At 39.0% G+C, this 121,896-nt stretch overlaps 2 protein-coding genes across 4 annotated transcripts; one reads left to right on the plus strand and one right to left on the minus strand.

Annotated features, from left to right (window-relative positions):
- Nucleotides 1–52,983: 52,983 nt before the first annotated feature.
- On the minus strand, nucleotides 52,984–93,249 carry RFX6 (regulatory factor X6; the record flags this gene model as incomplete). Its single annotated transcript, XM_084891313.1, has 18 exons — nucleotides 52,984–53,159; nucleotides 56,110–56,322; nucleotides 57,161–57,673; nucleotides 59,077–59,283; nucleotides 60,215–60,337; nucleotides 61,945–62,062; nucleotides 63,633–63,742; nucleotides 65,095–65,239; nucleotides 66,175–66,334; nucleotides 67,545–67,594; nucleotides 68,685–68,798; nucleotides 68,912–68,989; nucleotides 70,916–71,023; nucleotides 77,768–77,795; nucleotides 78,909–78,986; nucleotides 88,406–88,467; nucleotides 90,231–90,354; nucleotides 93,095–93,249. 18 exons carry the CDS (start codon nucleotides 93,247–93,249, stop codon nucleotides 52,984–52,986), a joined length of 2,562 nt encoding a protein of 853 aa, XP_084747439.1.
- Nucleotides 93,250–109,343: 16,094 nt separating this feature from the next.
- On the plus strand, nucleotides 109,344–121,185 carry GPRC6A (G protein-coupled receptor class C group 6 member A; the record flags this gene model as incomplete). Of its 3 annotated transcripts, none has more annotated exons than XM_084889979.1 (6): nucleotides 109,344–109,537; nucleotides 112,762–113,065; nucleotides 114,071–114,907; nucleotides 115,205–115,417; nucleotides 116,469–116,592; nucleotides 119,865–121,185. In XM_084889979.1, the coding sequence occupies 6 exons, from the start codon at nucleotides 109,344–109,346 to the stop codon at nucleotides 120,977–120,979; spliced, it is 2,787 nt and encodes a 928-aa protein (XP_084746105.1). In that variant the 3' UTR covers nucleotides 120,980–121,185. The 3 variants fall into 3 exon arrangements, with proteins under 3 accessions (XP_084746105.1, XP_084746107.1, XP_084746106.1); XM_084889981.1 differs by having other exon boundaries at nucleotides 114,071–114,382; XM_084889980.1 differs by lacking the exon at nucleotides 115,205–115,417.
- Nucleotides 121,186–121,896: the final 711 nt, after the last annotated feature.

Consider the following 121,896-nt stretch of genomic DNA (forward strand, 5'->3'; position numbering starts at 1 on the left):
CGAATCCTGACACTTATTTATTTGTTCTTTCAAGTTATTGACTATTGCTTTCTTGCTACTTCCTTGTTAGTAACAGTGGCTTACTCATAGATCTGTAATGAGAAACCAAAGAGAGTCCATGTGCGTACGTCCATATACAGCACGTTCTCACTATCTAGGAACTATCACAATGAAGGCCAAAGCCATGCCCAGGCTGTTCTAGCCGACACAGACTAAAGTGATTGAGTAAAAGGAAAAGAATAGTGAATCCCATCAACAGTATCTTAGTCCATCCGGCATCTCATTCTTTTCAATTATTTCCCCCCCCCCCACTACTATTTACCTACCATCAACATTCATAACTTTCAACTCTTTTTACAAATGCATTTCATTTCCCCATCTGAAATACTTGAGATTCTTGGTGCCTTCTCCTGATGGTTCACGCTGTCTGCATGTTACAGGGAAAGGAGCTCTGCCAGGGAGGAGAGCAAGCTCCCATCCTGGCTCTGGCCACCGCCAGCTGGGTGAGGAACCCTGGCCTCATGCTCCTCATGATTGAAATAAAGGGCACAGCGTCAGCTTGACTTGGTTTCTCTCTCTCTTCACACATTTTCTCTCTCTCTTCATACGTAAGCCCACACGTTCACATTCATCTTGAAGAAAACCTCACGGTCCCCAGACTGAGGAGACCCGCTCTCAGAGCTGGATGCTGGCCGGGTTGACACTGCAGACCCTGAGCCTCAGCACCGCCTTTAACTTTGAACTCTACTCCCCTAACCCCAGCTCCAGCTTTGACTGGCAGGGCACTTTCCTTCCCCGGGACAAAGAGGGATTTCCCTTTGTTTCCAACATGTTTCCAGTGCTTTTCAGCATTTGCTGGGCATTTTGGCCGCAGGAGTAAGATGAGACAACGTCTGTGAACTGTGGTTTTCAAAACGGGATTCCTTCCCCGGTCAGGGACTCTCATGATTCTTACTGTGATTCTTTTTTTTTTATTAGCCACATAGACATTTACTTGACTCTTTGCTGCCACCTAACACATCCATGTTAGAATCCTTGGAGTCTGTTCCATTGACCAGGCATTTCAATATCTGCAGGTAAACTGTTAATAAGAACTAACACTAACAGCCACTTTTTGTGTGCTGGTCAGAGTGCTAAATACTTGACTTGGGTTATTTTATTTCAGCAACCCTCTGATGGAGGTACTAATGATCCCACTTGCCACACAGGAAAGTTCGTCTTAGAGAAGTTGATTTGCCCAGGATGACAAATCAATAAGTGATTACGTTGGGATTCGAACCTGGGTTAGATGACCCTATGTTTCTGAGTTATTCAACGAGAGGTTTCATTGGTGAACCAGGAAGTCTAGTCTAGCAACTTATTTTCAGGGTCTCTGTCTTCAATACAAGTTCGGGGAAGACCAATCACCCATAGATTTGCCTGGGATCTCAAACCCCTCTCTAGCCTCGCTCTTTGGGGGCGCTTTGCAGAGTTTCCTGGCGATCAATGCGACCCCCTCCCCAGCCCGTTCCTTGTTCCGCTTTACCTTTCCGCAGGGGAACCCCTGTGGGGCTCTCAGCCCTGTCTTTCACTCCGAGAGCCTTGTGCAACAGCCCAGGACCCCTCCTGACCCGCTGCATCCAGCTCCACAGCCCAAACAGCAGCGCCGAAAGGTTGGCGAGGGCCCGAGGTGCCACCCACGCCTGTTCCTTCTCTGCCTGCCCTCCAGGTTCCTGGAAGGGTCTCCATAGAGCACTGATGGTCCAAAGGCCAGCAAGCCCATGGTGGACCGTGAGCGGCTCTAGGGGAGAACACGGTGGGGAAACTGACTTGGACCAGCCGGAACCTCCCCTGCAGGCAGTCTTTCCGGTGCGCCTTCCTGGAGGCTGGGGAGGGAGGCGCCCCCGCAGCCACTCAGCAGGTGGGACTCGCCCACAGACCTCCAACACCGGGTCTGTACCAAGACCAGCAAACCCAGAGCTAAGACCTTCATAGATTCTAGCCACTGCTTTGGATGCACTGAGGTTTCGTTTCTGCATCTTGGATACAGGCATTCTGGAATGTTCCTGACCTGGCTTCTTGGCTATGTCTATCTTACCTCTTGTGTTCTTCATGTTCGTTTGTAGCATTAAAATAATCATTGGTCTAATAAAGTGGGATTGATTTGGCAAACCTTAAAAAACAAACAAACAAAAAAAGCTTGGGGAAAACCCCAATATGTAAACCAAATAAATGAAGATGCCTTTATTTCGAAATTTCTGGAGGTTTGGAGCAGATGGGAGGTAAACTTTAGAGTAAGATCCAGTTAAATCTTCTCCACCAATTTTCCCAAGTTATGGGTTGAATCGTGTCCTCCTCCCTCACTGGAAAATATATCTTGAGGTCTTCACTCCTAGTCCTTGAGAATGTGATCAAAATTAGAAGTTCATTGTGTATGCAGTTAGAATGGAATCATATTGGAGTATGGTGGGCCCCCAATCAAATATCTCTATATATAAAAAGCCAGCAACCAAAATGACCAAAATGACCAGCTGCTATGATGCCCACTGTGGCCAGCAGAACCAGCCTGATCAGGGATGGTGCCAGCTGTTCAACCTCCCGCAGCCCCTCCCTCCAGCTGACCCTGCCCCTGATGGGCCCCCACCACCCTAACCAGGGGCAGGGTGGGCCAACCACCCATGGCCCCTCCCTTAGGCCGCTGGCCCCTGATCAGCCCCCTTCACCATTTAGGGGTGGAGCTGGCTAGCCCACCATCCATAGCGTCTCCTCTCAGCCCTCCTGCTTGGGGCTAGCTGGCCGGCCAACCTCCCACTGTCTCCTCCTCCCAACAGGCCCATCCGGATCCGTCCTGATTGGGGCCAGACTGGCCAGACCCCACCCGTGCACCAATTCTTGCACTGGGCCTCTAGTGTTCTTATAAGTCAAGGCAGAGTGAGGTGACAAGGAAGGCAAAGGTTGGAGTTCCATAGCTAAAGCCAAGGAATGCCAATGACTGATGGCAAGCCAAGACTAGAAGAGGGCAGAGAAGAAAGGATTCCTTCAGTTTTCAGAGGGAACATGGCTCTGCTGATGCCTTGATTTTTTATTTCTAACCCCGGTGGCTCTAAGAAGATAACTGTTATTCTAAGCTGCCTGGTTTTTGGTACTTTGATATGGCATCCCTAGGAAACAAACACACCTACTCATGAGGACTTTGAAGGGACAAGATGCCATTCAAAAAGTATGCACAGCGGAAACCGGTTTGGCTCAGTGGATAGAGCGTCGGCCTACGGACTAAAAGATCCCGGGTTCGATTCCGGTCAAGGGCATGTACATTGGTTGTGGGCACATCCCCAGTAAGGGGTGTGCAAGAGGCAGCTGATCAATGTTTCTCTCTCATCGATGTTTCTAACCCTCTATCCCTCTCTTCCTCTCTGTAAAAAATCAATAAAATGTATTTTTTTAAGAAAAAGTATGCACATTTTGGGCCATTGCTGACAATAGGATAGAAGTGAACAATGCGCATAAAAGTTTGATTTTCAAGGAAGAAAAGTGGTTGCATTTTTTTCAGAGTGTGTTAGTATATGTTGGTCACAGTGTAGCACCCTATAATTCTAATCTGGTCAGCATGCACTGTCCAGTGATTTTAAAAGATTTTTAATTCAGATATCAAGAAGTTTTACATAAACCCATGGATTTCCATTGTGCCTGGAAACCAAAAAGATATGTAAAATGGGCCGATGTTCTTAAATACTACACACATGCTATTGGAGGCCTGAGCAGCAGTTCCCTATAGATGGATATGACCTTACTAGTACACGTGTGCCTCAGTGTTCATACCCCACTTTGACATTCTAGTTGGTTGTCTTTGCTGCGTGGCCTCATAACCATTGAATTTTGTAACCCTTGTACAATGTTTCAGAACAGAATGCAAATGTAGATTTTCCCTGTCATACTCAAAGTAAACATTTTTTCTCTGAAATATATACTACACATTTTATCTTCCCTTTTACAAACGTAATGGCTGTCAACAGGCTTCATGGCTATGGAATATTTTCAGAATGCATTAAAGGTTGATCTGACTTGAAAACAACTCCTTTATAGGCATCTTTAAGAAAATTCAAATATTGCATAAAGCAAGGCATATTTGCTAGAGGAAAATTTACTTGATTTCCAGAATTTAGCCCTCCTGTGTTTGTGGCTAACCACTGGGTGTTGATTGAAGACCTTCTTTTGCCTGACAATTTATCTGGAAGGTAATATTGCTATCCTTATATAAATAAATATTGTTCATTCTTGTAAAATGAGGGCAGTGATTCATATTGGCTCGGGTGAATAGTGTATTTGCAAGACACTTTGAGTTTCTCTTATCAAAGGGGCTATTCAAATTCTCTGAAAGGAGTAAGGAGATAATTGTGATCTACGATCATAGAAATTCATATCTCACATGAGGAAGCAAGACAAGTATCTGTAACCAAAGCATTCACAAGGATTCGAGTAATTCAGAATCAAGGTAAAAGGGTCTCCTGTCAGAAATAGCACTATTACAAGCCAGATCATTGTAGGGGCTGTTTAATTAAGTCTTTCCTATGAGGAGAAATGCCATTGACACTTCATTATTTGGATACTGAAACCACAATTGGGGGCTTTCAAAATGTGGACATGAGACCACAAATAGATCCCTCAGTTCTTTGTGGAGGGAGCTTCCATTTCTCTATTCAAAAGCACTCTCCGCTGGAAATGGCCTTGTAATTCTTTCCTAATATATTTTCACACTGCCCCTGGGGGTCTATGTTTATGTGAATTGTTAATTTCCCTTTTCATAATTTAAGAAATTATATCCTAAGAACTGGATGGGAAGTGTTCTGAAAAATAGATTACCAGTAATTTATTAGAATCATTTCATTCAAAGCAGATGGCATTCCTTATTGGAGAAAGGAGTCTTCATATAAATAAACTGCTACTTTATAGAAGGCAGACAAGCCCAAATCCAAGGATTCTTCATATTTTGAAAGAGTTATTTTATTGTACATAGAGCAATGTGAACGTTATTTTGTGGAGACTTGAATTCTGTTGCATTTTACCGTCAAGAGTGTTTTATAAAACAATTAATTTGATTGGACTCAAACATCCCATTGTACCTTTTGAATGACAGTTCAAATTTCAGATCAGTTTTTCTTTTTATCTGGAGTCTGTCCATGCATGTATGTTTCATGCATCAGCTAGAGTCTTGGGCAGAGTTTATAGACAGAATTGGGGGCTTCCCCTCTGTGGACCTCTCCTTTATGGGATTTCCATCTCATTTTCCAGGGGCTTATTATCTTTGTCCTGTGATTCTCTAAACCTAGAAAGACTATGGGTTTTCTCTCAGAATTTTAGCTGCTCAGAGAACATCAAATTTGGCCTACCTGCAAAATACATTCTTTTCTGCATTTTTAATCTCTTAGGGATCATTTACCTTTATTTGAACAGCTCTTTTTAGTATTCTTTTAGAGAGAATCTATTGGTGATAAATTCTCTCAGCTTTTGTTCGTCTGAAATGTTTTTAATTTCACTTTCATTTTTAAAAGACAAATTTGCTTTATGATGGCAGGTTTCTTTGTTTTAATTTATTGTTTATTAAAAAAAAACAAACCTTTATTGTTGAAAGTATTACATATGTCTTCCTCACCACTACCCCCAACCCCACCCCATTGACTCCTTCTAGCTGGCAGGTTGGGTTTTTTTGTACAATAAATTCAGACATTATTCCTTTTGTTCTGACTTTTATTGCTTGAAGCAAAAAACAAGAATTGTTAATGGCTTTCTTTTCTTTTGTGGGGGAGAAAATGAGTAATTTTTTTTCTATTCTTCAGGATTTTTCATCTTCTCATTTCAAAAGTTCTGTCCTCATTTGAAAACATGTACTGTACAGTATATAAATATAAGGTGCTAATCTAAAACTGAATGATAGAGAATAAGATACCCCATAAAGAGAAATTGGTTAATGGCGTTTAAATGGGATTTGTAAAATGGAAAGAGTTTTACCTCTGCTTGATGCCTTAGTTGCGGTTCTGTTTGAAATTTGAGATGCATTAGAGTTGAGTTGAGCACTCTTTAGCATTAACATTTTATTACTTTACAAATCCCTGTTTTGGATAAGTAGTTTCATATATAAAACATTGATGGATCCTTAATCAGAATCTCAGCAGATGAGTCCTTTGTGATGCTTAGTTCCTTGCATCCATCAATAGTGTCTGCATGCCACTGGCAGGTTGAGATGTTTAAGTGCTTGCAAGAAAGGTGTTCTGCTATTCACTGAACAGATATACCTACAGCTTTTATATTCCAGACAGATAAGAGAAAAAGTTGAAATTTTGTTGTGAAAATAAACTAGTTTGATTTATATCTTTGCTACAGAAGCAATTGCAGAATGGATCAAAAATCTTCTAAAGAATATTGTGTAGGGATCTCCTCCAATGTTTCATCCAATATGCTATTGAAATCCCAAATTTATACACCAGAAATCAAAGAGCAGTTGACCTTGGCCTGGAAAACTTTGATGACTGGAGTAAGCAATCAACTAACTTCAGTATAAAGGCTTCGAGAAGATTCCTGTAAACAGCTCAATATTTTTAAACAGGAATGTGATTAAAGGATGAAATCGCACGTTCCATAAAGTTGTTTGAGATTGTCTGTAAAAATCCTAAATGTTATCCTTTTCGTTCATGTCTGTGCAAATGGCAAGTTCCTGCTATTTTAGGAGGTCTACCCAGGAATATCCTCAAACACGTATCAGCTGATGACATACAGATCTGGGAAGAGCTTTTTCTCTCCTTTGTGACCAGTGGCTGTTATTGCCCAACCAGAACCTGTGAAAGCATCCACCTGTTGCTGTGCACTCTCCATGCCTGCAAACGCAAACAGACAGATTAGGGAAATGGGCAGCGGGGCTTGTAAGTCCCACACAAACTGCACCTCAAATGCCTGCAGGTGTGGAAAGAACGGCTTCTCCCTTTGTGCGACCGTGAGGCCAAGAATCAGTTGCAAGCTAAAGAGGGCTAACCAGACTTCCTCTCCGATCAGCGGGGAGATAACAGTGAAACTCTAGCTGGCTGGAGCTTGTCCACGACCGAATGACAATTTTAATGGCCTAGGGTGAGCTCATTTACCTTCGAGGTGAAGGAAAACCCTTCACAATAAAACATTCCTAAGGACCAGCGCATTTAAAGCGCATATCAGAACACATATTTATCGCACTTGTTGAATGAAAGGGAAATGGGTAGATGAGGAGCGAGGAGCCAGCACTGGTATACAAAACAAAAAGGAATAATGTGTGGGGGCTTTTCCTGTGCTTTGGGACACAGAAGCAGGGGAAAGACCGGGTCTGGAGTCGTGGCTAAAAAGGGTGCCTTGGAAAAGGAGTGAGGAGGATGTACACAGATGGCAACTGCTGATTTCATTCACTGGAGCGTGTCCAGTGGCAACATTTGAAACTCACGTGGGGAGAGAGGCTGTCTTGAAGCGGATGTCCGATGCCTAAAAGAAGGCTCCAATGGCCGTCATCCGGCTTGGACCAGGGGTGCCGTGGTGAAGCGCTATGTCACCAGAGAGTAGTTGTGCATCAGTAGCTTTCTTGGTCTCACACTCAAAAACCCACCAGCGGAAAGAGAACACATTTGCTCTTGAACTGTGCACGTGAAAGGAACAGAGAAGAGTTGTAGGAGGGTTCTGATCCCAGAGCAAGCACCCAAGCACTTCCCTGCCCTTTGAAAACCCTGCGACGTTCCCTCCGGACACATACTGGCATGCGAGTTTCCCGTGTGCCCTGCATTAACTCAGCTGGTCTGCAGTGCACCTGCTCCTGGTTGAAGTGTCAGCCTTTTGTGAGTCCTTTGTGCCAGGAGCCCCTTTCTCCAGCCGGGCAGCAGCATGGGGTGGGGCAGTGTGGACTGACAGTAGATGGGCGGGCAGTCACAAAGTCCTGGTTCTGTTCCTTCCCTCTCTGTAAACAGCTGTGTGACCCCAGCAAGCCCCTGTGCCACCCTGGACCTCTGCTACGACAGCTGTAAACAAGGGTTTGGGGACTGGTTGATTTTTAAAGTACGTTCTCTTTCTGTAGTTTTAGATATTTACACGGCAAAATACTATCAGGAGGCAATTTTTACATTCAAAATCCTCTCTTTTTGCCATTGGCAGCCATTTGACATCCCCTCATGAAGAAGGTAATTTTCCACGTGTCATTTTTATTGTTTTAAAAACTCAAACAGGTTCTGTTTGTGTGTCATTTAATCTCTTAATGGTGCCAACATGGCCTTTATGTCATCCCCAAAACTTAGCAGTGGCTTAGCAAAGCCAAACTAGTCCTGGTTTGATTTCCAGAAATATTTATACTGCCCAGAGCAGTTGGGTTGAAAATGCAAATAAGGAGGGGGAATGGGGAAGATGGGAGATATCTATAATACTAACAACAATAAAATATATATTTAAAAAAATAATGATAGGAGGGTTGGGGGGCTAATGGAGGGATGAGGACACATGTCATACCTTAATCCAGTGGTCGGCAAACTCATTAGTCAAGAGTGCCAAATATCAACAGGACAACGATTGAATTTTCTTTTGAGAGCCAACTTTTGTAAATTTAAAGTGCTTCTAACGCCACTTCTTCAAAATAGACTCGCCCAGACTGTGGTATTTTGTGGAAGAGCCACACTCAAGGGGCCAAAGAGCCACATGTGGCTCACGAACCACAGTTTGCCGACCATGACCCTAATCAATAAAGAAATTTAAAAAAATAAAAATAAATTAAAAATAATGATAGTATTTGAGTAGAGATTTAAAGTGCATTTTGGTTGCCACATCATAAGAGACAATGGTGGAGCTGTTTTGGGGAGCAGATCCTTCCTGTATCCCAACAGGTGCTCGCCATTGATGAGTCCGCTCCAGGTACACTGGAGGGAGGGAGATCAGCGTTGTCACTAGGTCACGAGGCCAGCCAGCAGCAGAGTGGAGGGACAGGGCTTGCTGAATAAGGATTCAGTGGGGTAAGGTATCTTTTTATCTGAGCTCTTTCTCTGGATGGGCTCTTTAGCATCTCATTTTCTTTTAGATTTTAATTTTCACCAAAGCTGTTGATATGATGACTTTAAAGGGTCCAATTCTCCGGAAGGCTCGTTGCAATACATCGCACAGCATTTCCTGGTGCCCCTTGTTCCCACACTAACTCCCCCTCCCCAGGCCCATTCTCCTGCCATCTGCCTCTGTATTCCCATCTGAACTGTTATGGCTACAGCTTGATTATTCACCTTTGCTGGTGCTAACCACACTAGTTCATCGCCTCTTCCTGGGCACCTGGGAAGACTCCCAGTCTCCTCCAGGGTTACATTAGAACCAGGAAAGATCTACTCACGTGAACAGAAAATGACACAGCAGGTAATTTTACATAAAGAAAAAGGTGTGTGTGTGTTTCCCTCAAACACAATCCTGCTTGCCACCCTCTTGTTCCAGGTGGGATGGCTGCTGCTTCTGAGGCTTGTTGATGTCCTCCTAGGGCTTTCTCATTATCCCCTGAGAAATCTCCTTCATTTCTTTCTGTGGGACATGTCTGACCCCAGGACCCCACCTTGTCCTCAGGAATCAAGCCCTCAATTTGCCGACTAACGTGCTCCAGTAACCTCCTGAGAAAAGGTGCCCATTTCTTGGCCCTTGTAAGTTGAAACATATTTTTATTGTTTTATTCTCAGTTTGGTGAGGTTTCAGAAGGAAAGAGAGATTGATATGTGTATTTAACCTGTTTTTCTCAACCAAGAAGAAGCAGACCAGTGATTTCTTTGCAATATTCCACTCAACTTTCATAAATATCATCATTTCAGTATGAACAAGAATTCCTTAACCTATTAGGGTTACTGTCATGCTGATATCTTAAAAAATGATGGTGCAATTTGGTCCAAATGTATGTAGAAAAATTAATGTTAGTTTTTTCTACATCTTTTAATTCAGCACCAAAATTATGCTCAACACCTTGTGCTCTCAAACCCATTCCTTCTATACTATACTACGTTACTGGGGTTGAGAGCAGTTATGCATACGATTTTCTGACCTAAAACTCAGACATTCTTAGCTCCTCCTTCCCTCCAACCCTCCAGATTCAGAAATACAGATTCCTCTTTATCCTATATTTTTACATTTGTTCTCATCTTTGTATTCTCATCGCACCCTAAAGTTTTGTTCAACCCTTATTACAGTGAAGCCAGATTCCTGGGCCCTAAGAAAAGTAGAGTAATTTCCACTGCAAGAACGAATGATGGACTGAAAATGTCATTATCTTAATAAATTTTTAGCCCTAACCGGTTGGGCTCAGTGGATAGAGCGTCGGCCTGCAGACCGAAGGGTCCCAGGTTTGATTCTGGTCAAGGGCATGTACCTTGGTTGTGGGCAAATCCCCAGTGAGGAGTGTGCAGGAGGCCGCTGATTGATGTTTCTCTCTCATCCATGTTTCTAACTTTCTCTCCCTCTCCCTTCCTCTCTTTAAAAAAATCAATAAAATATAAAAAAAGAAAAAGTATAATACATATTTATTAAAAATAAATAAATAAGTTTTTATTGCCCTAATCAAGGAAGAAGTTCAGAGGTAGGAAATTGCTGGAAGGCTTAGCAAATCAATGACATCACTAAGGATACACATACCCTTGCTATTTTCTGCCCTGCCATCCTAAGTGTGTCAGTAATATCCCCTTCATAGGCACAAAAGGGCTGCTGCAGTGCCAAGCATGAATTCTCCCCATCTCCTGGGCCCAATTTGGCTTATCCCTCCGCTGCGTTCAGAGCACTAACTAGTTTTCCTTTTGTTATATTTAACTGTGAACATATTTATGCTTTAGGATCATGACTTTATTAATGGCAGTAACTTATACCTGTATGAATCCCCACAATGCCTTGCTCAACAAGTCTGTCTTGAGTTAACTTAATTTAAATTAAATTGTTGAACTCGAGATACCTGAAAAGAACTCTAAGTCCAGACATTCCACCAACCTTCAAAGTATCCTAATGAACTTATCTTTCACTAAAATGAGCTAATCTCACTCTCGGCGGAGGCATTTCACTCTGTGAATGGTATATTGCTGTTTGGTTGGAATGCAATTTACAGATTTGGAATTCCAAGAAGTTCAAAGTAAACAGAAAACACCAATTGAAGCAACTTAAAACAAACAATATTATAGCTGCACTCACATTCTGAACATTAAGTGTTGAAGGGATACTTACCAAAGGTGTTATTTTCTCCTCATTCTTCTCATCCTTAAATCACTTCAAAAGATGAAAATAAAGGTTGTTCTTTCATGGTACTTTAATAAGTCACTCAGTTAATTTACTCATTCATTCAAAAGGGCTCTAAGCATAAACTAAGAACCATTTTTAATATAGTGACCTAGGAACAAGACTATTAACCACTATAACAAGTGCATCAGTAGCCATTACACGTTTATTTCTGCGGTTACTTGAGTAGGGTGTGCACAAGGAGGAGGGAATGAAAGAGAGCCATGAACCGTTTCCTCAGGACAGAGGCTCTTATGCCATCCAAGAGCTCAGGTTCCCCTGAGCTGCCTCTATCCACAATAGAAATTCCTACATGAAAAATTAAGCCCTGTGCCTCCACAGAATTAGGTTGTTGTGTTTTGTTCTGGATGTTTCCCACCTCTGACTTTTGACTTTCCTGAGTTTAAAAAACGAATTCTCGTCTGCTTCCCTTAAACCTCTTAATAGGATTTTCATAAGATTCTCCTGGTATGGCATTGCTGATTGCCCTCAGAAGTAATTGCTTAATTCTCCCTTCCATCCAAGTATAAACACATCGAACTCTGTTTACTTTGGTGTAGTCTGTTTACTTTGAATTTCTTGGAATTCTAAATCTGAAATTATAAGTTCTTTCACCTTTTTTCCTAACTATTGATCATTTACAACAATTATTTTTTTATTAGCAGGGAAGATGTTTTTATTCAATGTTTTTTAATTATATAAATTCTATGCCTCAGTTTTTTTCCTCCATAAAATAGGAAAAGCCATGTCTGGAGAGGTGTTGTTGATAAATTAATTCATATAAATAATTAGGACACTTCCCTGTAGATGGCACATGCTCAATAAATGCTGGCTAGTACTAGATTTTAAATTATCCTATCTAATTATAGGGTGATATGTAAATTGTCCCCTCGGGAGTCCCATGGACTAGGAGTGCTACTGCTTGCTATGACATGTGCTGACCACCAGGGGTGGGGGGAGGGGAAGAGACATGGAACGAAGGAAGGCCCCAGCCAGCAGCTGGCAGTTGGAGGAAGGAAGGCCCCAATTGGCCGTGATCACCTGCCAGGCTTATGGACCCTCCCCATGCACCGATTTCATGCACCAGGCCTCTAGTAACAAACATTTTTACCTAAATGCCTCGTTTGCCTACAAAATTAAAGTCAAGCATCTCTGAATTAATGGAAGACACTGACTGGATTCTGTATCTTTGTTCCATCTGAAGATTCAGAGTGATGTCATTAAAAAATTGAAAAATAAATAGGCTTTTCCAAAATGGCCTCCTTTCCAAAGCATTCAAGATCCCTTTGGCCTTACATCACGGATGAAGCAAGTATACATTATTATTATATTTTTAAAGCACTGAAGAAATTTTCACTTAAAAAAAATCACTGTTAGTATTTCATAGGTGAAAGATTTTATGTCAATTTATATCAATACATGAGCTACCAACATTTGGTTGTTGCTGATTTTTATTTAATATAGAGTAAGACTATTATTTAAATTATTGTAATTCTGTAGTTGAAATTCTTCACACTAATTACATTGTTAGGAATTAATAGATTTTTACATTGCAAGCATCTAGAGTTTTGACATTTCTACTTTACTTTTATTCTTGAGTTATCTGCATTAGAGTTTCTTATTAATATGTATTATATTTTCTTGTTATAAAAAATTCTTGTGACAGAAGAAAAATGACTGAGGTTGTCCATTAAGAAGAAATACATCATCTTTTAATAAAATGGTAATTTCAAAAATGAATTTTGTCCACTTAATGTAAAGAAGACGTATTTAGTCTTGAACATTTAAAAGGACGGGATTGTCATTCTAAGCTATTCACATCCTTAAACAATAGCCACTTTTTGAAACAGAAACATCAGGATTGTTTAGTTTTCTGTGAAGCAGCATGTTTGGTAAACAAATGGAGAGCATGGGGACATTTCCCAGCTTCCTACAAAACCTGTAGGTGCATGACTGCACATCGCGCCTCTCCAAAGAGGAAACACCAATGAGAGCAACAGTCTGATCTGTCCAAACACACACACTTGTTAGAAACACAAAATTATGGAAAGGTCTCCTGCTACTCTGAATTATTATCATCCATAGACTTGGAATTTTCTTTAAAGGATGGTTGTTGTTTTTTTCTCTCTCTCAGCTGTTTTAGAGCTTGTTTGGTGCACTAATGGAAAAGAAAAATAAAGCTTAAAATTAATTTTTCTGATTTAGACTTTAAAATGATATCTGGCAATCTTATTTTTTTTTCAACAAAATACTTATGAGCATACAGAGAAAGAAAAGAAAAGCATGTCAGCACTAAAAATTAAGATTGATAATCTTAATCATTAGATAATTAAAAGTCTTACTTTCTCCACAGGGGGAAGGCATAAAATTAGGAAAAATTATTTGAAGCTCACCCATTCTTCACCCACTGAAAAGGATCATCTGCATATGAACATGGGCATGAATCACACTCCCTGACTACTGCAACCTGCATTGTCCAATACCGTAGCCACCAGCCGCATGCAACTAGTGAGCACATTTTAAATATGACTACTAGAAAATTACATATGTGGCTGCATTTGTGGCTCTCCTTTTATATAGACAGTGTTGGTCTACTAGTATATCATGGCTCCAACAGCCATAATCTATACTAACTATAAGATTGGACATCATATTTTTACATCATATGTTTCTAACACAAAAAATAATCGGGAAAGTGTCATAGGTTGTATTATCAGGAAGAAAATGTCATGCTTCAGAGGGGGCTAGACATGAGAGTGGAAAGAGTTATAAAAACGTTTGGGGAATGGAGCATTGCAGGAACCCCTTTCACGTCTGGCGTGGTTCAGGGTTCAAGTTCAGGGTTCTGGTTCTGGAGGAGGCCGCACACAAATGAAAGAGACCAGAAATATATTAATTTGAATTTATTGGGGGCCAGGCGGGGATCCCACCTAGTGGGAGAACTACACCCCCGCTCTGGCCTTGTATCCCTTTTATTAAGACTATGGAATACACCCATAACCTTTATGCAGGCAATTCCAATAAGAGCCGATCAGCAAAAATTTACATAAGACTAACAGGTGGAGGCTGCTTCAGCTACCATTGTTTAGGGGTTAGCTCTGAACTTTCAGAGCTTCAGGGTTGACCAGCCTTCTGGGTTTCCTGTCCACATCTCTCTACTACCCTGTTTCCCCGAAAATAGGACAGTGTCTCATATTAATTTTTTCTCCCAAAGTTGCACTAGGTCTTATTGGGATGTCTTATCTTTCCATGCGCTAGGTCTTATTTTCGGAGGATGTCTTATTTTCAGGGAAACACGGTAGTAAGAACAATGGGCGGCTTCCGGCAGAGCATGTGTAGCTTGAAGTCCTGTTCAAATGGTGATGATGGTTACTACTTCTCTGCCAGTCATTCTCATAGAAAGACTCTCTGAGGAATTCGCCATGGGTCTCTCATGTTTCGGGATGTCCTCCAATTAGAGGCATTGATTACCTTTATCTGTGCAGGGATGTTTGGGTAGCAAACAGCCTTGGAAGGTGGAGAGTGTGCCTCTCTCCAGCGCAGAGGCCAGGTTTTGCTTCTTATGCAGTTTGTTAAAGATAATTTATCCCTCTGGAGAAAAGGTCACATGGGTTTGCTGACTGCCCATTATAAAGAATTCAAATTCTCTAGAAACTTGAGGCTCTTCCGCTGAAGTTCAAGTTCACCAGAAGCACAGCATCTACCTAAGTCACCTATGCCACCTTCGTGGGACTCGGAAGAGAAGGAGAACCATGACGGATAAGATGCTCCTGCAGCCTGCTGCACTATGGGTAATGCAGGTCTTGAGCTCTTCCTAGGACTCATGGCTTCTGTTAGCACTGATGAAACTCTAGCATCACCTTAAAAAGAGGCTAAAATAGCAGACCCTTTGTGGGTTTTTCACAATGGTTTGAAAGAGGGAGCTTTTCTTGAAGCCCCAAAGGTTTATAGGCTTGGGCAAAGGTATGTCTTTGAGTCAATACATCAACAGACTGAAGTGAAAGGAAGAAAAAAGAAGAAATTATGGAAAGTAGTGGTAACCCGAACTTGATTTATTTAAAAAAAAAAACACAAACTAATTATAATACAGTGTATGGATTAATCAAACAGGTTAACAAAACAGGTAATAAAAATAAGCCCCAGCAAATTCCTGAAGATCATTTATTATTAGATATTAATTAGTTAATATTTGAAGCAATCGCTTGAAATTCAACTATTTTTAAATATCTCCTTATTTATGCTGAAGAAATGAAGCTAAAAAGATGACTTTATTTTTGTACCACATTTGCAAATAATGACACCAAAGCAAGGCATGCTTAAATCTTAACACTTCAAAGAAATGACCGGTAAGCCACACACAGTGAAAGTAAGCTAAGATCAGTGGGGCATTCCAGTTGCCAAGGACACTTGTAATCATTTCCTTAATTGTTCTTGACAATCTTATCATTAAAGATGTGGGACATTAATTAATGATGGAACACCTATTCCTGGAAAACACAGGCCTTGGAGGCACAATAGCGAGCTTGCGGTCCGAGCATTCTTTGTGGACGCTGTTTCTACAGCGTGGGTCATCCATGCTGCACGTGTTGCCTGGATGACATGTAAACATGTGGAGCACTCGATTGTATGAGAATTGGATTGAATAAAATCAGTGCCAATAATGCTGAAGATATGTTCAAAACCAATGTTCCCTAAAGAAGCTTTTATGCCTAGATTAGTATCAGTGTTTAATTGACAGCCTCTTCACTTGGTTAATTACTTGGCCTATTGTGGCAGGGAGAGGGAGAAAAGGACAAAAGCATTTGTGTTATGAATAGTTGCCAATAAGGGAATGAAATGGGAGAAAGCTGAACACCCTGCTATAGAATACCATCTTTCATGGAGTCTCCTTGTGTGCCATAGGATTTTTTTTATTGAATGAATGTCCTTAGAAAAATGGAAATTGTTGAAATAGACCATGTCTTTCAGAACACAAGTTAGATCATTTGTATTTTTAAGCTACCATGGAGGACACACTCTGAGGTGAACTATTTGCCTGCATGCACCTTTTGCTGCAAATAAAAGACACAGAAACTGAGATATGAAAACACATGTTGACAATTTATTCTTTGTCCTTTAAACATCAATACCTTTAAACCCCTTGCACAAAAGAAAACAGGAATTGGAATACTATGGAAACAGACAATTATTCTTTATTCCTCTAATTTATAAGAGCTATTTATTTTCTAGATTTTTCTGGATGACTGTAACAGAAATTCCTTTTTACTCTGCAATACCATGATGATGTTCAAAGACATTAAAAATATAAACAGGTTCAGAAAAGGAGTTAGTCTTAGGTTGTCTTCCATTCTGGCACATCCTCGTCAGCCTGACCTCTAAAGGGTGTTGCTCCCAAGGCTGATTCGAAGGCTCAGCCCTTGCTCTCTGCTCTTCTCTTCAGCACATGCTTCTTTGGTGACCTCATGCCTTTAAATATCACCCATCTCTTAATGACTTCCAGCCTGTATTTCCAGCCTGTATCTCTTCCCTGGACTCTACTTGGATATCCAGTGAGCATCTTAAACTCAATATGTTTGAAATTGACATCTTCTTGGTCCTCCTCCACTGTACTTCTCCCACAATCCTCCTATTCATTGCTCCATTTTCTCCCAACCAGCCTATCACTTCAACTAAAGTAGATCTCAGAAACATTGTGGGATTTTAATTTTATTTTTATTTTATTATTTAATATATATATATATATATATATATATATATATATATATATATATATACATACATACATATAGTTATTGACTTCAGAAAGGAAGAGAGGAGGGGAGAGAGTTAGGAACATCAATGATGAGAGAGAATCATTGATCAGCTGCCTCCACACACCCCACACTGGGGATGGAGCCTGCAACCCGGGCATGTGTCCCTGACCAGATCAAACCTGGGTCCCTTTAGTCCCCAGGCTGATATTCTAGCCACTGAGCCAAATTGGCTAGGGGCATTGTGGGCTTTTTAAATCTCTCACCACTGTTATTATTACATGTTTATCCTGTCTTACCTGTGTATTTCTATAGTTCCCTAACACCCCACTTTTAGTTGCTTCTCCTCTTTCATACTATTTGAAGTTGTCTTTCTTTAAAACTTAAGCCCTTTACATATGTCACCACATTTTTCTCATCATAAAAGCACTCTGGCATGGGCATGGGCATGATTATACCGATTTTATAAATAAAGAACCTGAGTATCAGGGAGGTTACAGCATATTTATAAGGAGTAGGGTCAGATTTTCTGATTCCTACACTTACATTCTTTTTATCAAACCACAACATGTATTTTACTCAGGATATTAAACATATGTTAATTTATAAACAAATAAGCCAGGGCAATTGTTTTCTTGTCACCTAAGAGACTGATGGAATACATTCTCATTTTGGGGCATTTGTTTTGCTAAAAACAAACCTGTATTTAGACTTTAATAGCCTCTTGTTCCATGTGGGTTGGAAGCCAAACAAGTCACCGTCCTTTGTGAGCAGAGCAACAGGAACATCAGAGAGAGAGCCAAGAAAAAGCACAGGGAAAGAGTGTGACTTGGCTCTACCTGTCAAAACTTGATCTGTGCCATGGACACTCATTCATATAAATTTATGGGGTTTTTCAAAAGATCTCCATTAGCGCCAAAAATCAAAGCCAAGGAGTCATGCTATGTTGACTAATGTGAGGGCTACAACAGAATGAATTGGACAGTTACGTCTCATAGTGTCATCAGTGTGCATCATACTTAGATTAATCATCATTTGGGCAGATGTTTACCTTTTTATTTCAGTTGGGAAAAGGAATAGATCTCATAAGTCATATAATTTGCCTTCTTTAATGTAGGCCTATATTGGTATATGACTAAACAAATGAGTATCTTCTGCCCTAGCTGGTTTGGCTTAGTGGGCTGTGGTCTGAAGGATCCCAGGTTCGATTCTGGTCAAGGGCACATGCCCAGTTTGGGGGCATCCAGGAGGCAGCCAATCAATGATTCTCTCTAATCATTGATATTTCTATTTCTCTCTCCCTCTCCCTTCCTCTCTGAAATCAATAAATTAAATATTTTAAAAATGAATATCTTCTGTGAGCTTAAAGATTTCTAGACCAGAATTACCCCTACTGCCATATTATATTCCACCAGAATGACACTGATCATTTGTCATTTTTGTACATAATATGAAGCAACCAGCTCACTAAAGTTGAGATTAGAAAGCACTTACTAAGCACTTATTACACACAAAGTACATATTATCATTCCCAATTTGCAGATGAGAAAATTGAGACTCATCTAAAGTCATGCCACTACTAGTTAGCTGCAAACATTCTCTTTCGACCCTACATCTGCTGCCTGGTTTTCTTTTCTTTTGTGATTATTAAAACAAAAATCTACACAACAACAAAGTCAACATCTCACACTTTGATGACATTATATTTACACAAAAATGTAAGAATTCTACCTTTGTGAACAATGAACTTCATTACTATACAGTTGGCATATTATATCATGATTGTGACTTTATCCACAGAGAAAATATTATTCAGATTAAATAATAATTAAGATAATAAGCTTAATTTAGTCATCTTTGTTTCCCCACATGAAGCATTCTTTTTAAGCATTAAAAATGACTTTATTATTACTGAAAGTAGAGTTTCATATTTCTCATGCTTAAAGTTTAGTTTAGGAATTTGAGCCACTAGCCACTTTAATAATAAAGATTGGGCAGAATGTTACAGGACCAGCCAATTCTCTAAAGAATATGTTGATACCATAAGATAACTTCTTAGCATTGGCAGGTGCAAACAAAACTGTTTATCTAATTTGTTTGTAACACCTGTGTAGTACATCACAATTTGGCTCCATTACATACTCAGAGTTAAGATTTACTATGCCAAGATTGCAGTGAGATTTCCTAGATATGTATCGCCAATGAGAGACACGCCTGTAATGTTTATCCCAGAAATTCACACACAGAATACAGTAACCTGCTGCTCATTACAGGTTGAGAGGCACGAACATGTGGAATTTAATGCCTCTGATAGTTAAGACCACAGTTTGACTGACATGACTGTTTCTGCCAGAGACGAAAGTCTCTGTTTTAAAGTGGACAAGAATGAGAAGGTGGAAAGAAAAGAAAGAGTTTGGGAAAGAAGGCAAATGAAATTTATAGATAATATTTGCTGGGTAGCAAAATCAATCACATACCAGTTCTATAATCACTTCAAGTTATAATTTAAGTATCCCAGTAGGTATCTGACTGAATTAATTAAAATTGTCTATATGACTCATCTTAGCCTTAATTACATCAAGTCTAGAATTTTGTTTAACTCCTAAGCACAACATATGCACATGCATAATAATTAAATAAAATTCTAGATTTAAATTAGAATCCTCACCTCCTATTTAATCCTTACCAATGAGGCCAGGCAGACCCTCATTGCTTCTCATAGTTGAAGAGATTGAATTGGGAGCTCAGGGATACCAAGATGGTTAGAGTTTGCAGGACAAAATACTAGAGAAGAGAGAGCTGCACACAGAGAGAATTCGGACGATCTGCAGAGAGTCCTCCCTTCTCCCCACCTATCTATACCTGAGCACGTGCATGTAAGGAAACCATGTGACGCTTGAGAGAGATACATCCTAAAGAAGCAGGTAAAGTAATCCTAGGAGCTCTCACTTCTACATTCAAACAACCCAAGTAGAAAAGCCCAAGTAGAAAGTTTAAAGGCAATCCATGAAATGATCAAATTATTCGCAAACAACTGAATATCAGAATGGGGAGTGAGAATATTTACTAAAATAAAATAAAAAATAGCCCTCAGTGGTTTGGCCAAGTGGGTAAAGCATCGGCCTGCGGACTGAAGAGTCCCGGGTTCGATTCCAGTCAAGGGCACATGCCTGGGTTCCGGGCTCGATCCCCAGTGGGGGGCATGCAGGAGGCAACCGATTAATGATTCTCTCTCTTTGATTAGGTATTTATGAAAATGGAAAGCTCAGCTAATAATTTTTCATATCCGATAAGAGGAAGTTTTTCATAAGTTAGCTTCTACCTCCAAACTATTCAAACCTTGTTTCTTCTTTACTACACATTCTCCAGGTGCCGGTGTTTAGGACACGGAGGGTAGTCTTTGGCAGCAGGATATTTTGCTGATATTTCCTCTGTCCCTGGCCTTGGTGTGGCAACACTTGGTGAGCTATCACGCAGGCTGAAGGAGTGTTCCTTGGACTTATTTACAGTCAAAAATTACTGCAAACCACAAAACTGTATCTCACTATTCCAATATTAAATATATCGAATTCAACTTTCTGGTAGCCAGATTCCAAAATAGGCTCGCACTGCTCTGCAATGTCACCACCACCATGAAGATAAGAGTGACTGAGGGAAAAGCCAGAGAAGAAAGGATAGTCATCTTATCTATTGTGATTAAAATATCTTTCTTTTGGAATTTTTACAAAACCAGATCACACACACACATACACATACACACACACACACACACACACACACACACACACATTGCCAGGGTCACTCCCAGGATCTTGGAAGGGAACCTGTGCAAGTGAAAGACCCTGACATTTAAGCTTATGTAGTTTGATGTAAGTCAACCTCTAGCCCTAACTCAGAAAGCTTTGTCATCATAATGGTCATTCTTCTATAAAAACCACCCCTTTGCCTAATGTTAGTGTTCTTCTCTTCAAATCATCACACAAAATTCTTTCCTCTTAAGCCCTTATTTGATCAACTTTATATACTGAACATCTACTATATCCTAGATTCTGTGTTCAAGGAAATACAGTGATGTAGGGTGCTTCCCCCCACAGAGCTTAGAGTCAAAGGCAGTACTTACCCATCTCTAGCTAGGACACCTCAACTTTGCAGTCGGTCTCCGTAGGCCCTATGCCTGTCCCACTGTGACCAATTCTTTAGGCTGCATTCATCCTTAGCCTTGTCCTAGATCCCCACAGCACAGCGTGGCTCCCATCACACCTGGCTTCAGCGTCAGATTCCTCATCCTCAGTTACAAGGGACCCATTACACACTCCCCTGACTGATTCGGTGAACTTTTCACTGGGTTCCCTATCGCGTTACCCCTGTCTGGCTCATGAGAACTTCCTTCTGCTGTCTGCCCTTTCTGCTGAGTTAGCCCTCCTCTGGGTCTTCATTTCCTCTCCCGCACAGTTACCTCTCTCTGTGCAGAATGCTAGTCATACACAGTATCGCCACTTCCCTCAGTTGCCCATCAGCTGTCCCAAATCCTTCTGGATCAGGGGAGATCATTTTCTTCATCACTCACCACATCCTTTGGAGGGGAGGAGGAGGAATTATAAATTCTATTCTCTACATAAAATTAAGTTACTAACATTCATTTAGTCCTGAGCAGGGGCATGATACTATAAATTTGGTAATCCTTAAAAAAAAAAAAAAAAAAAAAAAAAAACCAGCAACAACAACAATAGCATGATTTTAGATAATTATTTTAATGTTAGCTTTTAGTTAAATAATTACTTTTCTAACTGGAATTTGGGAAGAAAGGGACTTAGAAAGGATGAAGTCTAGTATTATTCATAAGCAACAAGGTATTTGTGGTATGATTCAGAGCTAGAATCCTTCAGCGGGGATTCGGCTAACCCTGTTAGACTTGCTTCCCAAATGAACATTACTTTCTGACCCATGTAGATATGCGAAATGATCATCAGCCGAATGCAGAAGGATACACAGATTAACTGTGAACATGATGACCTGCCCAGCGGAAAGATGAAACCCGACAGAGAACTGGAGACAGGCTCAAACTCCACCCAGGAGAAGAATCCAGTAAGGAGCACATTGAAACCTTGAGGGGAGATGGTGAACTTGACAATGTACTAGCTGAAGAGCTCAAAAGGCTCAGTCAGACCTTCTTTGGAAGGCAATCCTGTCTTCGAGGATTTCATAGAGTAAATTTATTATCACGGCTATTGCCTTGTTAATGACAACAGGAAGCATAACCGATTATTCGCAAGTGAGATATTCCCAGTGTACAAACAATCTTTGTGAATCGATGAGACGTTGTGTGGCCCTGGGAAGGTGAGGAGAACAAGGATCGAGCCTGTTTTCTCAGGGCTGGTCAGAGAAAAGGAGAAAGCTGTATTTATATCCTGTATTTCATCATGGAAAACACAGCATACAATTTCATTGTCCACTCGTTGAAAGTAACTCTGGGTTAATTCTTCTGGGAATCTAACCCATCATCTGGTTACAGAATTCAGTCCTTAGCTCTTCAGCTCTGGCGAGTTTTAAAAATGCAATTTCAGCCGATAAGTGTACTTTGACATTTGTGACATTAAAACAGTTAAGACACACATGTTTTGTGAATCCCTTAGAACTAGTGGCACCATGCCATCTGAGCAGGCACAATGCCCTTCTCAACAGATGGCTGGGAGAGGAGGCAGCCAAAAGACCGTGCAGGAACAACAAATGTGCTCACTCAGGGCGTAAGTCCAAGTGGAGAATGTCGAAACTGTTTTCCACCCTACGCTGTGGGCTTGTGGCAGAGGGGGTGGGGAGTCAGTTGACTCTTGTATGCTACAGCAAAATGACCAAAGAGCTTCCATGACTATAGGGAAAAGAGACCAGCCAAACTGGGATCAGTATAGTGTCCTGGATGTGGCGTTGCATAAGCTGATGGTCTTTGTATTCCTATGTGGAAGTGCCCTTCACTGCCAGTTAGGCTCAGTGGATAGAGCATCAGCCTGAAGATTGACGGTTTGGTTCACTGGATAGAGCATCGGCCTGTGGACTGAAAGGTCCCAGGTTCGATTCAGGTCAAGGACATATATCTTGGTTGCGGGCACATCCCCGGTGGGGGGTGTGCAGGAGGCAGCTGATTGATGACTCTCCCTCATCGATGTTTCTGACTCTCTGTCTCTCTCCCTTCCTCTCTGTGCAAAATCAGTAAAATATATTTTTAAAAATCAACAAAATATATATTTTAAAAAAAGAGTTATGTTGCACAAAAAGAGAGAAACACTGTAAGAGGGAGCTGTCTTTGATGGTTGTTCCCTTTATTATTGTGCTTTAAACCATTGCCCACTGAGTAAATGTGGGTAAGACTAGCTGACAGTCTTCTGTGTGGTTCAAGTGCAGCAAGGATGTAGCAAACATCTTAAGTTTTGCATGCATTTGTCAGGACCTCTGGAGTAAAAAACTGCAATTTGTGTGAATTTTGAGTCTATGTTATTGAAAGGTAATTTCTATATAATGAGGGTTTTATAATATAGTCTATGGTTGGAACTGAAATTTTAATAGAAACTCCATTTTATTGAAACTCAATGTCCATGGGTAAAGGGTGTAAGGGATGTGTATACATGAGGATGGTTTCTATGTGTAAATGACTACTAGTGTATGTGTGAATATGAGGAAGTTAACTCTGCCGGGTTAAGCTATCTTAATTATGCAGACAACAGGTTTACTGAGTACTCGCCTGATTTAACCAGTTCTCACCTATACCTAATTGTGACAAAGTACGAAGCAGTGAGGTAGGTAAGGTGAGGCCTTTGAGAGTTAGATTTCTGTCAAGGGTCATTTTAGCTATTAGAAGTGATCCTATTTTTAAATTATTACATATTCACAATGAGTGAAGGTAAGAAGGAAGGAAGATCTATTTGGTACCATGAAAAGTGTCATGTAAGCTGAAGACTACTTCTCAGATAGTACCCCCAAAGTTGATGCTCATGTACCTCTCTCTGAGTGTAGAGGTTTTTCTCTTTTCTGAGTCCAGCATGGAAAAGGAAACAGGTCAGGTTCCTGAGTGGAGGAGTTTGGGATTAAGAAATTAAAGAAAGAAAAATAGAAAGAAGACGCAGAGATGGAGCGAGGTGGGACTCCATTCTCTCTGATGGAGAGGCAATGACTCCCTGAGTCAGGCAGCAGGTTTATTTTATAGGATCAAAAGAGCTTATTTGCATTCTTAAGTAGGCCGTAGCATTCCTAGATTTACATATCTAGTCCCGCCCCTGTCGACACCTGGGCTGATACGAAGGTCAAGCTGACAACATGTCCAGCCTTATTGGGGAAGCATTTCCCCATACATGGCGTGGGTCTGCCTATTGCCCTGAATTCAGCTGACAATAATTAAATAAACGCCCATGTGCCTTCCCAGTCGGCCCTCTACATCTGAGAAGGCTTAAGGAACAGTCACTTTCAACCTAATCTTGATCAGATTGACTACACTCTGTACCATATTATTATTGGGCCCAACTCCTATTAAATACAATGAGGAGGTAAAGGCATATTTTTAAATATCATATATTTTCATGTGTATTAAATAAATGTTACGGTAATTTTTAAATAAAATAGGACTGGGTTATTGGCTCAAGAAGTCTCCCATATGCTGAATCCAAATAATACAAACATATTTATTAATTACTCTAAGACACTAAACGCAGCTTTCTGAAATACATTCATAAGAATTCTTTCCAGATCTTCTTGCCAGTACTTTGAGCCACTAGGACTAAAGGTCAATCATGTTGACAACTCATAATTTAAGTTTTTTTTAATATAATTTACCAAATTCAGAAATATTTCCCTAACTTCCATCAAAACATAAATGTTATCTATTATAATAACATTTTTGAGTTGTTCATCTGCAGTTTAAAATAATGATGTGTTAAAATAATGTAGTTTCAAATGACTTCTTAGTATTGTTAAATTGCTGGATTATGTTCAAAATCTATATTAGAAGTGTAAATTTGTAATTAATTTAATTTTTTTAGAGTTTTAAAATAGAGTAATGCATACATGGCTCTGGAAACAAAATTAGTTTTATGAAAGTAGAATATTTGTTTAAAAATGCTGAAAATTATCCATCAAGTTAGTACAATGAGACATCAATGACAGGCTTGAACTATTTAATTATTAATAGAAGAAAGGTATCATTTAAAAAATATTTGATTATTGGGGCGGTGCTGCCACCTACTGCTAGTATTGGAGAACTTGGTTTATTTGATAATTACTCTCATTACCTAACCCAGCGCCTGGTACTTTAGGCTGATGTTCTCAATCACGGTTGCAAATTAGAATAACCTGGTTGCACATTAGAATAACCTGGGAGCTTTTAAGACAATCCTCATTCCCAGCCCTTGATAAAGATTCTGATTTATTCACCCATGGCCTGGCATCAGACGTTTTTATAAGCTTCCCCAAAGATTCAAATCTGCATCATGTTAAGAAATGCTAGGTCAGGCACAGAAACCAAGTATTCACAGTACCCCTGCCCCCAGAGCATGTAGCATGCCAGTTTTCACAAGTCTCTGTCATTTGCTCTGCACTGCCGTGTTCAGAGACGTGGGGGGAAGGGCCAGTAGCTCCTTCGCTTACAGACACAGAGACAAGGCCTCAATGGGACTGTCTGCGCAGAGCTAGGGGCCAGTGAGCTCCGGTGGACAGGCTGTGGCCCTGGGTGGGTTTTCTCACCCCCTGACTTGGAAAAATGAACCAAGCCGCAGAAAGAAAGGCTTACGGGGACCATAATAATAGCTGATCCACTGGCCTCACTGCTAATTCTCTAAGAACGCATCAGCCCAGCTCGATTAAATCCTCATTCTGTAAAAGGCAAGAAGACCTCACCAGCTCAGCTTCTCGGGTGAATGTGCCTGGTTAACCACAGATGCATCGCAATCTGGACAATATGCAGCCAGAGCACATAGTCCTTTACAATTGTGGATGCCAGCTCTTTGGCTTGCTTCCTCTGTACCTCAGCTTCCAGCCAACTTCCAACCCAGATACAGCTGCATTACTAGGACTCCAATGGCTCTAAAACTGATGGGATGAAAGAGAAATGAAAATGGGAGGATCACATTAAAACTGGAAATGGGATTGGGAAGATTGTTATCTCAAGAGGGGTGTGTGTGTGTGTGTGTGTGTGTGTGTGTGTGTGTTTCCTATCTCTTCCATTGAAATGTAATTCCAAGAAGAAAGGGATTTTTATCTGGTTGGGGACAATGCTTGGTTCACAGTTGACACTCAGACATGCATTTAACATATGAACAACTGAATTAATGCATGGATAAATACACTTAATAATAAGCTGGCCACTCTGTGTGTGTGAGTGTGTGTGTGTGTGTGTGTGTGTGTGTGTGTGTATTAGAGGCCCAGTGCATGAATTCATGCATGGGGCATGGGTGGGGTCTAGCCAGCCTGGCCAGGGGGAGGGGACATGAGCAGTTGGCCGGCCTGCCTGCTGGTCGAACAACTGGTCGAGGGGACAATTTGCATATTAGCCTTTTATTATATAGTGTATACACTGAGTGGCCAGATTATTATGCATTCAGAGATCATAATAACCTGGCCACTCAGTATATATTACTGTTAAATAAGATAGAATGAGAATAACAAAAAAGGTAAATATAGACATAATTAATTGCTGGAAATGTGAATTATATCAAAACCCAACTACTCTAAGACTGGCCTTAGAGGTTATTTATGAACACATGACTAGAAACAAAACTGTTTTTCTCTAAAAGTCCTTTTAAACAATTGGTCACCTTTGGAGGATTCTAGGGAACCACTTCATTTTTATAACTGGACATTATCAATCATTTTTCTTGCCTTTCTACGCCACACTATTTGGTAACAGAACATATTTATACTAAAGGCCTGGTGCATGAAATTCATGCAAGGGGGAATAGGGGTATCCCTCAACCTGGCCTGCACTCTCTCCAATCAGGGACCACTTAGGGTATAAGTGCCAGGAAAATGTGAGTTGGCTTTGTTCTCTTCATTCCATCAGAATAATTTTCTCCTTTGGAGCAGGTGTTGGTCCACAGAGGACAGGTGAAAAAAAATTGCAGTTTATAAATGTGGTACCTCCTCTGGAAGATCCAGCAGAGGGAGCAGTGAGCATGGATTTGCAGACCTGAAGGAGGCTACTTCAATTGGATAGATTGTATTCAGACAGTACACAGTTCCTTTAAGTCGAGCCTGGTCTGTTTTACAGACCCTGGAGCTGTATGGATGGACAAATGAGCATCCATCTCCAGAAAACCTTGTTTTGTCTCGTAAAAAGAACGTTCCTTTGAATCAGAAAATCAGTATTCCCAGTCCTACAGAGATTCTTGTGATAATGTGGAGCCAGGCGACATGAATCCAAGATCCTCCTTGTAATTCTTTTAATTCTTCTTCAGAGCTAGCAACTTGCTGTTCATTCTCTCCCCTCACTCAGTTCTCCCATGCCATTTTCCTCTCCTCTATCTCCATCTCTTCTAAGTCTGGCCAGCAGTGAGATAGGAGCCGTTGTCCATGTGTGCACTGCCCCCTTTAGGATAAGGACAGAGGCTCAGACAGGAGAGCAGCCGCTGCTCTTCCCACCCAGGTGCCTCCTCCATGCCCCAGGATAAAGATGGGAGGTAAGCCCTTCCGGACTAGAGGGCCAGTAGCCCCTCCACTTACTCTCAGCAGAGACAATGCCACAGGGGGGCTGCTTGTGCAAAACTGTCCACCGGAGCTCACTGAGGCAGTGAGCTCCGGTGGACAGGCCATGGCAAGAGGTGCTTTTTCCACTCACTGACTTTGAAAATAAACCAAGCCACAGAAAAAAAGGCTTAAAGGGACCATAGCAATAGCAGATCTATTTGTCCTCACTGGTAACACTCTAAGAACACATCAGCCCAGGTTAAATCCTCATTCTGTAACAAGCAGGGGAGACCAGCACCAGCTTAACTTCCCCGAGTGAGAATGGGAGAATGGGTGACCCCTCCTGGGGGACTGCCTCCTCCATCGACCATTCTTCCCGGGGGACCCAGGGAGGCGATTCTTAGAGACAATGTGCCCCCTGAGAATGGTTCTGTCGTTTTTATTTAGAGCAGTGCAAATTAGTCCTCGCAGTCTCCTAAAAAGGACGCTCCTTTGAATCAGAAAATCTGTATTCTAGATTAGTGCTTCTCAGACCTGAGTGTACACAGGAACCACGTGGAGAGCTTATTGAACTACAGCTCGGAGGAGGCCCAGAAAATTCATAAATAAAGCAAACACATATTTCCCCTTCATGTCCCAATGATATTGGACTTAGGGGAAAGGTGTAAAACCTGGTATTGACAGGAAGTGGGGTGAGATGAGGACCTGGGGTGAGGGGTGTGGGGTGGGGGGTAGAGAAAGAGCAGAGACTCTGAAAGGATCCAACTTGTTTTCTCAGAGTGTGGTCCATGGGCCAGCCCACTGGCATCACCTGAGAGCTTGGTAGGATGCAAAAGTGAAATAGTGCTCCTGTTTCTTTCTTCTGCACATTCTCAGATCCCTGATACTGGGGTGATGATGAAGATGACGACAATGATGGTGATAATAGTTACCACTGTTATTACTTCAAAACACAGTCATTGAATGCATGCTGCCTGCTAGCAACTATATACATATCAACTCTAATGCAAACAGCATCATCCTTATTTAACACACTAAAGAAGAAAACCTGAAGCTGAAAGAAAATAAGTAGCTTGTCCAAGTCAGAGAACTGACTCCCAACTCCCAGCCTGACCCCCTCGGCCACTTCTTGCTTCAATAACTGAGATCCTTCACCCTCCACTGACCCCCTACCAGACTCCCTGACTGCTTCTCTGCCTCGCCCATTGCTTGCTCTCCACACAGCTTTTTTTTTTTTTTTTTTTTATTGCACATGCTTATCTGCACGTGACCTTATGCAACGCAGCTGGTTAGGAGCAGTCATTCATTCCCGGGGGAGTTCTCTGGACTGGCTCAGCCGGGGGAGATCACTGTGTCCTCTGGAGGAGTTGACCAACTGGAGAATCTTTATTTCAGAGGAAACAAGTGTTTTTCTCCAGTGTTTTACTAAAACATGTCATTTTATTTTTTCACACTCTAATTCCTTTGATTTGTAATCTCCCTTAAAAAGGGAAATTCTTATTCTGCAATATTAGGTTCAGGACAGTTTTTCTGTATATTCCATTTGCTGAGGTGTTTTAGTTTTCTTGTGAAAACGGACAGGTGAATCGCTTTCCTGAGAACGTACAGTTAATTATTGGTTACCTTCGACACTTATCCTAATCTCCCCCCCAGTGGCTACATACAATAAATATGCATCCAATAAATATGTCTGAGTACATACGAAATGCAAGCTGTTTTGCTAGGCCAGGAATATGGCCTTTCACTTTCTCGACAGCTATTTAGTTGTTTCTATCAATGTTATCTCTGGCTTATGCTCCAAGGACAGTTCTGATTTTCTGCCAACCCAGAGATCCTGACAGGGAGACCGTTCGGGCCCCATTTCTCATCTGTCAAATGGGAATGAGGACAGACCCAGACCAGAGGTTCTTCTGGAAAATCACCCTAAAGATTGATGGGAATTGCAAATTCTTTAGCTCCAGATCTTCATGGTGCTAAGTAAGCACCAAAAAAATCTTGTAAAAATTGGTCATTGTTCACCTTGACAAATCCTGGTTCTGTACGTGATTTCTGTGACTGTACTGGGTCTCCCCCTTCTGAGCCAAGTCCAATCACTCTCCAGTTCCCCATCTGAACACCTCATTGACCCCCCAGCTTCTTTCCACCTGCTTTCTGACATGTGCTTTACCCTTCCGATTCTGGTGATTTTTTTTTTTAATCTACGTCAAAGATTATATTAAGAGGGCCATGGGTAATACTAATTTACAGGTGTGAATGGCCACTCCACACTGTCTCCATTAGTGCTTGGCAGAGTAGGTTATTGATGTCTTTTTTTATAATCTCCAGTTTAATAAATTGAACCCTGGTGAGAGGGAGAACCTGTTTACAAAAGAAGAATGTGTTTTAATAAGCGTTGATCTCTATCTGGGGTAATTTTGAAGCTCTCTAGACATAGGTGGGTGAGATAATTGGGGATTGAGGTTCTGACCAAGAAGTAAGAAATCATAGTACCTGAGTCTTCCCAGGCTACTTGAAAGATTTCACACAGTTTCCTGCACAAACAGCCACTTCTTCCTCACTTGTTAGTCACAGAAGTGTTCACATGGTTTTGTATATGAATTCCATTGCTCTTGCAGCCAACCCAGATTTATCTGGACTGCTATTCTTTTTTAAAATTATTATTGTTGACAATATTACAGAAGTCCCCCATTCCCCTCCCTCTTATCACCCTCCACCCACCACCGACCCTACCCCAGGCCTTCCCCACACTATTGTCTATCCATGGGTTATGCAAAATGCACATCAATTCTTTGGTTAATCTCTTCTCATCCTTCCTCACCTCCACCCCTACCTTCTGAGACTGTCAGTCTGTTCCGTGTATCCATGTCTCTGGACCTATTTTGTGTGTCAGTTTATTTTGTTCATTAGATTCCGCATGTAAGTGGATTGCTATTCTTTGCAAATCCCACAATAAACTCCCAATTGAGAAGCCGTTGGTGGCTCCTGATGAGCCTGTTGATCAAGTCCATACTTCTCCATGTGGTGCACGTGGCCTTTAACATCTAGCTTCCACCCATCTCTCTAGCCTTATGCCTTGTTCTACACCCTTCCCACTCTTCATGACATCGCAGTGTTCCTGCCACCGGGACTAGCTGGAGACGATTTCGTAATTCTCTGACTGTTTCTTCATCACCTGGGATGCCCTTCTGACACTTCTTGCCTAGAGAGCTCCTAATTAATCTGAAAGACTTAGATTAGGCATCCGCTCCCCGGTAAGCAAAAGAATGGCCATACCCTCATCCCTGGATTGTTACTTAACAACTGAAATTAGGGAAGTTATCCTGGGTTACAGTATCCAGGTGGGCCCACTGTCATCACAAGGTCTCTTACAAGAAGAGAACGTTCTCTGGTTAGAGGTGGAAGACAGACACAGCCAAAGAGGTTGCAGTGACTGGAAGAGTGAGAGACACTCGACCTTCCATGACTGGAGGCGGGCTACATGGAAAACCTGAGGGGAAAATGTGAGTAGTTTCCAGGAACAACCACCAGCCCCTGGCTGGCAGCTAGCAGGAAAATGTGGATTTAGTCCTAAACTGCAAAAAAACTAAATGTGGCTGTTAATCTGAATAAGCTTAAATGCAACGTGTCCCCGGAGCCTCAAGAAACCAACAGCGGCCCCGCTGGCATGGCTCAGTGGTTTGATCCCCGAACAGGGCACATCCCCAGTTGCATGCTCAATCCCTGGTGTCAGGCATGCAGGAGGCAGCCAATCAATGATTCTCTCTCATTATTGATGCTTCTTTCTCTCTTTCCTTCTCTCTTCCTCTCTGAAATCAATAAAAATAATATATATTTTTAAAAGGCACAATGTCCTACTGACACCTTGACTTTGGCCTGTTAAACTCTAAGCTGTGAACAGCTGAGCCCAGGAGGACTTCCGATCTACAGAATTGTGAGATAATAAGTGAACGCTGTTTTAACTTGCTACATTTACGGTAACTTGTTCCACAGTTCATCCCCTAGGGCCCCTGTTCTCTGTACCTAGCAAGCTTGAGGCTGGATAATCATACACATACACAGGGATGAGTGGTCTTACATCAGGAATGCCCACTGCCCTTTTCCTAGAGAACATTTATGCCTCTATTTGGACTCAGTAAATCTGATGAGCCCAGAATAAGCACAGTTCACACGCCTTTTCCAGAAAAGAGCCATCCGTTTAGGGTTAACATTTAGGGAAGTTGGAGACTTCTTCTGAAATTCTTTTTTTTTTTTTTTATTTAACTCCCTGTCCACGATAAATCTGGTATTGCACTTGAAAAAATAACCTTATAAAAGTGATAGAGGAAGGAGCTGAAATTCTCTCACCTGAATAACATGATTATAAAACTGTGGCTGCCTTCACCTCCATTTGCAGTTTTAAGGACTTCCTCTCGCACCGACAGTAACACAGCCCGCCTGAGACGCTAAGTGATGTTTAACCCTTGGCATTTTCTTATTGGCATTTGATTTTTGCCATAAGTAGGTCTTTTCTCTCTTAATGAGAACTGATTGGGGCCCACGTGCCACCTAATGCAGTAGTAAAAGATTTAATAGAAGTGCGACACGATTGCTACAGTATATTTTCAGGTACTAAAGTTCGAGCAAAATGGAATAAAGGCCAGGTGGCGGTATCTACAAATGGTGCTAATAGCTCCATCAACAGATGTTCAATGTACTTAGAGTTATTCTCCACATCCTACTGTTGCTAATACATTTCCTCCCAGGCCTCCTCTCAACACAAAAATTTTGAGAGGAAAGGAAACATTAATAACCCCAAAGTGTTTAATTTTAAAGGATATTTAAATCTTAATACTGGTCATAGGTGACCTATTTGACCAGCGGATGGCTTGCTGTGGGCTCCAATAATTTTGTTGCCATCATTAGTGAATGTTGTCAACCAAGAGAAGCCTTAAAAACACATGTTTTCTCCTTTATTTCTCCTTGGGCTCCCTATGGCCTTAAAGTTATTTTTCAATGGATCAAAAATATAGAGGTGCTATCCAGCGATGTACAGCTTTGGGTGTAGGTGAGGCTGGCCAGCTGCCTCGCCATTGTGAGAAGGGTGCTGGTCTGCCAGGGAGAGCCCCTGCTTTCTGGGCAGTTTTCAATCCTAGTTGGTCCAGCAAGTCAGACAACCAAGGTGCATTAGACCATTCTAGAGCGTCACAAGTCAACCAAGGGCATGTCTTTTACTACAGTAGCAAAAATAGGGTGACTTCTACTTGGTACAGCACCTTCCATTGGGAGATTTATTTATGTAATTATCTAGCTTCCAGGTTGCTAGGTGCACACACCAGGGGCCTGAGGGGATGGGCTGCAGGACGGAAAAGGCTCTGTGACAGAGAACGGCCAATAGGCAGGATAGTTTCGGAGTGTGGTGGTTGTGGCCTCGAGGCCCCCTGGCGTGACTGCAAGGGCATGTGGAAGAGAGGGGTGAAGAAATGTTTGTCAGTCCATGAGAGAAGCCTGCTTCCTTGCCAGTTGCATGGAAAGATCGTTCTTGTCATACCCTGTGTCCTGGTTTCCCCATTTCACCTCCTTTATCAGGGGCTGCCCCCAAAGAAGAGGGAGGTCCTGACCTCTAATTGGCCCTCCTAAGGAAAAATGGTGCAGAAGAGGAGAAACTAGTAGAGAGGAAAGACAAAAATACTGAAACAAGGTCGTTTTCAAGGTGATGACAGTAATGATTTACACAAACTGCAAATTATGATTATGAAAACAATAATCAAGATATAAAAAAGTAAGAATATTTTCTTACACTTCATGCAAAGACAGTACTCATAGGTTATATGTTTTCTGTTTTTACCTACCTTTTCCTGGTTGTAATATCCTTGAAAAAAATACAGAAAAATGCAAAGAAGATTTTTTTTAAAGCATCCTAAATCTTTTGCCAGAGTAAACATTATATCTGGCATACTTCCTTGCAGATATGTACATTTAAATACAAAATTTGGATCATACTTTATAAAGTTTTATACCCTATTTTCTCAATGTATTGAATTTTATTAATATTGCCCACAGAATCAAATAAATAGACTTGGTTTTCAGTGGGCCTTTAGAATTTTGTTGCCCGGATGAAACTTTTCCCCCTGTTGTTATAAAATGTTGTTATCCATTGTGCAGTAATGTGCAGCTAGAGGAAACAGACCTGATCAGAGGGGCATGCATGGATCTTAAATCCATAATCCTAAGTGGGGGGGAAAGTAGAAAATAAAATGAGTAGAAAATAAAAATAAAATAAAATGAGTAGAAAATAACATAAAGCCATTTATAATGAATAAAAACATGTGCATATAAAGCCACAATTTACACTGTACAAGAACATTGAAGCACTCACTTTGGGATATAGCTTGGACCTTATTAAATAAAAGTGAACATATATGTACATGGTGTCTTATAGTGCCACATGTGTTCACCAAAAACTAAACCAGAAGATTCTTAGCAACCTTATTAGCAAGAACAAAACTAGGACCTACCCAAATGTCCATCAACAATACAGTGAAAAAGAACAGTGGTAGAGTCACAGCAGTAAGAATGAACAATCAATTGTTCACAAAAACACAGCCAAATCTTAAAAACACGATGTTGAATTGAAGAGGTCAGACACATTCAGGTGCCAATGGTATGGTTCTGTTTACGTACAAAATCAGCAAAATTAATCTCCTCTGTTGAAAGCCAAGACAGTGGTTCTCCTGAGCTGAAAGTGACAAGAGGAGGGCACAGAAGGCTTGTCGGGGGTTAGCAGTAGCTGCATTTTGACCTGGAACTGGTTGCATCAAGTTGCACACTTAAGTAGAACTGCCTGTATTTCTGGTATTGCAGTACGAAGCATTTTCTCAAAGCTCTATGTTAAATACATTCCCAAAATGTCTACATACACTTTGAATAATTATAAAGGCAGTGTTTATTACAATACATTTCATTTTCAAAATTGAGCTATCAGCTGTTAAAGTGTGTATACATTTTTGGGGGTCACCCTGTCCATTAGAATCGTTGCCTGTCCAAAGGAAGTGAAAGGGAATGAATGAATGAGTTTCAAATGTATCATTTTCAAGAACTTACCACTGGAGAACATCGTAGTTTTATTACTTTTTAGAAGAGTTTAATGTCTCCTTTTGCTTCAGGGCTCTTCACAAAACCCCTTGGCAGAGAATGGAATTAGGTAAGCCTCTAGATATGTCTTATTACTGTGAATTGGGGTAATTAAATTCTAATAACTTCTTCAAGAGTGAAATTAATGTGTGGTAATTATGATTCGGAGGTTACTTACTCTGCCTTGAAATGTAGTGTTTGAAAGCACCTGTTTTGTCATTTTGTATTTTTAGAACATAGTATTTATTTCCCTTTGCTATTATTTTTTCTTCATTTTCACCTCAACATCAACCTTTCCAACTGCTGTTGAATGTAATCCCAGGCACTTCCTACTGGAATGAGGCAATTTTCCTTCCAGAGAAACCTGAACAGATTAGAAATGCTTCTGATTTTAATTCCCTACAGAGAGTGGCAAGAGGGTTGTTTTAGGTTATCCTGGTGACATTTATTAAAATCAGAAGGTGCAGAGATAAGACCATCAGAGATGTTTACTTTACTTGACTATTTAGACCCTCCCACACCTGCTCAGTGACCCTATTTTGTAATTGCCTATGTTTAATATTTAGAGAACATGAGGCAAAAATGAAACAGCATAAGGAAAATGCATGTGGTTTTCTTTTACATCATTTTCATGGGTGGTTCTAATTCCATTTAATGGGTAAAATGAAAAGAATCTCAGTCATTTGTTGATGAGTTTATTGCTAGGCTTGTAAGAAAGCCTTCAACAGGCACTCTAATTTTATATTTTAGTACCAATGGCCTGGTGCATGAAATTCATGCACAGGAGGGGGGGTCAGGTGCAGGTGGGAGGGAGGAGGGGAAAGGAAGGTCCCTCAACCTGGCCTGTACCCTCTTCAATCCAGGACCCTTTAGGGGCTGTCTGACTTCCAATTTAAGCCCAATCTCGCAGGGGTTGGACCTAAACTGGCAGTCGGACATCCCTCTCACAATCTGGGACTGCTGGCTCCTAATGGCTCGCCTGCCTGCCTGCCTGCCTGCCTGATGGCTCCTAACTGCTCCCCTGCCAGCCTGATCTCCCCTAACCACATCTGGCTGCCAGACTGATTGCCCCTAACTGCTCCCTCCCAGCCTGATTGCCCCTAACCACCTCTGCCTCGGGCCCCACTACTGTGGCTTTGTCTGGAAGGAATTCAGACATCCAGAAGATGTCCAGTCGATCTGGTCTAATTAGCACATTACCCTTTTATTAGTATAGATTATAACTTTCATTAGAATCAGAATTAATTCATGAATAAATTTTTTGTATCCTCCAGCCCTTCCTGTTTTAGAAAAAAAGAAGATAAGTTTTATAAAGAAAGTCAACTTTCCTTCTTATGTAATTAAAACAACAACTAAAGCAACTTCACAGATATCTAGCAATGGAATTATTTCTTACCATGTCATTGCTTTTCCTTTCAGGTGAAGCCAACAGTGACCATTTAATGTTTGGAAACAAGATCTCCTAACATCTAATTTCATAATGTCTTTTTTAATGAACTGCAAACTCATTCCTGTGGCAAACTTCCTCGTTGTGTATCCTTGCCTTTCCCTAAATTGCTCATCTTTGCTGACATTGAACCCCATCTCAGAATATTGGGTTCCAGCAGACCTCATCAGGCCTCTCTGTGTGAATGTATCAATATTGCACAGCGAGATGAATACATGTCCGTAACTCATCGTCCTCCGAGAACATTCAATGAATAGGAACCGAGTCAGGTGCTCCGCCGTTTACCGAAGCCCCATGGAAAAGCCTGCGGCAGTAGCTATGCAAAGTTCTGGTTAAACATTGTCCTGGCCTTTGCTCTACCCCGTCTGTTGTTTTTACGCTCAAGACTCAGCCCAGGTTGGAGGCAGTATTGACTTTGTAATTAAACCATTTTACCCTCAGAATTTTGTAATCACTGCATTTAAAACCATCTGTTGTGCTGAGAGGGTAAACTCTTTTTCCTTTCAGGGTTGAGGGGGAAAAAAATTAGTGCTTTTTTTTTTTTCTTTCTTTCACATCCTGATTTCAGGGCCTTGATTTGCTAACAAATTAGTAGGAAAAAAGAAGAAAATTCCCCATGAGTGATGAAAAGGAAGTCTGTCACAGAATTCAAAATAAATGCAGATGAAAGTACTACTCTTTTCCAGAAATGTAGGGTTTCCTCTTGTACCGGCAGGGTTATAAATAATATATTCAGAGTTGAACAGGGTGATACTCAAGAGAGGCTTTAATATGTTTCATAGTATTGGACATTTTTCTTGTTAGCTCACCATGATATTTTTAGGACTTTAACTGTATACACTTGTCTTGGGTGGTTTGTTGTTTATTATTGTGAGTCAAAAGGGCCCATGTTCAGAGAAGGAAAAAATAATTTTTAAAGAAGTAGCTTACGAAACCTATTACTTTGTATTGATATAGAATCTGTAGCCCTGCCTTTGTTCCTAGAAAGAAGAAGCAGAAGGATGGCAGGATTTCCACCCGTGGACAGAAGACATGTCTGAGCTGCCATAAATCACACCTTTTGCATTTGGTACAATAGATGTAACACAAAAGGGTTTGAAAATACAAAGTTGTGGTCCTGCCACTTTAAGCTCTTGGGCTTGGAGAAGTTGCTTATCCTCACTAAGCAGAGTTTCCCTCACCTGTAAATAGTGAGAATGAAGGCCCTTCTGTCATAGGCTTGTGGTGAGGTTTTATAAGACATTGTGGTGAAGTGCCTGGCATGTAGGAAACATGAAGAAACATATCTCTATCTCAATCAATTGTTCTACTTGAAACCAAATTCTTAAGGCATTTCACCTTTAAGTTGTAGTGTAGGTCATCATTAAAAAATAACTAGATATAAGGCTTAATAGTGTACTTGTAAAGTAATTTCATAGTTCTCTTTGGCTGCATCTATATTGTATGATAATTTTGGGAGAGAAACAAAACAAGAAAATTGTTGCCAATTATCATAAACTTGATTATTAATTGAAAGTGTAAGTAATTTGGAGAATTGAGGTCCAAATCAGAGACTTCTCCTAAATAGCTCATTACAGACCAGCACTACCTGACTATAACATGGGACAGGAATGTAGTGGGGGTGAAGAGAAGGAAGTTGGATGGAACAGGGCATAGAGTCACTCTTAGAATTGAAATATCTCAAAATGCAAGCTTTAACCTTATGGTTACTTTTACTCCTAACTCTGCTGCTTACTCCATGTGTTAGTGTGGAGAACCCACCTAACATCTTCAGTGCAGTTTATTGGTCTGAAAAATAAGTAAAAAATAAGCCTATCTCATATGCTGACTTACTAACGCTGGCACATAAGGACACTCCGTAGATTTGTTTTTATTACCAGAGCACCATAATTATGTGACAACTGCCCATTAAACATTGCAGTTCAAAATAAGAAAGTTGCCACTAACATCATGAATATTCAGAAATAGTTAAGAATATTCATTTTCTTTTCTTATAAATTTAACTCATCCTTCTCCAGATTGAAGGGTTATTTATGATTTTATTGTGACCATTATAACAAGAGCTTGTATTAAAACCATGCTTATGATGGCATAAAACTAGAAATCTACTACAATAAAAACAATTTTAAAAAAAATCAAACACCTGGAGGCTAAATAGCATGGTATTAATCAATGACTGGGTTACCAAAGAGATCAAAAAAGAAATAAAAAGCATCATGGCAACAAATGACAATGAAAACACAACAATTCAAAATCTATGAAAGCAGTCTTGAGAGGGAAGTTCATAGCTCTACAGGCCTATCTCAAAAAACAAAAAACAATGGTAATAAATTATCTAACCCTAAAGCTCAACGAGAGAAAGAGAACAATAAGAAAAGACCAGCATAAGGAAATAATAAAGGTCAAAGCGGAGATAAACAATATAGAGACCTAATAATAATAATATTAATAATACAAAAGATCAACAAAACCAAGAGCTGGTTCTTTGAAAGGATAAACAATATTTATGAACCTCTAGCCAGACTCACCAAGAAGCAGAGAGAGGACCAAAATAAACAAAATCAGAAATGAAAGAGAAGTAACTACCGATCCTACAGAATACAAATGATTATGAAAAAATACTATGAACAACTCTATTCCAACAAAATGGACAACCTAGATGAAATGGACAGATTCTTAGAAAAATACAAGATCCTAAAACTCAATCAGGAAGAATAAAAAAAAACCTGAATAGGCCAATAATTACTAAAAAAAATTGAAATAGTGATCAAAAATCTTCCAGCAAACAAAAGTCCTGGTCTGGATGGCTTTACAGGGGAGTTCTACCAAGCATTCAAAGAAGAACTAAAACCTATCCTCCTCAGTCTATTCCAAAAAATTCAAGAGGAAGACACACTTCCAAGCTTTTTCTATAAAACCATGCTTATGACAGATAACTAATGATATATATGAACTTTTTGCCCTGAAATCCTATCTAATAAAGAGGGAATATACTCACACCATATGGTGGCGCCCACAGCCAATAAAAAGGCAATATGCTAGTTGACTGCCCCACCCTCAAAGATGGTGGCACCCACAGCCACAAAATGGCGGCACCAGTCCCCTCAGTCCCCCAGCCACCCAGAGCTGGCCCAAGGCTCAGGTAACCAGGGCTGGCCAAGGCTTGTGTTGCTGGCAGTGGCAGCAGTAGAGGTGTGATGAGAGTGTCGCCTCCTGCCCCTGAAGGCTCCTGGACTGTGAGAGGGGGCAGGCTAGACTGAGGGATCCCCCCCCCCCCCCGAATCAAGTGCATGAATTTTCATGCACTGGGCTTCTAGTAGAAGATATATTTGCTGTTAGCAGCACTCTCTGCTAGGCACAGAAAAATTACTTAAGGAGCGTGCGTTTGGTTGAGTTGTATTGGTGAGTGATTGGACCTTCAAACCATGGATGTTAGAGAATGTTTACATGATGGTTCTGATTAAAAATTTAAGAAAAGACAAACAACACTTTCATAAAATTTTGTTCTATTTATATTTAAAACAAGCTATGTATCATTTTTAAAAATATATTTTATTGATTTTTCACAGAGAGAAAGGAAGAGGGATAGAGAGCTAGAAACATCAATGAGAGAGAAGCATCAACCAGCTTCCTCCTGTACATCCCCTACTGGGGATGTGCCCGCAACCAATGTATATGCCCTTGACCGGAATCGAACCCGGGACCTTTCAGTCTGCAGACGGACATTCTATCCACTGAGCCAAACTGGTTTCGGCTTATTTTTAATTTGTTGTGATGAGTTTACAGTAAGTACTTACAATAATAATTTCAAAAAAGTTCTGGTATCTTTGAAAAGTGTTGTATAAATTCAATCCAGTGGCACATTAAGATATATGACTATTATAGAAAATATTTGAAAACATGTGAAAGCATATAGCTTGAAAAGGAACTAAAGCTAAAATGAGGAAAAGAATTTCAAAGAAATGGAACTATTTTAACAACTACAGGGATTTCTAACTGCTTGGACAATTCTGCAGAATGAAAAGAAAATCCTATTTCACATTCAATAATCAGTTCAGAAAGCAATACTCTAGAACCCTGGATATTTCAGGGAAATTTCTATCTTCCTTAAAACTTAATCTGGTTTAGTCTCCATAGGATAGATAATTTCCTCTTGGTTGAGAACTGGGTGCTTTTATGGACCAATATTCAGCCTCCCACCATGGCTTAGCAACAGATCAGTGCCTCCTGGATCCCTGGACACACTCCTTCTCCTTGAGGATGGAAGGTGGGAAAGAGAGAAAGCTTTAAAACCCCCATAGATGGAAACTGTGGCCAATACAAATTGCAGCTCAAAGATCAACCTGACGCTGCTTGAGAGTTATAAGTATCCCTTTAGATGTTTATGTGAATATATTAATACTGCTGTCATTCGTCTCTGTCCAGTTCACTCACTTTTCTTGTTCTTATCAGTGTAGATAAAGTAAGGTAAACCATACGTGAGAGAAAGCACGGGAACCCATCAGCTGTGCATCAGCCACCCGATTGTTCTTCTGGGGCTCTGCTCCTCTTGCCAGCCAACCGGTCACAAAGGCCTTAGCTTTGATCTCAATCTGACTCTGTTTGACAAAGCCAGTTGCAGATGCCCTTCATAGAGACAGCCGATTACAGACAATACCGTGCTAAAGAAATGCTATCTTGCCGTGGAGATCCTGAGCACTATCTCTTTAAACCTGGGGGATGCTTGTTCCACAGAGTCCCAGAAAGAGGCAACTGTGGAATGGAAGGCATCTACTTAGCAGAGTTATACCATCTCCCAGAGAAAGACCAAGTTTAGCAGCAACAACTAAGTAGCAATTGCATAGGCCCAAAAATCATAGATTCGGGAGCTGCAAAGACTGATGATGCCCTCGGGCAGCTACGTTATCCCAGAACACGTCCATCTGTTGGAAGTGAGCAACACAAATAGGATCAGACGATGGAAAGCTAACCCACTGACATGGGATACAAATCTTAACACCCATTTTGACCTTAGCTATCTCCATGACTTAGGAAGGAGATCCTGATTTCATTTGGGCCAATAACTATGGAAGGCAAAATGCCCTTTTGACCATTCGTTCAAAGCAATCTTTACTACAGGATATATTTGGCTACAAGTGGCCAAAAAGTGCAAAACCCTTCTCTTTGTACTTTGGAATTATACCATCAAAATTGAGCAAATGACTTGGGTGCTGCCAGAATGGCCTGAGAATGGTAACCTCATATTTAGCTCTGTGCATTGCACAGTGGTCAAGACCCAGGAGCCCTAGAAATGTCAAATAAAATGGCATTGTGTTCCAATCACATGTTCTTTGTGTTACACTCAAAAATCTTTGTCTTTAATCTTTTAAAGTTAATGAGTAAATCCAAAGTTCTTTCTCAGCTTCACTTCCCCTTTAAAATTGATCTTTAAGACACAGGATCTCATATTCGGAGTGATGTCACTCTAGGGCTGGTTTGATACTTCTTAGCCCTCCTCGTCAATGTAGTCACTCCTCTTGCCATTCAGTTTGGGAGCTTCTCACATGCTAAGTTTATTTATTTATCTCCTCCAGACACATTCTCCAAAACACTCTTTCTTGTCTAAATAAAACAGTTATTGTTTTCATTGCAGAGGGACAAATGGTCTGCTAGAGTGGGTTTTCATCTTACCTTGGGCAATTGCAACAATGTGATCGGCAAATAGAGTATCTGCCATTTCCCCTGATTTGGGACCCATAAAATGGAAAACTGCAAGGAAGTTCCTTACATTTAAGGCAAGTCTTCAGGGCTTTTCTGTCAATGAATCTGGTTCATCAGGTTCAAACAGGGTCTGCTCAAGAAAACACACATCAGTCCTTGGTCACTAGAAAATATTTAACACTGTAATCAGTAACACCCAAACCTTAACAATGTTTAGATTATATTGGAAAAAGCTTTATAATTTTTTGAATTGCAACAGTAATCAACAATTTTTAATTTATTATGGGAAATCAGTAAACAGAAAGTCCTCTGTAATTTTTCGTACCCTGGGAAATCACTATCAGCAATTCTAGGCCTAATCCCTTCCCCAATACATTTTTTTGTTTATATTTATACCCAAAACATGTTTTTAAGAAAGATGTTATGTTGTGTATAATAATTTGTAATTTTCTTCCCCACACCCTACCATATCCAGATATTTCCATGTGTTTCAGAATAGCACTAGGTTTTAAAACTCGTTTGGGGACAAAATTCATTTTGTAGTGTTTGCCGCAGAAATATCTGACATAACTCCAAATACCTAATCAATGCTGTAAGCTCAAGGGGAAAGCTCAAAGAAGGTGGAGAAAACCATGAATCTCTCACCATTGTACAAATGGGCAGACGGCAGAGGTGGACACACGAATCCCTGCATTCCTGCATCCTCTTGATGTGATATCTCTTCTTTTCACCCGCACCCTTCTCATCTCCACTGCTAATCAGGCATTCAGATTTGCTCCTGTGTTAGCCTTGCATTATATTTCTAATTTTAAACGTTTGATTTTTTTTTTGCGAGAAACTATTATTTACATTACAGAGAGAGTAAATTATTTATTGGGAGTTATCTTCATCCCATTAAATGTTCTTTTTTAATAAAAATGAAGTACTTGAGGGTATGGAACATGCCTGCATTCAAATGATATGCCCATTTATATACATTATCTATCTTGTCTTAAGGCTTCTTTCTATCTCTCTTTCTTTCCTTTCTTCCTCTCATTGTGGTAACCAGGGCATAAGGGCAGCTGGAACATGTGGCACTTTGTTTGATCAAGGGTAATGATCAACCCAGCCCAGAGGAAGGTAAGTCAGCTTTCCTAGTTCACCTGCAAAATATAATCTTTTTGACGTGCTCTCCAATTGTGAGTCCATCTGTGCCACCATGAGGAAGGAAAAACCTACAGAAATAAAGGGCTGAATCCAACAGGAACTGAATAATTCATGTCGATTTGAATATGCATAGGTAGGGCCTGCCACTCTCTGAATGGAAATGTGTCTCATTTACCAATTTCTGCGAATCAAAGAGTCATAGATTGGTTACTTTTGTTCTTTGCTTGCTTATTTTAATGTTTTTCTCCTGCCTCATTATTTTTGTCTTTGCATTTATCTTTTTTAGATGTTAAGCAGAGATCAGAATTCTCAGGATTATACCAAGAAATGCCAAAATATCAAAGCATGCATATGTATTCTGTAATATATGCATGTTTGCTATTTCATAGTTTCCAGACAAATCGCCTTCATTTGTGAAGAACACTAGGTGTGTGGGGGGAAGGAAGCCGGGGGAAGGACCTGGGAGGGAAGTGGGGGGGCAGGATTCATTCCAGGTCTCCCAGGTATTTGCTTAACTAATATGTTTCTTCCAGCATTTGAGGGAAATGTATACAGTACCTTTTTCTGTATACATTTTTATGAATCCTGACTATTACTTTTAAAAAATATATATATTTTATTGATTTTTCACAGAGAGGAAGGGAGAGGGATAGATAGCTAGAAACATCGATGAGAGAGAATCATCGATCAGCTGCCTCCTGCACACCCCCTACTGGGGATGTGCCCACAACCAATGTACATGCCCTTGACCAGAATCGAACCTGGGACCTTTCAGTCCACAGACCAACGCTCTGTCCACTGAGCCAAACCGGTTTCCGCCTGACTATTTCTTATGTAAGTCATTCAAATGATGATAACACACCAGATTCCCAAGTCTCTGATGCAACAATTTACCAAACACCACTAGACTTCCAGGCCATTCTGATACTACAAGTACTTTTCTTGCCTCTGTCTGGTTCTTTATACTGTTTCTGGGGCTTCGGACTCGGATTTTAATAATTAGTAGTGCTCTCTGTACAGACAAGCCCCCAAAAATAAAGTGAGGTAAACTGCCCATGGCTGCTAGCTCCAGAGACCCTCTTGCAACCTCTCAGGACAATAGTCCTGGTGCTTCATGGTAATTATTGGTTGATATATTGACTGATTACTTCAGAAAAAGCTTCTAGACTGCTGTTGGAAGTTAGTAGTTGTTGGCTGTGGGGTGAGGGCAGTGGATAAAGAATTGTACCAATGGATACAGACATGGGGGGGGGGGGTGAGGACATGAATGGGGGATGGGGAAGGAAGTGGGGGGATAAGGACACATTTTCAATACCTTAATCAATAAAAGGGGGAAAAATAAAACAGTCAAAGAAAAAAATAAAGAATTGTCATGTCAGCTATGAACTTCCAAAGGAAAAGATGGGAAAGAGAAGTGGGAGATGGTCAGATAGAACATGACATTATTAGGAATGAAGAAGACAACAGGACAAAGAAATCTAAGGAAGTCATGCCATTCTGACCGAGCTGTTTTGATGTTGCTATTTTTACATTATGACTTTTAAGTTATATATGCACTCATGAAATTAAAAAGACAAAGCATTACATCCTCAGCTTGTATGAACTACCACATAGCAAGCAGAGCAGGACACCTTCGCCACATGTCTAACCCTTCCTCTGTCCTGTGGGTCACACATGTGGATGGAGGAGTGAGTCTGAGGGGAAGTCTGGGGTCAGGAACAGAGTAAGGGCTTTCACCGGGTAATTCAAAAGCTGGAAGTTTGATATCTGCCTTTAGACCAGCCTACATGTGTCTATGGTTTGTTCTTGTGACCAGAACTTCTTGCTTCACTGAGGTTAGTAGAACTTTGTGTATTTTCTGTAGCAGCGTGTGTAATGCAGTGGTTTAAATTCAATTCAGGCAGTCAGGGAATGTGTGTCCATTAACGTGGATTTTGTAGAAACTTTTACCTTATCATGAAGATTTTTATGGCTGCTTTACTTTGAAACTGAGCTTGTCTTTTAGACGAAGAAAACTGAATCATAAGGTCATTTTATTGCTAATGTAGCAATTAAGAAAGAAGTATATAACCAAATGAAAATCTTTCACTCACTAATCACCAGGTCCATCCCATTTTCCTTTGCCAGAATTTTGTAGGAGAACTTGGAAGAAGAAGGCTCATAAATGGATAGGCCATATTGCAGATCCTGCCAAAGTACGTGAATAGATAATTAGTAGCATGCGAATAGAGAAAGGCATGGTGGGGGAGTGAGAAGAAGAGCAGTAAGAATCAGTGCATTCCACTGATGCAATCTAGCCCAGATAAAGACACCTCTTCTGGTATGTTACCCCATTCACAATCTCCCTCTCTCCCAGATCTTCAATGTCTTCCTCTCTGCCGGCTGTCCTCTGTAGTCCATAAGCATGCTTACATTTTTCCCAGTCAAACAGGAAGTGAAAAACGAAAGCTCTCTTTCAACCCTGCAGCACTAGGTGCTCAAATGCGGGAATCCAGAAAAGGTTTTTAATAAATGTTCTCTACCAATTGTCTTCCTTTCCTCATTTCCCATTTATAACTCAGTTCAAACACATACAAGCTGCCTTTTGCTAGAACACTCCACTCAAACTACCCTCATAAAGTTCTCCCAACTCCATATTGCCAAATCCAGAAGTTTCCAAAACTTTTCTTATGGGGAATCTACACTATCTTAGTCACTATTGCCCATCATGTATTCTTGAAATATCTCCTTCCTGTATGTCAAGTCACAGTTTTCTCTATTTTCTGCTCCTAGCTCTGACCAACTCCTTCATGGATGCCTTCTCCATGTCTTGCATTTAAACATAGGATTTTCTCATGGATTTCCCTTTGGTCTTCTACTCTGATCAGCCTAGGCACTCTTCCTGGGCAAAAACTTTGACACTTGTAGTTTTAACTAACACCTTATCTTAATGACCATCAAGTGCACATTTCCAACATTTATGGTTCCCTGAGTTTTAGACCAGAAATAGATGAATCCAAAATTTAGTTGCATAAATGGTTATGTTTCTTGTCACTCTTCACACATATACTCCTGACAGAAACACTGCACTTGCTCCTATATTACTTAATCAGTTATTGGCATCATCACATACCAAGTCTCTAGATTACCCTTTTTTTTCTCCCATTGTCCTTACCATCACCTCCATTCCCCACATCCAGCTGTTCAAGTCTTGCCTTTTCTCTTTTTTAACCTATTGAATCTATCATGAATTGAGGCTATGACCACCTTTTACCTGGCATACTGCAGTATCTTCCTCACTGTTTATACAAAGTGTAGTAATGCAAGGAATTCCAGGTACAGCTTTTATAAGACACTTGGGGTTTCTTTCCATGAGTTACCTGTAGTCCAGCAAAAGCCCGCACACACACACACACACACACACCCGTGTCTCGGAAAAAAACAGTCCAAGCAGGAGTTGGTCTCCTTAACATAACTTAGCAAGTTCTCTATTGTTGGGTATACTGACCTATTGTTTATACTGACCTTGGATGGAAAATTGGATTTTATTCTTTCACAGGGATATATGTGGAAGATGAGTCTGAATCATTCCTTTTATTTAAGGGAATGTGGGATGCATCTAGCCTTAACAGCAGAAGGCAGATGAGTTGCTAGGCTATTGAGAGGTGTGTTTGCATGGAGAAATAATTTCAAGAGAGGAAGCCATGTGTTTATAACCTCATCAATATTAACTGAACTTGAAAGAATGAATTTTGACATTGACATTGATAGGGAATTTGATCTTCACTGTTACTTGTTACACAGCAACTTGAGCAATGAACCCAAAGGTGGTTATTCATTCTGAGTTTCATGGTGTTTGTTACATGCAATTTTAGTAAACATTTATTTTCTGTGGAAATACATCAGCCTAACAATATCCTCAGTCATCCAAGAGCTTTTGGTCTAGTTCAGGAGAGAGAGAGAGATAACATGATAATGTCACAATTGGGGATGTCTAAGACCTAAAGAAAACATATAGGAGGGATGCTAACCTGGACCTTGAGGTTTCAGGAGAGATTTCTTAGGGAATGCAACATCTATACTGGAAGGTGAATAAAATCAGTCAAACACAGGAGAGACAGAATGAAGAGGAAGAGAGTTTACTACATTTATTGAAGTTCAAGTGTACTAACTTTTTTTTTTTTCTAATCTCAATCTTAGCCTCAATTACATGTATCTCTACCTGTATGTCATTGAGGTCTATCAAGGTCTATTTCCTCAGTCTTTCAGTATCACACAGAAAGCCTGAGAATTGAGCCAAAATTTTCCATTAAATAAGGTTTTCTTCCATGTTGTTTATGTCAAGTGCTAATGTCTTGAAATATTTTAGAGCCATTAAAGCTATTGATTTTTATAAGCATTTGGTCTCTATTGGCCATTTATCATTCATATTCCTACACGTTCTACTCTTATCATAAACCATAAAAGAAATCCCAGTACCTAGAAAGTGATTACTTTTGACAACTGAAAATCTTATGAACCTTCCAATTGCATACAAGTTTTAAAGAGCATATACATTATATTGATTAATATTAGGTCCAAGCAGGAAAAATTAAAAGGCCTTAGACCCATGCCAATGAGTTTGGACCTTGCTCTGAAGTCCCAGAGGAGCCAGAGAAGAATCCTGAGCAGAGATGTCGTTTGTGTTTAAGGAAGATCCCTCTGTGAGTAATGGAGAAGCTGATTGAGCTAATCCCGTAGTCCTGACAAGAGGTGAGCATGCAGTGAGGCATTGTACGTGAGGATGAGGAAAATGAAAAGGGAGCTCACAAAAATAATAGAAGAAATGGCTTTAGAGTGGCTGGGAGAGGGGGGGCAGTAAGGGAGAGTTTTGGATGATTTCCAGGTTTTTCTCTCCCAAAGGACTGTAATGATAAAAGAAAAAAAAACATGGTCAGAACACGCCTGAGAAGAGAGCTTATGGCTCCAGTCTGTACATGCTAAGCTTCAGGTGTCTGCAGTACATCTTGGAGGAGATGTTCAATAATTAGTAATCAATAGTTGTACGTTCAGCTTAGTAGCTTCAGAGTACTTTAGGCTTGCGTAAAGGTTTTCTTTACAACAGTAGTGAAAACAGAAAGCATCTTGTCCTTAACCTTGTAGTTATAAAGGCATTGAAATGTCCAACACAATAATTTCAAATTATAAATTTAACCATTTGTATTTTTAAATATTAATTACTTTAAAGGGGAAATACAATTAATGAAAATACTTTTTTAATAAAATTGTTCATCGAAAAATCTCACTTTTTTATGGCTATTTATTACAGGTCTGTGAAAACAAAGACAATGAGACTGAAGTAAACATTGACAGTTATATCCCAAAATTATTGATTAATAGAGAAATAGCTTGTATCATTGTATGAGGCCAGGAATTATGTATACACAAATTTATTTTAAAATAGTGTTTGTACTCATGTTTTTATATCTCACAATCAGACCATATTGTATCTTGCGTCACTTCCATGAAACCATATTGGAGTAGTTAATGATTGACTCCCTTTTGCTTTTTTCCTTTACTTTTACATTATAAATTTTTATTTAATTATACCAGCCTAGTTATCTTGCTAGAAAACTCTAGCGTTAGAGCTGCCTACTTACCCATAAAGGCACATAAGAATAGTTTGCACTAGTGATTCTACAGGATTTGAATAGCAATGAATATTAATAGCAGCTACCATTTACTGAGCCAGTGCAATGTCAGAGACCATCATGCTAAATATTTTATGAGCATTACCTCAATTAATCATCCCCAAAACCGTTTGTGATATTATTAAGTCCATTTCATAGATGAGAAAAAGGAGCCTCAGAGTTCTTTAACTTGTCTCACAGTTGATGCGGCTTCAAACACAGATTTGTCTGACGATGTCATCATCGTTTTAAATTGTTACATATTTTGTTTCTACTTCAAAATTGTATTTTATGTTGATCCTCTTTTTATATTTTCACAAAAATTTGAACAACCATGTCAATGCTGGTTGGGGGCCTTTCCTAGGAGAACTCAAGATTAGCCCTTGTCATCCTGGTATTTTGTTGTCCCTGCTGTACCCGATCTGAATCTTTGATGGTCTCCTGTTCCTCAGTGCAGGGAGACCAGGAAAAAGGATACAGGGGTCTCTCTTGGGCAAGCCACTTAGCACTGAAGCATCTGTCAGAGACAAGCTGTTCTTTTCCGTTTCCAGGAGTCAGGAGTCAGTTCTTGGCCAATATTCCCCTGAGACTTCCGGGGGAACATCCGGATGTAAGAGAACCATTGACACGCCACGGGGTTATCTTCCATTGAAGGATCAATGTGCTCTTAGAGGACTTTCTCTGCTAGTCTGATGTTCAAGTGCCGCTCATGGCCTAGGCCCGTGGTCGGCAAACTGCAGCTCACGAGCCACATGCAGCTCTTTGGCCCCTTGAGTGTGGCTCTTCCACAACATACCACCGCCTGGGCGAATCTATTTTGAAGAAGTGGTGTTAGAAGAAGTTTAAGTTTAAAAAATGTGGCTCTCAAAAGAAATTTCAATCATTGTCCTGTCGATATTTGGCTCTGTGGACTAATGAGGTTGCCGGCCGCGGGCCTCGGCAGCTGAATACTCAGTATTCTGTGAGACACATCGGATCCCATCTTCTGGCACATTTTATAGGTGACATTTCTTCTGGGACCAGAGAATTCAAATGAATATTATGAATTATAGAGGAATCTAGACAGTAAGTAATGAGTTAAAACTGGTATATGTGTTGAGGAGAAGGCAAATAAAAGAAACATAGTACCGCCTAAAATTCAAGAAATCTTGCTACTTTATAATATAAAATATGGAAACTGCTTTCTTTTCCATGGAGGTCACGTGTGCAGCATTAATAAGCTAAAGTACACAGAGTTAAATGACAAATCTAGATAAACTGCCCACGAAGCTTATATTTGCCTCAGGTTGTTTAAAGATGCTTGAAGGCTGTAAATCTTTGACCCTCATCCTGACTATTGATTGGCAAAAACACCACCCTTTTTTTTAACTAATAAAAACAATGGTTTCTCTTTACTTTAGAGCAGGTATCATATGGAGTAGTTAATTTTTCACTTTTGTAAATGTGCTTCTCACCCAATTCTTTCTTGGAGGCTCCAAGACATCTATTTTAAGAAAAGAGGTGAAGTCACCACATCACACTGAGAAATCTTGGTTTTGACCTTCTCTTCACCTTTAGTTCCCCTCAACTTAAGGGTTAAAATTAACCACATCAGCAATACAGAAAACTGCCACCTAACAGCATTGACACAATTTTCCTGTCCCTGTTATTTAAGTGCATTTTTTCAGGGAGGGAGTCGGGGATTGAATGTTTAAAAAAAAAAAAAAAGTGAGAATTCTATTAAAAATTAAATTATTGGCTAAAATCATAACTTTTAAAAGAGATCCAAATTCAGATCCTCATTAAGGAAAAAAAAAAAAAAAACAACCTCTTAAAACTAATATCTCAACAAAACTAAAACCATAAAATTAATTTTCTTAATGTGTCATCATTGAACACATACAAGGAGTTGAAGGTTTTTAATGGTGAATTCTAGGAAATCAATGCTGATCTTATTAAGAAAATATTTCAGCAAAATCAGGATTTACAAAAATCTCAGCTTGACATTTTTTCCAATGTCTTCTAATACTTTATAGATCTTCACAATCAGATGAGTTTCTCATTTTTTATCAACAAACCCCTATGGTCAGCATTCATGTTTTAAAGCTGGTTGGGGGCCTTTAAAGCCTCAGGAATATCTTGCCAGGCTCACTCTGACCACTCTTCCCGCCCCCCAAGCTCTGCCACATCTTTTCATTTTTGACTTTGAGTCACAGGTTCCGTACCTGCTGGATTCCTATCCTGAACACTAGTCCTGCCTGCTGACCTCTCTTCCCACAACTCCCTTCCCCAATTTCTCCTACTTCCCACTCATTCTTTCTCTCTCAGTAAGTCACTTCTTCCAGACCAGCTCTCCTGATCCCTTGTCCTGTATGCATCACCATAAGCTCAACTCCTGTGACGCAATTTCTCTGAGCAGCCTTCACTTCTTTTCACAACTTCAATTCACCATTTCTTTATTACTACCAATTGTGTTAATGTTTAGCTTAATGTCTGCCCTACCTCATAAACTGTAAGCTCCATGAGAGGAGGAACCTTATCTGTTGGTGTTATCACCAGTGTGACTGACAAATTTGTTAAAATGTGGGATAAATGAGAGTTATCTCTTGAAACCTTCAACATATTAACTCCTAACAACACCTAACCAAGTCTAAGAACACGACCAAGACTCAATAAATAAAAATTAATTCTTGGGATAAAATTTTTAATAGGAAAAGGAATCTAGAAGTACATTTATATCTACCTCCAAAGCTCCCCATGCTACTGAATGGACAGAGAGGCTTTTACTAGTAACTTTTAATATGACAAGTAAAAGGGTCAAACTAAGGAGTGGCCGATTTTATCCTCATAAACACTGAAAAAATATGATTGAAATTATAGACATTAGAAGAGAAATTTTGGGGGGAAAATCAGAGATCTTTTCAACAGGATTAGGTTGTACAAAAAAACTAAGTACATTTTTGCTCATTCTGGAAATAGACTATTTTATAATGGAAAAAATTATGCAGCTAAGGTAAATAGAAATTAATCACTACTTATAAGATTTTGATATTAGAAAATTAATTGAAAATATTTTTTCCAACCAGAATAAAGACTTTAGTTAGATAATCAAATATCTCAAAATTAATGAATAGATTACTCACTCCAGTCTTTTCTAGCCCTTGCTAATGCCTATAATTGAGGGGTAGCTGAAATTTACTTTCTTTTCATTTTATCAGTGTGTCTGTGGAACCGACAGGTTGTGTTCTCTGCCATTTACAAACTCAAGGATTTAATTTAGATTTTAATAATTGAGTGAGATAGTACAATAATCCTTTATATAAATTCATCATTCCTTATCTTCCCAAAGCACAAAATGTCCTGTATGCCATAACTGCTATTGTTTACCTTTCTGGAAGGTTTTTGTTTAAATTTCTATTACTAACCTAGGATTGTAAAACTGTCTTCAAAGTACAATAGGAACAGTTTACTACACCAGACCTTAGAAGAGCTCATAGTCATTACCATGAGACTTGTAAAACAATTAATTTACTCCTTATTCTGTAGAAATCTGAGTGACTGAAATATCTCTTTCCAGGGAGTCTGGACATATCACAGTCCCAGCCCTGAGATCAACCACACCTTTAACATTTTTTCCATACTTTATTTTTTATTTCTCATCTTTTTAAATAAAGAGGGAAAGCATTTATAATCTTCAGTTACATAGAATTGGAATACTGCTATGTAACAGAGATAATCACACCAATGCACAGGAATTGAAAGTTAAGCAACTTTGGTCTAGGCTGGATTGAATTAAGTCTTAACTTTGTAAACATTTCCATAGGAGGTAGAACATACACATTTGACTTTTTGTCAAATAAGCGATAGTAAACAATCAATGCATCTGAGATCCTAATATATTAAAGGTTTTTTTTAAAGGCATTAAATAAACTTTTCTCTTTTTTAGAAACCAAAAATGTGAAACAGCACACAGATTTTTCAATAAATTAGAGAGTGAAACATTCAATCTTCATGGTTGAAATGTTGGCATCTTCAAAGCTCCACTGGTTCCATTGGATAACATTTGAAACTTTGATTAATAATGAGACCACATTTTAAACAGTTGGTGTGCAAAACAAACTCCGCAAGAATCTCCATTGACTATGGAGTTGTCCACCATTTTGTCCTAATGATTTGAAAAATCGTGTCCTGATACCACATACTCCATTGTCTTTACTCTGATGAGAGTCTGAGATGATAATATTTAGCAGTAGGAATTTTCAGAGTTTGACCCCCACCCAACATTGTTGGTTTAAGTGCCTCCGGCTGCTGTCCCCATGAACACAGTGTTGATGGGTGGCAAAGAGGACACCATTTCTCTCCCATTTGCTGCATGGGAGTCCAGGGCTTCTTGAGTGGAATACTGATTGGAGGTTCCGTACATACACTGAGATGAAGAGGAAGGAATTGGGGTTTGCAAGCTGGATGCTGTAAAGGAAAATAGAATCAGCAATTGAAATTTGACATTTATTTTCTGTGCAGTGCCACTCACTTTAGGCCTCTTTGTTTATTGTTGCATTCAGCACACATCGCTATACTAAATTTGAGTGTGTATGGTTTCTCAAAGCCATCACCTATTTTCTTCCATTCACCCCGCCCACTTGCTATTCTTCCAGAATTTACTTTTCACAATGAAAACTCAATACCAAATTTAAATTCACACAACTCTACCTCCAAAAGATATACCCAATACACCTCTTCTTTCCATCTGCACCTCCACAATTGGAGTTCAAACCACCATCTTCTCTAACCCGGACCAACCTAGCAACCTCCTAATTAATCTTGTGACCCTCACCTTTGCCCCACCCTCTTGCCCTGCAGAGAGAGCCAGGATAACCTTGTTGAACAATACATCAGCTTATTCACTCTTTTCAAATGTTACAATGACTTCCCGTTACTCTTAGAACAAAACCCAGGTTCCTCACCCTAGTTCATAAACCCTGTGGGAATTTGTCTGCCTTCTGATTTATTTTACTCCATTCTCTTCTTCAATCACCATGTTCAAAACACATGCCTTCTTTCTGCACATGGAACTTCCCCAAATTGTTCCCATTTCAGAGACGATGCACTTGCTGCTTCTTTTGCCTAGTGTCCCCTCAGGCCTTCATGTCATTGTCTCCTTATCACTCATCTTTCTACGCCAATGTTTCTGCCTCCTGCTTCTTTATACAATCACCTTATCTAGAAGTAGCACCTCCATCACCATTTGTCATTTTACCCTATTTAATTGACTTCAGAATAATTGAAATTCTTTTTCAATGTATTTGTTTACATATTTATTGCTTTGACTCCCTTGAGCTTACTAAGATGTAAACTTCTTAGGGGCAGAAATTCTGGCCTGATTACTACCATATCCTCACACCTAGAATAAAGTCTGACACATAGTAGGTTCTTAAAAAAAATCAGAATAACTGGCTCACTAACACTACATTTCTTGTATTTATGGTTGCTGTGTTCTCATTGCTCTTATTTGTTGTTGTCATCAATCCTCACTCAAGGATATTTTTCCATTGATTTTTAGAGAAAATGAAAGGGATGGGGAGAGACAGAGAGAGGGAGAAACATTGATGTGAGACAGACACATGGATTGCTTGCCTCCCACATGCACCCTGACCAGGGCTAGGGATCGAGCCTACAACCGAGTTATGTGGCCTTGACTGGAATCGAACCCAGGACCCTTCAGTCCACGGGGTCACATTCTATCCACTGGGCCAAACTAACCAGGGCTTACTGCTATTTTTTAAATAGTTCTAACTACCATCTTCTCTGTCACCAAAAACCAAGATTTAAAACTCACTTGACATACATTAGGTTATAACTCCACTTGCATGCCTTAGTTATTCTATTCCCTCTTTTCACCCTAAAGCCCTGTGTGCAATTTACTTGTAAGCCAGCCCTGACAACTAAAGCTTAGAATCCATCTGACACCTAAGCTATGTTCCATCAAAGCTACCACTATCTCTACAAGTAAACAGAACTAATAGTAAAAATAGCAACACGGTACATTTTCGTCTCACAGTGAGGAAACTTCCTGAAGTGGGATTTTCTGCTTCATTAGAGTAACCTAGAAGCAATGACCATCTGCAGATAACATGAGATGAGCTACTAGACTCTGCTCAGGGAACAGCTGGGATGGTCACAGGAAGGGAAGAAGCACTTCCTATTGAATTATTAGAAAAGCACACTGAGTGAGGAGAGAGAATTTATCTCATTTTGCCTTCTGCTCCAGTTGGGTGCTAATGCCCTTTACTTACACTCGTCTGAAATCTACTCCATTAGAAGGTTTCAACCATCCCATGTAAGAGTTAACACCCTGCCCTGAGACTCACATGAACATATGCTTGTCCTGTGATACCTTATTAGTAATTTTAGAAACTAAAAGTGTATGTTTTGCTCCTTTTTCAACTCTGATTTCTTGAGTTCCTACTATGCGGCAGACATTTTGCTGGGTGCTGGTAATACATCTAATTCAAATTTCAAGATTATTATTATTTTTTTTTTAGCTACAGCAATCTGGGTGGAAGAAGATGCTACGGAACTTCATGGAAAACACTCTGTTGTACTCATTTTTACTTAAAATGTATGTTATAGAACAACAAATACAGAAACATTTTCTACAGAGGTGTCTAATCACATTTTACATACAATTGGGAAAATGATAGTAATCTCCACCAGAAGCTACCAATTTTTAAAACTTGGAATAGTTTTGGGGTACTGATGGAGATACCTACTAGCATTGCCTCTGGGTCTAACTATAAATGAGAGAGTGAGAAAAAGATATAATTATTGCTCTCATAAAACCTAGACTGCCTTTGACAGATTATATTCATTTTTGCCTACATAATAGATGCCAGCTCTCATGTATGTTATGTGAAAAGATCAACAGATCTAGCAGTAGGTTTCAGCAGTAGTCACATACATATTGAGAAATGGTAAACTGTTACTTGCAGATACAAAAATATAATGTCAGCCCTGACTGGTGTTGCTCAGGGGTTAAAGTGTCGCCCTGCGGAAGGCAACCAATTGTTATGACTCTCTCACATTGATGTTTCTCTCTCTCTCCCTTCTTCTCTCCCACTCTAAAACAATCAAAGGAAAATATCCAGGTAAGAATTAATATTTCTCTGTCTTTATCTTTATTTCTATCTCTATATATAATTATCTATTATCTATCATCTATCTATCATCTATCTATCTATCTATCTATCTATCTATCTATCTATCTATCTATCATCTATGTCACCAGATCCAAAGTGACAAATCAACTGTAGGAACATGAGTGCCCAGTTCACCTCAACAATCACCCTCCAAAGTAATACTGCATATACGAAGTTAACAACTTTTGAAAGTATCTTCAAGAGCTACTAAGGTAACTTACCTACTACTGGCGTTCGACATGCAACTGAAGGTGATGTGTCTGCATAAAATGAGCTCGTCTGCTTTCTACTACTGTCATCTAAAATGTTAAGAGGATCGTGGATGTCACTGTAGGAAGGCAGTGAGCGGACACTGCTGATGACAGAAACATGCTGATTCACCATCGATCCAAGTCTATGAGACTCTGGGTAGTTTACATTGCTTCCATAGTAGCCTATAACAGAAAATGTCGAGAACAGACGGTTAACTTATTACAATGAATATTTCAGGAAGGCAAAGAGAGACAAAATGATATGATAGAGTCTAAAGATATCATACTGTAAATATTACATTCACATCTACATTTACCATAGAATCGGGTTTCTACCTATATGTAGAATGGTTCACAGTGCTATTTTATTATTTTTTAAAAAATACATGTTACCTTATTACTAATTTAGAGATCTAATTATATCTCTCTAATACTTCTCTTATCTAAATTATCAAGATCCTCCCATGATTGAAAAAAGCACTATTAGCTTCTCACAAAAATTACACTACTTATCAAATACCGATTTCACTAATAGATTTCTGTTTCTGGAAGAACTGGCCTACGCTTACGAGAGAAGCACCAGAACTGTCTATACACAGAGCTCAGCTTGGAGGCTGAAGAAGTCCACAGAGCTTTCTAGCTCCTTAACATGTTTTAGCAGCCTAACAGGGCCATAGTTTTGGTAGTAATCTTTAGGATGTGCTGCTAGTTCTCTGGGGGGAAAAGTGTCATTAAAAATATTTTCAAAGAACAAAGCATTCTTCTCTGGAGCTATTAAGGTTATGTCTCGGACATATGGTTTGACATAATATTTTTTCATCACAGGTGGTATGTGAAATTTTAAGAAAACCTCAAGAACTAAGGATATGCTTATAGGCAGCAGAAATGAGCTCCAAATGCCTAAGATTCCATGATCTTCAGAAGGTTTGATGGGATAACATGCTACTCAGCAGAGATGGAACTCTGTCGGTTTGTCTTATTGCCCTCTCAAACGCCAGGGAAGCTTTAAAAATGGTAATACCATTAGGTGAATTGGGAGGCAGTGTTGCTCCTGGACAGCTGGCAGCTCCTGCATTGCTCAGGAAATTGTAGCTTCCTGTGTTTAAAAACTGCATGCTGTGTGCCTCCTGGCTGTGCGGGGACGGGCCGTAGCTGGACGGTGGCCGGGAATTGAAGGGAGACCCAGCACAGCTGCCGCTGAAGAACTCTCTGGAAAGCTGTTGGTCACTCCAGGCCATGCACCGACCATGCTCCGGGCGGTGAGGATAGAGTCCTGCCGGGGGGTGAGGCTGTGCCCTAAACACAGTCTGATAGTTGGAGCTGGTCCCGTAGAAGTCATGGTTGGCCTGAGGAAGGGCAGGGTAAATGGGCTCTGGGTACGTGGAGCAGTGTGGCGGGGCTGACAGTACGGGACCCACACTTGGGGGTCTTCCCGCCATTGGACCTTGGTTAATGACACTTCCCCGGCTGGCCATGGCTGGAGAGGTGGGTGGTGTCATCAGATGACCAGAACTCTGGGAAAGCTCCATTTGACCTGAAAATAAAAATAGTTACCAAAGTATTCACTACTGGCAGGTTAAAATAGATGGGCCACTTCTTTAAAATATATATATATATATATATATATATATATATATATATATATATATATATTCAAAAGATTTATTATTATACCTTTTCCCAACTTCCTACTCTCTCAAAACAACAAAACTGAGCCGAAACCGGTTTGGCTCAGTGGATAGAGCGTCGGCCTGCGGACTGGAAGGTCCCGGGTTCGATTGCGGCCAAGGGCATGTACGTTGGTTGCGGGCACATCCCCAGTAGGGGGTGTACAGGAGGCAGCTGATCGATGATTCTCTCTCATCGATGTTTCTAACTCTCTATTCCTCTCTCTTCCTCTCTGTAAAAAAATCAATAAAATATATTTAAAAACAAAACAAAACAAAACAAAAAAAACCTGGGGAACACCGAAGATTGAGGTTTATAAAACACCATCACAAAACATGCATATTTTACAGCAGTGGAGACTTTTGGAGTCAGTGACTATGGAAGAAAGTCCGAGGCCTCACGCTTCCACGGGTATAAAGATGGTTACAGCTCAAGTTTGGGAAGACAAAGGGGCCTGCTGTTCTCACTTTTCTATAATTAAAAAGCAAGCTAAATGGTAGGTGGTTTGGTTCTTAGGGTAAAAGGGCAATAAAGTCTACATGGCATGGCTTTAGCGCAGCCAGCTGAAAATGTCATGCTGGTGAACAATGAGTTATAAATGCCATCCACTCCCCTAGGCCTCCAATTCCCCATGGTGGAATTAAGCCCTTGAACTATAAGGCTCTTCTGGGTTTAAAAGTCTGTGTGTTTAATGCAGTAATGTATGTAAAAGGATTTCAGAAAAGGCATAAAGCAAGACAAAGACTTAAGAAATTATCTAGTAGCTAATACAAGCCACTAGACATTCAGACTGATACAAAAGGTACCCCAGACCAAAGAGGAAAATTATAATGGTTATGCTGAAATGGCTAAATCCACTTTTTAATGGAGGAGAAATAAAATCTCCTCGAAAACCAAAAATTAATAGCAGCCCCCCCCCTTTTTTTTTTACTCTCAAAGCATCTTGAGGATTTTATGCACACCTAATCTAATTTTTCTTCCACCAAATGAGGATAACTAATTATATATACTTCTGGTATGAGTAAGACAGTGGGTCAAAGCGGGATGCCTATGTTAGCAATAGTATTACTATATACTATTGTTAATGTGAGTAACAAATGCTGAAAATCATAGAAATTTCATAAACCATTATTAAGTTAGTGAAGGTAAGCTTTTTTTTTTTTTAATTCTTGGGATGCCTGGAGGTTACCAATTTCAAGAAAACAAAGACAGAGGCCCCTGTGAGGAATACTGAAGCCCAGATGGTTTTCTCACTGTTTCCCAGGGTACCTGTGAGCGGTATGCTGTCCACACTCGCCGCAGGGAACGGGTGCAGAGCAGAGGGTAAGCCTCCCGGTGGGCTGGATAACAGAGGAAGGTAGGCTGTTTCCACGTGGCTCTCATTCTTCACAGCGTCACTGGCAGCAGCACTCGCCTTGTTACGGTTTGCCAGAAAGCATGAACTCGGAGAAGCGGTGAAGGCGGCTTTACTTGCATCTGGAATGGTTTGTAAAAATGGGGAAGTGAACATCCCTCCCATATTCCCAGTAGAGGAGCCCAAGTAAGAGAAACTGAAAATATCTTAGAGTTGTGTCAGAAATCTGGAAGCTCATGAGAAATGGGAAACAAAGCTGACTTTTGGCTGTGTGCTTGTTTTAGTTAACTGTACGCTTGTGGGTATAGGTGGGTTCTGAACAGCAATAAAAATAAAAATAATCTACTCTGGCCTGGCCAGCATGGCTCAGTGGTTAAGTGTTAACCTATGAACAAGGAGGTCACGGTTCAATTACCAGTCAGGGCACATGCCCGGGTTTTGGGTTCCATCCCTAGTGTGGGGCATGCAGGAGGCAGCCGATCTATGATTCTCTGTCATCATTGATGTTTCTCTCTCTCTCTCTCTCTCTCTCTCTCTCTCTCTCTCTCTCTCAAATCAATAAAAATATATTTTTAAAAAATGAATAATTCACTCTGGCATGAACAGTCTTCAAAATGCAATTCATCACATCCCAAGTAGATGTGTTCTCTTCCTTCTCTAAACTACTGGAGAACTTATTTCTATGCTATTTATAAGGCGGTATACTACATGTGTTGTCTTGAATTACAGTGTTGTTGTTTTGTTCTATTATAGTCATCTCTCCAATCTTATCTAAAGTTTCAAAAATTAAGAGCATTCACTTTGTTTCCTTCAGAGTTTTAGGAAAGTACCTTGAATACTCTATGGAAAAGAGTAGTCCCTAGAAAAAAACAGGACTCCGTTAATATCATTTTACCGTGTTAGCAGTGACGTGTTTGGGGTAAACTCTGAGACTGGTATAGACCCACTTAACACGTGTGCTTACAAATGCTCAAACTCCGGTTTCCACAAAGAAATATGCAACCCTCTGCTCTGCACCCATTCCCTGCGGGAAATGCGGACATTTTAAGTTACCTGAATTTTTCATATACTTGTCCAGTAAATTCTGTAGCTCCTGCTCTTTGTCATTATTGAACTGGGTCTCCATGGCCAGGAGGATGTACTCATCAAGGAGCATGCGGATCAGATGGAAAGAGCCTTGTTTATGGACGGGGAATGGGTAGAGGGCGACATGAGATGAAATAAGGGGGAGAGAGAGAGAAGGAAAGAGAAAAACGGAGAAGTCAAGTTATCTCGGTGACCATCTCGCAATACTTTACAAGGAGCAACTGAAATAAACAAATACTTGTTGGACTTTAAATGACCTGCTAAGACCAACATGCTTAACCCGGGACTCTAATCTTTCGGTGTCCCGCCTGCCCAGCTCCCTGTGTGTACTGTCCTGCCAGCTCTTTGGCCACTAATTACATCAAAGGAAAATACGGATGAAAGTGAGACATGCTTTATGCTTTAAGAGGGCACACATTGGAGTGTGATAAGCTTTAGCCTGGGGAGAATAAGCTCTATTCTGCTCTATTTCTGTTTACTTTGTACTAAATAATTAGACAATGGCCAACATAGTCTGGAAAAAGTGTCACGTAAGAAGATGTCTTGAGAGCCTGAAACAAAATGCTCTTTGATTTCAAGAAGGAAAAGAGTAATTTGCATGTAGAAGCTGTTCTGGAAAAACTTAGACTTTTTTTCCACTAAGATTTCCCCCAAAAAAGTCTTTTTTTTTTTCATAAAAAAGTCAGGATTCAATGTTGGATATTTTAAGAAACCTTACATGTTACCAGGAAGGTTAAAATAATAAACTCACTACATTTCATTTATCCCTCAATAAAAGTTGGCTGATTTTATTTAATTCCATTGAAAATTAAATAAAAACAACTTAGTTCATTATAAGCTATTTTATAATGTAAATATTTCTCAAAATGCAACTGCCAAAAGCAGAAGTACTGTAGTTAGCTTTATAACAATAAACTAATATTTTTAGGAAAAAGAAGGTGTTTCCTTTTTTAAAGGGCTGGCTTTACTCAATTTGCTTCACATATCACATAGCAGGAAAGATGGTTCAGAAACTGAGATCATGTCTTCTAAGCTGCTCTCTACTTCCTGAAGTACAGCTATGTGGATTCCTGAAAAATATGTAAAAATTTGCCATATCACAATGAGTAGTGCCTTTCGAAAATAATGCATGGATTACCATTTATTTGCCGGACCCCACCCATGCACAAATTCATGCACTGGGCCTCTAATGAATTCCTGCATAGGTGGGGTCTGGCCAGCCTGGCTAGGAGAAGGTGACGTGGGAGGTTGGCCAGCCTGCCTGCTGGTCAAACTCCTGGTCAAGAGGACAATTTGCATATTATCCTTTTATTATATAAGACATATACTGAGTGGCCAGATTATTATGTGTTCAGAGATCATAATAATTTGGCCACTCAGTGTGTGTGTGTGTGTGTGTGTGTGTGTGTGTGTGTGTCACTCAAGTGCCTATATACCTCAATGAAAGGAATATTCTCCTTCTTCTATGATGAGCAGAAAGCTTGGATAAAGCCCAAGCCAGAGAAAAATGATAAGACTGAACTCCACATGTGATCTGACTCTAAAACCCAGGTTCATAACTACTAGTCTCTACAGGCTTAATATTCAGATATGGTCTGAGAAGTGACAACGCCACGTATTGGAAAACTGATGCAAATGTGACTGGGAACAAATGGTGTGATTCATTTAAGAAGAGTTGAATAGAGCACATAGGATACCAAAACTGGATGCATTGTTCAAGGTGAGATTATGCATTACTCGAGCACCAAAAAAGCTCCACTTCAGCAGGAAGTCTTGAGCCCTCTTCTTTAATGATCTTCCATTTTGCTTGCTGGTCTAGAAAGTTAAAGAATAAAATGGTTCTATAAAATCTGTCCTCTCATTAGTACATGAACTACATAAGACCCAAGAGGTAGATAACCTGTCTGACAAATGGACAGATGGCATGCACACCATGTGTTTCATCAAATAAAATGATCTGTCCAGGGATTCTCATGGTCTTTTCTTCAGTTTTTAAGGTTAATAGATGTTTGCTCTGTAGTGTGTTTGTTACCTAATAGAACTAAACAACAAAATGAAATAATTTACAAAATATTTTATCTTGTATTTTATTTTTACAGAACGAGAGGTGAACTGTGAAGGAAGGGTGGTATATTTCTGTGAATGATTAACTCGGACTTCTCTGGTCCTGCATGATAATCTGTTTTCCTTCTAGGATAAAAAAAAAAAAGTCCCTACACTATAACTAGTTTCATTGATATGGAATGGCTAACACTGACCAGTGATGGATATATTTGTTCTCATTGTCCTGTTTTCATGATGGATGACTTGAAGATTAACAAAAAGAGTTGAAGAAACCATGTGGAAAACACAAAATACTGAGCTCTTGGAATTTAAAAAAAAAAATGTAAATACTTAAAACCAGCATTTATGGAAACTTACTCTTTAGAAAAGGGCCAGAATCTTTCCAGTTTCTAGGTTTACCTTTCACTACTGATGTTATTCAGCTGTAACTCTATTGACTGGTAGGGAAGACCTATTGTAGCCCCTACCACCCACTTATTCAAAGGAGATATATTCCAAGACCCACAGTGAATGCTTGAAACCGTGGATAGTACCAAATCCTATATATATTCTAAGATTTTCCTATACACACATACCTATAAGAAAGTTTAATTTATAAATTAAGTGCAGTAAAAATTAACAATAAAATTCACAATTATAACAATAAACTGTACTAAGTCATGCAAATGTGGTCTCTCTCTCTCTTTCCAACTCTACCTCTCTTTCAAAATATCTTATTGTATTCTACTCAAGTTTTCAATTAAAGGAAAAACTTCACACTTCTCTTTGGCATATCCAAATTGCCAGTATCACTGCTTTTGGACTTTGGGGCTGTTATTAAGAAAATAAGGGTTACCACCAGTGGATCTGCTAACCCAGTCAGCTATTATACTAAGTGACTCACAAGCAGGGAGCAGGTACAGCATGGGTAGCTGAAGAAAGGGAAGGAAGAGTCACGTCCTGTCAGGACTGAGTGGGATGGTGAGAGATTTCCTCGTGCTACTCAATGAAGAATTAAAACGTGTGAATTGTTTATTTCTGGAATTTTCCACTTAATATTTTCAGACCGCTGTAGACCTGAGGTAACTGAAACCACGAAAAGCAAAATTGCAGTTAAAGAGAGACCACTATAGTGTCTGCCTGTAGTCCTTAGTCAAGAAAGGATCAGTAGAATCAAACCCATGCCCAGTGCTCTCAAATCTGGCATATTCCTAATTTTGCTATTCGGGCTGCCTTATTTATAGGGCTTCAACACTCCTCAAAGCATTTTACACACATACTGTCACCCCATCACCAGCAGTAAGAAATTACAGCCAGTTTAGCATTTATTATTGAAAAGTACCTTAATTACTCTCTGCTCTACCACAGTATCCAACCATTCAATAAAAGCCTCCACGGTGGCATTCTTCTTGAGGAGATCTTTCAGTTCTTGGAACACCGTGATAGAGTCATCTATCATGTATAAAAGGGGGAAAAAGCAGAATATTGCACTCTACATTGAACCCATGAGAAACCCTAAAACTAGGGATCATTAACAATATTATATAATAAAAGGGAAAGACAGGGAGATTAAGTTACATATGTTAAAGGAATTCATTTCATATCTTGAAAACAATAACAAAATTCCTTGGTACTTTACTCTTTAAAATTTTAGTAAGTGATCTTGGTATATGTTGAAATATAGGTTAGATATTATATAAGAATGTTTATACTAGAGAAGAGTAAGTTGCCAATATAGTTGACTACTCGTTTTGAATCCAATGCTTTCATTAAATGCAATGGCTTAGTTGGAAGCTAAAAGATGTACTAGGCTTTTTGATTTCTTGTTTATGCAACATTCTTTATCTTTAGCAAAATTTCAATTCTGCGCTGAAGGGTGAGCCACTTACATGAATAATCTTTTATCACGCAAAACTTAAAGGGACACTTTACGATTATCATTTTATTAAAGAGTTCGAGGTTTACTGAGTCTCAAAGGGTAATATAATCTTATATTAAGGAACAGAAAGCAGGGTTGAGGTTGGACCATCCCCAGAGAGCAATTTATTACTGGTGCTACAGCCTATACAAGGCTGCATTTATTTTATTTTATTTTATTTTATTTTACTTTATATTTTGTCTTTTCAGAAGGAGATGAAGGGAGAAATAGAAGGTTGTTATCCCTTGGAAACCGAGCTGGGTTGTCTAGACACACATATTGGCTTGGTAAACTCACTCAGGTGTTCCAAACCTGATCAGAGATTCTCTGCTTTGAAAAACAGTATTGTGCAGAGATAACATTTTTATATGCATCATATGCCATAGGTGCCAAGAGCATTAAATACATGTAAATGTGGATGCCTGTAATATAAAACTAAAAAAAAAATCACAAAACTCAAGACCATTCTGATTATTTCCAGATTATTTCTATTTTGGCAATATCTAGGCAATAAGATTATGGATAACTTTTATTTTCCTCTTAATATTTTCTAAATTTTCCAGGTTTTCCACAATGAGTCAGTACATTGTCTTTAAACAGAGAAAACTTTTTAAAATGTGTTTTTAAAAAAAAAAAAAAAAACCAGAATTCTCAAATATAGGATTTTTGTACTCCAATGGAAGAATATTTGGCAATGTCTGGAGACATCTCTGTGTTATCACAAGTGGGGGAAAGCTACTGCTGGAATCAAGTGCAGTGGGTAGAGGCTAGGGGTGCTGCTAAATATCCCACAATGCACAGGACAGCCCCCCCACAAAAGTTATCCAGTTTAAGATGTCAATAGTGCCAAAGCTGGGAAACCCTGCTCAGCAGAGAGAAGACTTACGTTCAGTGTAGATATCAGAGTCAGTGTCTGTGCTGCCCGAAATGGTGAGAAGGGCTTGAGATCCAATACTATTCAAGTCAACCTTTTCAATATCCGACACCATGGAATTCACGACATGCTGGTCGAAGAGAGCAGGTCTGGCAATCTGCACAGAAAAGGCTGTTGTTTTTTAATCACTAAACTACTTTAGTGATAGTCTATCTAAAGGAAAGTTTTAGCTTCTAGAGAAACATTTCCTTCAGGAAAAAGTATCATAAGTGTTTTCTTACTTTAAAACTAAAAAGAAATAACTGAGACTCATGATCATCTCTGTTAAAAGTTTGAAAACTATTTTGGACTTTGAAAATGAATGTTTTAATTCATAGGGGTGTGCAGGAAGCAGATGATCAATGATTCACTCTCATGATTGATGTTTCTATCACTCTCACTCTCTCCCTCTCCCTTCCTCTCTGAAATCAATAAAAATATATATTTAAAAAACACATAAAAATATACAAACATGTAGTTTAATTTTAAAATTGCTTTTTTCTCCTCTATTAAGAAAGCCAAATTAGAAAGCAGTTTTAAAACGTGTTGGTTTTGTGGGTTTTACAACATTAAATATCACATGGGCTCATTTCTTTCAAATTTAATTGTTGTTACTTAAATTCATGTGACAAATAAGAGTTTTATATTTTACATTGCATTTGAATTATGTTTTTACTTTTATTTTGAAGTAATTATAAATTTGTAACAAACTTTCAAAGTCAGTGCAGAGTACAACTATCCTCAGTATCTACTGTTGCTGACCCCATATATAAAAAGGACCAACTCTATTTCCATATGCTGTCTATCTAGCTTCTCCTAATATCACATCTTACATGACTATTGTATATTGCCCAAATCAGGACATTAACTACTCTATAGAAGTAATTCAAATTTTATCAGTTTTTCCACTAATGCCCCTCCTCTGTTCTAGAATCTCACAATGTATTTAACTCCTGTCTACATACTCTCCACACTCTGCAAGTCCCTCTGCCTTTACTATTAGAAGGTTCATGTTTGAGCTGATGACTCAGTACCCTCGGCTTGCTAACGTACCTGAGCAAGATGCAAGAAAGATGTTTGTCGTTTCAGAGAGGATACAAATCTTCGCACAATAGGTATTTTCTTGTCAGTCAGAGCTTCTGGCAAGTTTTCCAAGGATGAAACAACCCACTGTTCCCAATTTTTAGCAAAATTTCTTATGTCTGCTAATAAGCTACAAAAGAAAAACCCCCACACAATATGTTCAATGCAAAGTTGTTCAAATGCATTAAATAAATGTGGCTTAATGAGGTGAACAATTATTGTATGATTCCAAGACATGGCTTTTGATGTCAGCCTATGGCTGGCATTTATCATCTTACTCAATATACTCAGTCTCCTCAAGCTGCAGTTTCCTCATCTGTTGAGTGCAAGTAAGAATAGTATCCATGTCACAAGATTATGATGAGAATTATGTGAAATAATTCATGAAAAGTGCTTAGATTAAAGCTTGTCATGCACAGTGTTTAATAAATAATTATTGTCAATATTAACTTGTGATTCAATCATTTTCTATAAAATATTCCTGGGAAATATAAGTATGCACTTGATTTCTCATATTTTAGCTTCTTGAGAGCCCATCACATTGGAAGTGACATCATTTCAGATATGTAATATTAGCTTATAGTAGCATATTAGTATAATCCAAATATAACTCTGAAATAAATTATCAAAAATGTTCTCATTAGAGGACCCTATTTCAAAATTGCAAATGTTGGTTGTGTTTATACTATGAGAACATATAAAAATTTTTAAAATCATTTAATAATCTACAGATTATATATAAATAAAACAAATTTAAATATATTTGGAATGGTGCTTAAGTTGAGGACTGAGATGGTACAGGAAAAAAGAGCAGATAGTTTGGGGTTAAACAGACTTCAATTAAAATATAGGCTGACTCTAAATAACAAGCAAATAAATTAAATAAATATAAAATAATAAACTAACTTCTCTCTGCTCCTGGCTTCCTCATTTGTAAATTTAGGATCATAATTGCTACTTGGAATTGGGTTAAAAAAGCTCCAATTGGTAAGTAATTAGTTCAATAAAGAAAGTATAGTGATTTTTCAATGCTAGAAACCTCTGCAACCATTTGAAAAGATGTTGATCTGTGTTGTTGATATGAAAACTTTTCACTGCATACTGCCATAGTATGTATACGATGGTTTTACTTTTTTAAATGTACATATTTACAGTTATCTCTAGAAATCAGTCTGTGAGATAATAATTAAAACATTAAGAAGACGGTGAGATTTTGAATAATTTTTTAATGTAATTACACGTTTTTTAATTCTCTACAATGAACATTAATTACTTGCAAACTTAGGGGTAAATATGTCATTTCTTTCAGGCTTATTGTGTGTATTATTGGCTGAACCTACCTTTCAGGCATTTCTTGCATTGTTGCAGGAATGAGTACATCTGTAAGAACCTTAATCACAGCAAAAGAGAGTTATACATTCTTACTTAGTATTTCTGTAAAAAGACATTATTTGACAATTGCATTTATTCCTAGTTTTCAAGGGAATAACATGTTAATTCATTTCTGAAACTTAGACTTTTATCTCTAAAAGCAATGCCTGCATGAGGTAGGGATGTGTGTGTGTGTTGTGTGTGTGTGTGTGTGTGTGTGTGTGTGTGTGTGTGTTTAAAAGGTAGGGAGATGGAGATGGAACCGGTTTGGCTCAATGGATAAAGTGTCGGCCTGTGAACTGAAAGGTCCCAGGTTCGATTCCGGTCAAGGGCATGTACCTTGGTTGTGGGCACATCCCCACTAGGGGGTGTGCAAGAGGCAGCTGATCGATGTTTCTCTGTCATAGATGTTTCTAACTCTCTATCCTTCTTTCTAAAAAATCAATAAAATATATTTTAAAAATAAAAAATAAAAAAGTAAAAGGTAGGGAGAGGGGAATATCTAAAAACATTGCAATTACTAGGTTAGGCAGGTGACACTAACAGTGGGTATTCCTGCTAAATGTCTGGCTAGAAGACCAACTGGCTCCTGTTGTCTTTGTTCAGGCTATCTTTGTGATCCTTCTGTAGATACTTGGGGACTCTTACTTGGCTTGAGAACAAAAATGACAATAATGCATTAAAGCTGGAGATTTTAAAGATTTTTCAAGTTATTAGTCCTGGGAGAGTGCTTAATTCTGCTCTTCCCCAAAACACTGACATTATGAAAAACAAAACAAAAAAACAACCCACATTGTTATTTAATCTGAAAACACCTTGAACAGTTAATAAAAATTAACTGTGTCCATGTATTAGTATGCCGCATTTAGAATTATTCTTAGCTATAAATAAAATTGATTTTATTTTTATGTAAACTTAAATTGAAATACATATACTATTAAATATACACTATTAAACTGCTTGCTTTCTCATCAGAAAAAAAAATTAATGGTGTTGCTCCAGCCAGAAATAACAAATTTATTGAAAATATATTGCAGAAATGTAGACAGAATGCTCTTAAAAGAAATATATGCTAGTAGTTTGTGTTTAAAAGAACCCAAAGAGCTTACCTTATAAAGAATTGAGTCGCAAACACAGAAAATGTCAATGATAACAGGGTTTTCAAGCAGGGGAAGGAGATGATCAGGCATCCCTTGCCAAAAGTGTAACAAGAAATGCTGGATCTAGTTGCAGGGCAAAGATTACATACATTACGATTTTTGCTTCAGCTCATATAAAGAATAGAACAAGAATGTATTTCTAGTACGGTCAGCAAAGCATTTTTTGTCACTCTTACCTCTTCAAAGTTCCCATTAATTGCATTGTCCAGGATGCATTGGCAGTGAGTTTTGTACATCATTATGAGGGTATCTACCTATTTAAAGGAAGAAAAAGCTTAGCCACAGCATCCTTTCAACACTGCCTTCATTTGTTCATTCATTCAACACACATTTATTAAGCTCCTGTTATATACCAAGCATTGTGCTCCATGCTTCAGCTAACACACCTCAATCAACTTCTCACTGGGCAGTCCCATCTTTTCTGTCTGAAGAAAGCAGATGCTGAGCTCCAGCCCACCCCTCTTTCTAGGAACTGTAAAGTTATCTGGGGAACTTGGCTACTGGTGAAGAAGGTGAAAGGCAGGGCTCAGGGCCCTCAAGGGAAAAAATGAGTGCTAATCCCTGGTGCTCATAATGGGGACCAATGGGAATGACTTAGAAACTAGGGTTATGTAAGCACCTTGATACCTGGCTGAGAAAATGATTTACAGACCATTTTTCAGGTTGACTGGTGAGGAGTTCCTTGGAAGCCAACAGAGAAACAGAAATAAACTATTGGAATATGTTCCTCACTTCTCCTTTTCCTTTTTTGCTCTCTCCCCACCTTTCTCTCTCATCAGGTCAAGTCTTTACAATACGTAGGAATCCTCTCCTCAAAGGTGCTCAACCATACCCTCCCCCAAAAGAACTGTTTCCCTGAGGTGCCACTGATTTCCACACAAACTGCCACATGTTAACATTTACAGGAACTACCTTAAATCTGAAGTCATAATTTCACACATTACATCTTTAAGGTAAAAAGGATGGAAGAAGAGAACAGTAGGAAGTGGACACACTTCAGGAGATTTGCTTGGAATCAGCATTTGAGAATAACCTTCGATACTTCACCTGTTCTTAACTGGCAGAGTAGGTGTCACCAGAAGGAACCCTAGAAGTTACTGTCTGCCTATTTACCAATAGTTCTCTTATTAATGTGTTATTCTCATTTCTGGTTTCTACAGTAATACAACTGGGCATTAGTTCATCATATTCCTCTATCTTTGCACCTCAAAATATGACCAAAGGTGTTTTCCTCAAGTGCTAATGAAAAATGAACTCCAGTTTAAAAAATAATGTAGAAATTGTGCCCTGAATTAAAAATAGATCCTGCTATTAGTTAGCTAATAGGTATACAAAAATGACTTCAGAAATTCAAAAATAGAGGAGGATTTAGCCACATGTTTTATTACATAAACACTGGGGGAAATCATGTTGAGGATTATTTACAAACTAAATCCTATGGAAAAAATTTCTTCCTTAACTTTCAAAAACACTTGCAACTGTCAGAGAAACAAGAATTTTAGAATTGAAAAGAAGCTTTGCGACCATCTAGTGCACATGTGTCAAACACAAGGCCCGCGGGCCAAATCCAGCCCACCAGGCCTTGCAATGTGGCCTGCACCGCACTGTCGTCACTGCACTCCATTGTCAGTTTATGACATTGTCAGTTTATGACTGTTCAGTAAACCATTCGGCCCGCAATTTAGGCTGGATTTTAGATTTTGGCCCCTTCTCTGATTGAGTTGGACACCCCTAATCTAGTGCATGACCTTGCATTCATCTACATACCTCCCCTCACTGCTAGGAACAGATTCTGTTCTGCAGAAGTGCTTGATAATTCTTTACCAAAATTAAATGGAGTTCATTCCAAACATAAAGCTTATGATTTACAACCTGCCTGTGATAGATGCATTCTAGTATTTTCTTCCTTCATACTGAGTTTTAAATAAAAAAAAAATCTTTAGTCTTGTAATGTTTATTTTACCATCTTCTGATGATGTACTATCATGGAGATGGTAAATAATTAATTGGAAAGTGTTTGATCGATGTTAGTAAACACTTGTTCCTTCAATAAATCAGTCCATGATGTTTGAGTATGCAGATTTCTGACTGCTTCCTGCAAGTGGCATGAGATTCCTAGCAAAGGGAGATATGGAACCAACATATCAGAAAATCAATAGAGAAGTAGCTTTCATTGATACCTTTTCCTTAGAAATGCATCCTTGGTACACAAGGTGTTGAGCGCTGGGGAATTCCGGGAGAAGGGTTCCAGTTTTTGAGCTAAGTGAATATTTACGAGTGAAGCCACCCTATAATTTAGAAAAATGGAAAGAAATAAAGTCATTATTAAAAATACAATTATAATAAGATAAGGACCCATAAAATTTCATTTTTTGTCCTAAAACCCATGGGAAATTTGAGATTTAGGTAAACTGTTTAAATTGTGTAACTGAATAAACAAGACATCTCAACAGAATTATTGTTTCCAAACCATAAATAGTTTCATAGTCAGGATAAATTTCCTATTACTTTGGATTTTAGCTTTGAGCATTTTCTAGTTTTCACAACTTTTAGAGATTTTAGTTCACATTTTGAAAGGTCTACTATTAGAACTATTAAAATTATTATAACTCTGAGAGAATAAAGAATTGCCAAACCCAGCTTCCTTATTTATGAATTAAAGAAATGTAAGTTAATTTAATTATTCAGTCTCAGAGATAATTAACTGTAGAATTTTGATTAGAGTCGAAGTCTTCTAACCCCCAAACCAGTATTCTGGACTTTCTCCCCTCAACCTTCCCCCAACCCTAAATGCAGATATTTGTTCTTTAGAATCTCTTGGGGAAAACACATCTCTATCTGATTTTGGGTTTTAGCCCTGTTAACCTTTAGTTATGGAAATGGATAATGGTAATCATTGTGTGACAATTACAGATAGAATACGAATAAATGTTAAGAGTAACTTTATACTTTTAGAATAATATGTATAAAATATATTTATGATATGGAATATACAGATTTTAACACACAATATATTTAAAAAAACACCCACTAAGCATAGAATTTTTAAATTACATTCATCAAAAGACACTATAGAATGTTGAGTTACGCCACCAACAGTGAGAAGTTATTTACAACACAGAATTTCACTCCTGCACATGTGCACTTGAAAAATATTCATAGAAATATTGTTTTCCAAGGAAAAGTTTCCACCAACAATGGAATAAATGCATTGTGATATGACATTTTTATACAATATAATACTATACAGAGTACAAATAAAGGTACTAGAACTACATGTATTAACATTGATGAATCACAAAACCTAATGTTGAATGAAACCAGAAAGCCACAGAAAAAAAAAATGAATCCATTTCTATGAAGGGAAAATAATAAGCAATGCATTGGTAATAATAAGATGGACAATAATAAACAATATGTAAAATTTACTATCTTAATCATTTTTTTAAGTATACAATTCAACAGTATTAAGTACATTCAGGTTGTTATGCAATTATCACCACATGTTAAGGTATTCATTCATAGTGGTAACCTTTAAGGACTGATTAAGACCAAATTCTGGAGAGCAGAAACTTTTGGTGTCAGGGGGAGGGAAATGATTGGGGTAGGGCACACAGAAGACTTCTCTCTTTTAAGCTAGGAGGTACATCTTCAGTTTTTAATCTTATGATTATTTTTAAAATTGTGTGTATGTATGTGTGTGCGTGTGCTGCGAATAATATTACATTTCCCAATAAAAATTTGAGTGTTAAAGAAACACATATTAAAGAACAAAATATATGTTCTATTTTAATATTTATTTAAAGCTCTCATGTTGATAAATAATAGTTTTGTGTAACAGAAGCTATCAATTGTGTGGAATAACAAGAGTGCAATGGGGGAAAAGGAGGACATATGTAATATGTTCAATAGTAAAGATTTCTTTTTTAAAAGAGTGCTCAAAGGAAAGGGCTTAAAATTTAAATTTGTTTGAATCTGTTGCCAATTGTGTCAAAGCTGTTATAAAATCAAATAAGATCTGTCCAAAACAGAAAACAGAAAAAAAAAAAAAAAGAAGGATTGATAAATTAGCATAGGAAGTAAAATATAACAATTTTGATTCCAGGAATATGTTTGCTATTTTAACGGTAGTAGGAGGTGCCAGATCATAGGCCAGCTGCAGAGATCTGAATTTTTTTTTTTTTTTTTGTCAACTGATGACTTCAGTACTCTTAAGTAAACTATTTAAAAAATCTTATTCCCAAAAGAAAATAGAAAAGAACCTACAGAAAAGAAGCCATATGATTAGAAGGCAAGAGGGTCTGATTTATGAGGAAAGATTAAAGGAATTCAGTTGCAGTCTGGCTAAGTGATGACTAAGAGAGAGCATGATAACACTCTACAAATATTTGAAGAGCATATACCAAGAAGGAAGGATTTGTTATTTATCTTGGTACAAAGTTGTTGAACTGGCCATGAATAGTTGATGTTAAGGAGAAGGAAACTCAAGCTATCAGGGAAACTTCCTGGTTGAAATGTATGAAATATCAGAAATTGAGATACTAAGGGACTTTTTCCTTAAGAAATAATGGCAAATCGGTACTTTAGCTGGTTAAAACACAATAAAATTTGAAGCACTACATTTATGAATAAAAACTATCAAAATTCATACTACTGACTGATAATTACTCTTACCATCCTCTTTCTTTTTTGTTTTGCTTTTGTTACTTTTGTCTGCTTTTATACTAAGAACTACTTAAAACTTTTTAAATAGTATAGATTAAAAATTAATAAATACCCGTGTACTCACCACCTTGATTAAGACATTAGACATTTGAAACGTTAAAGCAGCTTCTATAGCTCTCTCTAATCTCTTTTTCTTCCTTCCTCAAAGAAATAATTAATATTCTGGATTTGGTTATTTTCATTCCTATTCAGATCTCTAAGATTTACTTCATGTGTAAATATTCTTAAGCAATAAGTACTATTGCTTTAAAAATGGTACAAAAAAGTATGTATCCTTCTAAGTTCAATAAGCTTTTTTCACTCAACTTTAGGTTTTTAAAATTAATCTAATTTGGCTCTTGCAGTTATAGTTCACTCCTTTCCAAAGAAGTATAGCGTTCTCTCATTTAAATATATATAAAACATGTTTTCCCATTATATAATAATGGCCATTTAATTTTTAATATTCTGAGATTATAAACAATACTTTTATGAACATCCTCAGACAAGCCTCCTGTACCCAGTGTGAAGGTTTCTCTAGGAATGCAGTTATTAGATGTGTGCACCTTCAATTTTACTGCTTACTGTTCCTAATACTGCTTATGAGAGTTCCTTTCCTCCACATTCTCAAAAGTGTATTTTTAGACTTTTTAATTGCTCTTATTCCAATAATAGTTAAATGATTACTCACAGTTTTAATTTGCATTTCTCTAGTTAAAAGTTTAAATTGAGCCCTTTTCATATGCTTATTGGCAAAAATGGTATCCAAAATATTAGGGCCACATGTTCTGGAACCTGATCAGTCAGAATGGGCTCTATGAACAACATATTATGCAGTAGTCATTCTTTTTATCTTGTGAGACCTGCCTGTTCATGTACTTTACTATATTTATATTGTGTTGTCTTATTATTTTTGAGTTGAATACTTTACATATTCCCAAACGGTACTGTTTAGTAGAACTTTCTGTGATGATGAAAATGCTCTTCTTTAATTTGCATTTAACTAGTACCATTCCATAAGTATGAAAGAGATCATTCCTTGCATACAATGAATACCTTAGGGCTACACTCCCTCTGGGTATCCTAATTGGAAGAGCTGGGACTTCCTTTAAACTCTTCAAACTCTTTTTTCCTATTATTTTCACTCACCGCAGATGACCTAACTGACGACTGACTAATTCCTCAGAGAGAAGTCTGAAGCCACCAAACTACCTCAATTTCTGCCACAAAATCTGCAAATCTACTGCATCTGAACTTAAACTTTCCACCTCCAGTTTTAATGAAAGGAGTGTTCCTTATCCGGAGCCACTTCCTTTGTCCATGCCCACCTTCAGTGACCTTGTGCTCTCAACTTTCCCCTCCCTGTCTTTCATATATACGGTGTCTACTCTTACCAGATGTGCTTTACCCACATTAGAATGATTGTCTAATTGTTCCTCAAAACTAAATTTCAAGTCCTTCCCCAAGTATCACCCTCAATGTGACTAAATTTTCTATATTCAATATACCACTTCCCACACATTTTTAAAAGTATATTTTTATTGATTCAGAAATGAAGAAAGAGGTAGAGGGAGAGGGAGAGGGAGAGGGAAAGGGAGAGGGAGAGGGAGAGGGAGAGGGAGAGGGAGAGGGAGAGGGAGAGGGAGAGGGAGGGGGAGAGGGAGGGGGAGAGGGAGGGGGAGAGGGAGGGGGAGAGGGAGGGGGAGAGGGAGAGGGAGAAGGAGAGGGAGAGGGAGAGGGAGAGGGAGAGGGAGAGGGAGAGGGAGAGGGAGAGGGAGAGGGCGATGATGAAAGAGAATCATTGATGGGGTGCCTCCTGCATATCCCCCATGGGGAATCAAGCCCGCAACATGGGAATAGAACCATGATCTCCTGTTTCATAGGTCAATGCTGAACCACTATGCCATGATGGTCAGTCTTCCCCCTCATTTTATAAACAAATCAAACTCAGCTCTCCACTGAAAATGCTCTCCCTGAAGTCATTAATTATCTCCACTTAACTAGTCCCATTGATATTTTCCAGCATCTTGACGACCTTTTAGCGCCATTTCATAGTAGTAGCCATTCCATTTTATTGGAAGCAATTTTTTTTCCTCTCAGCTCTCTGCCACAATATTCTCCTCCTCTTAGCGCTCTACATTTTCTTCAGTTATCTTGTTGACTTTTTCTTCTATCTCACTTTTCACAACTCTTATAACCTCTTCTCTTCTCATTTATTTGTTTCTAGACATTTTTATCCATTACCCTGGCTTCAGTCACTATTAAACTAAATATCTAAGTCCTCTTTCTTGTCCTAACACTGTGATGCTGCTAAACATCCTACAGAGTGCAGGACATTCCCCACAACACAGAATTATGTGGCCCCAAATGTAAATAATACCACGTCTGAGAAACCCTAATCTGTGCTGATCCAGCTGTAAAGACCACTTTTCCACTCCCTTCCCCTACTGCACTCCTCCTCCAAATTCCCACTTCTCAGTAATTTCCTTAAATGTCATTTCCTTTGGGAAATGTCCTTAGCCACTTCAACTATGTTAACTACCATGAGACCCTTTATAATCACTTAAGATATGTTTTCCTGCTACAATGTAAAGGGTCAAGTCTACCCACTCACCATTGTATTCCCTAGTCTCTGTAACTCCATAGATCTATCAATATATTGACCATGGGTTTTAAAAAATAGAACTTTACTGAGAACATTTTAGAAAGCAAATGTATCTCTTAATCTCAATTTCCTCAGTTGTAAACTAGCAATGTTAACACCTGTTTTTCCCTATCTCACAGTTATTCACGTTCAAGTCACCAGAAATATGAACATTAATCAGTATTAATGTTCAAATGACTTACATTGAAAGTCTTGGGTCCTGAGCAAACTATAATGGTCACCTTAAATACAAAATTTTTTTTTCAATTTTGTTAAACAAATATTTTATTATTTTTAAAGTATCTAGTGTAGTTCTGAGCCTTTCAAGAATCCTTAATGGTGTTCATGTTTATAATCATTATCATAATGGCACCCTATTATTGCTTCAGGTATGTTTAGAAAAATAGGCTACATAGCCTAACCAAAATCATTTATTTTCACTTTATCAACAAAATCTACACCTGAATTTGTCATGGGCTCTTCTGAGGATGAAACAGAAGACTTGAGGTTCATTTTCCTATTATTCTGTAAATCAAGGCCTGCCATACACGTGCTGTATCAGCTGACAGTGTGCTAGTACACCATCTCCACCAAAGTGGCAGAAAAAACACCAGAGAGAAGTCACTTAAATTCCCTGTTGACATAAACTTCAGTCAATATGCTTGCACTTTCACAATTGTTCATCTAATAAAGAGCTATTATTTCATTGATAAAGAGAGCAGCCTAGAGCATTTTATTATATCACTAGCCATTAAATACATTAAAAACACTGGTGGGAAGAAATTGGTCATTTCAGAAGATTGGGGTTTTATATTTTTTTCCTTAAGATAATGTGCTTGCATCATTTCACCAAACTAATGGAGCTACCATTTACCTCAGGCCCAGATTCACCACCCACCACAGTGTCATGTGCCCTTAGCTCAGTGGCACCTCTTTTTCAGTTAACTTGATAATGAAGGCCTTATCATGTGATTAATTAGCCATGCAGTCCCTAATGGTCATCTAACTCATTTAGATAAAGTCAGTTTGCTGATCTGTAGTTTGGTTGGGGGCTGGTAGGAGGAGGGGAGTCTAGGGATAAAGTGAGGGGGGATGGTATAAGGTGCTCTTTCTCCCTAGCTCTCCCACCTCCACCATCCACAGTTCCCCTTCTTTAAGAAGTGGACAGCAGAGTGACTAATACACACACACACACACACACACACACACACACACACACACACACACACACGGTTAAAACAAACGATAATATTGAAACAAACCATAACATAACATTTCGTCTTCTAGATAACTATTAAAGGTTTTATTTAAACAGGGATATTCCAAACTGCAATTCTTTCCATATCCTTAGCATTGGGCTTTCTGTTTACTATTAAATGGAAATTTCTTTGATCAGTAATGGTCTCTTTTTGCAATAGCTTAAACATCTGATGTTAGGAATGGATATTTGAAAAATCACCTGTCCTCGGTTAACTGGAAGGTGTGCAGTAGGTCCATGCAAGGAAAACCATTAGCTGCCCCAGGTATAACTTAGCTCTGTCTGATGACATCAAGTTATTTGAGGAGCTCCTAATAAATAACATTTATTTCTATATTTGCCAATAAGGGTGATTAACACTCACTTCTCGGTTTGCAATACGTATTATAGCAAATGTAAAACAGAAGAAATGAAAGTAATTCTTACCTCATTCTTAAGCTTGCTTCCAGAAAACCTAAAAAATCAGTATATTTTCCATTAGTTAAAAATACACATATACAGTAATAGATATCAAGAAAATGCACACAACCTGCAAAATAGCATACTATGATTAGTGAAATAAATCTGGAGAAATTTATTTGATGTTCAAAGAGATCCAAACATATTTTTCAACTTAATAAAAAATAAATCTACTAAAGAAAAGTAAAATTAAAAATATGTAGGGAAGTCTGGTAAGATTTGAGGCAAACAAAAAACACTTGATATTAAATATCTGTGTGCGTTCTGGCTTTAATTGCACTTTAAACTGGGTAGGTAGTGGCTAGTAAGCCTCCATTAAGTCCTTTGTAATATCTGAGTTCATCTTAGGAAGACTCGGGTGACTACATTTATTTTTTTCCACAGGACACTTCAGTTTTAAAAATTATTCATTCTTTGAGAACTAAGAGCAATTATTGATAGAGATTTAATTATTCTGAGCACTAGAATTTAAAAAATAATAATTGTATATAACTGGGTTTCACTGAATGTCACTTTGCTTGTGAGTTACTTCCTTTTGAGAGTTAATGGCAGAGCAGAGCAAATGTGTTCTTTACATTCATTTGTGTTTTTCCTTTCACAGAGACTCAAAAAGGTGAGTAGTCTTAGCTTACTAAGGTAAGCTGGGCGTCAGGACATATGTGATCGGAGACAATTGTAATAAACTTTTCATATGTGTAAGGTACTGGTCAAGCACGTCGATATTCAAACAGGTTTGTCTCTTAGCAAAAGAAAAACACACTTTGAATTCCTGCCTTTATTTTTACTGAATCCCGCCTGAAAACAGATTCAGCTCTATGCAAAAATACTATTGATAATTTAAAAGCAATTCTGCTTCCCTGATTTGTTCTTGTTGTTGTTGTTCTAGAACACCTGTTTTACCATTAATTTGTCACTAATGATTGTGAGTTACATAAATTGTGCAGTAATCTAGACCACATCACAGTAAATGTCCATACAAAGTTGTAATTAAGGCCTGATGCTTAAAAAAATATTTTTATAAGTAAAATTAGTAAGTCATTCTATTCAATAAATGTCATGCATATTTAAAGAGAGGCAGAGAATTTGTTGGAAGGTATTAGGATTCTACCTTGTCAGGCCTTTTCCAGAATAAACGGAGTGGTAATATGCACTGCTTTCTTTGATGCCAATCCCATAATAATGATACCTAGAACAAGGATAGGAACCAGCTGCGTGTTAATGAAAGGAAAAAGGATACTAAAGTATAACTGAAATAAAGCTCAAGTAAGAACTACAACCCACTGAGCACCTTCCTTTCCTGATTTTTTTTCCAAGTAACATCTTAATAGCTAAATCCCTCTTTGATGGTAACTAATCTTACTTATGTTTTAAATATATTTAAAATGTACTTTTGGCTCTTGACTTGATAAAAAAAAAAAAAAACACAAAAAACCCCTACTGCCAATTTCCTTCAAACCTTTAAAAAGTTAGGTTTCAAAGCAAAAAACAAAGTAATTGTAGGCACTTAAATTTGTAAATGTATGTATTGGCTCTAAGTATATACATAGAATGTATCTATTTGCAAATGGCTCTATTCAATTTGAATTTCATCAACATAATAAAAAATTATCGATTTCCTTTGAAGTGTATCTGATAGAGAAAACAGTATAACATTACATGTGAGGAAGTCATTGATATCATGCATAGGAATATATAGGAAGCCTGTGGCCCTCTAAAAGTTGTTCCTCATGTGGAATGAGAAGCCCAATTCACTATCATTTTCACTTCAAACTTTTGTACAACAATGGGGGGGGGGGGGGACTGTGTCATGAATCAACGGCAATGTGAGTCACCGAATGTGTCATGAAGAATTTGTTATAAATGTGTCCATGAATCCTGAGCCACAGGTAAGTATAGGATCTTATCTAGTCTCAAGTTGTGGCATATTCTCCTAGACTACAGACTCCTGGCATATGACACACCTAAGTGCAAAGACTACAAATGTTGTGCAGAAGCTAGTCGAATAATGGGTGTCTAGTGAGGACGGCCACAGTCAGATAACCTCTGCTTTCAGTCTCCCTCTCGTACCCATGCAGCACCACTACCTGTTGGTTACCTACCATTTCAATTTGCATTCACCCAAGATCAGGGAAAGGATGAGACAGAAGAGAACAAGGGGGTCCCAGTGTAACTAGATTTAATTTCATTTCTTAGCATCACCGTCTGAGTTGGAAGTGGACAAGTAAGGTTCTAAGTCCCAGGGCCCTTTTTCTGACCTCAGCAATAAAGAGATTTGTCACTAAAAGGCATGCATACAGCATCCTGTACTTAAAATCTGAGCACAGTTCAAAATGTGGTAGAGATGGGAGAATTTCTTTTCTAAAATAACGTAAGTAAATCTACTAACCCCTGTAATCCTACAACTGAGACAGTATAACCCTGTTTATTGCTATCAGAACCACTTGTTCTTCATAGACAACTTGTGCTTCCCTACCTTAGGGCCTTTGCTTTGCTGAGCTCTCTCTCCACTGGCAATATTCTTCCTTCACACCTCCTTTCTTATCCATGCCTCAAGGCATGGCATTAATGCATGAAGCTTTGCCTGTTCTCTGGTAAAACTGATTTATCTTTCCTTTGAACTCCTCTTATGTTCATCCCATGTAGCTTTATACTACATACCGTTGGTATGTGTAAACATATGGCTTACCTCCCCTACTAAATTATAAGATTTGGAAGAAGAGTATTGTATCTTTTCTTTCATTGTGTTCCCATTAGACATTACTATAAAGGAAAAAAAAATCTCATTTATTGGATGAATCAATGTTTCTTGTTTAAAAATTTAGAAACTGATAAAATGCAAATTATCTTACAGCCAATAGTTTTCAACAACCTCCTCCTAGCACTGTGTATTTCCAGTTCTCCAGTAAAAGACTGGGGTTGAACAAATGTTGTATACCTAACCATGTGTATAAAGGGCATGAATCAGTGTATTTAGGTGGTAAGAATGTCGTTAGGAATATAAATATCGCTTTTGCAATGACCATTGTAATGCTTTAGCACGTTTTATATCCAGTATTTTTCTGGAGCTGATAATATAATTTTCCTCCTTTAATCTTCCTTTTAGTCTATCTGGTTACATGTTATGATTCGAGTGATGATTCAGTGTCTTTGAGAACAGAGAAGAGATAACAAATGAGCAACTCTCTGTCCTCCTAGCAGCTAAAAGCAAACCTCATAAAAGTGGGAAGAGCCATTTCATGCAACATTTACATGGATTTTCCTCTCACTTGAAACATTTTGTAGCATTATTTTGTTGTTAATACTTTCCCCTAAAATAAACTTGATGGGAAATATTTGCCACAAATACTCTAGCATAACAAAACATATACTGGTGCACATTAAATAAAAAGGTGAAGTTTTCACATTTTAATTTATATACCACTACCTGATGCCTATTCCTAGGTTACTCTGAATAAAAATTCCCAAACAATCTCTAAATGTTTAAATTTTTTTTTTTTTTACCAATTTTTAATACAGAAAATAAATAATAAATGCTCTAAAATCCTGGGTATGATTAGCTAATTTCTTTAAGAAAATGTTTTCATAACCCAAGTAGTCTTTGTGAACTAACAAAATTGTACTCATTCATTAGCATCAACTATACTTAGCTTTATATTAGAAATAAACAATTATTCATTAGTTTTTATGTCTACATTTTAAATTTAATATGTTCTAAAATATACAACATATTAATAGGACAAATGCAATATTGCTGCCTTTTTTTTACTACTAAAATATTTACATTGCATCTAATACTTTTCTTCATTTGCTGATCTATTTATACCTACACCTATATTTCTTCTTTTCCATTTCAGTCATTATATAGAATTCCTGAAACATATGTTCCCACTGAGCAAGTAGCCTGATGTCCGTTTACACTACACAAATGATAACTGATAAGGAAATGATGGGATTAAGCTGGTCAGGGACTTGCAATAACTTACTATGATAAGAGCAGCTGCCGTATCAGTTTTATTAGCCCACTAAATCATCACTAATAAATAAGATAATAGCTTTTGTCCATCATGTCTGAAAACCAAGATTCAACTGATCAAAGTCTATAAGAAATTAAAATGTAACTTCAAATCAAACAGTCCACCTTTGCATGAAGAGTAGATATTCTCCTTTACTCCTCTGAGTTATTTGGAGCAAGGGTGGGATATGGGCTCTTTTTACTCAAAACTATATCCCTAGGGCTTAGTGAGCTTCAGGACACTCAGTAAAATGCTTATTGTATAAATAAATATTAATAGTGGATTTTTTTTGACACCATGTATTCTATCTTTGTATTCTTTGAATCTCAAAGACTCTTGTTTAACACCATGCTTTATACATCAATATAAATATGAATGATTGCTCATTCTTGATACAATAACACTTATACATAAAATAAGCAATACTTTTCATTACTCTTTTGTACCGATAGACTGTTGTTTTATTTTTATTTATTCAAAATCTAAATTTAAAGAGATTATAAAGAAAAATAATCAGAGCTATATTTTCAGCATTGGTTGCAAATCAAAGAGAAGAGAAAAAAAAGCGCAAATGCTGAAATAATATAAATAAATATTCAGTAATAGTATATATAGGGCATTATGCTAAATACTACAATAAAATAAATTTTACAAAATTAATAGTAAAATTGGGAGAAATTATAAATTCCTGTTTTTCCAAAATATGTTTACATCTTCATTTATATTTCTGGTTCATCATTTGTTCATATTTCTAGAGACATAATAATAACTTTCATAAAATGTAAATTTTGAATTATTAAACAGCCATTAGAAATGATTATTGTAAAGATAATATACCAATATATAGGAATGTTTAGGACAAAATTAAAAGCAGAAAGCAAAACTGTTTGTACTACAAATTTGCTTTTACATAAAACATAAATATATTTCAATAAATATAAAATAATTAAAAATGCCTTATGATGGAAGCTTGAGAAAATGTTAGCTCTTTGAGAAAGAATCCAATAAAAATAATTAAAGCCCAATAAAAAATAAAATTTTAAAATTTAGATCAGAAGAAAAAACTTTAAAAAAACAAAAGTTCGATTAAACAATTGTTTTGTTGATTTGACTGATATCAGAAAGAGGTAGGCTTTACTAGCTGACAAAGCACAAGCTGTAGAGCCAAATAAACCTTGACTTACATGCCAATATTGTTATTTTATAGTATCTGTGTGGGCTTGGGCAAGTCAATAATCTTAACTGCAGTTTCCTGATTTGTAAAACACAGGAATTGCAATCTTGTATTGTCATTGCAAGGATTATAGTGTGTATGTATATGTGTGTGTTGCTCAATAAATAATAAGTTGAACTGCATTGCTGATATTTTGATACACTAAGTTATTAATTTCATATCATTAAGAATAGAAAGGTTGAGCTGAAACCGGTTTAGCTCAGTGGATAGAGCATTGGCCTGCGGACTGAAAGGTCCCAGGTTCGATTCCAGTCAAGGGCATGTACCTTGGTTGTAGGCACATCCCCAGTGGGGGTGGGTGCAGGAGGCAGCTGGTCGATGATTCTCTCTCATCGATGTTTCTAACTTTTTATCCCTCTCTTTTCCTCTCTGTAAAAAGTCAATAAAATATATTTTTTAAAAAAGAATAGAAAGGTTGAAAACATATTCATTCCTATACTTTATTAAATTTTCAAAAGAAAACTATGAGGTAGATATTTATAACTTACTTAACTGATGAAAAGCTGAACAATTCATCTAGAGTTATACAGCTTTATATGAAAGTATGAAATTAAACCTTAGATTTGTCCAACTTTAAACCCTAGGCTCCCAACCACTTGGAAATGCTGCTTTTAGATATGTGCTATCTCCTAAAATTAAAATTGAAGGATATTTCTTAGAAATATATAAAAAACAAGAAAACTACCTGACTAAGAATAATTACATCAAAGCATTACCAATTACAAGATACACAAACTCTACATTTTGCCATTCTTTCAACATCCTTAGTTTACATTGGAAAATTTCATTTTCCCATGATATCAAAATACCAAACATATAATAGCAAGTTATAACAAGCAAATGGCACATCAGGAAGATAGAAGAAAATTCACATTGCTAATGCTTTGTTCTTGGGCATGTCTGCTCTTAGATATCAAACAAATTGCCTGCAGTCACCATGTATTGTTACATAAACCTAAACACCGGAGTCTCCGCATGTCACAAAGGACAGGGTTAATGATTCATCCCTAATCCTAAAGGCTCCTTCTAGGATCAATTGACTTTCTCTGCAGCCTGCCTGCCCTCTGTATACCCTAGGAAGAGGATTTCTCAGCATTGCTTTGCCTCTTTTTTATTATCTATCTACTTCAAACACAAACTGATCTTTCCACCACACACAATTCAGTAGAAATCAAATTCAATAGATATCAGCCAGATAAATTGAGTCAACTTTGAATAAAAGCTGACTTGGTCAGAAGGAAAAATCTAATATATCTTTCAATCTGGCATATATTTCTCCTTCTCAGGCCACAATACTGTTAACATGAATTGGAATCGATTACATGAATACTAATTGATAATCTATTATGTATTAGACAAAAGGTAAAATATGAATATAAATGAGACAAAGTCTCTATCCTCAAAATACTATCTGTTGAGGGGAAGATATAAGTTAACTTCACATTAAGGTAGGTTCCAATAGATTGCCATGAGAGTACAAAAGAAGAACCTACAGCAAATCAAGAGGCTAAGAAAGGATCCTAAAGAATAGAAAGTTCATGGGACATGCTTTTCAATGGATAATATTTCAATATGCCCATAAGGAGAAGGTTGTTGCAATGGAGGAAGACAGCCTAAACAAGGAAGAGACAGTTGAGGGTGAAGCAATGGATAGTAGGACAATAATTTGAGGAAAGCATAGGCTGCATGCTGAGAAATGAGAACTGGATTATAAAATAGGAAAATGGATTGGGACTAATTCATAATGAACCTTTAATGTCAAAGTGATAAAAAAAATTGTCTTTCATAGTAGAAATGATGAGCTGTTGAAAGTTTCTGAGCACGAGAGAAGCATGATTGAATCTGAACGTTAGAAGGTCAATTTAGAAAAAATTGTATTGAACAGACTGGGAGAACTGAGTCAAGACCAGGTTATTAAAGTGAGAACTAAGACACATTCAAGAGAAGTCCAAAAATAGGACCTCTTTTTTGGCAAGGGACTAAGACTGAGTTAGACAATAGGGTTGCCATCGGTCACATTTGGGTACTGACCACTTGCAATGTGACTAGTGTGAGTTGAGATGTGTTGTAAATGACAAATACACACTGGATCTCGAAACTCAATAGAAAAAGAGAACATAAAATATGTCATTAATTATTTTTATTTTGATCACATAGTAATCAAATGTTCTGAATACGTTAGATTAAAACATTAAAATCAATTCTACTTGTTTTTTAATGTGGCCACTACAATTTTTTAAAGCTATGCAGCTGCATTATATTTTATTGGACAGTGCTGAATTAGACATTAAGGCAGAAAGAGATGCCAGTGTGGTAGAAAATGAGGTAGGGAAAGGAAGAAGACCTTGGCAGGGCTGTGACAGAAGCCATCGAGCAAGTTTTATGTATGTATTTATGTTTGTATTTCCAGGTTCTAAGGAAAATGAGTAATAGTAAAAAGTAAGCCATTGGGTTTGCCCAAATGCTAGCAAAGAAATGGACTGGAACAGAGACATGATTCACACTAGGGGAAGTGAGCAGATAGCTACTCTTTCAAGAAACAGCAAAGAGTCCTGGCCAGTGTGGCTCAGTTGGTGTGGCTTGGTTGGTTGGGATGTAGCCCCGCGAACCAAAGGGTCATGGGTTCTATTCCCCACAGACACATATGTAGATTGTGGATTCAATCCACAGAAGGCAACCAATCAGTGCTTCTGTCTCTTTCCCTCTCCCTTCCTCTCTCTCAAAAAAAGTCAATAAGAACATATCCTCGGGTGAGAATTTTTTAAAAAATTTAGAAGGAATTAGCAAAGATAAAAAGATTAACAGTAATTAGGAAGAGTAGTATAGTAGGTTTGAGATTATTTTTATCAACATAAAAGAGATGTGGATGTGTTTTTAGGCAGAAGGAAAGGAAAAACTAAAAACTGAAGAGTAAATAACTGATGGACAATAACCTATAACTATGGGTTCTACAAAAATTGCCACAAGAGAAAAAAATATATATAGCTAAAGTTACCAGGAGAGGGACTATATGACACCTTATTTTATTTCCTGCTTATACTAAGAGATGAGCAAGGAGGTCATTTAGGCATGCTATTTGTCTTCAAGGAAAAAGAAGGGATCCTAAGAAATTATCTGAAAGAAAACAAGAGAAAGAACCTGAACCATGCTTCAAGCCCTGGCTTCGGCTTTGCTCTTTAGAAGCATGCGTTCCATCTGGTCACTTATTGAGCTACACCATTTCCCGTTCCTGACACTGGTGCCTTACGGAGTGGCTTTAAAATTATGAAAATGATTCATTTAAATTTTTCCATCAGAAAAAAATTTTATGATTTCTCTGTGTAAGTTTTTCTTTTTAAATAAACATCCTAAAACCCACTTATTTTTCTTTTTAGTTCTTACAGTTGTTAACCTGTTAACCGAGCGGGACGCATAAATACGTCAACCGTAAACAATATCAGGTGCGGGCAGGACATATGAATACGTCCTTGAAATATATGTTGCGCCCTGAAACGGGTGGGACGTATATTTCCGAACAACAAAGGTATTAGTCATCCATACATGTATCGACATGAATTTAAGACATGGAGGGAATCAGTATAATTTCGCTATTGAGAGTGGTGGACGTGTTCTGGGTGAGCAGTGACGGGTACGTACTTACACTTACCTACCTATTTTCGTATTATATATTATTTACTTATATTTTTTATATCTCCAACCTTTATATAATAAAAAAACATATAAAATTGGTCCAATCATCAATAATTTGTCAGAAAAGTGTAAAAGTTTTTATGTATGTGAACGAGAAATATGCGTAGATGAATCTCTTTTATTATGGAAAGGGAATTTATCTTGGAAACAATCTATATCTACAAAAAGAGCTAGATTTGGAATGAAGTTGTTTATTTTGAGTGAAAGCCAATCTGGATATGTACAAAATATAATTTTATACACAGGCAAGGACACAAATTATGGTTCGAACTACCCACAAGAAAAACAATCAACAAGAATTGTTTTGGAGTTAACACATGAGTTACTGAATAAAGGGTATAGGATTTACTTAGATAATTTCTATAGGTCAATTCATTTGGCTGAACTCTTGTGTCAAAACAATACAGACATTGTTGGAACAATGAGGATAAACAGAGTCGGAATCCCCAGTGAAATAAAAAAAAAACAAAAAAATTATAGAAAAATGAACATATATAAGAATCAAAGACAAACTTATGGTTTTAAAATGGAAGGATAAAAAAGACGTATTGATGCTCAGTTCTATTCATAATGACGAAAAGACAATGATTGAAAAGAGAGGAAGAAGGCAAGAAAAACCGAATATTGTCCTGGATTATAACAAGAATATGGGCGGCATAGATGTGAAAGATGGAGTTATGGTGGCCTACACAGCTGCCCGTATAGGGTAAAAAAATTTTATAAAAAATTTTTTCTATGATTAATTTATATGTGCTGCTTCAATGCATATATTATATACAAAAAAGATAAAGGTCATTTGGATCGATTACACTTTTTGGTAGAGTGTGTAGAGAAATTGGTAGATAACAACATAGTGAAAACCCACCCAAAGACATCAACAAGCAGCTCTACATCTAAACTATCACGCTTAGTTGAAAGGCATTTTCCAGAACAAATGAAAAGTGATATAGGAAAAACTAAATCCAGGTAATGCCAAGTTTACTACAAAAAAGGTGTTGGGAAAGAATCTACATACTGGTGTCTAGATTGTAAGGTAGCACTATGTATCAACAATTGTTTTAAAATATATCACACGGAAGTTGAGTTTTGAATTTTTACATCTATATTTCAATTTTTTAAACTCAATATTTCTATTTTATTTGTGTGCTTTTGTTTATTGTTCTGTAATTGTTAACTTTTTTATATTTTTTATTGTGTATAGAAATAAAAAATATATATTTTTTGTAATCTTTATAATTGTAAAATTTATAATTTTTTAATTCGATGTTTCCTTTTTTTGTTGGTATTCTTTTCTATTTGTTTGTAATTTTGTATTTTCCTTTGTGCTTTATATATAAATAAATGAAGAAATATATATTTCATTTATTTTAATTAAGTATAAATAAAAAATAATAATATAAAATTACGTCCACTGGGCATGACGTACTGACACATCCTAGTGAAAGAGTATGCGCCCGTTGTACATTGCGTAACTAAAAAGGGAACTCCCCGGTTAACAGGTTTAAAAGTCTGTCTCATCAAAAAGTCTGTCTCATTTATTGTCTCATCAAGAAGAAAATGCCTGGTCCTGTTCACCAACGAAGACAATACTTATTTCACATTGTGCCAATCATCATGCACGAGGTATCATATGTGCAGGTGTGATATGTGTTTATTGATGTGTCTTACTTTGAATGGCCTCTTGTTCCAAGCCGTCTTGTCGTTAAGAGGGGAAATTTCTGGCGAATTGTCTAAAAAGAAAGTCAATGACTTTAGTTTTCAGGAAGTGTGAGGTTCACTTGTAAGTCACCCATGGCTAATTCTAAAAAGTAAATGTTCAACTTCAAGTAAATATTTAGACTGGAAGAGGAATATCATACACATATTGATAAGCAATAATACATGAGCAGAGGGAGGAAGGTACTTTTTTATGAGATTGTTCTATTTGGAAATTATCTCCATTTCCAAGGCAGATCATACCAATATGTGCTTTTACTTGATGTTATTACCAAGGCAATTATTATTTTATCTACATAGTAGAAAGATTTAGGCTTCTCATTATAATTCTACCCAGAGGTTTACCAATAACTAAATATCCATCTCCAACTCTGAAAAAAAAATACGTGAAACTCTTTCTGCTTGACTGGATCTCCATAGCAGTGTTTTAATTCTCCCTCCCCCCCCCCCTTGTTTCTGTCTCTACGTTCACTTTAAAAATTAGCATCTGATTAAAGAACAAAAATCTCTTCTACATAAAGCAGGATTTTCATCTGGATTATAGGCGATCCATACATGATCTCCTAAGGACTCCATGGCAAACTTTATGTCTGTATTAATTTCTTAGGAAATGGTTTTGTAATTTTTAATCAGATTCTCAAGGTGTTTCATGACTCCCAAAACTAAGAACTACTGCCATAAGGTGAACTCATAAATAATAATGTTCACATGGACATTAAAAGTTGTCTTATCCATCCTCCTTATGTTATAAAAAGAGGGAACTTTTGAAGAAGTTAATTACTTTTCAGAAGGTAATTATTCACAGTCTAGGCTAAAACCTAAATCACTGAATCACATGCACCATATCATATTATCCCTCATAAACAGATTTTTAAAAGAAGATAATAAATCATTTTATTTTTTTTAAGAGGAGAAGCTGGACCATAGTATCATTATTTTCTGGACAATGAGTCCCTCTACAGGATAGAATTTGGATTTCAGTTTATATAAGTTGAAATGTTTGCGCCTTAACTAAGCTTCCTACTGTTTTGTTGGGTTTTTTTTTTTTTTGGAATTTCCTAGGTTCTTGGACAATAGAGCATGATAAGAATTTCAAAGAACAAGACTTTCCCAAGATATTGATAGCATTTCCTTATTCTCAAAATGAGATCAACATATAGAGACATAGTAATGTCAGTTCTATAGAGTTTCACTCTCATCATATAGTTTGGGTTGAAAGAAATGTTTATAAATGAGAGAAATTTAACCAATCCCATCACACCTTGGAGTTTGTGGTGTAAACATACTCAGAGTGAAATGGAGAATTAAGAGAACTATTTATATAATAGAATAAAAATGTATTAAAAACTCATATACTCAAAATAGCTAAATAATAAACATAATCACCAATTGCATTGACAAGATACTTGTCACTTCTACTTAATTTTGCTTCTCAATACAGGCCAGACCACACTCTTTAATATATCCCTCATAGAAGGGAAATGCTACTGCTCAACTGGAGTTTCCTTTAAGATCGAATTAAACCTTCTGATAGCCAATACTCAAAATATATAGTAGTGCAAAGTAAAACATATAGTTCAAGATACAACATATAGTATGTAAAGTCAAAGTAAAATATATAGTAGTTCCAGATACAGCTCTTTTTTAAGATTTGGTTTATGCCTGAGAAACAAATTGCTTAAATCCTGTATGAAAACTTGTTCAGATAAATTTGTGTCCACGTTGTCTACCTGACATAACTTTAATTGTAAGGTAGAATGACCAATATGTGACTTACCTTTCCAAAGGTGGCTGCACAGGCTGGCTCCAATTTCTCTTTCCTGCAGAAATCTAAGTAGTGTGCATAAAGGATGCACCTCGGTAAGCAAACTCCTTCACACACAATGTAATTCTCTTCAAGCCTAAGGAAAAAGGCAAAAAGTAAGATCAAATATTTTGTTTACTGCTCCTTTTCCATTCCCCTTTCATATTAATTTGATGCCCATTTTGAATAGAGATCTTATGCAAATGAGTTCATGAATAGACATAAGCAGACTTCCTTTATTCAGGATATTATTCAAAATCAGATTACAGGATTAATGTCAGAAGAGTAAAAATCCCAATGCACATCTGCTAGTGCAGGTACAGCATAAGGGCTGACAGAAAACCACTCCTGCGCCATCCACACCTCCAAGAATAGGTCTGACTTCTTTGTAAATCCTCACTGTTCATCAGGGTTTGCTCCGTGACATACAAATATTAGTGGTGAAGTTGAAGATTTTTTTTTTTTTAAAGAACATTATCAATGCTAAAGGGCTGACAGGCTTCAGGATGGCAAATGGCATACTTTCATTCAAAAATTAGCTCCGAACCCCGCATAGTTAGGGAAGCATGGTGATGCATTTATTTGGAAAATACTAAGAATAAACTCATTTCACTCAACTCCGAAATGGTACTGAACTATTTCTATCCGCACCTTTTAACTGTGAGCAGTACTTTAATTACCTAAGCCATTCTGCACACTTGAAACATTACGCAATTCCCTATAGATACCTACAAATATGACAAGTTCATTTCTATATTATAAATATAATATAAACTTTGAAAATATAGAGATAATTCTATTTAACTTGGACATCTATAATTGCAATTGAATACAATTTATATAAACGTAATGATATATATTTAAGGGTTACAAATATATGAACAGCAATCGAGAAATTAGAACTTGTAGATTCTATTTCTAATTTTTCTAACAATTCAGTAGGTGATTTTTGGCTAAAACCTGCCCATTTTATGTAGAGTAAAGTCATAATTATTACTATATGGGAACAATGCAATATAGAGCATATATTCAGATTAAAATTTTTAATATCTCTTATTTACATATTCCTCAAGGTACAGGAGATAAAAGGTAAAGGATATATTCCTCAAGCAGATAAAGCATCAGACATCTATTTTGCTATAAAGAAGAACAATAAGAACCGAAAACAAAGATTTGCACACATAAAATCAAACACCTAGTTGACAATGAAAATCTGAGTTACTCAGCCAGATTTTTCACTTTCACTTTCAGTTCTAACTCTTACCATCCCTAACATAATCTATAAACTTAAGGGAAAATTCTCAAAATACAAATAAATCATTTAGTTTTTAAAATATATATATAACACATGTTTGATGAAAGGGTGTGGAAAATTTAAATAAAATGACAGGATTTCATAGTTTCAAAAAATATGAAAATCACTGAGAAGTACTCAACTATTTAAAAATTGTATATTAATGACATGCATGGGATGCCTCCTTTCCCCCTGGCTGTTTTGATGTTGTAGGCATTGCTTTTATCTTCAAATTACTGAGTAAAATCTTAGGCATGCATACAAGGTTAATTTGGAGTATAGCTTTTTAAAAACCATAATGCATTCATATTTATAAAATAAAGACCCAAGTTTGTTTTCATTCACTTAATTTGAACTGAAAAAAAAGTGGAATCATTTAAAAGACCTCCACAATATATCTGAAATCAAAACATTGTTGCCCCAATTCTCCTAATGAAAATAGTTGTGTCCCAAATATTTCAGATTATCAGTTCAATTATTTACTGCTCTGGTCTTAACCAGTAAGTATGACATCAGCTTCAATAGTTAAGCCATAACTTTAGAAGATTATTGGTTTATATTTCAAATATTTCAAGGGGTTAAAATATATAATTATAAAAATTTAGTATATAAAACTGTAATTCAGTGTTATAATAAATAAAAATAAAATTTTACTAGTTTTTTATATTGTTTTTTTTTGTATTTTTCTAAGATTTAGATAATACTTTACATATAAACAGAATATGTAACTAATCAATGAATAGACTTTTTTACTTACTTGCTTATTACTTGGAATTTGGGAGAAAGTTTATACTCCTATTTCTTCACACTATGAGAAGAGGTTTAATATTATATTTTACTTTAAATCCCTCTTTTCTTTTAGATCGATACTACAAAATGTTCTTTACAGAGAAAGCCTACTGATAAATTCTTGGTTTTAAAAGATTTCCCACAAAATCCAATTTGTGATATTTCACTATAATAAATCATACATGACAACTGCTATAAAAATAACTGAACATTTGTTTAAGTTATAGCACAGTGCCTTAAACCGATTTTTCTATGTGTTCTAATTCAAATGCATTTCATCTTATGGCCAATAGATAGTTTTTAATTTGCCTTCTTTTTTTTTTTTTAATTTGCCCTCTTACGGATAAAGGCAACGTCAAGATCCCTCATCCTTTCAAATTGTTTTTTTGAGAGTTGTGTTTTATAAACACAAAGCTACCCAATAACAAACACATAAGGAGCAAACTGATCCCACGCTAAGCAAATAAGTCATAAAAGCATTCAGGACTGCTTCCATCTGAATAAATTCTAGTTTTAGTCCATAGTGAGCAAAGGGACGACGGTTTTTATGTGTACTGCACCTCATTGTTCATGGGTACCAGACTATGTCTCTATGCCAAATATTCAGTGGGGAGGGGAAATTGGGTACGTTTCGAATTTGTCTTTTACACTTCCCACACACACACAAAGTTTGAGGGAGAGGCAGAATGAGCAGAGCAGAGGTTCTGGAGATGCTGACTTGGGGAGGCAGCAGGTGCGAGGCCGGCAGGCTTACCACTGCAGGGTGAGCTGTGTCTGCTTCTTCTTGTCCCGCATCATCTGCGTGACGGTCCTCTTCTGGGACAGGAGCGGGTCCGCCGCGGGGGCTCTGCTCTCCTGGCTGTCCGAGTCCTCTTCTTCGGAGGAAAAGCTGCCGCTGCTTAAGTGCATCTCTGATCGCAAATGGAACAGGTGATAAAGAAAGTCAGAATGAAAAATTAGTGTCTCTTCCTGTGCCTTCGCGTCGCACGGGGCGGCTGTGGGTGAAGACCTACGGAAAGTCCCCTCCTGTCAGGTTAACAGAGATGTTCCTGGAGGGAAACACCAAGATCCGAACCGAACCTTATGGTGTCTGTGCCTGTGTGTTTGTCTCTATTATCGGATGCCCTTTATGGATGCATCGCCCCGGTCCCCTTGCACCCGGGGCAGCGGGCACGCACCTGCCTTGACTCCGGGCCGCCGCTCCGCGTCCTCTCCGGTCTCCCCGCCGCCCCGGCGCAGCAGCCGCCCGCAGCGCCCGGCCCGGGCCTCCGCGGACCCCGGGGGCGAAGGCGGAGGCTGCGGGAAGGCGGCCTCCAGCTCCGGGATCTCGGCCATCCTCCTCCTGGCGGCGGGAGCCCGGCACCGCCGGCTCCGGACCCTCCTGCTGCCGGGGGCGGGGCGGGGTGGGGCGGGGGCCGGGCTGGGGGCGGGGGGCGCAGGCTCGGGACCCCCCCAACCCGGCGCCGCGGAGGAGGAAGGCAGGCCTGGCCCGGGCACCGCTCAGATCGCCCTGGGCAGCGGGCGGTGTGGGGCGCGCTCACCGCACCAGCCTACGGGCCAGAGGATGCTCAGCTCCCAGCTCCCTGCCTCACCTACCCGCCCGCTCGCCCGGGCCACGGAGTCCCACTCCCCATATCTCCTCCCCCCGCTCCCTCCCTCTCCCTCTCAGCTGGCACTGGACCCCAGCACACTTCACCGCCAACTCAGACAGGAGACAGAGCCCCGCTGTCCCCATCCCTACTCCCCGGCGACATAAACGGTGCGCCTGCCTGGCCGCCTGGACCCTGTGAGCCCGGGCCTGGGAGAGGGGGACCCCAGGCCTAGGAGAGGGAGAGCCCGGGCCTGGGAGAGGGGGACCCCAGAGCGCCCCCTCTGTTCAGTGAGGTGCCGCCTGGGCCCATCCCAGGGGCTCTTCTCCTGGGCTTGGGGACAGACTCCATGGCATCACAGGAGTCCAGACAGACCTGCTGGGCACTCAAGGGCTCCCAGTCCCAGGCCTTGCTTTCTTGGAGGTTCCTTCGCTCCCATTTACAGAATTTTGTTATGTAGCCGGGTCCCTGCGGGTTCCTCATATCTTATAGCTCCGAGCAGTACAATGGACATTTCTTAAAGTGAAAATGAAATTGCAATACGTGTTTCATTTCCAATCCAAAGTGGCAAGAGAGTCCTGTGTGTTGAAAAGGATAACATGCGCTCTCTTTAAGATGGAGATGTCAGTGGGGATGTGGGGCTGGTGCTGCCTGATGGCCACTGGAGAGCATTATCTTGCCCAGCCAAGACTGCGGGTATATTTAAACCTTTCCCACTTTTTAGCACCATTTGTTGACGACCAGATGGAGTGTGTTCCGAGTAGGATGGGATGGCCTGAAGCATACTCCTTGGTGAGAAAGGCAGGGGGTCTCTGTCAAAGGCTGGCTCCTTGCCTGTTATTTCCAGCAGCTGGGTTCAGTGAACGGAAAGGACTGATGTCGCTTAAAGGAAGAATCAGCATCACCTGTGACAAATGAGCAAGTCCTGCATGGAGAGGAAAAGTTGTTTCCCAGATTGCAGTCGTTAGGGACGATCCAGCAACAGGAGAAGCACTCTCTGTCTAAAATAACTGTTCCAGCCAGACCAGCATGACTCAGTGGTGAAGCATCGACCTGAACCAGGAGGTCATGGTTCCATTCCTGGTCAGGGCACCAGCGAGGGTTGCAGGCTCAATCCCCAGTGTGGGGTGTGCAGAAGGCAGCTGATCAATGATTCTCTCTCATCATTGATGTTTCTATCCCTCTCTCCCTCTCCCTCTCTGAGATCAATAAAAAATATAATAAAAAATAAAATAACTGCTCAACTAGTAGTTCTAATTGGGCCAGAACTCACTATAGTTGTTGCCAACCAGCTGTCAGTTTCATGAATAACAAAGTAATAATAATAATCATTACAAAGACAGGCGTGTGTCTTAAACTTAGAAAAGGGACGTCAGCTTGAATTGGGGTCCAGAGCTGATAACTCAGCCCTAGACCAGAAGCGTCTCTGTTGAGAAAGTGCTGTTAAGCCCATTCACGTGTCTAGACATTCCATTGGATTTTTCAGGGCTGTAATGAGATATCTTCTTGCCTTGTAACTTTCCATACTATAAACCCTAATGAGTGACTGATGTTAATGATATGTTTATTTGTTGTTCAGTAGCACACAGGTGCTTGTTATATTACTCTCCTTTCTCTAGATTAAAATTGTTTAAAAATAAAATTTTGAAAGCAGAATAGGTTTTTTATTTTTAATAAAATTTGCCATATAATTGTTTGTAAATACAAAATATTTACATAATTCTAGGGATACAGATGTACACATATGATATTTAAAGCTAGGGAAATATATGTGTTTCTTTATTACAATGTTATTACTGTTAAAAATGGAGAGAGTACGCTTAAAATATTTTAATACTGACTTCTCTAGTTATTCACTCCGCTTTTTATTGAGTTATTTTATTCAACCTTGACATCCACTGTCTCCAGTAACCTTTGTCCTTCACATGTAAATAACTACTGACCTCTTTCTCCATTTCCAATAAAAGATGTTTTAATGGTCTTTTTAAAAATATATTTTTATTGATTTCAGAGAGGAGGGGAGAGGGCGAGAGAGATAGAAACATCAGTGATGAGAGAGAATCATTAATAGGCTGCCTCCTGCATTGCCCCCTACTGGGAATTGAGCTTACAACTCAGGTATGTTCCTGGGAATAGAACCTGGGACCCTTCAGTCTGCAGCCCAACACTATCCACTGAGACAAACCAGCTAGGGCTAATGATCTTTTTTAGATTAATATAAAACTACTTGTATGTTTGCAATAGTGAAGAAAGAAAATAGATTAGGTTAGTCTATGTACAAATGCAAATAATGTATTGTTTTATGTGTATTTGAGAACTGCTTCTTATATAAAGTTATAATAAATACATGTAGTAAGCAGCAAAACTATAATTTGCAATAAAATTAAATCCTATATAATAAAAGCCTAATATGCTAAGTATCCAGTTATCCATTCAAACAATCAAAGCATAATATGCTAATGATATGCTAAGGCTACTCAACCTTATGCACTGACTACCAGGGGGTAGATGCTCCGACCTGTATGTGAGTTTGCTGCTGGGGTCTAGCTAATTGGGACTGAGAGAGTTGGGCTGGACACACCCTGGAGCCCTACCACGGTCCCTCCTTGGCTGGGCAACTTCCCATGTTCCTCCCTGGCCCTGATTGTGCACCAGTGGGGTCCCTCTGCCTGGCCTACACCCTCTCACAATCCGGGACCCCTCAGGGGATGTTGGAGAGCTGGTTTTGGCCCAATCCAGCAGGCCAGGCCGAGGGACCCCACTGGTGCACAAATGCATGCACAGGGCCTCTAGTGTTAAATATTTATGTTAAACAGCAGCTAGTATATAGTAAATACCTAGTAAATATTTGTTATAAAAATGAATGAAAAGTAGTGGCAGCCCTCCATTCTCTCCTCCATGTAACCAAAAGTAAACTATCATGACCTTAACTCACATTGTGAGGGGTTTTAGGAAGAAAATCATCATAAAGAATGAGTGGGTTGTGGATTGATAAAATGAAGGCTTGAACTAGGGAAACTGCAATGGAGGCAAAAAGAAAGCAGTGATTCAAGGGCAGCCTGGGCCCAAGGAGGGCAGGCAGAAGGCTTCACAGAGAATGCAACCTTTAAACTAGTCTTGAAGGACTGGTATGCATTCAATGCATGGGAGACAAAAGGAACAGAATGTACAGAACAAAGGCAAGAAAGAACATGGCCAGTTGGAAAAGTCAGTAGTTGGGTGAGACTAAAGGATAAGTACCATCATGGGACATGTTGAAATGTGAGTTAAGGTCAGATCTTGAGGGGCTTGTTCCAGCTAAGAAATGTATACTTTATTCTAAATAACAACAACAAATCATTGAGGGGTTTTAGGAAGAAAATCATCATAAAGAATGAGTGGGTTGTGGATTGATAAAACAAAGGCTTGAACTAGGGCAATTGCAATGAAGGCAAAAAGAAAGCAGTGATCCAAGACATATTCAGGATGCATCCATACTGACTGTGATAGATCTGTTGTGGTATTGGTCCTCAGTGATTCAGGCACCCTCCACCCATGCCTTTGGTAATCCCCTCCTTGGTTGCCTCTGAATTTAATTATTAACAAACATGCAAGCAGAAGCTTGAAAAGGACTATATGCTAGGCTTCATTTCTCTTGCCAAGGCTAGAAACCCTGAGACCGCCACCATGTGGCCACGCCTGGGTTAATTTGCTAGAGTCATCAAACCCATCACTCCAGTTGACAGCCAGAATTCATCAAAAGCTAGAACCAACTGCCGGATGGGTGAATGATGTCCATGAAGCTACTTTAAAATAACCATACTCAAGATGACTTGCTAGCTGAATGCAGCTGCATGGGGAGAAACCCAGCCTAGCTGAGCTCAACCCACATTGCTGACCCCACAGCACTGTGTACTAATAAAGGATGGTTGTTTTAAGCTATTTTAATCTTAGGTGGCTTGTTACACAGCAAAAACTAATTGATGCACTAATGGATTGGTGACAGCTTTACACATAAAAAAAAAAGTTGGTTGAACTTTTAGAGACATCGTAGTAGCAGTAGCAAGTGAGAAAAGCAGTTTTTTGGAGAGTGAGTGTGGGGCAATTTTTAATTTTTTAAAATATATTTTTATTGATTTCAGAGAGGAGTGGAGAGGGATAGAAACATCAAAGATGAGAGAGAATCATTGATTGTCTGCTTCCTGCTCGCCCCCTACTGGGATGGAGCCTGAAACTCAGGAATGTGCCTTTGACCAGAATCCAGGGTGGACCCTTCAGTTTGCAGGTCAAAGCTCTCTATCCATTGAGCCAAACTGGCTAAGGCAATTTTTAATTTTTGATGGGATTTCTTGTTTGTGTCTTTTTAGATGAAGAAGACTAGAACTCAAAGGTGAAGGAGATTTTGAATAATATAACTTGCTTTAAAGAGTTCATATAAAGATCAAATGCAATAGTATACACAAAACACCAGGTGAAAAATCATTGTTACCTTATAGGTCTGTATATAAGTAAATTATATGTACCTTACTTTCTATTTGACTTTTTAAGGAATTCACACAGGTAGATTTACATATGCAGATACACATATACATCCTATTTTGGGGAGAAACTTAGGAGTATCCCAGTCCACTCTAAAACAGCACCTGAGAGTTTCTGCCTATAGGGGGCATGTAATTTTCCCAGGCATGTCTCTCCTTCCACCCCAAACCCAGAGAATTCTGCAGTTTGAAATGAGGTGTCTGCATGGAGACACACACTATGGGTAGTAACAGAGTAAGGTGTTCCAAGTCTGAACCCTTAATCCTCCTCAAATGAAGAAGGATGTGGTCCTTAAACATGTTTAATTTAATCCTCCAAAGAAATTAAACATGTTTAAGGACTACATTCTTCTTCATTTTTTTTTAACATTTTACTTATAGTATTATATAGTATACCTATTTTCCTAGTGGCCTTGAGCTGAGGTGTCTATTGTTTCAGAAAACAAATTATGTAACAAAATATGCTCTTTTTTCTAGCATTTAATTTCAAAGCATAATATGTAGTCTACAAGACGAAGACAAAATAACTGCTTCATCTCATATTTGTTCATTTGGGAGAAATAGCAACAGAATGCTTTTTAGTCCTAACATTCCTATCATAATGAGGCAATAAATGAAATAAGAGACATATTATAAGTATGAATTTTAGTCATGTTTTATCTACTATCAGGAAGGATATAGAATAAATTAGATCATTAAAATTTAAAGCAGCATGCATGATTTATCCGAAGTTTGCCTTTATTGTTTATAATCAATAACTGGCTCCAAACCTGTTTTTCTTTTCAGTGTCCAACTGAATATCATTGTACAGTGGTGAAATGTACTCTAAATGGTTCCTTTGCTTACAATTCCTGTTCCTTGAAAAGTAAAGACTTTTTCATTTACTTATTCTCAGCCTTTCAACTTTTTGTATTTTATAAAAGTGACTTGTGAATGTACTGATTGCAATCACTTTGCTCTATATACTAATTTGACTAATAATCATTAGTAATTTTGATGAATACATTGCCTTTTAAATACAATATTGAAATCAATAAGTCTTTTTAGAACTCATGTAATTTCCTCAAACTACACAAGATTAGTTTTGCTTAAATCACTATTATGTGACTTGTGACTGAGTGTAATGAATAACTATGCCTCCTAACTCCACGCTGTGGTTCTAAGACTGTATGTACAGTGCATTTATTTCTCATCGCTCACTGTGCTTGATAGCTTTGAACCCAATATATCATCTCTACAGAACAGTTTATCAATTGGAGAAGCTGAGTAAATGCTACTCTTTCCACACATATGGCTTCTGGGTGCCAGTAGAGGATAGAAAACCATAGAATCTATAATTATAACACCATAATATGCTAATTAGACTGGACAACCTTCCAGGGCCCGAGCCCCTTGCAGGAATTTCATGCATCCAGCCTCTAGTAGTATAATAAGTAAGTAAATATTAGGTTAAGAGAAGATGTAGTTGGTTATATCTAATGCAAGGATTAAAATGATAGTTCTTAAAGTTGTATTATCTGCAACAGAATTACCTGAAACACATATGATATGTGCAATACACACCTCAGAACCAGAGAATCACTTGAAATAAATTTTATCAATATTGCATCACAAATGTATAATATGTCTCACCTCAAGACAAGAAAAATTGGCTTGTAGAAGGCGTGAGGAGAGATGTGTCCCGGTCATAGTCTAATATCTTAGGGATGCAATAATGGATGCTTTCAGGTGGATCATGACATAGCATTGGCTCAATCCAAAAGGCAGTGTGGAGGAGAGAGTTAAAGGAAGGAGGAGGGGGGAGTATGGAGGGCAGGATGAAGAATGAGAATGTGATCACAGGCTCTCAGTCATCTCAACAGTGCTTTCCTGGTTTGGTTTTTTGTGCCACGGTACATGTAAGTTGTTGGTTATATCTAATGCAAGGATTAAAATGGTAATTCTTAAAGTTGTACTATCTGCAACAGAATTACATGAAGGATAACATTATACCAGCAGACTGGGGCAAACACATGAGTCTGCTCACCGGAAGAGGTAAACCTGCCAAAGGTGCTGAACACCCCAAAGGAGATAAGGGATCAATGCCATCGACTTGGGGTCACCCTGTTGGGAAAGTGCTCCAAGGAATACCCAACCCTTCTCTGTTCGTGTGTTCAGCACTAGGTGCTCTTAGCAAAGCCTGGGCACTGGTTTTGTTTCTCTACTCTGAATAACAAGAAGGTTTTCACCAGTAAGCTGCTGGGTCATTCTCCTGCTCCTTGTAATGGAGCATATGGGATAGCCTTCATTTACACAATCAGTAAGTACTATTAAGTGAATATGGCATTATACATAGAATATTTTTTCTTGATTATTGTATGTTACTTACATTTGAAGGAAATAAATAATTTAATAATTGTTGTATTAGAAAGCATATATAATATATATCTTGTGTTTCCAGTTAGCCATTTGTGACCATGTAAAGTGAAATTTTAAGAGAATTTTTATTACTACATGGAAAATTAAAAAATAGAATATAAATATAAAATAAGAAAATGAGAAACATAGAGAAATGCAATAGAATCCATTTTTATCCTTAAATCAGAATTATTTATTGATCATGTTCCATACTAAAAAAAAAAAAAAAAAAAAAAAAAAATCAGCCTAGCTGCCATGGCTCAGTGGTTGAGCATTGATATATGAACCAGGAGGTCATGGTTCAATTCCCAGTTAGGTTTGCTTCCAGTCAGGGTTGTGGGCTCGATCTGATTCCCAGTGTGGGGAATGCAGGAGGTAGCTGATCAATGATTCTATCTCATCATTGATGTTTCTCTCTCTCTCTCCCTCTCTCTCTTCCTCTCTGAAATCAATACAAATATATATTTAAAACAATCATACGTTTCAGGTTAAAAAAATAAAGTAGGGAGAAGGCAACAATAAGGGATAGAGGAGTCAAAAAGAGGCTCATATAAAACCAAAAATAGTTAAAAAACATCAAATTATTATTTCAAATGCTTATTGATCATTTTTCTAAATTCTTTAATACTAAAAATGTGAGTTTCCAATATACATAGATCAAACTATGTTGAATTTTAGCAATATATCTTTCAATACTAATTGGACACATTAAAATAAGTCAGAATATACTAGTATAACTTTGAAAATAATATATCAACTTAAAATTAAATGGCACACAGTATTAAAAGTAAACTACAGTAACATTTACACTAACGTGGAAAGCAAATAATTACACGTGATTACACATTTTGGGTTGATGGATTTGCAATTTTTGTTTGCTCACGTCTCCAGACACAATTCATTGGCAATCAGGGAAATGTAAAATCAGATCTAAAACCAAAGTGCACATTAAGCTTCTTCACAAACTTATAGTAAATGTGAACTAATTTTTAATTTTATGAACTGAATAAATAGCCACTTCATCCTCACAGCATAGCTATTATAACTGCTAATTTATAACTTAAATCACATTGAAAGAGTAGTTGGTTACCTGTTTCTAACTATGAGTTAATTTTGAAAGGAGACGTGAGAGACATAAATGTTAATTGGTCTCTCTAGAGATATAAGGTCAATTATCAAGATCATTATATGACTTGCTAGTGAACCGTGTAAGAAAAATTAAACTAATGGAAAATTCTCCTTTGACCAGTTTCCATTAAATAATCTATGGATTGCCAGCTGCCTCCAGCATTCACTTAACGTTAGAAATAACAGGATTGAGAAAGACCATTAAAAAAAAAAAAAGGAAATTGCCAAAGTTGAGACAGGAAGTGATTAAGGTAAAAAGAAAGAGTTCAGTAAAGTCAGGGTCATGGTAAGGATGAGTTCTATTCTGACCCTGTTCCGGGGTATTAATAATTACAAGCCTGCAGAGGGGGAAAAAATAATCCCATGTGCCCACAATATGTATATGTTAGGCTTACAATTATATCATCATCACTTGGATGAGACTGAATCCAATTTATTAAGCTAGAAAAATTGGTTCTCATTAAAATTTGTAGAAATATAAATGCATGTCATAGGTAATTCAAAAGTTAACAGTGTAAAGCGATCATATTCAAATTCATGACCTTCCAATGTTTTATGAACATTCTTTGTACCAGGAAATGGAAGGATATGATGTTTCATTGCTTCAGTGAGTGAGCAGTAGGCATGAAGTGCTCTATAGGTAGCTATGTGGAAAGCCTTGTAGGAAATGCCACTCCCTACCTATCACAGTGCAGAGTGGACTGGCTTGGGGAGAAATTGGAGGCAGAGATGCCATTTAGGAGGCCGCTGCAATTCTCAGACATGAGATAATGTGGACCCAGTGCTTTAGATTGGGTCTAAAGCACTGGGTTTGTTCTCTGGCCCAGTGATAATGTTTAAAATTATTTCTTCCTTATGCTATATTCACTCAATCCAAAGCATCGTTTATTGTGTGATTTACCATATCGATAAAGCTCTGGAAAAGGACCCCCTACATGTAGTCAGTGCTCAGTACACGCTAATCATTACCATTAATAGTACATCCTATCTTTAAAACCAGGAATTTTCAGATCTTTCACTAATTCAACAATATTGTTTAGAGTCACCAGTAGGTGGGGATGTTGAACAATATTTTTCTAGTTGTCACAAGACCTGTTTCTGACTTGGGGGGGAAAAAAGTGGCCTATGAATAAACATTTGCCCTATTATATTACATAGTCTTTTTGTAATGGAAAATATTTTCAAAAATTATAAATAATTTTAAAGGCTTTAAAGTAGCTATAAAAATGATTGGATTCAGCCCAGATGTGAGCTCAGGATGCTGGAGAAAGGCCCTCTCACTGCACAGGTTCTACATTTCAGCCTCCTGCCTCTGAGCTGCCTGGTAAACTCTAAATCTATGTCTCATCTCATTGTTGGACTCTGTGCTTTAAGAGTAGATTACAGCCCTAACCGGTTTGGCTCAGTGGATAGAACATCGGCCTGAGGACTGAAAGGTCCCAGGTTCGATTCCGGTCAGGGGCATGTGCCTTGGTTGCGGGCACATCCCCAATAGGAGGTGTGCCGGTGGCAGCTGATTGATGCTTCTCTCTCATTGATGTCTCTGATTCTCTATCCCTCTCCCTTCCTCTCTATAAAAAAATCAATAAAATATATATATATATATATTTTTAAAAAAAGAGTAGATTACAAAATATAAATGATGAACAAGTGCCTGTGTCTGACCCACATGCTGAAAATACTAGAGTAGAGCCTGACTCTTCTTACCCTCCTTTTATTAATAATGGCTATAAACAACTACTGCCTCCAGACTGGGTATTCTTTAATCTTCATAGCAGTCTTAGGAGGTCAGTATTATTCGCCCAATTTTTAAATAGGGGAACTATAAAATTAAGTTAGTTGGTTAGTTAATAGTCATTCAACTACTGGGTGGCAGAGGCAGAATTTTAATTCAGGTCTGGTTAACTCTCATGTTTTGTTTCTCATTTACCTGATTAAGGTATCAAAGTTCATTTACTGATTTTTTTTAAGAGAAACTAACTTAAACATGTGCACTGCTGGCCCCACCTCAATTTAAGTATCTAATTGATGACTTGTCCATGTTTTGGGTTAGGAGTCAGTCAATCCTGACCGAAAGCCTAAGTGAAACTAGCAAATTATATCTCCCCCAGTGCCAACACGACTACATTTAGCTCACTCCTTTGAAAAGGCAACTACAGGCTTTTGTAGGGTTTTGTCAGCATGTATGGAACCTGGCAGTTTAGCAACAACAACAACAACAAAAAAACACAGAACAGTGTTTTCCTGCTTTGTCCATGAAATTCTCTCCCTACACTAGTCATTCTGACCTCAGTGGGACACTATTTTTTCTCTGACACTTTAGGGACTAAGAATGGTTTGAGAAGACAAGATACAGTGTTAGAAAGAATTTTTAACTTGGATGTCTAGCAGAATTCATAAAGAACTTCAAATCAGTAACATTTAAATGGACAAAACACTTAGAACATCCACTTCATAAAGATATCTCCATATGGCTATATCTCTCTAGGCTGAATAAAGTTTGAGACGTGAGAGCCCTGGGAATGAGTAATAAATAATCTGGCTACTTAAATTAACCCAGTGTTTCTAATTTTATTTATATAAACAGTTCTTTTATCAAAGGACAGCTATTCATATCTTCAGGAAGTTTGGGAAACACCTTTTCTCTTCCTCTAGTAGCTCCCATAAAATTCTCAGAGGTTCCTGGCACCCAAATAGCAAGTCTCCAGACACCATGCTTTTGCTAGCTAGCATGCTGTCATTCACTGAGATTATAGCTCATCAGGGTTTTGTTTTTCTTGTATATCCTGGAATTTTTTTTCTTAAGTGGAGTTGAGTTTTTTGTTTACTTCATAATCACAAGAAAATGCTTTCATCATTCCTTGTTTACTAAAGCAAAGTATAGAGATTTTAAACTAACCAGGAAAATGCACTAAAAGATAGTAACAGAGTTCAAAAGTGGAAAATGTCCACTATCATTCTTTTCCTGTTGTCCCTTTTCTATCTATGAAGAGAAACGGAGGAGAAACCCTTTGATCTTTTGCATTTCCCAAGATGGATATATGTTGTTACTATTAGGTCAACACAAAGACAGAACCATGAAGTTAAAAATAAATGTTGCAGCCACACCTGATTAAAAGTAATATTTACTACATACTTAGAGAAAGGACAAACAGTTTGCAGTTTATCTTTTATCCCATGCTATCTGAATAGCCTAGAATAAATATAACAAGACTGCCGGGACCGGTTTAGCTCAATGGATAGAGCGTCGGCTTGGGGACTGAAGGGACCCGGGTTCGATTCCGGTCAAGGGCATGTACCTTGGTTGCGGGCATATCCCCAGTAGGGGGTGTGCAAGAGGCAACTGATCGATGACTCTCTCTCATCGATGTTTCTAACTCTCTATCTCTCTCCCTTCCTCTCTGTACAAAATCAATAAAATATATTATAAATAAATAAATAAATAAATAAATATAACAAGACAAAAATATTGAGAAATAATATATAGTTTTCTAGAACTTTTATCTACTTCAAAATTTACCCTCTATAGCCAAGTAATTTGACTTCTGAATCTGCCACAGCATCCTAATATATCTATAAATGGAAACTGAGAAAGGGGGGGAGGGGATAGGAATTTTAGAGCTGGCAGTTTTCCTAAGTAATTATTGCAGTAATTCTGTCTGGCTCTACTTTTAAAATATATCCAGATTTGACTGTGTCTCCCTTCCTCCACTGCTACCAGACTCCTGGGAACCAGCAGCAACTTGCCTGCGTTATAGCAACAGCTACCCATAGGCCTCCAATCTAATCTTAATACAGAGATGAAGTGATCCTTCACACATGTGAATAGAACATATCACTCTATTACCCCCAAACCTTGCAATAACTTCCCAGTTTCAGAGGAAAAACCAAGGTCCTTACCATGACTCGCAAGGCCCTCCTGTCATGGTCCCCTGTTGTTTCTCTAATTCACCTCTTACTACTACTCTCCCCCTTTACTCAAATGCTAGGCCTCCTCACTGGCCTGGCGTGCTCCCTCTCCAGGCCTTTGCACTCCCGTCTACCTGGCTCCTTCTTCCTCCCTCATCCACCCAGTTCCATCCCTCACCTTCTTAAGTCTTAGCTCAAATGTCATTTTCTGGGGAAGGCCTTACCTAGCCACTTGTCTGTCCACTTCACTGCTTTATTATTCTTTAAACCTCTTAATATCTAATATTTTATAAAACATATATTTTATATAAGTGTCTGTCTCCCCCATTACAATTTCAAGTTCTCTAGATATGGGGTTTTCTTTCCTGTTTTGTTCACTTCTGTTTTCCAGCGCCTAGAATAGTGCCAGACACAGAGTAGACACTCAGTATTTATTGAATATGACTGTATTATAGGCATGGTTTAATATACTTTTTTCCTAGTAAAGAAAAGTATCAACAAGCAAATGGAAAAATAACTTGGATAGATTGTCAGGTAACTGCCTGAGGCTAATTTAGATAAAGCAAGCCTAGAATAGAATTGTGAGTATAAATGGTCCACCTTCTCTCTGCAGTTCCTCAAAGCACTGAATTCTACACAATCAGTTTACCTTTGATAGTAACTCAGGAAACTTGATATTAGTCCATTAGGCACAAATATATTTATGGTTCATTTGCTTCCAACTCTTATTTTCTACTTTACAGATATAAAGAATTAAATGCACTTATTTCTACAGTATTTGAGGATACATTGATAGATTCAAAGAGCTAAATGAAACTACTGATCCACCGAAGCTAACCACTCAACTAGGATTCTACATGGCAATCATAAATAGAATTGTTATCTTTCTAAATTAGTTACCTGTTACACTGTCTTCTTCTATCTATTTGTTTTCAATAGGTCTATTATCTCTTCTACAAGTAAACTCTGAGAAAAACAAAAAAAACTTTCAACTGAAGCAGCCAGATCTGCAATAATTCACTTACCTGGTCCAAACAAATTTGTCTGCCTTTGTTTGAGGGATAAACCTGTTGATTGTCTGGAATCTCAAATCTTGCCTCTTACACAATGTCCTGATTCCTATCCAAAATTGCCAGCCTCTTGTCTCTTACACAATGTCCTGATTCCTACTCAAACTTGCCATCCTCTTACTTTTGCCTATATTGATATGAAACCTATAAGTGCAAAGAATTCCTATTTCTGAGTAATCTTGCAATCTTTTTACCGATAATCTGCTCATATGACATAGCTTCTGAGTCTGTTGTCCAGTTACTTATCATTTACTAAGAGCTGCATGTGTGGCACATATAAGAAGTCATTTCTCTTTAAAACACAAACATGTGATACTCACATGAACTGTGAACCTGATGAAGTATGTTGAAAACAAATAAGTCGGTAGGGAACAGTCTGTTGGGTCTACAATCAGCCAGGTGCTTACTATTTCGCCTTACTAGGAGCAGAGAGCAGAGAATGAATCAACAGGGAAGCAGGTATCACCAGTTCCCCAAACACATCTTCGTTCTGGAGAAATGTAGCCAGGGCCGGCTACAGCCACAGGGGACCATGGGCAGGTGGCTTGTCTTGTCTCTCTCCCAGGCCACATGGGCAGGTGCAACTGTTGGCACCCAGGACCACGGGGCGGGCAGCTTGTTTCTCTCCCAGGCCACAACCTAGCTGGTCCCCTTTTCTCTCTCGCAAGCTCTTTTGTGCCTGGCTGGTCCCCTTTTCTCTCTCCCCAGTGTTGAATATCTGAGCCGTTATGCTTTATGGTCTGAGGGCATGATGACCATTTGAATATTGCTCTTTATTATATAGGATTGTAAAGGACCAACCCTGATCTTATTGATATATTTGAAAACCAACTAAATGAAATTACTTAGCTATACACCCAATTATAGCTAAATAAATGTTTGTGCAGCCCAGACCAAAAAAGAAAAGAAAAGAAAAGAAAAGAAAAGAAAAGAAAAGAAAAGAAAAGAAAAGAAAAGAAAAGAAAAGAAAATTAAACTATAGGAAATTGACAATGTGGATTGCTGGATCAGAGCACATTCCTAAACTCTGTTTGTTTTCCCCCTAGGCTGTAGATGTTGGCGCCTACCATCAAAACATCATGTTGGCTGTTTCTTCAGTTTCAGAGTCAGCACGCTGACCCGTTCTGCCTGGCTGGCTCCGTGTCAGGCAAAGCAGTCAGCTGCCAGAGAGGCGTGGCCCCTGCCATGCTGTACCTCTCCCACCACCTCTTGCACATAAGTGACATGTCATCCTTTCAGTGGACTCATTTAATTTTGAAGATGGTTCTGTCTTTCCAACCCCATTGAAATGCAGATTACGCTGAAAACAGCTTTGTGGTGCCATCATTAGTAAAAAAAAAAAATGTCTGGAAGTCTGGAAGAGGGGCGGGCGTGGAGTTGGGGAGGATGGGTGGGAAACTCTGAAACCAGAAAGGAAAATGAGAGGCTAAAGATGACAGGTGGCAAGCTCGCCTGGTTTAAAAGTTTCCTAGAGTGCTGATGCTGCATTCTGTGCCTCTGGTCCCAGAGCCATTCCCAGCCTGGCCTAGTCTTCACTGAAGTCTTTCTTTATGGGGGGGGGCGGGGGGCGGGGAGGAGAGGAAGGGGGTGAGGAGAGGGTCATCCCATGGCCAGTGCTGCAAAGCAATAAGGATATGGCCAAGCATCCTTACTGGGCTATTACACACCCATACTGTACTGGTCAAGCAGAGCGATGATGTTTTTATAAGAATTACTTCCAAGTGATATAACTTCTGTACTACTCCCTTCAAATAATATTAACCAGATACCTCATCACATAAAGGTAGTAACAAAGAAATATTGTCACTTGAGATCAAGAGAAGCTAAGGCCGTCAAAGATGTCTCTCTCAAAATTTCTTTGAGTTTTTATCTTCCAGAAACAGTTGTTTAAGGTAAAAATGAAAAAGAAAAGAAAAACACAAAAAAACAACCATTTTTGAATTAGTAACAGTTATTGTCATTTTTAAGAGTTTTTAAATAGCAGAAAATATCTAAACTTAACTGAATTTCATTTTTTTAAATAGAGCTTTTTTAAGAAGATAAAAGCAGGATTCTACTTAAATAGTTTATGAATTGCCTTGACACTTTTATGCTTTGAATAGGACACCTTTGGAAATGCAAAATTGTCCCCGTGTTTCTTTCCACGTTACCAGGCACTCCTGCTGTCACACATCTCCCCCAAAGGAGTGTTAGAAAGTCTGATGTGTTCTTATTGGCGAAAAGCTGTTTTGACTTTCAGCAAGGATCTGAATACTGAGTGTTTCTGGCCCTTGACACTGTCCTATACCTTCCATGGTGTTTACAGGTAAAATAGTTACATGTTGTTGGCACTCTGCTCTGTGAGCTTCATGTTTCCTGAGAAGTTGCATGAAGTGAGCAGATGAGTTAGAAACATGGCATTACTGATTGTACTGATTACCTGCCTTGTGATTATTCTTGCTACTTCCCAGCCTTGCCGGACCCCTGATGACTTTGTGGCTGCCTCTTCTCCGGGACATATTATGATTGGAGGCTTGTTCGCCGTTCATGAAAAAATGCTGTCCTCAGAAGATTATCCCAGACGACCAGAAATCCAGAAATGTGTTGGGTGAGTAAAGCCTTAAAGAACACAATTAAATTTCCAGATTACACAGAGAGACCAGGTATGTAAATGTGCACTTGTATTGACATCTAACCTGTTTTAATAAAATGTAATCCCTCATATTTTTAAGTTGTCATAGTCTTGCTATGCTTCCTTAAAAGAGAGATGGTATCAGTGCTATGTATGTAACTAGCCTCCAAGTGCAGAAGCAATGAATGTTTTTTACTAATAAGTTTATATATATTTTGCCTGAAAAAGAAAATCCCAGAGGTCAGTTGAGAAAACCAAGAAGACACTGTAGTCTGTCCATCACAAATATACTTAACATGTTTACATTTCTATCATTCACAACATGGTTTTTGTTTTAAACATGGACCTATTATTTAATCCTTAGTTTAAAATAGACTACATTTAAAATTTTTCTATATATTAACATTTTTGTCAACACTGCATTTATTTCATTGTGGTTTTTTTAGTCTAATTGGTTCATGATAAATTAAGGCCCTTCCTCAACCCAAAGTGTTCCTTCCTTGTTAAACACTTTACATGTGAAAGCTTGACTGTAGAAAAGGCATCAGGCACAGTTTAATATGGAAAAGTAAAGTGGGGTCGAGGGTGTTACAAATAGATTTTTCTTTAAGGAGAGCAGGATATTTGAATTCTAATTTCAGTTTGGGGGCAAACTAATTTTGTAGACTAAGGCCGATCACTTAAACTCTTTGAGTTCTAGTTTCCAATGTTCTCATCTATATATATAAAGAGGTAATATGCTAATTGGTCCTAAAGGTGTCCCAGTCACCAGAGGTCAACAGGCAGGAGTTGGTGGGCAGGGACGGGGCCGGGATATGAGGCTGCCACTGGGGGGGGGGGGGGGGGGGGGGAGGGGAGCAGCAGAGACATGCACTGGCCCGCAGTGCCATCCAGCCCAGAGGAGGTGGGGCGTTAGGACGAGCTACAGTGCTCCCTCCTTCTCCCCCACGGAAGCACAGGCAGACCCTAGGCACCCTGCCCAGAGCAGGGGGGCAGGACACTTTTGGACGGGGGTGGGGCCTGGGTGGAGAGCTCTCAGCACTCGTGCTCCAGGGTCTGAAGGTGCAGAGAGGAAAGGAGAGCACATAGGCAGTTAGGGTGTTTAGGCCAGGAGGGGAGAGCAGATAAGCAGTTAGGGGGATCAGACAAGGAGGGGAGAGCAGTTAGGGCCATCAAGCCAGCAGGGGAGCAGTTAGGGGCATCAGGCAGGCAGGCAAGTGAGCACTTAGGAGCCAGTGGTTCTGGATTGCAAGAGGGATCCCAGATTGGAGAGGGTGCAGGCCAGGCTGAGGGACCTCCCTCCATGAATTTCGTGCACCAGGCCACAAGTCTGTAAAATAAGGGCCTGGGTAACCTCTAAGGATGCAGGTGGCATAAACTTTTGTAGCTATGGCAATCTGATCCCCATGCTTCCTTTTAACCCTAACATCTCAATCTTGATGTTTTTGTGTAAATTTAATCTCCTCATTTCCCCACCCTTTTTCTTTCTTTATCAAAAAGTACTTAATATTGTATATCAACTATACTTAAATTTTTTAAAAAGTATCTACCAAGCCCTCTAAGAATGATTTCAGATTCAATGTAATCCCACAGCACATTGAGATTCCTTCCTGGTGTTCTACTCAGAAGCTGGGCATGTTGAGCTACTGTTATCATAATAGTTGATTCTCCAAATAATTAATGAAGATTTTTTTCACAGCAATGAATTGGTACCCAAAGAAGGACTACAGATTTGAGGCTCATAATTGTAGGCTAATAATTAAGAATGGAAAACACTAAAGAATTATTTGATCTAATAAGCAAACTTATTCCAGAAAAAAAATCACTAAATTAAACATCCTTTCACCTTATTGTCACTCCTTGAGAGAAATATTCATTCACCATTAAACAGCTATTTAGTAAATGCCTATGTCACCGAGGCCCAGTGTATTTGATATATCCATGAGCATCAGAACCTCCCCGGTGTATTCACCCCAGTATACCCAGTTCTAGGCACTGGGTATACTGGGGTGAATACACCGGGGAGGTTCTGATGCTCATGGAGCTAACATGTGGGTACTCTGAAAAATATTATACATTTTAATGGGCAGATAATTCATTGCTTTAACCTTTCTCCTTTGTGTCTTTCTTTAAATTAAAAACATAATGCAAATTTGTCAAGCTTCACATTTAGATAATCCACAAGGACAAAAAAATGTTATTCAAATAATTTTATTTAATTTTTTATATCTCAATTAATTAAAAAGAAACTTTAGAAGAGAAAAACCGTGAACAATAATATCCCCTTTATTCATTTAAGAACATTATTGAACCCTCACTATGTTTTAGGCTCTGTTTGCAACCTTTTGTATATGGAAAGGATGAGATAACCATAATAGTAAATAGGTAATCAAACAACTCAGTGCTCTGGAATAATCACAAACCTCTAAGTCAATTGGAAAGGCCCTCTGAAATAAGAAATAGCTATCTATCCCTTGGAGCCAAAATAGTGTACTTTAGCCAGGAGAAGGCTACTTGTCTTTTATTCAGAAACTGTTTTGTAAGTTTATTTTTAAGAGCCTTATTAATCTGATTTTCTGCCACAACAGATTAGAATCAGAAAATTAAAATATAGGCTTGTGAATCTAAAACACAGGTGCTCAGACAGCAATAAAAGTGCTGACATTACATTCATAAAAGGAAAAACCAAACACATCTTCATACTGCACAATACTAAACAGAGTGCTCAAAATTATCCCAAAACTCATTAAGAAAAGATTAAATCCTGTTCCACAGAATCCACTTGAGAAACTGTGAGATCCTTTTTTTAAAGATATACTTTCTTACTGATTTCAGAGAGGAAGGGAGAGGGGGAGAGAGATAGAAATATCAATGATGAGAGAGAATCATCAATCAGTTGCCTCTCTTATGCCTCTTACTGGAGATCAAGCCTGCAACCTAGGCATGCACCCTGACCAGGAATCAAATAGTGACCTCCTGCTTCATAGGTCAATGTTCAACCCTTGAGCCACACTGGCTGGGCTGGGTTTCTATATATCTTTTTAGAAAGTTTCCATCAAGCATTATTTTCAAATAAAGTTTAGCCCCTTCGAAAGGTAAGTTTCATTGATCCAGAAGGCTGAGATGTGGACAAAATGAGATATCATCATGTCTGTAGAAAAGTTAATTTCTGATTTCAAAAAATGCTTCTTTCTCAACAGGTTTGATATATCAATGTTTCTTCAAACTCTTGCTATGATACACAGCATCGAGGTGATCAATAATTCAACATTATTATCTGGAGTCAAACTGGGGTACGAAATCTATGACACTTGTACCGAAGTGACCGTGGCAATGGCAGCTGCTCTGAGGTTTCTTTCTAAGTTCAACTGCTCCAGAGAAATTGTGGAGGTTAAGTGCAACTATGCCAGCTACATGCCAAGGGTTAAGGCTGTCATAGGGGCTGGCTACTCAGAAATAAGCATGGCTGTCTCCAGGATATTGAGTTTACAGCTCATGCCACAGGTAGGTTTTGTTCCACCTCCCTACATTGGTTTTGATTGTACTCTTAATTATGAAAGGTCGGAGTAATTTGGGAAACTAGTTAGGAAGTTGCTTTTACTTTAACTTTCCTTTCTCCTAGTCCCGTGGTCGGCAAACTGTGACTCTCGAGCCACATGCAGCTCTTTGGCCCCTTGAGTGTAGCTCTTCCACAAAATACTACGGCCTGGGAGAATCTATTTTGAAGAAGTGGCAATAGAAGAAGTTTAAGCTTTAAAAATTTGGCTCTCAAAAGAAATTTCAATCATTGTGCTGTTGATATTTGGCTCTGTGGACTAATGAGTTTGCCGACCACTGTTCTAGTCCAAGAAAGGATGTTTCCTATATGGATCAGATAGCGGACAAAGCACAAAGGGAGTATTCACTTCTCAATCTGTCTAGTTTCTGAGTGTTTTCAGCATGATTTGGACCAGACACAAACCTTTGAGGACCTCAACTACCTCGTTTCTGAAATAATATCAGTCAGGTACTATAACAAAAACAAGAGAGTGAGAAGGAAGGGGGAATAGAGGTCAAGAAGGACTTCTCAAAGAGATAATGTTTTTGAATGAGAATGGGCAGCCAAGGGAAGATGGAGGAGGGAAGGACAGTATCTAAACAGAAAAAAATGTACAAGGTTAACATCTCCAAAGACTAAAATGGTTAGACCAGGTGAGCAGAAAGGAGCATGGTAGGAAGTGCATTAACGGAAAGAGGCAAAGGCCAGGTTATGTAGCATCTTGTAAACTGTGGTATGATTCGCATGTGTTCTGAGTATGATGAGAAAGCTTTGAGCAGGCTGTGGAACTACGGCTCCCTCTGCAATGCAAACCAAGAACCAGGAGGTAAGAAAGGGATCCCTGAAAAACAAGATTTTAGAGAGCCCTGCACTGAGTTCTTGCGTCATTACTCAGAGTCACGCAACAAGGACTAGGAACAGCCGTCTGGAGCTCCTCAGCACCATAACTAAAAGATTCTGTCCATTTCCAGGTGAGTTATGAATCAACGGCAGAAATCCTAAGCGACAAAATTCGCTTTCCTTCATTTTTACGAACTGTGCCCAGTGACTTCTACCAAACGAAAGCCATGGCCCACCTGATTCAGAAATCTGGATGGAACTGGATTGGCATCATAACCACAGATGATGACTACGGACGGCTGGCTCTCAGCACGTTTGTGCTTCAGGCCGTGGCAAATAACGTGTGCATAGCCTTCAAAGAAGTCCTCCCAGCCTTCCTCTCGGATGACACCATTGAGAACAGGATCAATCAGACACTGGAGAAAATCATAGCGGAAGCCCACGTTAATGTCATTGTGGTATTTCTGGGGCAATTCCATGTTTTCAGTCTCTTCAGGAAAGCCATAGAAAGGAATATAAACAAGGTCTGGATTGCTAGTGATAATTGGTCAACAGCCATCAAGATCACCACCATTCCTAACATTAAAAGGATTGGCAAGGTTGTAGGGTTTACCTTTGGAAAAGGCGATGTGTCCTCTTTCCAGTCATTTCTTCAAAATCTGCACATGTTTCCCAGTGATCATAACAAACCCTTAAATGAGTATGCCATGCTCTTGTCTGCCTGTGCTCATGTCAAAGACAGTGATCTGAGTCAATGCATTTTCAACCATTCTCAGGGGACTTTGGCCTACATGGCTAACAAGGCTATTGACAGCAACTTCTCCCTGAGAAATGACTTCCTGTGGAATTACACTGAGCCAGGACTTGTTCGCAGTATCCAGCTCGCTGTGTTTGCCCTTGCTCATGCCTTGCGGGATCTGTGCCAAGCTCGAGACTGTAAGAACCCCAACGCCTTTCAACCATGGGAGGTACTAACTCACATACCCAAGAAAATGCCCCTACCACAATTTCCTCCGTTTCCTTCATTGCTTTAATTTGCAGTTATAAGAAATCCTCTTAGTATTCCTCTTATTAGTCAATACCTTCAGTGTTTTAATAACCTGGATTTCTACCCATTGCTTTTTGTTACTGAAGATAATAGAGCTGTTATTTTACCTTTACTTCCTACTCTGACCTGCAAAAGTTGGGTTCTTTTATTTTCCAAGAAGATATAATGGATAACTTACAATATTTCTATTGGCATTTGTTTCTATTCTTTTTTATAGTTACTAGATGTGCTGAAAAATGTGACATTCACAGATGGAGGGAAGTCATTTCATTTTGATGCCCATGGGGATATGAATACTGGATATGATGTTGTGTTCTGGAAGGAGGTCAATGGCCACATGACTATCACCAAGATGGCACAATATGACTTGAAGAATGATGTCTTTATCATCACAGACCAGGAAACAAAAAATGAGTTCAGGAATCTTAAGGTGATTGTGTTGAAGGTTGCTTTGTAGCACTCAGATTATTTGGCACCTCAACAGCAAAAGTCCTTGACCCCACCAAAGCCTCAGTGAGCCTATTCATTGTCCCCAACTTCTCTCCTTAAATTCCATAGCCAGCTTGTGGTTTTGTCCCTTGTACACACCCTCAATTCCTCCCTCTCTCTCTCTCTCTCTCTCTCTCTCTCAGAAAGTGTGGTTCACTTTCTTTCTGTCTTTCCTAAAATGTAACCATCTGCCCTAGCCAGTTGCTCAATGGTTAGAGCATCAGCCCACGCACCAAAGGGCCGATTCCCAGTTAAGGACATGTACCTGGACTGAAGCTTCTAACCTAGGCTCCAGGAGGCAGCCAATTGATGTATTTCTCTTACACCTCTCTCTCGTTCTTGCCCTCCCTCCTTCCCTTCTACTCTCTCTTAAAATAAGCAATGGAAAAAATATCTTCCAGTGAGGATTAATAAAAAACAAAAGAGAGAGACCAGTTTGCCTTTCTGATGGAAACACCCGCAGATATTTCGAGGAGCACTCATAAGTATTTCAAGAAGGTAGCGAAAACAAACAAAACCTGAGATCAATTAGGTCAGATTTCAAGATCCTCTTGTCAATATGCAGGCTAGTTGGGTTATCGGCATTTGTGGGAGCTCAGCAGAACCCATAGTCTAAGACATCAGATAGTCCGAATCTATTGACATCCCCAAGCTATCATGCCTTCGCTGTCTCTTATGTGGGGGAGACAAAGGACCGTGTTGCTGGGAAGAGAGGTTGACACTCAGCTCATCCTGCGCTGGTAGCCCAGCACCCTCCAGGAGTGAGGGCGCTACAGATGAAAAGTTTGCTCTGGGGCACCCAAAAGGTCGTTTTACTATCTAGTTTCCATTTTTTGACTTATTCGCATTCCACCAGATCATCACACAATCCAGTGATACCGTGTTTTAAAAGACCAAAATACTGTTTAGTAAATGTATCTTTAAATGAAGTCCAAGTCAGTGACAATAAATCTTTTTAAACAGTCTCTTTGGGATTTCTTTTCCTTTTGCAGCAAATCCAATCCAAATGCTCCAAGGAGTGCAGTCCAGGGCAGATGAAGAAAACCACCAGGAGTCAGCACACTTGCTGCTATGAGTGTGTGAACTGCCCTGAAAATCACTACAGCAACCAGACGGGTAATTACAGTCACTGCCACTGGGGCAGTGACACACCTGGACCATATCTCTTGGGCCCGTGGTCTGCAAACTGCGGCTCGAGAGCCACGTGCGGCTCTTTGGCCTCTTGAGTGTGGCTCTTCCACAAAATACCATGGCCTGGGCAAGTCTATTTTGAAGAAGTGGTGTTAGAAGAAGTTTAGTTTAAAATTTTGGGCTCTCAAAAGAAATCTCAATCGTTGTACTGTTGATATTTGGCTCTGTTGACTAATGAGTTTGCCGACCACTGTCTTAAGCTGATAGTTTGTTTATATGAATCCCATTTTGGATTATTCTTTCATTTGGGGGGCTGGAGGGAAGAAGCATCTCATGCCTCTCTCCTAGATAAAATAGCAGTGAAATTTCATTTTATCTTGGAATCTGCTCTATTATATCAGCAGACATGCTACCAATGCCTAATAAGAATGTGAAAGTAACTTCTCATGCAAGGGAAAATGACATCCCCTCAAATGGATTCCTCTCAGGCACTTCTTAAAACAGTGCAAGTCCACTGTCCATTTTTATCCATGTATCTCCCACACTGATATGCCAACTTGCAGTTGGGGCACAATAGCTATAAATAACTAACGCTGAATTAACTAAGCCTAGCATCACAGAAATCTTTGTATATACAGAAGTTTGCTTACCCGGGAGATCTCATTATTCTTACCAGAGGCAACAGTGACGCCTGAAAAAGAACCTTCTGTGAGACAAGGGGATGAACTATTGACAGAGATTAGATGCTACTAACTGATCATTTGCCAAACCTGTTAACAACTTGACAGCATCAGAGCGATATACACATATTAGGAGTGAGGTCAGTAGCCTTCGAAACCCTGAAAGGAGCTATCAGCACTTTCCCTGGAGTCAAGCCTGCTTTCAAAGCATCATATTCCTGCCCTCGCCAGTTTGGTTCAGTGGGTAGAGCGTCGACCTGCGGACTGACTGGTCCCAGGTTCAATTCCGGTCAAGGGCACATGCCCAGGTTGCAGGCTCCATCCCCAGTGTAGGGCATGTAGGAGGCAGCCGATCAGTGATTCTTTCATCATTGATGTTTCTATCTTTCTCTCCCTTTCCCTTCCTCTCTAAAATCAATAAAAATATATTTAAAAATAAATAAATGGAAGCATCACATTCCCTTGTTAACAGTAGCTTTCCTATTTGTCCTATAAAAGCAGGGAACCCCAGTGGCAGAATAGCTCCCGAATGCTTATTCTTTTTCTTTTTTTTTTTCTAATTGGCTCCAAGAGGAGAAGCATCCCAATGTAAACTTTCCAATATCCACGTCCTGTCATTGTTTCACAGACTGGGATGGGCTGTGCTGCATAAATAATTAGGTAAAGGGGGGGAGGAGAAAGTGTTTCCAGGCAAAACAGTATCTACAACTGTTTGCCGAGTGGGGTAAATAAAAACACCGAGAGAGTACACAGCATGGACATCTCATACAGAGGTACAGAGTCTTTCAGGACACAATCTGGGTTGTCTTTTGCTCACCAGGGCAAGTTGCTTCTAAGAACAACGTAAAAGCCCGAGCACAGCTTTGGAGGAACAGCAAGGATGTAGGCTCATCTGAAAGGATGCCACTTCCTGTTCCTCTGGACGTCTCCGGCACACAGCCTTTGTACACAGGCAAGGCCGATCCGTGTGGGCCGAAGGAATAAAACGGCAGACACCAGCAGCAGTGGGAAAGGAAAGGCAGGGCAGAGAGGGAATCGGATTTGGTCAGAGGGGAAGGCCGGGAATACAGAGATTATCAGTAGAAACACAACCTGACTTTGAGGTTCAGGAGGAAGAGAGCACAGGTGCTGTCTAACACGGAACGGGCCCTGTGCAGTGTGCGCAGATGGACGCTCACAGCAGGGCGTTTTAGAAGTAGCTGGGACCCCATCATTGGGGGTGGAAATGGGGAGCAAATGCAGCCACACTCCCAGACACTCCACACTATCAACTATCAGCGCTGCACCTGTGGTCAGAATCAACATAAATCATTTCCAACCTTATCACTGCGAGCGGGAGGCTCCGTGCCACTAACCCCTCCCCACCCTCCCACCCCCCGGGAAGATAAACTTTAACTCTTATCAACTGTCCTGGATTTCAATCTTGTGTTATCTCCCTTTGGTTGGGGTGAGCCAGCCGTAGTGTCTCTGCTTCTGAAAGACCTGCAGCCTCTATGATAACCGCTCCCACCGCTGTGTCTCTGGCCTGCTATGTGCCACACGAGCACCTCCTCTCTGTAATCTCACTGAAGGCGGCAGCCCAGTGAGGCAGAGCCAGTTTTCATTAAGAGAACTGCAAATAGGCTCGGAGAATTCAATTCGCTTGTTCAATCCTACAGGTCTCACAGGTGACAGAGAATGGGACTTGAGGATATGTCTGATTCTAAAGCTTTTATCCTCAACAGGGTCCCCTGAACAGCCACCTATACTAGCAAGTCCACCACAGACTAAAATATATTTTGAGTATAATAATTTCCTAAAACCCCACAGCCTAGCTGGCTTTTTTTCCCTTTCTTTTCTTTCTTTCTTTCTTCTTCTTCTTCTTTTTTTTTTCTTTCTTCCTTTTCCCTCACCTTCATCTGTACTCTCTCCCTTTCTTTGGGTTCTATACAGGCTTTATTTGAATAAGTAACCATTGTGACCATTATCTAGATCCCTTTTCTAGTCCAATTTATGGCTGAGAAAAATTCTATTTATAGAATGCTGGACAATCACCTATTTTATTGCCTGAACCGGTTTGGCTCAGTGGATAGAGCATCAGCCTGCGGACTCAAGGGTCCCAGGTTTGATTCCAGTCAAGGGCATGTACCTTGGTTACGAGCACATCCCCAGTAGTGGGTGTGTAGGGGGCAGCTGATTGATGTTTCTCTCTCATTGATGTTTCTTTTCTTTTTTTCTTTTTTTAAAATATATTTTATTGATTTTTTTCTACAGAGAGGAAGGGAGAGAGATAGAGAGCTAGAAACATCAATGAGAGAGAAACATCAACCAGCTGCCTCTTGCACACCCCCCACTGGGGATGTGCCCGCAATCAAGGTACATGCCCTTGACTGGAATCAAACCTGGGACCTTTCAGTCCACAGACCGACGCTCTACCACTGAGCCAAACCGGGTTCGGCTCTCATTGATGTTTCTAACTCTCTCTCCCTCTCCCTTCCTCTCTGTAAAATAATCAATAAAATATGTAATTTTTAAATAAAAAAAATAATCGACTCGTTTAAATGTCTGCCATGTAACCGAATCTCCTCTGTCTCTCAGACATGGATCACTGCCTTTTATGCGACAACAAAACTCACTGGGCCCCGGTGAAGAGCGCCAGGTGCTTTGAGAAGGAAGTGGAGTACCTTAGCTGGAGCGATGCCCTGGCCATCCTGCTCTTGGCACTCTCCCTGCTGGGAGTCGTGTTTGTCCTGGCTGTGGGCATCATATTTACCAGAAACCTGGGCACGCCCGTGGTGAAATCCTCCGGGGGATTAACGGTCTGCTACGTGATCCTCCTCTGCCACGTCCTCAGCTTCGCCAGCACCGGCCTCTTCGTGGGAGAGCCGCAGGACTTCACGTGTAAGGCCCGGCAGGTGCTGTTTGGGATGAGCTTCACGCTCTGCATCGCCTGCATTCTGACCAAGTCCCTGAAGATCCTGCTCGCCTTCAGCTTCGATCCCAAGTTACAGAGCTTCCTGAAGTGCCTCTACAGGCCGGTCCCCATCCTCCTCACCTGCACAGGCATCCAGGTGGCCATCTGCAGCCTTTGGCTGGTCTTCGCGGCCCCCACGGTGGCAGAGAACGTCTCCCTGCCCAGAGTCATCATCCTGGAGTGTGAGGAGGGGTCCGTTCTGGCCTTTGGCACGATGCTGGGCTATATTGCCGTCCTGGCCTTCGTTTGCTTCCTGTTCACCTTCCAAGGCAGGAAGTTACCTGAGAACTACAGCGAAGCCAAGTTCATCACCTTCGGCATGTTCATCTACTTCATCGCCTGGGTCACATTCATCCCCGTGTATGCCACCACGTCTGGCCAATACTTGCCAGCCGTGGAGATTATCGTTATTTTAATTTCCAACTACGGGATCCTGTGCTGCACGTTCTTCCCCAAATGCTATGTGATTCTCTGTAAGCAAGATGCTAACACGAAATCAGCCTTTCTCCAGACCGTGTACAGTTACTCTTTCCACAGTGCGGGCAGCCTGGCCAGGAGCCATGCTTCCCTGGACTCCACCCACAGCAATGGCACAGCCACCAACCCCGGCCCTGGGGGCCAGCCTGCAGCCTGGCCCCAGAGCAAAGAGCTCCAGGCACACGCGTTTGCACACGTAGTCACCGAGAACGTTCCGGGGGCGCCTAACACTCGGCCTCGGAAACGAATTGCAAGCATATGAATGAGTCCTCAGAGGTTGCGTGTCCCAGAATAAAAAGTTCCTCGGTCCTTTGCATTTAAGATACGCTTATTGGGTTGCATGCCACATGCCTCTGTTGTGGGAAGATCCCAAATGAGTTACAGACTCCAGGATTCCCCTCCCAATACAAAGACTATATAATCACAGACCAATCTTTCTCTAGTTAGCTCCAATACTATCATCCTTCTATTCAGAAAAAAACAAACAAACAGTAATAACTTCCTATTGCCTTCAGACTTAATGTTAAATTCTCCTCCCTTGCTAAGCAAGACCTTCCACAGTCTTACTTGAACTGAAGGTTAAAAAACAAAAGAAGATGTTAATCCTAATTTACTACTTAGCCTAAATGTAATCACATACACTATGGTGATAGTCTCTCATAAAATTGTTTAAGGCATAAAATATTCTGGTATACATGAATGTCTTTAAAAATGAGTAATCTGTTTGAGATTTCACTGACTCGTTGCTCTGTTGATAGGAAAACAGTTTTCCTATTGACATGAGAGCAAGGCAGTAGGAGAGCTTCCAGATTCCTGGGTGTGATCACGTAACACAGAAATCCCAGCAGTGTTGTGCCAATAGAACAATGAAAGAAATGTTGTTTCATAATAGTTGTGAGATTTACTACAATTACATAGCTTTCAACGATTATTCCAGAAGGAAAAAAAAAATTAAGAAATTAAGTCCTAAATTCCATTAAACTCTAAGTTAAATGAGTTTCTTACTTTTTTTGGAATAAAGGGTTTCCTCTTTTTCATTATAAAGGCAATACCTAAATATTTTAAAGAAATAAGAAAATAAAACTAAGCAAAAAGAAAACACAAAAAAAGGACCTTTTCTGCCCTAGCTGGTTTGGCTCAGTGGATAGAGCGTCGGCCTGCTGATTGAAGGGTCCTGGG

Source organism: Pipistrellus hanaki (genome assembly GCF_964339955.1).
Source record: "Pipistrellus hanaki genome assembly, chromosome: 7".
In the NCBI taxonomy this organism is placed as follows: domain Eukaryota; kingdom Metazoa; phylum Chordata; class Mammalia; order Chiroptera; family Vespertilionidae; genus Pipistrellus; species Pipistrellus hanaki.